This window comes from Eupeodes corollae, chromosome 3 (genome assembly GCF_945859685.1).
Source record: "Eupeodes corollae chromosome 3, idEupCoro1.1, whole genome shotgun sequence".
NCBI classification, from domain to species: Eukaryota; Metazoa; Arthropoda; class Insecta; order Diptera; family Syrphidae; genus Eupeodes; species Eupeodes corollae.
The window spans coordinates 83,445,358-83,589,536 of NC_079149.1; the positions used below are offsets into that span (position 1 = coordinate 83,445,358).

Below are 144,179 nucleotides of genomic sequence, written 5' to 3' on the forward strand. Positions count from 1 at the left end.
GAGTTGATTAATCTAATGCGGAAAAGCAGGATCATCAACTCTAGTTTGGGAGATTTTTGCTAAAAAAGGTCTGTCAGTAAAGGCACTCCGCAAGGTGGCGTTCTGTCTTCTCTCCTGTGGAACATAGTGGTTAATAAACTGCTAATATCCCTTGAGAGGGAAGGCTACAGAGTGGTTGCGTATGCCGATGATGTTGCTTTCGCCGTCACAGGAGAATATCCTAATACACTGAGAGACCTCCTCCAAAATGCACTCAATATGCTCACTAGATGGACGATAGATCACTGCGGACTTAGTATTAATTCTCAAAAAAAAAACCTCGTCCTTTTCACACGGATATACAAGATTCCAGTAATTGTACCTCCTTCAATAAAAGGTGTACCACTAATTTTTACCAATGAAGCCAAATATCTTGACATTCAAGAAAGAGATACGAAAGCTACAGTAGCTCTTTTCACTTGCAAGACCTCGCATATCCTATTGGCTCTACACATCGGTCATCCGACCAATACTCATGTACGGGGTTGAACTATGGTGGACTGCACTGGAGAAAGTCACATACTACGACAAACTCAGCAGAGTCGAACGCACTGCATGTCTCTGCAAAGCGGGGCATTCAGAACTACACCCTCAGTAGCGTTAGACACTCTCCTACATCTGACATTCCTCGACATCTTCAGCAATTAAGTTGCAGCGAGTACAGCGATAAGACTCGGCGCCTCATCTCAATGGACCAAAAACAATGTGGGGCACTCCATCATTTTAAACCTCTTTGGTTCTATACCAAAGTACATAGACTACACTATTCCTAAACCCCTATTTGGAAAAAACTTCCAGGTATCCATTCCATCCAGAGATAAATGGGAAGACAAAAAACTCCTGGATAACAAAAGTATTTATTTTTATACAGATGGATCCAAGACAAATGATGGAGTTGATAGTGGTGTGTAGAAAAGCTTAATCTAAGCATCTCATTCCACCTCCCTAATCATTGTACGTCTTTCAAGCGGAAATTTTAGTGATCAAAGAGGTTCTCTCCTGGCTAAGAGAAAACGTGGTTTCAACTTCTGATATCCGCATCTTCTCTGACAGTCAGGCTGACAGTCACTTGACGGTGTCTTAACCAAATCTAAAACGGCCCTCGATTGTCGATCATCTCTTATGGAGATGGCGCATCAATTTAACTTCACCTCTGTTGGGTGGCGAGCCAAAAAGACATCACGTGAAATTGTAAAGCCGATGAACTCACTAAAAATGGAACCATCATACCTATTTCACCTGAAAGGGAGAAGATAGGTATACCGATAGCTACATGTAAACTTCTACTAAAAGAAACAGCTCTTACGATAACAAACTCTAGGTCGCACAATTCACCAACGTGCGCAGCCACAAAACTAATATGGCCTTCACTGGACCTAAAGCGCTCTAAAGACTTGTTATCTCAAAGCAGACTTTATATAATCTCCCTAATAGGCGTCCTTACGGGACACTGTCTTATAGGCAGACACGCAATACGACTTGGTGTAGCCTCAAATGACTTCTGCAGGAGCTGTATGGACGCGGAAGAAGAGGAAACAATCTCTCACCTCATCTGCACGTGCCCTGCTATTTCACTAAGACTCAAACTTCATCTAGGAGACTAATCTTTTTACACAATCCCTGTGAACTAGCTAAAATGGATATCAAATATCTTCTTCGCTTTATAAAAGCTCAAAATTCTCTAGATTCATGTGGTATCACATTGGGCCTTTTCTTTTAGACTAAGTGTGTGGATTCTGTATCCGCAGTCACTTTAACCAAACCTAACCTACACTTATGTATAACATTCTGGCAACAATGATGATCTTGATTTCTGCATTTCTTGAATTCCTATAATGCAGGAATGAATATTTTTTGTAATTTGCTATTTTCTCTTTACAATTGCAAATTTGCTACAGCATGCATTTTATTTTTGAGCTTAATATTTCTTAGGCTTGATTTTGTAAAAATAATTTAATTTGAGGGAGTCCCACTTAACGCAATTTGCACAACAAAACGCTAAATTCTATGTTATTTTGAACCAAACGGCTCTATCGTGGTAGAAAATATAACTAGCATTTTAACGAAATTCAAACAGGGCCTAAGTTTACTACGGATGAGTACTTGAACGCGGCCAATCATGGGAAGGAATTACTGGAAGAGTTGAGGTGAATAAAACAATGGAAGCGAAAGTGTTTATGTCAATTTTCTTTGACCGGTTTAAATGTCAATTGTCACGTCAAGCAAGATATTAGCTGTTTTTACTTTTAGAAATTTTGTTATTTGCGATGAAAAGTTAGTTAAAAGTTTCTAATAAATAAGTTACAAACATTATCATTATAACAAATTAATCAACAACAATGAATGGAATAATACACGGCTTGAGTTGGTTTCCCAACACAGATGAGAAGTTTGTTACATGGGGACAAGAGATAAGTCTCTACAAAGTTATTCCCAAGAGCGATAGTGAACCTTTAAGAAGTAATAGTTTGTTGTCATAAATAAATAAATACGCATTATTATTTATTTGTTTTTTCTAATCAAATATTAGATCGTGATTTGCAACTATCATCGAAGCATGTTGCAACATTTCTTGCCTCGGAGAGTCGCTATCAATATGTTAGATGTTTGCAGCCTTCTTATCACAAAGACACTGTTCTCGCTGTCGGATTGGCCGATGGAAAAGTTGGAATATGCAACTTTAATTCGAGTGCAGAATCAAATTCAGATTTCAGTAAGTGAATTGATGAAGTTGAAGTTGTAGCAGTTTGTAATGATGTGTATTATGTTCAGCTCCTAGGCAACAAAGGTCGTGCTTGTGTCTTGCGTGGAATCATATAGAACCAAATGTTTTGGCCATAGGACACGACCGAAACAGATCCGACTGCTGCATCACGATATGGGATACTGGAAGTGGCTTCCCTAAAGAAACTCGTAAGTAAGCATTAAGTCAATTGGTTAGGTTTTTTCAAAAAATTAAGTAGATTAAACAATTTTTAATCGGAGAAGCACATAACGATGCACTTTTGATAAATGTGCATTTCATGTTATAGTTTGGGCTTTTCCATTAAGTGTGAAATATAATATCATTCTCATGCCCTAAACGCATTTTCTGCGTTTACAGAAGAGCCAAGGTAGACGAAGTCCTTGACTACCTCAAAATAACGTCTGTCGATGGTGACGTTTTGACCAAGACGACGTCGGTGTTGTAGGCCCTTTCTTGACGACAGCATTTACTTTGTTTTGCCCTCATTAACCGTTAAATCCATTTTTGCGGCCTCTGCATCAACAAAAGCCCCATTGACATCACGCTGGGTTCTTCCGCTTAAGTCAATGTCATCAGCATATGATAGTAATTGGACAGACTTTTGAAAGAGACTGCTTCTAGTGTTGACATGTGAGCTCTGCACTAATCTTTCAAGCACGACGTTTAACAAATCGCAGGACAACGCATCACCTTGTCTAAAACATTTGTTGACATCGAAAGGTTCTGTTAAGTTGTTTTTAACCTTTATGGAGCACCGTAAATTCTCCATGGTAATCCTGCACAAAGGGAAGTGTTTGGAATGGGCATGGCTCGATACAGCTCGTCCCTGGAGATGCTGTCATATGCGGCCTTGAAATCGATGAACGATGGTGGGTGTCGATTTGGTGCTTTTGGGTTTTTTCCAGGTTCTGCCGTAATGTGAATATTTGATCGACTGTGGAATTTCCTGGTCTAAAACCACACTGATAAAGACCTATTAGGTTGTTGACGATGGGCTTTAGACGTTCACCCATTATGGCAGAGATCATTTTATATGCGGTGTTAAGTAGACTGATTCCTCTATAGTTGGTGCAGTTTAGAGAGTCACCTTTTTTCAGGACCGCTCAAACAATACTGAGGTTCCATTCATCGGGCATATTCTTTCGACCATTTCTTACAGATAAGTTGGTGCATGCTCTTAACCAACTTATCTCCAGCTGCTTTAAAGAGCTCGGCATTCAAGCCATCCGCTCAAGCTGCTTTATTAGACTTCAGCTTAGATTCTTTCATAATATTTCTCTTTTGAAGGTTTAACCCTTTAGTTTAGTTTGTAGAAAATACATTTTGTCGTATTATGGGACAAGTTTTCAAGTGTTTTTTCATTTAAAAATCGGTTCATAAATGATTGGAGAGTGTTAGAGAAACCCTCATTCATTAGGTAACAATGTAGATCATTTAGACTCTTGTAATATATCAGAGCCGAAATGTTTAGATACAGTAACTGAGCTTACAGAAATCTTAAGGGAACCTTTGGAATATTGTTGCCCTCTTAAACCGCCTCATTGGGCAGGCAAAAAGACACCATGGTGGACAAATTAGCTTGTCAACTTAAGAATAGAATCAAGAAGGTTTTTCAATGGTGTCAAACTAGACTTGACGCTGACTGAGACTCATTCAAGCCAAGTCAAAAATGATTCAAGACAAAATCATAAAGAGTCAAAAACAAGTCAACGAGACTTCGGAAAATTCTAGCAAAAAAACCTACGCCAATAGGGCCACTTAGATCACTTAGAAAAGACATTTGTCATTGCACATAATCTTGCTGGGAAAGCTTAGAGCTCATGGTAGCCCTAAGCCCCCTGCTTCACATTCAAATCGCCAGGTTTGATGCTATATTCAATAAGACCGTCAGATGAGGACTTGTTCCTATGTTTTGGCGCGAAGTCAGAATATTTTTCGCACCTAAAGCTAGTAAACCCAGCCACACTACTGCTATGAACTATAGACCAATCAGTCTTACATCTCTTACTCTTTTTTTTTATAATAAGCGTACACTTAAGGGGATGATACTACCCTTACTATGTAGACACAGTGTGAGCACTAGGAAAGGGAGAGAGGTGTTGAAAGGAGGTGTCGATGCACATTGGTTTTGAATTCCTGAATATTGCAATGGCGGGGAAAAACAGAGTGGCAAGGCATTCCACATTCGAATAGTACGGCAAAAGAACGAATCTCTGTATTTGACAATACGACCGAAATAGGGCTCGAGGGTATACTGATGAGTATTCCTAGAAGCGCTAGTATTACGGTTGAACTGTTTAAGGCGAGGAATGCAACTGGCTATTACACTAGAGCACAAGCCGTTAAAATTACGTTAAAAAAGGGTCGGACAAGAGACCTTACGACAATGTTCAAGCGAAGTAAATGAACTTACGATGATATTATTTTATCATCTATCAATTTAAATGCTCTACGTTCAATACTATCCAAGAGGCTTAAGTAAGTTGCAGGAGCACCAGCCCAGAGATGGGAGTTATACTCAAGCTTTAGCCGTATATAAGTCTTGTAAATAACATCAGATCAGAGAGGGAAAAAAACTTCTTGCATCGCCTTAGAAAACTCAAACATCTTGCGGCATTTTTGGCGACATCCCGTATGTGATCGTTCCACAAAAGATGGTTGTTGATACACATACCGAGAATATTGAGATGTTCAGTCTCCTCGGTTCAAGTGGCATTTATAGATGATGGCAAAAGGGGTATATTTCACTTTAATGATAGAAGACAGCATTGCATTTTCGAAGCATTAAATTCCACGCGGTTTTTGTGCAATGCTGTTTAAGTCGGAATTTAATGAGCTTATCATATTTTGTGGTTGCAGTTTCACATCCGAAGAAGAGGGATGTGAATCTGAAAACGAATATGAAAAGCTGAGAGTACTATTCTCAGCGAAACAATGTATTGGATTAGAAGTTACAGACAGGAGATCATTAATAAAAATGAAAAAGAGTGTCGGACATAGATGAGAGTCCTGGGGCACATCAGCATTTGCTTTGCGTTTTTCAGACTTGAATTCATCCAATATAACTTGTATTCAACGATCTCAAAGGTAGTTAATAATCTAATGAAGGAGGGATTTATGAAAACCAAAAGCACGCATTTTCGATAAGAGGGCCTGATGCCAAACCAATTAAGTGCAATGATCTTACTTTCTCCAAAACTATGTAAAGATTTGTTCCACTATTCGGTGAGATGAACCATGAGATCACCAGTGGACCTATTGCTACGAAAGCCGTATTGTCGGTCATTAAGAAGTTTTTGATCTTCGAGATATTTCTTGAGATGATAATTAATCAGCGTTTCCATGATCTTGGAAAGAAGGGACGTAAGTGCAATCGGTCGATAATTGGACGGTGAGGAAGATTCGCCTTTTTTGGGAATAGGCTGGACAAATGCGGTTTTCCATCCGCTCGGAACGAGACCTGAGGAGTAGGATAGATGAAAAAGCTTACGCAGTGGTTTTGCCAGCGATGAAGAACACCTCTTCAGAACAATAGCGGGGATACCATCCGGACCAGCGGATTTATGAATGTTGGGATCTTTATATTTAGTACATGCGGAGTCATAACACTCACTGGCAGCGTTGAATTGGCGGTGAACTGCCTAGCAAAGAGATTAGCTTTCTCTAAAGAGCTAATAAATGGAGTGTCATTCACAACGAGCGTAAGAACCGAAGAAGTGGAAGAATTCCTCATGTTTTTTACAAATGACCAAAAATTTGTACTGTCTTTGGGACATTGCAGTATTTTTTGCCGTAATTTTTGGTCATGTAAAAATTTGGTCCGTCGAATATGGGCGTGAACTTATTCCGGTTTTCCTCAGTTGGATTGGCTTTAAAACAACGGAAACTTACCTTCTTGACCCTAATAACCTCTTTACAGCTCGCATCGAACCATGCGTTTTCCTTGGGTCTGATACTTTTAACCCTGTTCGGTATAAAAGTTCTCATTCCCAGGAGAATTAAACTTGTGATCATATCAACGTCACTATCGAGGAAGCATAGTGACCAGTTTAATATCCTGAAATAATTATATTTATTTCAGGATATTAATTAATTATTATTGATTATTATTGAGACCGTTCCAGTTGGTTTTCTCGTATTGCTAAACGGTTTTCTTAGGAGCTCTTTCTTTAACTGAAGAGTTTTAACACGAGAAATTTGCTGATATGACACAATGGTCAGATGTGCCTATATGAGATAAAACACTAATAGTGTACCTACCAGGGTCAGAAGTAAGAAACAAGTCAAGGGTGTTTTCAGCTCGACCTACCACGTCCGATATTCGAGTGGGCTCGTTGACCTCCGCTGGTTAGGTGGTTTAACTCAGCAAAGATATCAGCACACACTCCTTCTGGTGTTTTCTGGCCCGAATATTGAAGCCCGTAACAACGATTTCAGTGCGAGGATAGGACGAAACAATTTTTTGGATGGAGACAAAGCATCAAATTCACTGGAAGTTGACACTCTGTCTAGATTGGGTCTTCGATAAAGGAGACAATAGTGAATGATTTGCTTATTCACGGAAAATTTAAACCACATAAAATTAAAAAAAGAATTGGTGCAGAGACCATATTGTGGCAAAAACTGATAAGCAACATCATTCCTAATGTATATGGCGAGACCATGGTGAGAAAAGAATAATGGCACCAAGTTATACCTTGAATAAATAATTCGGTGGGATCGGAATCCTCACCCACTTGGGTTTCACTTAGTGCCAAAACAGCTGGCCTGTTTAAAGCAGTATGAGAGTACACAGAAAGAAAATTCGATCTAAGCTCACGAATACTACAATAATCTACCCTGAAGTTTCCAGCCTTTGCAAATAAAAGAATAGAAAAATCCAAACAGACAAAGACTGTAAGAAAAATATTACTGAGTTGAACCACAGAATGCTATTCGATACACGCCACTACTAGTGTTATGCCTTAGTAGTGAGAAGGATCGAATCCGGCCTTGTTAGTGCAAAACAGTAAAAATTTGTTTGTCAACAATCTGTTATCAACGATGACGTAGTCTGTGTATCAATTGCAGTAGTTATTAAACACAATGCAATTTAATACTGACGACGACTCCATACGACTCTTAAGACGTTAGAGAGACTCCATGATAATGAGTACACTACTCACGGACTACGTTTTTAGACATAGTAGGGGCCTTCAACAACGTCCAAAGCAGTGCAGCCGAGAAGGCTCTCACAGTTCTATAAATGGAACATTCTGTTATAAACTGTATCATGTGTATGCTAAAACACAGATAGACCAATAAGAAGCCTAAGCGAGGCGGTTAACTTGAGAGATTCAGAATAGAAGCCTGCCCCTACACCAGTGTCCATTTTAGAGCCATCAGTATAGATAGCTATTGACGACTCAATGGAGTATGGTATATTATCTATCCATACCTCTCTGCTTGGGATTGTAGCCTGGAATGGTTTATGAAAATCAAGTTCGGGTATTTTATATTCTGTTGTAGTACTATGACCCATAACTTTATGAACAATCTGGGCATGTCCTATGGAACTGTTTATTCAGATTTTAGTTTGACTAAGTCTCAGGACACTTTTGGCCGTAGATTCTTGAACAAGGAGGTCTAGGAGAATTAGATTGAGCATACTTCCAGTCCCGCAGTTGGAGTGGATCTCATTGCTCCCGTAATGCCAGTGCACGCAAGTCTTGCATTTTTGTCAAAGTTTTCAGATTCGTGCTCTATTCTAAAGCTTTCCACGATACCAAATTGCCATAGGTTAGTATTGGTCTAATTATTGCCGAATACATCCATCCGATAATTTTAGGGTTTGGTCCCCAGGTTTTCCCGAAAATTCTATTGCAGGCAATCGATGCCTTTTTGAATCTATCTTTTCTGTCCAGTCCCCAGTTTAGTTTTTTATCCAAGATCACATCGAGATACTTTGCGTTATCAGAGATTTTGAGAGGGCAGCCTTCAATTGAAGGTATTTTAAAATCAGGTATTTTGCGCTTGTTAGTAAATAGCACTAGTTCTGTTCTAGCTGGATTGACTGTCAGCCCACAGTTCCTAGTCCATTTGCTTACCAACGAGAGGGCGGATTCGGTTTGTTCACTGATAGTAGGTAGGGACTTGCCAGTCGCTAGTAATGCAAGATCACCGATCACCAGCGTAGGCTATTATCCTTACTCCACTTGATTTCAATTTAGAGAGTATGCCGTTCATGACAAGAACCCAAAGTAGCGGTGAGAGAACTTCACCCTGAGGGGTGCCCTGGACGTGGTAACTCTCACCCTTTCTTCCGCTAGCTCAGAGTTAATTTGTCTCTTTCTGAGCATACACATTATCCACTGTGTTATTGCCTTTTCAACTATGTGGTCGTCCAAGGATTGCTAAACGTTATCCAAGAACGTTGTATTCCTTTTCATTCAGTGATTTTTCTATGACGCTGACAAACACAATGCAATGCTGTTTCAACGCTTTTTTAATGTAGGCATGTTGAAATTCCGATATACAGTCCGGTTTCAGGGTGCTTCGGATGTGTATATCAATTAGCCTTTCAAAAGTTTTCAAAATAAACGATGTTAGACTAAGGTGTCTATAGTTTTTGGCCTCAGTATGGCTAGGTTTACCAGCTTTAGGGAGGTTTACCAGCCTTAGGTATAAAAACTACCTTTACCTCACCCAGACACTCAACTTGATTATCCAATTGAAGTAATTTTCTCTTTAAAAAAGTCAAATTTGTTACAACATTAATTTCTAACTTCTTTCAGCTCAATTCTTTGGTTTATCTGAGTCTGCACATTCATTATGCTGGGACAACAATCACCGTGCTCTCGTTGCAGGAATGAGCCAAAAAATGATAAAAATCTTTGACCTACGACGTAAGTTAAATCCCTATTTTTTGTCAATATTGAATTAAAAAGCTCTTTTTTTTCTTTTCCAGAAAACTCTCCAACATGTACTTCAATAAACACAAAGGCCGTGAACGGACTTGCTGTCTCTGCGAATGGAAACTACTTGAGCAGTTTTCTAGATTCAGTTATAGTCATTTGGGATCTGCGAAGTATCGACAAACCTCTCAAACAAATTCAGTGTTCCAAAGACAATATTTCCGTAACTTGGTGCCCCAATAAGTAAAAGTTACATTGATTTCAAATAAATCACTATTCCCAATTGACCTCTTTTTGCAGACCTAGTCTTTTATCGTCCTTACAACGTGATTCGCCATTCATTTACATATATGACATTCATGCGGTAGATATAGAAAGTGCTCGAGAATTATATCACACCAAAAATCAGTACACGCCCTTCCAATCCAAGTTGTATGCGTCTAATAAAAATACAACAATTTCATCAGCATCCTGGCACCCAAAAGACAATGAACGGATATTGGTTTTATCTGAATCAGGTTTGATATTTCAGCCCCCCAAATCACTTAGAAATTATTTATTTATGTGTGTTTTAAATTTAAGGTAGCTTAAGCGATTTTCGAATACCTCCAAAAATTGTGATGTCATGGAACAATCAATTAAAAATGTCTACTGGTCTGACAATGCGCCCGTTGAATCCGTCGATGTCCTCACAAGTAAACGTTGAATCCTCACCTATGGCCTCAGTATCTTCTTATCGTTTTGCTGACTTCACAGATGAGGATATTTCTGAGACAATTCGAATAAGAGCACAACATAATTACGGATTAAAGGTAACCAAGTTAGACGAGTTTCTAAAATAGGAGAAAGAATATAATTTTCATCATTTTAAGGCTGAACTGAGACACTTTGGAGATTTTCTAAATAGTACTTACCTGAAGAATGTTTGGAAAGCTCTTTTACATATCTATCGAGGAGACAGACTAATAGGATTAAAAAATGTCCTAAAAATTGGTGTAACTGCCCAAAGCCAAGTTGAGGAACTTGTGCCATCAACTGGTCTAGAATCGCACGTACTGCAATGGCCAGATTCTATTAAAAATACTAGCAACTTGGTGTGTTATAGGTAAGTTTGGATTCAGCTTTAAGAAAAGTTGAAATATTAAGTCGAATATTTGTTTTTATTATTATTTTTTATTTTCAGGAGTGAACAACGTGATGCTGCTCTCAAATTGTGCGGATGGTCGTTTGATCAAGATATGGATAGATTTATTAGATCACTTTGCGACAATAAAGTAAGTTGTATTATGTTGTAATACCCGTGCGATAAATTGACAAATCCTTCAAGAATGGGTCCCCTCCATCCCTGAAATGACCTAGGTTAGGTTAGGTTATAGTGGCTGTCCAAGATGGAAACGGAAACACTTAGGCCAGTTTAATGGCCCATTGTGATATCACATGAATCTTGAGGCTTCCTCCTAATGTCAATGAAACCAGTTTAAGTCCCTTACGAAACGTGAGAGGCTGATTATGCTGATATGATTTAGATCGTTAAAGAAGAATTCTCCTAGGTAATTCTTGCGTTTTTGAGCCAGAGCGGGGCATGTACAGAGAAGATGAAGAACTGTTTCCTCTTCTTCCTCTTCCATACAGCTTCTGCAAAAGTCATTTGAGAATACGCCTAGTCTCGTGGCGTGCTTTCCTATTAGACAGTGTCCGGTTATGACATCTGTTATCGAGCTTATATGCGATCTGCTTAGAGAGAGCAAGCACCTGGAACGTTTTAAATCCAGAGTTGGCCAGATGTTTTTTGTGACCTGACACGTGGTAATGTTGTTCCACCTGGTGCCTGCCCTCCTCACAGCGTCTTGCATTAGCACCAGTTTACAAGTAGCGATTGGTATGCCAGTACTTGCCAAACGTGGTAGCATGGGCTGTACTCCATCGTTTCTGGCGAGTTCATCCGCCTTACAGTTACCTGGAATGTTCTCTATGGCCCGGCAACCAGCAAAGGTGAATATTAAAATGTTGTGCTATCTCCATTAGAGATGATCGACAGTTATGGACTGTTATAGAGTTTGTAGAGACAGAGTCCAGAGATTTGATAGCGGCCTGGCTAGCAGAGAAAATACGGATATCAGTTTTGACATCACGTTTTCTTTAAGCCAGGACAAGACTTCTTTTATCGCCAAAAGTTCCGTCTGGAATACGCTACACTGATTGGGAAGGCGGTATGAGAGACTTAATTTCAGTCGTTCAGAGTACACACCTCCACCAACCCCTTCTTTTGTTTTTGACCAATCTGTATAGAAATGGATTGATTTATCTTCCAGGAATGTCCTGTCCTCCCAAAAAGATCTGGGAGGTATAGAAATCTGGAAATTTCTGTCGAATTGCAGTTGGGGGATGGTATAGTCTGTGTGCTTTAGAATTGATTCTAAATACCCAAGAAGTCCACTGCGACTGAAACTGCTATAGCAACGTCTTCCGCATAGGCTATCACTCTGAAGCCCTCCGCATAGAGATTAGTTAGGATTTCATTCACCACTATGTTCTAGAGGAGAGGGGATAGAACACCACCTTGCGGCGTCCCTCTACTTACGAATCGTCTACCAGAGAGTTGCCCAGTTTTGAGTTTATTATTCTGCTAGTAAGCATCAAATGAATAAACTCCCGAGGCGAACTCTCTACATTTACAGATGTTAGTGCAGATGTGATTGCAGATGTGTTCACGTTGTTAAAGGCACCTTCGATGTCAAGGAAAGCAACCATAGTGAACTCTTTATGATGATGAGCATTTACCTGCTTTGTGTATAAAAACAACTATAACTTCTCTCCATGCCGAGGGAACATGGACCAGGTAAAGACAGCTGGTAAAAATTGCCTCAAGGATTGGTGCAATTATGTGAGAAGTCTTTTGTGACTCGGCTGGTATTATCCCATCCTGCAGATTTAAATGGTTTGAAGCTGTTGGGAGCCCATTGTAGCTTGTCCCTTGTGATCAGACTTGAACGTGTGAGCCAGGAGCCGTCTGCATTTTTCAAGCAGATTGTCATCGCTGGGCTAGTTGAAAGAATTTTCCGTTACCTAGAGGCTTCAGAAGTTTCTTCTATCTTGCCACAGAAAGATCACCAAGAAGATCGCTTAGATTTCCTTAGTGCCTTCTTGTAGATTCTTAGGGATTCTTTGTAAAAGTCCCAGTGAGAGGCTAGTCTTGTGGCTTTGGCCCGGTTGAAAAGTTTCCTGCATTCCTTCCTGAGCGAGTCAAGCTCTGAGGCCCACCATTGTGGTTTCCTCTTTCCTCTTATGTGTATAAGTGGACAAGCAATTTTTAGCGATCTGTTCATAGCTGAGGTAAGGTCATTGACTTTGTTGTCAAGTTCAATTGCGTTAGAGGGAGGAGTAGATAGTGCAGGTTCTAGTAAACTCTGTAATGAGTGCATGTATGAAGCGCAGTCAGTTTTCCGATAGTTTCGAAAAGTCAATGGACTCGGGTTATCATCGACATTTACATTGAACTGGATATATCTATGATCAGAGAACGAGTGTTCTTTGGATACTTTTCAGTCCAAGATCATATGGTGTATAGTATCTGAGACAGGAATTATGTCTAAGACTTCTTGTCGAGTTTTGGTTATGAAGGTTGGTCATTTCCAACATTACTTACTAAGAGGTTAGTACCGAGAATATAATCAAAAAGAGACTCATCTCTGTCGTTGATATTCGTACTACCCCATACAGTATGATGAGCGTTAACAACGGATCCGACAATCCATTGCTCTTCCTATATGCATATTCCGAGTGCATGGAAAACAGCATTTGTCCAGCCTGTCCCAAAAAAAGGCGAATACTCTTCGTTTTCTAATTGTCGTGCGGTTGCACTTACGTTACATCCTTCTAAGATCAATTTTCAGCTTAAGAAATATCTTAAAGAACGAAAGCTTTTTATAGACCGGTAGTGCGGCTTTAGTAGCAAAAGATCCACTGTTCATCTTCCTTATAATCCATTTACGTGCTTCGCTAACGACAGTACCCTAAACTTTTCATGTTCGTGTTTAGATTTTCTTTGGAGTGGATCTTTAACGGCAATGTATGATAAGCTCATTAAATTGTTACCTAAATAGCATTTTTAAATGGGGAATTAAAAATGGAGAAGAATGTAATGCGTCGAAAACTCAATGCTGTCCACTGTCGTTAACTTTTTGCCATTATCTATGAGTGCCCCTTGCATCAAGGAGACTTAAAACCTTGAAATTCTCGGTATGTATATCTCCAATCACCTCTTGTGCAAGGATCACATACGTGACGTCGCCAAAAACACCGCTATGCTTCAAGGTTATATAAGGCGACTCCAGAAGTTTGTCTCCTCCTCTGATCTGGCTAATATCTATAAAACTTATATTCATCCAAATATATATGTTGTCCATCTGCAAGTACAGCAGCGCTTTAACTTCTCCTGGAGCATAGGGCAGCAACAAGATCCTTCCACCTATCCCGATTCACCGCAACTGACCTCAGCTGTGAATACCTTGAGGCCGAGCCTCATTCAAAACTGATGAACTCCAAGTTGTCTTTGGTCTTTCAACGCGTCTATTACCCTGAGGATTCCATTGGACGGATTGTTTTGCTATATTGTCGTCAGGTTTCCTCAGTGTATGGCCTATCCAACGCCATTTCCATTGCATGATGTCTACGTCCATTTTTTCCGTCCGGTCCTATTCCACAGCTCAACGTTGGTTAACGAAAGCTTGTAGTCTGCTCGAGATGTTGGCAGAGCATTTCCATGTTTCAGAAGCACATAACAGCACTGATTTGACGTTGGATTCGAAGAGTTTTAACTTGGTGTGTAGCGATATTTTGCTAGAGTTCAATACCGGAGATAGAATTCCAAACGCACTAGGGGCTTTGTTTACTCTGCTGTTAACATCAAGATCCGTTCCGCTATCGAGAGCTATAAAACTTCCCATATAATTAAACTGCTCGACCTCCTCTATGGTCCCCTGCCTTAGAACGACTTGTGTGCTTTAGCCCGTGGTCATTATTTTGGTCTTATTTGTGTTAATCCTTAAGCCAGCCACCTCTCCATTTAATTGCAGCGAATGACACATCTGATTTTAGCCTGCCGTGTTGTTTGCCATGAGACATATATCGTCAGCATAATCTATATGGCTAAGCTTGTCAAACAGACTCCATTGGATACCGTATCTTTCATTTGTACCCACCGTGGCAGTCATCACATCGTCAATCGCCAGCAAAACCAGAATTGTTGACAAGAGATCTTCTTGTTTCACTCCTTGACGCACATCGAAGGAGTCAGAAAGCTGTCCATTGTGCAACACAAAACATCTTGCGTTGTTGTACGATTCTTTAATAACAGCGACAATTTTCTCAGGGTTTCCTCGCGCAATAAGCGATCTCCAGATACATTCACGATTAACCCGATCAAACGTCTTCTCAAAATGTACAAACATTAGGTACAGCGGTGATTGGTACTCAGATGATTGTTCGAGTTTGATTCGCAAGGTGTTGATGTGGTCGACACACGATCGGCCACTGCGAAACCCTGCTTGTTGCATATTGAGGGTAGACTCGATCCCGGACTTAATCCTCTCGAGAATAATAGTTGCCATTAACTTTGGAAAAACGGACAGAACTGTGATACGCGCCAGTTATTACAGTTTTTGTGGTTTCCTTTCTTTGGTAACTTTACAATAACTCCGTCCTTCCAGTCCCTTGGGTAAGTTTCACTCTCCCAGACAGACTGGACGAGTTTATGAAAATACGGGAAGCTGTCTCAGGGTCTGCTTTTAGGCATTCTCCGGGAATACCATCAAGTCCTTCTGTTTTTTTTCTTTAGAAAATGTATCGCATTACTTATCTCTGCACTTGTTGGGGGACTTGTGTCAAAAGCCCTAGAAGATCTGCGCATGTTATTCAATTGTGGATTCAATTCTGCATTGGGGTTATCATTTAGGTTGCCGTTCAAATCTAACACGGGATGGTTAGTGTTAGTGCTACTACGCTGTCCGAAAATGTTCTTAGTGATTTTATACAGCTCCCTTGCGTCATGCAAGGGTAAGCCCTTGACCATCAGGAGATTCCCAGGTGGTTTTGTGGCAGGTCTTGTGCGGAAATAAAGAACCCCAATCACAAGTTGACGTCCGTTGTAGAAGTTGACAAGCATATCACCATTTTACGTTGACCTAAGCTATGCTTAATCATAACCCTTTCGAGGCCTACGTTATCAGAACCAATTTTGGCATTAAAGTCCCCCATCATGATAATGATATCGCCCCCTGGAACAGCGTTATACACCGAATTCAGATGAGTATAAAAAGAGGTCTTTTAGTCCGCTGAAGCCTCATTCGTTGGAACAATGGTGACTTTTCTGATTTTTGAGCTAAACCTTGCCGTCATAATCCTCGTTTTCCAGGATATAAGACATTTGGTAGCTTCTTTAGTCAACATGATGCTCCTCTTCGCCAGAGTACAACATTCTCGTTTGGCCCGATTCTGCAGTATATTCAGTCCTTCCTCTCCATTTGGTTTCACGCCTTACCTGAATTATTCATCGTTTGATCTCAGCGCTGGTGTTGTTTTCTGCTTATCGAGCGGAGCCTAGGTAGACGAAGTCCTTGACTTTCTCAAAGCTACGTCTGTTGACCAAGACGTCGGTGTTGTAGGCCCTTTAAACTCATTTTTGCAGCCTCTGCCTCAACAAAAGTCCCATTGACATCACGCTGAGTTCTTCCCATTATGTCAATGTCATCATTTTTCTATTCTAGTAATTGGACAGACTTTTGAAAGATAGTCCCTCTAGTGTTGTCGTGTGAGCTCTGCACTATTCTTTCAAGTACGACGTTAAAAAAATCGCATGACAACGCATCACCTTGTCTAAACCCGTTTTTGACATCGAAAGGTTCTGTTAAGTTGTTTCCAAGCTTTATGGATCAGTGTCAATTCTTCATGGTCATCCTGCACAAACGGACGAGTTTGGCAGGGATGCCAAAACTAGACATGGTTCTATTCAGCTCGTCCCTGTAGATGCTGTCATATGCGGCCTTGAAATCGATGAAAAGATGGTGGGTGTCGATTTGGTGTTCTTGAGTTGAGTCCAGGATCTGCCGTAATGTGATCTTAAACCACACTGATAGGGACCTATCAGGTTGTTGACGATGGGCTTTAGACGTTCACATATTACGGCAGAGAAGATTTTATATGCGATGTTAAGTAGACTGATTCCTCTATAGTTGGTGCAGTTTAAAGGGTCTCTTTTTTTTCAGGATCGGGCAAACAATACTGAGGTTTCATTCATCGGGCATGCTTTCTTCGGACCATATCTTACAGATAAGTTGGTGCATGCTCCTAACCAACTTATCTCCAGCTGCTTTAAAGAGCTTGGCAAGCCATCCCCTCCAGCAGCTTTATTAGACTTCAGCTTAGATATGACAATCTTTACTTCGTCTAAGTCGGGAGGACGAGATTGTTGGCTTTCGTGGTCTTTGTTGAATGGATCATTCTGCCTGACAGCGGAATTCAGCTCGTCGTCGCCGTTATGCAGTCTGCAGAAGTGGTCTTTCCATATCCTCAGCATTGACTGAGGTTCCACTATGATGTTTCCACTTTCGTCTTTGCAACCTACGGTTCTAGGTTTATGTACCTGTGAATTTTGTTTCAAGTGTTCATAAAACTTCCGAACTTCATTCCTGCTTTTATACCTCTCAACATCTTCGACTGCACGCTTCTCATGCCCTCTCTTTTTCCTTATGAGAAGTCGGCGTTCCTCTCGCCTCTTCTGCTCATAGAGCTCATGAGCAACTCTCGTCCTTTTATGCAACGCCGCTTTGCGTGTCTGTTGTTTGGCTCCTGGAATCCCAGCACATCAGAGGCGGCTTCTCTGATTGCATCTTATCAATGTTTCCACTGGTTTTCGATACATTTTGTTGACAGCAAAGAACTTCGAGAGAGGTTACTTGTAACTCGGTCGGAAAAGGATTTGGTGATCTCTTGCAATTGTAGCCGTTCGACGTTTTACCTTCTCCCAGCATCTCCCTGTTTTGCCTTGGGTCTGAAAAGTGCTACCTTGGCTCCTCGGAAAGTACGGACATTCATGATGCTGAAACCGTGTCTGGCTTCGATCGCAATATGGTCAATCTGGTTGACGGTAGATTGCTCTGGAGAACTCCAAGTTCCTTTGTGGATTTATAACATATTAACTACATTATAGACACAAGCCTTCGATTCGACAGGCACACTACGCCTTTTTGGATGATGGAATACATACAGATATACGCCGCCCATTATGGGAAACAAACGTCTTTTGCAGCCGCCCACTATGAGTACAGACGCCTTACAGGATAGTCTCGTTAGCCACATCTCTTAGGGAGCTTTTAGTACTACCCAAAGACAAGATCGTCCCCTGACCAGCAATGCTGGTTTGTTTGCTTATATCGGCAGCCATTCGGTCCCCTTGTGCGTTACGTTACCTTCTCTCTACCGCGAGGAGCTGCACATAGCGTTTCCTAGCCCTCTTTAGTACTTAAAAAAATTGGTTGGCGCAACAGTCCGTTGAGAACTAGGGCCTTGTGACTCTCAACCATTCCTATGTGCGAGTGCTGTTGTCAGAAATGGAAGGGACCTACAATTTTAGGCCAAATCCGAACGGCTAATTTGAGAAAGCACTTTTTCATGACAAGAGTTATTCTTAGAGAATTTGTCAATACCTCGCAAGAAGCAGTCTCCGTGAAAAGACTTTAGATGGCATAGGCAGGGATCGAACCCAAGACCTCTGGCATGACAGTCCAACGCATTAACCATCATGCCACGGGTAGCTCTTTAGTGCTTTAGAGAATTATTTTCCAAAGCTTGAATATAACTCCCATCTCTGGGCTCTTGGTCCTGCAATTTACTAAAGGCTTTCAGTATTGAAAGTGTCTTACACTTTTTTATCGCTATTTTAACGGATTCAACCGTAATATTCGGGTTTCTAGGAATTCTCGTCAGTCTACCCTCGACTGCAAATTCGTTCGTACTATCAAGTACATAGATTCATTGTTTAGCCGTGCTTCACGAATGTAAAATGCTTTACAACATTTTGTCTTTCCCAGTCATTGATATTCCCAGTCTTCAGATATTCAAAAGCAATACTTCCGATACTTCTTTTTAAACCCTTTCTCCCTGTCCTAATCCTCACACTGTATCTTGGGTAATAAGAGTATCAAAAATTCCCTTGAGGGCAATAAAAAAAGATGATAGAACTTTCGTTTTAAAGGCATAGATTGATTGAAATAACTTAAAAATACATAAATGTGACGATTTTTCTCCTAGGAATATTCGAGAGCTGCCATGATTTGTACGTTTCATTTGAAAATTCTTCAAGCTTGTGAAATTCTTTCTAAAGCAGAAGATCAGGTTTGTGTAAAATACTTTAAAATATACAAAAAACACATTTCTATTTACTCTTTAATATTTGTTTCAAGTCAAATGATCCCAGCATGTATAGAATAGCTGCAATTGCGTTGTATAGTTTTAATGCCGATCAAGGTAACTCTACGTGGAAGAACCAAAGGTCAAATGCCAATATGCAAATCCAAGATCCTCATCTTAGAGTCATCTTTTCATTTATAACCACGGATAATGAAAACTTTGAAGATGTTTTGGTAAGTTTATTAAATATTGTTATGGTGTCTTGTTTACATCTTCTAAACCTTACATAGCTTTGATTTTTAGAAAGAGGAGGAGATTTTGCTATCCGACAGAATTGCATTCGGATGTAAATATCTAAGTGAAAATAAGTTATCTGAATACATTAAATCCTGTATTCAAAGTTCAATTGAAAAGGGAGATTTAAATGGTATTCTATTGACGGGAGAATCAACAGAGGGAATAAATATCTTACAAAGTTATATTGATAGAACGGAGGATGTTCAGACCGTTTCGTTAATTGCTATTTGGTTCTTCCAAAATGGTCTCTTCACTGACAATCGAATTCAATATTGGACTTCTAGGTAAATTATTGTCAAAAAACAAACAAAAAATCTTCTTGTTAAATAATTGTATTATTTCTTATTTTAAAGTTATCTAAACTTGCTTGACTCGTGGAGACTTTGGGAAAAACGAGCCGAGCTCGAAATCAATATGCAAAACATCCGTTCGGCTCCAACAACATCGCGAACTGTTTTTCTTCTTTGTAATTTTTGTGGAAAATCAGTCTCGAGTGCCTTGCAAGACGATGCCCGACTACGAAATGTTAGCTCAAATGTGAATAAGGTAAAAGTAACACACAAAATATGTAAGCTTTTTAAATTACCAGGACTTTAATTTAGCTCTCGTCCTGTCCAAGCTGCCGCAAACCTTTGCCCCGCTGTTCTTTATGCCTTTTGCATATGGGTACTACGGTTCATTTTCCACCTCAAAGTGGTCATGAAGCCCTTGGGTGGCAGTCGAAATCGTTCTCAAAATGGTTTTCCTGGTGCCAAACATGTCGTCATGGTGGACACACTGAGCATATAATGCAGTGGTTTAGGTGTGTTTTTTTTAAAAAAATGTTTCTTTTAATTTTTGAAATCCTATTTTTAAATCTTTCAATTTTAGCCAAAATTCTGAGTGTCCTGTGGCATTGTGTTCCTGTAAATGTTTTGATATGGATGGTACAATTCCTCAAAGCTATCGTGATGTTTCGTAATTAAGTTTTTGTTGTTTTTTTTCATAAATTTATTTCCAAAGTAAATATATATACTTTAAACTATATTTAACTGTTTAAGGTTTTTAGCTTAGAAAAAAGGCTTTCAAACAACAACGAAGAATTATTCAAAAAAGACAAATAACGACCTTCAAAGTGTTACTAAATTGGAAGAAAGTAACTTAATATCACATTTTTTCTAATGTTTAAGTAATTTCTATATTATTTTATATATTGTAGAAGTGTATATTTATACAATGGTTAGGTTAGGTTGGAGTGGCTGTCCAGATGTCATTGACGCACGTAGAACTCAAGGGTCCATTGTGATACCACTAATGAGGTTACCCATGGGAGAGTAATGAAACTTAAACAAACCATTTTGTACTTTTAATAAAGTTAGAGAGACGTTTTGTGTCAATCGTTGCCAGTTCACTGGTGTTATCGAAGAAGGGATTACCGAGAAAGTTATTCCTTCTAATGGAGAGTGCTAGACATATACATAGAAGGTGTTGGACCATTTCCTCTTCCTCCTCGTCCATGCAGCTTCTACAGAAGTCATTTGTGTAGACTCAGAGCATGTCTTCCTATGAGGCAGTGTCCCGTTATTACTCCAATTGTAGAGCTTATACTTTGTCTGTTCAGTGATATCAAGCCTTTTGACCGTTTTAAGTCAATACTTGGCCATATTTGCTTGATTGCTAGGCAGGTGGTACTTTGTGACCATCTAGCATTTTTTGTTTCTAGAGCATATTGCTTGAGAAGATATTTGCATGTAGCAAGTGGTGTTCCTATGTTATGTTTTTGTCTAACATAAGGCAGAAGTGTTCCGTTTTTGGCGAGCTCATCGGCTTTACAATTTCCCGGAATGTCTCTGTGGCCCGGCACCCAAATGAGGTGAATGTTAAACTGTTCCGGCATCTCATTCAGAGATTATCGACAATCGTGGACTGTTTGAGAGTTTGTGGAGACAGACGCGAGAGATTTAAGAGCGGATTGGCTGTCTGAGAAGATTCGTATATCCTTGCAAGATATAACGTTTTCTTTGAGCCAGGATAGTGCTTCTTTAATCGCCATTACTTCGGCCTGGAATACACTACATTGATTGGGAAGTCTATAGGATAGACTGAGATTCAGTTGTTCTGAAAAGGTACAACTAGTATGTCCAGTATTGTAACTGGTCCATTGAGAGGTGGCTCTAAGCCTTATACATGAGTTGGGAGCCAACTTTTTAGAGAAGATGTCAAGTGGTGTTAGGTTTAAAAGCACTTCCAGTGCTGCGGTTGGTGTTGTGCGAAGTGCTCCTGTGATGCACATACCTGCTGACCGCTGGACTTTGATGAGCTTATTTAGATTTACCATCTTGTCCAGTGCGGTCCACCATACGACAGCTCCATAAATGAGTATCGATCTGATTACCGAAGTTTATAGCCAGTGGGTTATTTTTGGGGAGAAGCCCCATTTTGATCCTATGGCCTTTTTACAAGTAAAAAGCGCACCATTGAAGAAAAATACAATAGCCAAAATGACAAGGTCTATGCTCGAAAATCACATAAGGAAAAAGATAAATTTGGTAGAGTCGAAAGGGGCCATCATCCTAGTTCGGTCACGGTTTGGTGAGGAGTGAGTATGGGTGTTCCAGCAGGAGTCAGCTCCAGCTCACAAAGACAAATCAACCCAGTTGTGGCTGGAATTTTCCTGAGGAAAAGGCGCGTGCTGCCATAGACGATTGGCCGAAGCTACACAAGGCATGTGTTAAGGCTAAGGGTTATCACTTTGAGTAGCAAGTCAAAAATATTATTTTAAATTCTATTTTATATCATACTTAATAAAATTTATAACATATTTGATATTTGTCTTCTTTATTTTCAAAAATGTGTAACAATGTTTATGGCACGACTACGTAACTATGAGTCTCAGGCAACTAGAAACCGAAATCTCACAAATAGAACTAGGGACAATACTTTCGACTATGGAAAAAACACAAGAGTCGGAGCATGGAACGTTCGGTCTCTGTATGGACAGGGCATTTTTGAACAGGTGGAACGTGAAATGAAAATACACAACTTGAGTATTCTTGGGCTGAGTGAAACGAAGTTTAGGGGAAAAAGAGAGCACAGATCAGCAACAAAGCGGACGTGGATGTTGTATTCTGGGGAGGATGAGACAGGTAGCGGTCAAAGACTTAATGGTGTTACATAATGCTGAATAATAAGGCTAAAAAGCTTAATTTGCTGGGAATCAGTTTCGGCTAGGATAATGACAGCAAGGTCCAGAATTCGCAAACCCACCATCATCCAGTGTTGAGCTCCAACGAATGATGCAGCAGAAGAAGGCAAAAGTCACCAAAGGGTGACATCACCATGTTTGACCTCAATGCCAAAGTTGGCTCGGATAACACAGGCCTTGAGCGAGTTATGGAGTTATGGATAGTCACGATATGATTTTTTTATCGACTTTTGTAATGCCCATCAGTTGGTGGTAGGTGCAACCCTTTTTCCACATAAGACCTGCCGCAAAGTTACCTGGGTATCCCCTGATGGTCGAACAGAAAACCAACTCGACCATTTTATAATACAATAACGATGGAGGAAATCACTTCACGATGTGAGGAACGAGAGACGTGCAGATACAGGAAGCGATCATTATCTGCTATTAGCAACAATTCTACTGCGAACAGCTGCTATCCGGAGTCGTACAGATACGGCAACCAGACAAAAATTGTATACAATCACTTTAAGTGACCCAAATAATTGTCGTGATTTTACAAACACTCTTAACGACAAGGCGTCAAATGAGGGGTTAAACGCAAATGTTCCCGTTGAGACGTTGTTGGAAACGGTACCAAGGCAATCTAGAGATAAGGATTTGTGGATATACCAAGACACCTGGGACAAAATTACACACGGCAGAGCACTTAAAATAAATATAAATAATAAAACTGATGCTTACCGGAAAACGGTTTTTCCTTACACATGAGTTGGCAGCCACCTTTTTGGAGAAGATGTCAAGTGGTGTTAGGTTTAAAAGTACTTCCAGGGCTGCGGTTGGTGTTAAGCGAAGTGCTCCTGTGATGCACATACCTGCTGACCGCTGGACCATACGACAGCTCCATAAATGAGTATCGATCTGATTACCGAAGTTTATAGCCAGTGGGTTATTTTTGGTGAGAAGCCCCATTTTGATCCTATGGCCTTTTTACAAGTAAAAAGCGCACCATTGAAGAAAAATACAATAGCCAAAATGACAAGGTCTATGCTCGAAAATCACATAAGGAAAAAGATAAATTTGGTAGAGTCGAAAGGGGCCATCATCCTAGTTCGGTTACGGTTTGGTGAGGAGTGAGTATGGGCAATCAAAGATAAGGATCTAGAGATAAGGATTTGTGGATATACCAAGACACCTGGGACAAAATTACACACGGCAGAGCACTTAAAATAAATATAAATAATAAAACTGATGCTTATCGGAAAACGGTTTTTCCAGAAGCATTTACATATATTGACCCCCCGACATGCAGGCAAATAAGAACCGCGATACATCATTTAAAGAACAACAAAGCAGCAGGGCTGGATTTCATACCTGCCGAATTTCTCAAAGCAGACCCCAACTTGGATGCCGGTATTTTGTCGACTGCCACTTGTTAAGTCTGTTTGGGAAAACGAAACCTTTCCCAGGAAATGGAAGGAACACATTATTATTTTGAAAAGGCCTTCGATCGCGTAAGTCTTGATGCTATTTGGAGATTGCTTGGTGCTAGATGCATTGGTAAAATTATTGCAAGGTTTTTCGCTTTGCACAATGGACAGCTTTCCGACGCATTTGAAGTGCGACTGGGAGTGAGATACGGTGATGTATTGGCACCGATTCTGTTCTTGCTTGCTATTGATGATGTTATAACTGCTACGAACACGAAAGACTGAGTATCCAATAAACATTAAGCCATTTGGACTATGCTGACGACATATGCTTAATGGCAAACAGAAATGGAGACCCCAAATGTGGCAATCTCTTCAAGAAAATGGGGAGGTGGATGGCTTAAGGATTAATGCCAGTAAGGCCAAGTTAATGCACACCAGCCGAAACCAACAACAGATTATTGTGAGACAAGTGGCAGTAGAGGAGGTCACCCAGTTCAACTATCTGGGAAGTTATTTGGCACTCGATAGTGGAACGGACCTGGATGTCACCAAAAAAATAAATAAAGCCCGTAGTGCTTTCGGAATGTTTCCTTAAGTGTGGAACTCCAGGGAAATAACGCTCCGTACCAAGTTAAAGTTGTTTGAGTTCAACGTAAAATCCGTGCTGCTATATACCTGCGAAACGTGGAAGTGCTCTGCTAACATATCAAGAAGGTTGCTGTCAACCGCTGTCCTAAACATCCGGTGGCCACAAACCATATATAACGATAAACTGTGGCTCAGGACTGAGCAAACAAAAGTGGATGTTGACATCGCGCATTGAAAGTGGCACTGGGTTGTCCATACATTGAGGAAGCCGAACGACAACATAGCAAAGCAGTGCTTACAATGGAATCCTCAAGGTAGAAGTTGGCCAGGAAGGCCAAGATCAAGAACGTGGAGATCATCTGTCATGAAGGAAGCTCGGTCCCAAAACTTGGGGACGTCGTTCCAGCTGAGGTACCGTGCTAGGAATAGAGAGAGATGGAAGGAACTGGTTGCCGCCCTATGCTCCAGGAGGAGTTAAAGTGCTGATACTAGCAGCCGGAAAAAAGGAAAGAAGATGAGTCTCAGGTTGCGGGTGTTAGCCGTAAAAGAAATCGAATTATAGAGAGATGAGCAATCGACTGAAACAGAGAAGCAGATGTAAGAACAGTATGTCAGCAATTTTTCTCCGTTCCTCTAATGAGTTTGAGATTCAATAGACGGAGGTGATCACGGGGGTAAGATCAAAGGATTTTCCGAGAAAGGTATTGAAGTGTAAAACGAAGAAATCTTTGATATGGTAGAGGTCGGACAAAAGCCGTGTAATGCGATCTGGTCTCGTAAGGGCTAAAAAATTCTTTGGACCATCGTTTAACGAGACCATCCATTGAAGGCCGAAATACTTTATGTTTTCTACTATAAACATATATGGGATGATTATGACGAAAGTAATGACGGGGAGCTGCCAGCTGCCAGATCGAAGCAATTTTTGTTATACCAGGTGGAGAAATTGTCGAGATCTTTATTTTTGAAGTTGCAATGATTTTGCAAAATTTTGTATCATCAGCGTAGGTACATTTGACAAGGTTGAGAGGTTCAAAACTTAATCCGGAGAATTTGAAGACTAAGATTATGAGAAATTTTGTCAAACGCTTTGTTTAAGTCAAATGGTAGACATATGCATTCAAGCCACTAGCTTTGTGAATTCCCTCAATGTTCTTTCAAAAACTTTCAAGACATGTACAAAAACTATGCTTCAAAACCAGAGTCTTTCAAAACCGATATTTGGTCATTGCAAAATAAAATAAATTAAAAACAATAATTTGTTATAACACAATTAATATTGAAATTTCAAGAGGAAAACGAGAAAGCTAAATCTATAATTGTCAGCTGCATACCAGACGATTTTTTGGACCACGTCAGGAATAAAGAATCTGAAAAAGATATGTGGAAAGCCCTTAACGATGTTATTGCCATTGAGTCAGATTATTGTGAGGAGTGTGGTCAGTAGTTTGAAGTCAACAGGGGCAACGTTCGCAGAGAGCGATCTTGTATCGCAGTTGCTCCTTACACTTCCAGAGAGCTTTGACCCGCTAGTAACAGCTCCCGAGAACAGGAAGGAAGGAGATCTTACAGTGAAATGAAGATATAAAAACACCAAATGCATTTGCCATTTAGAGACATAAGAATTACCAATTCAATGGCAAATGTAACAACTGTAGTAAGCGTGGCCATATGAAAACAAATTGAAGACTCAAGAAAGTAGCAAGTTTTGCTGAATGTTCCAGCAACAGTGGCTATGAAGAAAAGCAAATCAGTGTGCTTCATGTTTAATCAAAGTAACTAAACATCTGTGCCTTTTATATTGGATTTAGGCTCCAGCGATCTTCTAACCAGCTTCTTCTTAAAAAATGTAGGCTTTGAAGAACCCGGTAAAAATTAACGTGCATAAATTTGTGGATATAAAAACGAAGGTAAAGGTACTAAATTAAATTAAATTAAATTTGAGAGACAATCTTATTTCTGTTCGCCGACTTATAAATTGTGGACCAATCGTTTGTTTCACTAGTAATAGTGCTTAAATTAAGATACACGATGAAGAAATCATTGTAAGATTGAAAAGAAGCTTGTATGAATTCAAACTGAAGAACTTTCAAAATCAATCGTATGCGTGTAAATAATGATTTCAAACTTACTTTCGTGGAAATTATTTAAGGGGAACTGGGATGAATCGATTGAAAACTCTTCGATTTTGTGATATCGGTGTCATAAACCTTTGTTTTCGAATACACGAAAGAAGCAAAAGACTTCCTGAAGGAATTCACCTGCCATCTATGGAGGTTTTAAGTACTTTGTTTCTTTTATAGATGAGTACACCCACTACGTAGTTATTTATCTTATAAGGAGAAGTCTGAAGTATTTGAAAAAAAAATCAAAAATATGAAGCACTTTTTACTGTGACAAGATGCGTTTCTTTGCTTGCAAAGCATAGTATGCTTGTAAGATGATTGAATATATGATCGAAGTGGATATAGTTTTTGGGAGCTTGAGAACTTGAAACTGTTTCCATATGCAGTAACTGGCAGAAAGTGAAAAGGTCGATTAATGCCGTTTCAGCAAATGATAACAAGTAAACTTGGCTATCTGAAGGCACAAATGATAACATGTGCTCATGGAAAGGCTATCAAAAACCGTTTAGATATGACAGAGCTAACCGTAGAGGGGGTGTTGCAATATTTGTTCGTTGTGACATACAATGTAAACTCTGTTGCAGCCCAGAACAAGGAAGTGAAATTGAATATCTGTTTATAAAAATTGTAGGCGCTCAAGGTACAATTCTGGGCGGGTCCGTTTATAGATCAAAGAATAATATGCCGCTTATGACATTACTCGAAGTTCTGACTCAATCATGCCCTAAAATATTAATATGTGGCGACTTTAATAGTAATTTGCTACCCCAAAACGATCTGGTAGATAGCTTACTCACCTTCAGTTTACATCCCGTTAACTCTATTCTACCAACTCATTTTTCTAACACATGTTCTACTCTTTTAGACCTATTCTGGGTGAGTGATTTAAGAAAGGTTGTACATTATACGCCCCAGCCTTTTCTAGGCATGATTTAATCTACTTAACTTATAACTTTGACTTAGAGGTCGTTATTCAAAGTTTTCAATTCAGGGATTTTCGAAATATTAATTTTGATGTGTTAGAGGCAAATGTTAGAATCATAAATTGTGATACCATCTATAATGTTGTAATAAAAATGTTAAGAGGTTGTTGGTCAGGTACGATCAAAGTCGTAAAAGCGGCACATCAACCATGGTTAACGTTGTATATCCGTTCCCTTATAATAAAGCACGATCTTGCATATAAGTACGATATCGAATATTGAACTAAGTCGCACTTACTGCTCGCTACGTAACAAGGTAGTAACCGAAATAAGAAAGTTTTAGTTTTTCAAATTACCAAAGCCATTCTCAAGGAGGTCGAAAATTATGAGCAAGCCTGCGAAACTGTGGTTTATGCAAGAATAAATTGTGCCTCAGCTCTGAAATAGATAACAATATGCTGAACGAAAGATTTGTTACGAGTAGTTCTTGTGTTGAAACCTTAAGTGCTTCAAATTCTCATTACCATGAAGTTGTTGGGCCTGAATCAATAGAACCAATGGCCATCTCTAGGTTTGGTTTTTCCTCCGTCGACTCTGCCGATATTTTTTATTTATTTATTTCGATATGGCTATACACATTAAGATATATTATCTTATAAACTAGTGATAACCTATTAAGTTTAACAATGAAAGCAATGAAATAAAAAAAGAAGAGAAAAGATGTTGTTGAATCAATTCTCCAAATTAAATCAAAAGCCGTTGGCATTGACGATATCCATCATTTCTCAAAATGTTGCTGCCTATTCTTCTAACATTCTTAACCCATATTTTTAATTTTATCATCATGTCTGGTCACTATCCTAACAAAAATCTTACCTACACCAAAAAATTCCAAAGGGATAGAGCTCAGGCCAATTGCTATTTTGTCTAAAGTCTTTGAAAGACTCATTCAAAAACAATTAAATAATTTTCTTAATGCCAACAATCTAATTACTCCTATGCAATCTGGTTTCCGGAAGGAACATATGTAGTTGTATCACTGCCCTAATCAATGTTATTGAAGACTTGATGATGTCAATGGATAAAGATCATGTGTCATATTTAGACCTCTTAGATTTTTCGATTCAGTTGACCACACATTATTATGCAGTAAAGTTATTAATGAATTTAATTTTTCTTCTGCGGCAGCAAACTTAATTTTGTCATACCTTACAGTTAGATCACAAACTGTTTAAATAAATAGGTCGCTATCAAATTACCTTCCGAATTCAAATGGTGTTCCGGAAGGCTCCATTCTTGGTCCATTGTTGTTTTCAATTACATTTACATACATACAATTAAATTCCAGACTCCATGAAATTTTATGTCTTAGCTTTGTACGCCAAAGATGTGAAGATTTACTTAAATTATCCCCTCGGTTTAATTGAACACTATATTGAATGCTTGATCTTGAAAGGATTTAGAATTCTTGTAGTTTCCAAAGTATACGAAAACTTACAGTCGCATTACTACACTTATCACTAGCTTATAAGATATCTTATCTTAATGGTATAAGTTTTCGAAATTGAAATAAATAAATAGTATCAGAAAACGAAACTGAAGAACACAACATTAATACCGCTGAAGTAAGAGAAGAAGATCGCACGGAACACGGCCTTATCAATGGAAGTCCATAAGAACTTATTTTGTCATAATTTATATGTTTAAATTCCCTTTTTCCAAGGACAGCTTAAATAAAAAAAAATAAATAGGAATACCTGAAGGACTTGAAACTGAAAATGACAAAAACACCCGATTATTATAAATAAGTTATTTTTATGTTTATTTTATTTTCAAAGTTATATAAAGCGCAGTTCCTAAAGTATGTTCCTTCCAACATTTAACATACATAATACATTTATACGACCAAGAATATTTACAATTAGGTTAACTAAAAACTAAAAATTTAATTCAAACTTCCGTCATCTCAAAACAATAAATTCAAATTGTCTTTTTGTAGATTTTATATTTTATGAAGTAACAAACGGTGTGAGATCAGGGAATTTGAATAGATTTTGAGACCTTGATCTTTGAACACGCTGTTGTGGTTGGTTTACTGGTGGAACATTACCTGGAAAAGAATTTCCACGCAAATATATACCACACTGGGAGTTACAAACTTCATCACGTAGAATAGACTCGCGTGGCCACTGGCGAATAAGTTGTCCACAATCTGTTATCCTCAAAGAGGCACACTGAGGCTAAGTTAGACAAACAAAAGACAGAAGTTAGTACATTTTTCAAAATATAAACTCTATGAACCTACCCCATCGGCGGAACAGACGCAGCTTGTACATGGTGATGGGAATGCTGATTCTCCAACCTGCACCTGACGATTACCTATTTGACAGCCTTGAATGTTCTCTCGCCAAGCACTCAAGTCGATTTGTGGCATAGACTGACATGGGACACGTGGGTTCCTACATTAGAACAAAAGGAAATGTTAAAGAAGGTGTTTTTTTTTTCTGAAAGCATATTTCCAACTTACAAGAAATTACTTGGCAAATCCAGAGCAGCTCGCTGCATGTCTCCGGGAATTTCCAAATTTTCACAAATAACTTTGGCGAGTGTTGCCTTTCGGATTTCAGCTAATTGAGCTTCGGAGAATTTAACTTCAGGATTATCATTTTCATACCTGAAAAATATTTATTTATTTCGTATTAATTTATTTCTAAAATAGGCACTTAAATTCAAAACCAACCAAAAACGATCACACTTCCTGAGCTGTCTAAATTGAATACCAATTATACAGGCTAGTGTCGGTCCCACCAATCCACCTTGCAGTGGTCTTTCTGTCATTGAACCAGGGAATAAATCGATGTCATCAACGGATGCGTAAATTTTCTTGAAACGATTGATGACTTCCGGTGGAATTTCACGACTTAAGTCTGACCAAGTGTTGGCCCGCTTGAGATTACATAATGCTCGATAGTTATTGTAGGATGGAATACCATGATCACGTGCTAAGAAGTTTATGGCAGTGTTAAAAGAAATAAGTTTTCATCAATCCTGATTTGCCTTACCTCGTTGAACATTTAGGGAAATCAAATCGATTCCAGAGAATGGAATTTTTCTATCCTCGAACAAGTGATTGGTCACTTCGCCGGTAATAAACTGGTCCAATGTTTCCATTGGGGTAGCCACTAACCCTCTACTAATTTCGTCAACTATTCCTGGCTAAAAAGAAAATTTGATTAAAAATTTCTACTGGAAATTTCGTTCTTTCAGTAAAAAACAAACCTGCAACATAACATCCATCTTAAAGAAACCATCACGCAATAATAGAGGTGGATCGACGGGTTGATGATTAACACTCAAACGTGGAATATGTGGTCTCAAAAGCGAGTGACCAATACGGAATGCAGCAGCGGCAAATTCATTAAACACAATTGGACTGCACGATGGATTGTAGTCCTTATAGTAACCCTGTGGTAAGAGCTTCAGTCCATAGAGATTCACAGCGTTCCAACTTAAAATACGTGGCAAGAACTCATTAAATACAATGTGTTGGAATTGAGCACCGACAATACGTCTTGTATGATGATACAACTGATCGCCTGTCCAATGAGGATTTACTCCACGTAATCCCTCTACAATTCGGTTATGTTCCCTTAAAAATATTGTATGAATTGCAGTGAGACCAGGCTGTTCGGAAGCACGATCATCTCCTCCAATGAAGCACAAGCGACTGCGAGATTTACATTCCGGATGTGAGTTGGTCTGTGGAAGGAGTTCTTTTCCACGGATTGGATGAACCGTTGAATTCAAACGTCCCGAAAATCCACGAAGTTTGTTTGCAATGCAGTTATTTTCTCCATAGATCATAGAAGAGTCCAAGAAATGTGTGTTTTGGTTCATTTGGTCACGTGGACCTAATGTAAGTTGTCCTGGCAGTGATCTCATCGAAGGGAAACAGAGACGTTCTCCACTGGTTACATTGACTTCTGGATAAAAGTAGTCGCCGGCTGGTACTGGGAATGGATTACACTCTGGATGAACAGTTTGTGGGGAATCGCAACGACGGCAACTTGGAATTGACTCATGGAAACCTTTGTGAATTGGAGTAAGAGTCAAATCGTGATCGACAAACTGAGCGAACTGCATGACCATCAGTGAGTAGCGAGTGTGCAAGTTCGAAATATCAGGATGAATAAGAGTCGAAATGGTTCGCGGATTTGGCAGTGGTGCTCCGGTTACGGAAGATATTCTTGGCTTTGATACACCATCTTCATACTGAGCAGGCAGCAGACGTGAAAATGTCGATAACGATTTGCCCCAGTTGGGATTGCGCAAGTTGTTACAATATCCAGTAAAAGTACGGAAAGGTGTGTTGCCATCGCAGGGAAGTGGAGGATCATCGCATTGCTGTTCAACATGCTGACGTGAATTCACATTTCCCGAAAGGAATGAACTGATATCGATGGTTTGGAGAGTTTCGGTTAATTCGTTGCGATTAAACGCATTAATGCTACCGTCGAAAACTTGACGTTTACGACGCGTTATTTGGTTTAAAGTATTCAAAATTTCATTAGATGTAAGCTCAAGCATGAGAGAACTGTTGGCTTGAAGTAGAGCTGCTCTATTTGCCTTGCTGAATGATGCTGCCACTCCGTCTGGTGACTTAGCATCGATTCCACCCTCTAAAACAAACAAAAACATATCTAGAATAAATATATCTAGGAAAATAAGTTTGTGGGTGTTCCTTACGTGATAACCAGGAGTCATATTCAAAACGTTTTCTCGCATAAAGTTCGTCCTTTGCTCTTTCAACAGCAGCTTCTAATAACTCTGGGCTGATTTCCCGGATGACTTCCTTAACTTCAGGTGTATCCTCAATGCGTTCCTTCACATCTTCCTCATTTGGATCAGCTTTCCAGGCACGCAGGTCAAGTTTTGGAAGTTGATCACAAGCAAGAAGAGTATTTCTAACAGTGCAAAATTTACGGTTAGACACTATTTTAATTTATGAAACTATTTTTAACTTACAAAAAGCTATCTTCGCGGATAAAAGCCTTTGGTTGTGCTTTATCAACTTGCTTAGTCGAACACAAAAGTCCAGACAAAGTTGTCTGACGAATAGCCTTCAGCTGGTCAAGAGTAAACGATGATGGAGGAATCTCGTTTTCATACCAAAATCGATCGGTTGTTTTCAATTGAGCGAATTGCCGTGTCAACAAGCAAGTAATAGTTGGCCCAAATAGTGAACCCACAGCAGGATTTTCCAAAAGACCTCCAACTAGCAAATCAATGTCTTCAGCGTTTCTATAATGAAAATTGAAAATATATGAAATTTTGGATATAGAAAATGTGCGTTCTAAAATATTTTACTCATAGATATCCCTTAGCATGGTTATATGTTCCTCAGGAATGTTCGAAACCGATGATAAGGTTTCAAATGTTATATTTGAAACATCATTTACGGCAAAACGTTTTTCACATAAATCCAATGCGTTTCTGTATGAGGGAATTCCATGGTCGCGTCCTCGATGTATTGCCAATGCGAGTTCACTCCAACCATCAGATGTGACCCTAGGCGGTATTAGTGACTTTTGTAGGGCTGCAATGTTTAACAAAGAAGTGGCTGACATCGACGTACTTATCTACAAAATAAAAATAATAAAGTTAGGATTTTTTAAGCACATGGCTTGAAGGTGATTTACCATTTCTGGAGGATACATGGTGAGGAAGGCTGGAATTGCACTTGTCGCAAATTCATTATAAATTCCACCACGATTGCTACTGGAGTAGTTAGTGAAATACTTCTCTGGAGTCAATCTAAAAATAAAAGATGGTTTATTTAGTTCTAGGAATTATTTCTGTGGTCAAGTGATTTATCAAGATAAACATTTTTTTTATCAAGAAGTACTACGTTACAGCAAGATAAAAACCACTTAAGATTGTGGTCGATTAAATTTAACAAATAAATAATAATTTAAAAGATTTAATAAACAATATGTAGATAATTAAATAAAAATCTATCTTACTTAAGGTCAACCTTGGCTGTGTTCTCTTGACCCAATACCAATGGCAAGAATTCATTGTAAGTTATGTGTTGAATTTGTCCAATAATAACTCTTCGAGCTTCCAAGAAAGTTGTATCTTCTGACCACGTTGGATTTAAACGAGACAATTCTTTGGCAATATAGTTGTGTTCCTGCAACAGAGCACGATGAAGAGCACCAGTAGCACCGGAAGCTTGGCATCTTTTGCACAGTTCAATATTAACTCCTCCTTGGCTAAATGTTCTCAAGGCTTGCATTTCTTGTGTAGTTCTTCCGTACAATGTAGAACCGTCAATATAGGAAGAAGCTGTATTCATCTGTTGGCGTTTATCTAAAATAAGACAAATTGAAGATAACTTTCATTTACACAGGCCACAAGGTGAAAACATACTTTTGGTACATGTTTGGATATCATATCCAGGTGTTGATCTCTGATACTCCTTACAATCAGCACCCGTATTGACAAAGCAATTTTTAAATTGTTCCGAATTTAATTCTTCGGTTGTTTTGTCACAACAATTGTAAGTTGATGGCAGTTCGGTAAACTCGACTAGGTCATCGGAAAGCAGTTGACCCCAAGCCGGTAACATGGCAGTGATGTGTGGATGTCTTAGCTCAGGTTCAATGTGATTTTGTAAAGTTTCTATTATAGGTTCGGCATTTGGAAGCGTTTTGCTTCTTTGAGAAGAACGAGGTTGGCTTATACCTAAATAAATTGAAATTGAAATTTGTTTAAATTAATTTACAATAAATTTTATTTTGTACTTACCATCGGCATAATCTGGTTCTAATAATCTTAAAAATATATCACCACGAGCACCCCAATTGCGGTGCACAATATTATTGCATTCGCCATCTGCTTGGCGGAATTTACTTGGAGGGCATACATCAAATTCGTCCTTGCTCAGGCATTTTATTGTGGCACCTAATTTTTCCGCACGAAGGGCGTTGTGTGCATTTTTTAAAAGATCTTCTGGTGTTGTAAGGGAGGAAACGTAAGCAATGCTGCACCTGAAAGTATAAATAAAAAAATATATTATTGTTATTTGATGTTTATTTTAAATTAAATTGTTAAACTAAATAAAAATAAAGATAAGACATCACTTAATGGGACCTCGAATTTTTATTTTTTTCTGCATTGAAATTTGTCTTGAACTTTGTCAAAAATTGTACTTTATGATGTGATCAAGAAATAATAATGAGGCCTTAAAAAAGGAGGGCCAACACAGTTTATCATTAACAAATTTCCGAAATTTTTGTATATACTTATGTACATTCATTTTATTTTTATTTTTATTATTTAAGTCTAAACCCAAACGTGAATGTGACTGTATTTTTCGTGACTTCAGTGGAGCGTTTGACAAACTCTTGCATCAAATTCCGTACTTTTTCTTAATTGAGAAACAACAATTTTCCGGAATTTATTTATTTGTTGAATTTGTTAAACAAACTAACGATAGAACTTAAGACTAATATTACATTTATTATTAGATTAATAAATTTACAATGCTTTAAGCATTTTGCAAAAAAAAGAAGCTAAACTGAAGTATTGAACAAATTTACTTTAAAAATCATCGCTTACGGAATATACCAAAAATTAATACTTGTTGTAAACTGAAATCAATTAGTTGATAGGACTATTTTTACCATGATTCGATCTGCTTTTTATAAAACTTAAAGGAACTTGTCTTCTAATACTTGAACGGCTTTATTTATAAAGTTTAATTGTTCCAAAATTGTTGCTGATATGACTGACCCATAGATTAATTTTATAATAAAGCACAGCTGAATATACTCTCTGTGTTTAGAAAGCCACTGAAGATTTATGAGCGTGATCCTATGATTGTAGGGTGGAAGTTCGAGCCTATTGGACCATGGGAAGAAACGGAGGCAGAAGCGCATGAATCTTCTTTGTACTCCTTTTACTCTGTTTATATGGACTGACCAATATTGGTCTTACAAATGATGTATAAAGAAGTTTAAGAATATAAGGGTCGCGAAAATCATGTAAAAACCGTTTTATAAATCCGAGTGTCTTATTTGCTTTTTTAATAATATTGCCATAATGATTGGTAAAAGTAAATTTTGAGTCAAGAATAATACTTAGGTCAGAGAAAGTAGAGAGTTTAGTCAAATAAGAAGAGTCTAATTGATATTTGAAACTCAAAACATTTTGTTTGCTTATTTATAAAACACCATTCGCGAAAACAATTTAGATCATCCTTTAGGAGTAAACAGTCGTCAAGTGAGTCAATACGTTTAAAAATTTGATTGTCATCAGCGTAAATTAAAAAATTAAAACAGATGAGTGTTTTATAATAGAAGGTAATTCGTTAACGTACAAAATAAACAGTAAAGGTCCTAAGTGGCTACCTTGTGGTACGCCAGAGTTGGTATACAAATATGATGACCGCTCATTCCTAAAAACTACGCTGTATGATCTTTATGTAAGTACGACAAAACCCAACTAACAAATTTATCGTTAAAGCATATAATATTGTATAATTTTATAATATAAAATATAATACTATAACTTATTTTTTAGAATTATGGAAGGTCAGATTTGAATTAAATCCATAAAAAACATTGTATCTTCTTGACTAGTGTAAACCTAAACCCTAAACCTACTGATTTATTATTTTCGAAAAATTGAAGCGTATTGCACACAGGAATTTGTTAAGTAATTTAAATACACGTTTTATTGATTTTCTGACCACTTTTAATGGCCTGTTAATTGCTTCAAAGAAATTAAATTTTAATGCAGATGAAAAAACTGGAAAACAAGTAAAAATTGATACTTAGATGATAGTTAATTCTTCATTATAAATAATATTGTTGATTTACATTGTTTAGATACAGCCTTAGCGTGTAGAAAATGTTTACTTTTATTCTAGCACTAAACTTCTTAGCTAAGACCCGTAACCAGGGGTACCATAAAAGCGGTCTGACCCCCCCCCCCCTGTGAGTACACCACAAGATAACGAGAAAAAGATTTATCTCTTAAGGATGTTTTCCAAGGTGATTTCGAAAATCTTACTGATTTCTTGGAAACAGTAAGAAAGTGCTATTAAACTATAGTTAGAACAGAAAAATATAAGTGTTTTTAGTGACATAGTTTACAAGTGCATACATCTATTTGAAAAGAGACGTGTAAGGTCGCACTTAAAGTGTTATGAATACCCTTATAATGATTAGACACAGTGCCGTCAATTAGAGAAGGAGGAAAGAGTTGGAAAAGAGAGATGTTTTTAATGTCTGCACGTTGAAATGAGTGGAATATATCTAGTCGGCAAAGCATTCCACATTCGTGTAGTCCGGCCAAAGAGAGAATCTCTGTACTTACCAGTGCATCCAAAATTAGGCTAAAGGATTAACTGACGGGAATTCCTAAAAGTACGGCTACCTACTATTGTTAGAGAGGAGAAATGCAACTGTCTATTTCACTAGAGAATTGTTTATAAAAATTACGATAAAACAATAATAAGCATGAGACCTTTCGCTTAAAGAGAAGCAAATGTCTCCTCTCATTTTTAGAGTTCACTTTTCAATTCTGTTCAAAAGACTCAAGTAATTTATTGGAACACCAGCCCAAATATGAGAATTATACTCGAGTAATTTATAGCCAGAACACTTATCAAATTTTTTGGCGATGTCAAATATGTGCGCACTCCATAAGATATGGTTTGTGATGAACGTACCTGCAAACTATTGTTCTCGACGAAAGTCGAGGGTACTGTTATCAGCGAAACAATTAAGTGGGTATGAAGCTTCAGGCAAAAGATTGTTTATAAAAATAATGAAGAGTATCGGAGACAAAACGGAGCCCTGGGGAATTTCAAACTTGAAACTTTAAAAAAAAGTAATTTCTAATCCAACAAAGAAAAGATTCATTGATATCAAAGAGCTCCACCGAACTCTTTCAAATGTCTCGGGAACATCAAGTCTAATAATCTTATTTTCTTCAAAACGATGTACAAATTTGATCCTTTGTCCGTTGAGATAAACCACCAGATAAATCACCAGTTAACCTATCGCTACGGAAGCCATACTGCCGGTCACTAACAAGCTTTCGTTCTTGGAGATATTTCTTAAGCTGAAAATTGAAGGCTTGCCAGAACAACAACTCTTTAGAACAATAGGGGGGATACTTACATGGCCAGGAGCTTGTTATCATTCTCTATGTCATCCTAGTTTAACATTTTGCCTTGGCATTATCTATCTAACTAAGAAGAAATCCATTGAAGCCAAATGTAGGAAAGAGGAAGCATAACATAGTCTTTCAGATTGTTGCAATGGGATTTACCATATTGCCAAATGATTTTCCGCCAAATTAATATCAAGTCAAATCTCAAATAAATTTCAAAGAAAACACATTGCCTAGGAAGATGATTTGTCATTATAAAAACATTCCTATTTAATTTTTCGTGCATTTTTAAAATTTCTATTTTATCCGCTGTGAATCCGTTAGCCTGCCTGCATTATTATTAAAAATAGAAAATAAATCTTAATTTTAAACATGCACAAAACCAGAAATACCCATAGTGTAATTTAAATATAATCATTAATTATTCCTTGAGAAATCAAATAAATGCACAAACAACTCTCAACTCTTTAACTATACTTAAACTGTTTGACTCAAACTAACGCTTCCACCAGCCATACCATAAGTAATCAACACTTTAAACTTAAAGTCTATTTATTTTTAGCTACACGCGACATTAGACCAACTACCTATTTGTATATGTAGCTATATTATTGAGGGGTGTGTTGTGCAGTCTTAGCCGGATTCCCCAACAATTAATGTTATAAAATTATCAATAGATGGATAATTAAAATTCTATATGCTTGGGCTGCTGGGGTAATGATTCTATTGAATACACCGTTTATTGATTTGCTTACTTGAACTTTTATGCATCTTCATTGTGTAAGCTTTATGTTGTGTAAGATGAATGATAAAACACGTCACGACGACGATTGTAAGTCCGAACATAGAACCTAAGATGATGTTAATGTATAGCAAACGGTAGTGTACAATATAACTTTACTATATTATGTACTTTACTATTCTATACTATACTATGATATACTATACTATTCTATACTATACTATACTTAGCTATACTATACTTTACTATAATGCAACTACGTCACACAATTCTTGAATATATGACGTAGCTGAAGATTCTTGTTTAAGTTATAGTTTCTCTTTGTTTAGTTAAATGGTTTTTAACTCTTCAAACTCAAATATGTCGTAAACTCGTACTCAATTTCAAAAGTTGGCCAAGTTAATTAACTATTGTGTTTTGTGTGCCTTACCCTAGGTTGAGAATTTCACAAACAATATAAACAGTGCTGTGTTTAATTTTCAGCAGAATGAATAATTGTTTTTCTGTTCGGGTAACTTTTCACAATCTTAGCACATCGTACGACTATTGTGGTGTCGTGAAATTGACAATACTCTCGTTCATTAAAAGTATTGTAGACCTTCCCAAAAAACGTCACTGTTCGTTGGAGTTCTCGAGAAAATTCGAGGCAGACGTCGTCGCTTGCAACGAGACCACGCCTTTCACAGAACAGTACTTGTATTAGACTTGCTCACACAAAATTCACCAGACCAAAAAGCTGAAAAGATTCTGAAGAAGTTAAAAATTGAACACAACCTTCATCGAAAATTCATGTTCTGCTAAGAGGCTTATTTCGGAGTGGATGCTGGTTAAATTTAATAATTGATAAAGAAACATAAAGCCGTCTTACTAAACTGCAAACCATAATAATTGAAAAGGAAACAAAAAAAAAAGAGGGTGGGATGCGACCCACACTGTCGATTTGCCTTGCGCAAAAGGTTTGTAGGTTTTCGTATTTTGAATTATTCTTAAAAATTTAAAAATTACCAACAATATTTTGCATATAATGAAACAGTTTGAATTCGAAATCTAATTCTGTTAACGAGATTTTTAGTCGAAAACCAATTTTTACCAATTTTAGTAGTAATAATTTGAAGCCCAAACCTCAAAATTTTGTCGAAAGTCGAAAGCCAATTTTTATGAATTTGTATTCATTTTTTTCTTAGGTTTTTATTTTTTGTATAAAAAACTGTCAATTCGATTTTTCTCAAAATGTTACTGATTGCTGACAACAATATTAAAAAAAAAATAAAAATTAGTAAAAAGCCAGTGTCTCAAAGTTTTGAAAAGTTATTTGAGTTGAAAATCAATTTAAAAAAAATATAAATTGGGTGGCGCAACAGTCCGTTCAGAAATAGGACCTAGTGACTTTCAACTCTCAACCATTCCTGTGTGCGAGTAATGTTGTCAGGAATGGAGGGGACCTACGGTTTATATGCTGAATCCGAACGCCTAATTTGAGAAAGCACTTTTTCATGACAAGAGTTACTCTTAGAGAATTTGTCAATTCCTCGCAAGAGGCAGTAGTACCCGTAAAAAGACTTAAGATGGCATAGGCAGGGATCGAACCCAAGACCTCTGGCATGACAGTCCAACGCACTAACAATCATGCCACGGGTACTGCAAAAAAAATCAATTTTTACAAACTTTTATTTTTTTGGAGCTTTTTATTTTTTTAAAAAAACTGTCGATTCGATTTTCTCTTAATTTTACCAGATGTTAAAAACGTTATTCTTCGTTGCGAAACATCATTTTTTATTCGTAAAGTTTTGAGGTGATAAATATTTTGCATCAGTTTTTTGCCTTATAAAAAGAAGCAAAGCAAAAAATGGATGACGAAAAAATGTAGCGAACTTACGGACGCATCTTTCTAAAAATCTTTTATTTCGAGTCTAGGGACCTTGAAACGTCTGGAACTTTCAAAATTTTCAATACGACAAACCACAAAAAAAGCATTTCTTTACTATAAAATAGTAGAATATTTTTAAATACTGTTCGACAAAATTACGTTTTTTTTTTTCTGTCCCACAAACAAAACAACACTTTTTTAAATGATTAAGATGTCCTTCCTAAGAATCTCCCTTAAATTTTTCTATCGCATCAGGGTTTTAAAAATATTAGCTTAAAACATCCAAAAACAGGGTTTTGAAGGTCAAGTCAAAATATCTCTCAACAATAAATTGTATGATAATTTTGCAAAGTACAAATCTTTCTTTTCCAGATGCAATATAAATTAATTAAGTATTTTACTTATTAGTTTCTGAAGATTATAATTAGTTATGAATTTTTACTTGGCTACTTCATATAGAGCCAAATTGGATTTTATAAATATTTTCAAAGTTTTGAAATAACCTCCTGAAGTTAATTTTAAGTGCTTATTTGGGATGTAAACTTTAAATTTAACTATTTGCTTAAGTTTTAAAAATATTCGGTTTCAACATTTTTTTTTTATATTATTTTATATATTTCCAAAACTTGATATAATAGAATTGTTTGGATAATAGAATTCGTTACAAAAACAATAGTGTTTTATTAGATTTTTGCCAGATATGTTAAATATTACAACTTATGAAAATATTCGAATATTATATGAAATAATATAAATATTTCAATTGAATATTGAAGAAAAAGAAAATAGATTAACTATTTTATACATTTAGAAAGCCTCAAAAAGCCTTATTTACGTGTTTTTTTTTATTTTTAAAAAGTAATATCTAAAAAACCTGACGTAATACATTCATTTTGAATTAAGGCTGTAAAAAACCCAATGAAAAATTGCAATTTCATTGCCAGGAAGAAATTTTTGCCGACTAGTGAATTCAACAACTTAGTTCGAATATGAATGTAATTAAAATATTAAAGTTCCATCTCTGAAAACATTACTCGCATACAGGAATGGTTGAGAGTTCTAAGTCACTAGGCCCTGGTTCTTCATGGACCGTTGCGCCACCTAATTTATTTATTATTTTTTTTTAAGTTTGAGTAATATTTTATTTTTGCACAGTACAGTAATTTGTTGTAATAAACTTATGATATCCTCACAATATGATACATTGCGTTTCTTTTTTTTATTCCGTAGTTCATGGTCTTGTATCTGCATTGAAGCTATAATCATTCAATAAAAAATATAATTTTCTTTGTGTGACAAAGAACATTATAAAACTCAATAACAACAGCTATGAGTGCGCAATATTTGACCCGATTAAAACCTATAATGGAGCTGGGTTTTGTTAATGCAAGAATGTGCTTTACCTTCCATATCTTTAGGCAGTATTTGTGATATGAAGATAAAATAATGATTAATTGAAATTGTTGAATTGCTAAAACAGCTCAATACTAGCTAAAGTTACAGAAAATGTCTACCTAGGAAAATAAAAATATTTTTAATTTCTTTCTAATTTAAGAACAAGTTCCTGTGTTAGTTAAGCATATAAACTTCTTGTGTGATAGCATTCGAAGTTGCTCATTTCTTTCCTGTCTGCCATCGATCATGTGACGTTTGACTTCACAGGGTGTACCACAATAAATGGTCTAAACTGAATATGGTTTTTGGTACTTGTCTTATAATAGTTTTCAAAAAACACATAAGTTTTATTGTACAAAATTCGATGCCAATTACAATTTCATTAAAAATTAATGATTTTACATTTTAACACTTAGAGTAGAATTCTTACAAATATTTGTAGGGCTTATATCAAGCTTTAAACATCATAAGACAAGGACTATATGCATTTTTTTGTATCCATTGTGGTTTCAATTATTTGGCCATCATTTTTTAACTTAAAAAAAGTTCACTCAAAATCACCGACCTCTGCATTAATGCCATCCCTAAAACGTTGTGGCCATCGACCTATAGTGGCATGCACAGTTTCTTTTCATATGTTTGACACTGCCTCAGTTAACTCTACGTTAAGAATTAAAAAACTTCTGTGATAATCTTTTAGAAACACTCTTCAATTTGGATCATAAACATTAATCTTAAGGATTAAAACTTGGATTCCCGAGAGAGTTTTTTATTTGTTATTATAATCCATTATTTGTAAAGTCATATCGTTTAATTGTAAGTCTATAATTTGTGACAGTCAACATCGTTTTGTTCAAAATAAGTCACAGTTACTAACCTCTTTCTTTTCAGTTCTTTTTGTTTAGATTCGCTTGAAAAACGGAAACAAATTTACTCTGTCTTCACAGACTTAAGTGAGGCCTTTGATAAATTGTGACATAAAACATTAACTTCCAAACTTAAATCCCAAGTCTTTAACGATAAATTTGTTAGTTGGGTTTCGTCTTACTAATATAATAGATCACACGGCGTAGTTTTTAGGAATGAGCGGTCATCATATTTTTATACCAACTCTGGCGTACCACAAGGCAGCCACTTAGGATCTTTACTTTTTATTTTGTACATTAACGACCTACCTACTATTATAAAACACTCATCTGTTTTAATTTTTTAATTTACGCTGATGACAATCAAATTTTCATACGTATTGACTCACTTGACGACTGTTTACTCCTTCTTATAAGATGATCTAAAAAGTTTTCGTGAATGGTGTTTTATAAATAATCAAACAAAATGTTTTGACTTTCAAATATTAATTGGACTCTTCTTATTTGACTAAACTCTCTACTTTCTCTGACCTAAGTATTATTCTTGACTCAAAATTGACTTTTACCAATTATTATGGCAATATTATTGAAAAAGCAAATAAGACACTCTTATTTATAAAACGGTTTTAACATGATTTTCGCGACCCTTATATTCTTAAACTTTTTTATACATCATTTGTAAGACCAATATTGGAATATAGCTGCGTAATACGGGCTCCCTTTTATTCAGTCCATATAAACAGAATCGAAGGAGTACAAAGAAGATTCATGCATTTCTGCCTCCGTTTCTTCCCATGGTCCAAAAGGCTCGAACTTCCACTCTACAATCATAGGCTCAAGCTCATAAATCTTCCATGGCTTTCCAAACACAGAGAGTACATTCAGCTGTGCTTTATTATAAAATTAATCAATGGGTCAGTCATATCACCATAAATTTTGGAACAATTTAACTTTATTTATAGCCGTTCAAGTATTAGAAGACAAGTTCCTTTAAGTCCTATATCAAGCAGATCGAACTATGGCAAAAACAGTCCCCTCGACCAATTGATTTCAGTTTTTAAGTATTACTTTTTGGTATATTCCGCAAGCGATGATTTTAAAAGTAAAACATTTGAAATAAATTTACTTAAATCCTTTTTTTTTGCAAATTGCTCAAAGCATTGTAAATCTATAAATCTAAAAACAAATGTAATATTAGTCTTAAGTTCTATCGTTAGTTTGTTTAAGTAATTCAATAAATCCATAATTTTTGTCTTGTATCACCAAAATCTTGTAAAAGAATCCACCTATCAACATCGAGAACCCTTTACCAAACCCTCTAATAAATTTTTATGGTAGAACTTTTCACATTCGTTCCCAAATAGGCGAATTTTGACACTTTGAAGTGAGACGTTTGAAATTATGATTATTCATAAACTGTATCTTTTTCTTTCGTATAAACTTCTTCGACACTTAAAATCTTTTCATGTGAAAACAACAAATTATTTGATGCTCATTTCTCGAGTATCAAAGTCCCTTTGTATCTTTCCAAAATATCTTTTTAGAGTCGAGTTGTTAAAAAACAACCCGCAGAGCGTCGATAGCCCTTTATGTATACATCCTTCCTAACCAGCTTTGAAATGGACCTGGAGAGTATCCGCAGAAATGTGGGAAGCGAACGGACAACTACTCTTTGAGCTGTGATTTATTCTTAAATACATAGCAAACTGATGGAGAATCCGATAACCAAACGTTATTCATGAAATGGAAATAGATCTTAAATATAATCCAAATAATTTCTGGACGCTTGTCAACTGTAAGATAAAAGCTTTTGGCTAGCCTAGCACTATGTCAAATTCAACAGAGTATAGTCGTGATACAATTTCAAAAAGTTCGCGTTTTCCAAATATATAGACAATCGCATTTATAACTCCAGTGCACAAGAATTGTCCTAAAAATGAAATTATGAACTTCCGACCTTTTGCGTCTGAAGCCCTTCGTTAGCCACCTGATTGGTCCTTATCAGTGTGGCTTCAGACCAGGAAAGTCCACTATCGAACAAAAATATTCCCACTACGGCAGATCTTGGAAAAAACCCATGAACTTCAAATCGATACCCACCATCTCTTTATGTATTTTAAAGCCGAGTATGACAGCATTTATAGGGAAGAGCTCTATAGAGCAATGTCTAATCAAACTTATCCGTTTGTGCAGAATGACTATGGAGAATGCACGCTGCTCTATCAAGGTCTGAAAAGATTTTACCAATGCATTTGATGTCAAAAAAGGTTTTAGACAAGGCGATGCACTGCCATGCGACTTCTTCAACATCGTTCTGGAAAGAATTGTACAAAGCTCAACCGACATAACTATAGGCACAATCTTCCAAAAGGCCATCCAATTACTCGGATACGCAGATGATATTGACATAATTAGAAGATCAAAGCGTGATGTCAGTGCAGCGTTTTTGAGGATTGCTAGGGAAGCGAAGAAGATGGGTTTAGTGGTGAATGAGGGCAAGACCAAGTATATACTGTCGTCAAAAAAGGACATTGAACAACGACGTGTTGGACAGAACGTCACCATGGACAGCTATAACTTTGAGGTAATAAAGGACTTTGTCTACCTAGGCACTGCTATAAGTTCAAACAATGATAACTCTCGCAAATGGATACTCTTTTGGTCTTAGAAAGTAATTGAGTAGTAAAGTCCTCTCTCCAGCATCCAAAGTCACCACCTCTAAGACACTCATCATCCCGGTTCTCATAGAGACATAGACCCTGTCAAAGAGAGATGAGATAGTTTTAGGATTCTCGATAGAAAAATTCTTCTGGTGAATTTTGGTCCAGTCTACATAGATGGAAAGAAGAGAATATACAACGACGAACTGTACGGGCTGTACAGCGACAATGATCTAGTTAGCAGAATTAAAGTCCTTTCGTTTAGATTTTTTTGTTAACGCGTTTGATAAGTCATAAAGCAATCATTTTGAATGTGAACTCTGGTGTGCCCCAGGGCAGCCATTTAGGTCCAATATTATTTATTTTATTTATCAATGACTTGGTTTCGATCGTAAAAAAATTGTCTTCAAAAGTACTAACGATACATTTGACTGCTTACTTTTTTTACAAGAAAATTTAATATTATTGAGGCAATTGTGCAGTAAAAATCGTCTCGTTTTAATTGTTGATAAATGAAAAACCATGAGTTTTACAAGAAAGAAAGTTGCAATTGTTTTTGATTAAAGTTTGATTCTTGTTTTTTAAGTGGAGTAGCTTTCTGACTTGGGTGTAATCTTTCGAAACATATTAGCTTTGTTGTTAAAAAATCAAAAAAAAAAAACTTTGGCTTTATTAAGAAATTTCCCGGACCCTTATTGTATCAAGTTACTATTATTTCGTTTGTGAGGCAAGAATCGTATTTTCTGTTCAGTTACACAATTCAAAATGTTAAGAATTTCAAACTTTAAACAATGTTTTATAATATTTTACATTCAAATTAGAGGTTAAGTAATTTATAGGCATTTATTCATAAGCATTGTTCACATAAGCATTTGACGAATTGAATAAAATAAATCCAAGAAAATTTCCCCAGAACTCATTTCTTATCTATGTTAGGCAACTATTCCGATTTTAAATCCAAATTGCTGTTTATTAATTACTTACTAACGTAAATATTTAGAAAAATAAGATAAATATTCTTTATTAAATGCATGTCTTGGGGAACAAGTTCTTGAAATTTTGTTACAGAATGTATGACGCGACTAGGTATTTAAAAAATCTACTTTGTTTTTAGTTCAAAACATTCGAACCCAGTCCGCGTGTCCGTCTCAAAAACAAATAAAAAAGTAATAACTCAAGACCCAATGTTTTTCATTTATGGAAAGATCCCTGGGACACCCTGTATAATCTTATCTTTATCTACAAAATGTATTTATGTATAATTGGTTCGTTTGTGTATAGGGAACAAAATCATAAAAAAACCATTATGCATATTAAAAGTGAAAATAACTAAAATTGCATTTCCACACAAATTTTCACTTAAAAATAATTTCGTTAAAAAAAAACATACATACTTATGTATATATATATTTTTTTTGTTAAATGACATCTAGGTCATGTTTGTATGGAGTTTACAGTTTGTTTACTTATTTCACCTGTTTTACCTGTTCGAAATCGATTTTGCATATATTCCTTTTAGCAGCCCTGTAAATGCACGGATTGCAGATGCAGACATTAAAACAAGTTTTCGGTAGATAGATAGGTTTATATGGTGTATGTATATAGTTTGCGTATTGCATTCGTCTTAACTGCCCAGGCCTGTAAGTGGTCCATATTGGAAAGTGATTGTTTGTGCGTATTAAGGTGCATACATTACATACAGATGTAGATACAAATAAAAGTTGCACGAGATTAACAATTTACAGTTGGGGATTTAATAGTATGTGGGTTTAGGGTCTTTCAATAAGTGGCTTCTTTTTTAATAGCAGCTGTCACTTTTAAAGATGTCATCTTTTAACATTGCTTAAAATAGAGCATTTTACACGCTTCAACACACGTATTTAAATTGTTAAAAAGGACGTACAATAGAATTTTTGTTAACCGTGTTATTTTACGACGAGCGTAGTACCCGTTGCGTGATGCTTAGTGCGTAAGACTGTCACGCTAGAGGTCTTGGGTTAAATTCCTGCTTGTGGTTTTATTTCACGGGTACTGTCTCATTCGAGGAACTGACAAATCCTCCAAAAGTAATTCTTGTCATGAAAAGAGCTTTGTCACATTAGCCGTTCGGATTCGGCTATAAATTGTAGCACTCCTCCATCCTTGACAACATTACTTCCACACAAGAATGGTTGAGAGAACAAAGTTTTCAATCAACGGACTTTTGCGCCACCTTATTTCGAGACGAGGTAATACAAATATTGGCGACCCACCTCTGGTAAATAAACTTTTGTTTCTTAGGGCCAATTGATGTAAGGCTTTAAATGGAATTCCTTAAGATACCGAGGTTGCAATTGCGCGAATTGACGATGTAGAATTTTATAAAAAAAATTGTTGCTGTATCAAAAGCCTACCTTTTTCTTTACAATGAATTAAACATTCATTAATTTTTATTAGAAAAAATTTATTACCAAAATGAAACTTCTGATTGGAAAGCCCTATAGTTATATTTGCATGCGAATTACACTTTTGGTGTTATTTGGTGTCATTAGCTGCGTCATTAAGCTGAAGATCGTTGCATTTTTATTTTAAAGAGTTACACAAGTCGAAAATTATCAATAATATTTGAAAATTGTTGTGCTTTCACAATCTTTTGTTTATCATCTTTAGAAATATAAATAGAGTCCACAACAGTCTTCTTATAAAAAAGCTTATGAAAATGGAATCTAAGCTTAATTTTCTCAAATGGTTGGAATCATATCTATCGATCAGGAACATATTGTTTAGTTGTTTGTTTATTAAGGTATTGTAAGGCCTGCCACAGGGTAGTAATATGTGGCCTCTTCTTTTAAACTTATTCGTCAAAAATATTCCAGGTTGTTTAATATTTGCAAACTCTCTATTGTTTGCAGATGGTTTAAAATTATATTTTGCAGTATCTTCAATTGATGACCATTTACATTTCCAAAAAGATATATAGATGCGTTTTTTGAGAAGTGTCAACATAACCTTCTTGAGCTTAATATCTTTGGGATAAAATATTTAGAAGGTTAGAAGGAGATGTAGGTCAATACTGATTTTGAATTCCTGAATACTGCAATCACAATGATAATTTTGTAAGGCTACCCCGGGCCACAAAACTTTTTTTTATCGTAAATAATAATACTCATTTTATTGTGAATGCATAAATACATCATGTATTAATTTATTTATTGAAAATATTTTAATGTGATTTTTGTAATTGAGAACACATTTTAAAAACTTTATTTAGATCTGGTTTGTTGCACCATGCAAACCTAATGACTTCATCTAGGTGGGACTCCGTTAGTTTGTTTCTGTATTTTTTTTGCATATTTCTTTTCGCAAACAAATGTAGATCCAAATAATGTCAGCAGAATCTGTGAACTTCTTTTGACGATTGCATACTTTTCGGGAACGATGCTAAAAAATTCTAAGTATACCCATTTTTCCCGTTTTTCCTTAAACAGCGCTTCAAGATTTGAAATCGAACTCATAAAAAAACTTTGCCTGATCTTGATTTAGAACAGAAGCCAACAGTGAGATAGTCGTTGTCGTTGTTTCCAGATGCCGTGAGTTTTCTACAAGCGTTCAGCTTTTATTTTTTTTTTCTGATATCATGAAACCTTTTTTCAAATTCTTTTGACAGTGCTGTTAAGTAATTTTATATTGTTAAGCAGTTTTCTTCAGATATGTCGATGACGTCATTTGTAGTAATTACTATTGTTGAAAAATTTTGTAGCTGATTACTTCTTATTTCTTCATAAAAAACATTAAGCTTTTCTTCAAAAGCAAATATTTTACTTGCCATCTGCGAAATTATATTATTTTGTCCTCGTAAATTTCGGCAGTGATGGATGGACAGCCATCTGTACATACACCCACGATGTGTTTAATATCAATATTTTGCTCTAGAAACTTTGAAATTGTATCAAGATAATCTATTCCCCGGATTTGACTTTTTATCGGAAGGAATTTGAAAAATTCTTCGAAGCTTAAATTCAATTTTCTGCAATATTTAACAAGCCTCGAGCATTGAGATTTTGCTGAAATATCAGTGCTGGAACCGAAAGCCAAGCTAAAAAACATACAGTTCCTTAAGTTTTCTATTAAATTGTCACGAATATATTTGGAAATGTCTTCAAAACGTCTCACACGTGTTGTGACAGCTGTAGCTTTTTATTAAAAAAATAATACTTGTTTTTGTTGCCAAATTTATCAAACAGTATATCGGCAGCACTTACGAAACATTCTTTGACAATTTCTGCATCGGTGAATGGTTTGATGTGCTTACCAAGAGTATAGCAAATTTCGTAAGATTCCTTACTTACCACAGAGTCTTTTGTTGCTGTTGTAATGACCCCTTTAAAAAACTTAATTTCTCAAATTCAAAATGTAAGTACCTAATCATCAAAACGAGGTTTATCGGCAAAGTTGTTTCCTAGCATTATTAAGCCTGGACTGCTGTGTTCATAAATTTTCCATTCAAAATTTGAATAAAACGATTCCAATTAAATTTCGAAATGGCAAGAAAAATAAGGCATACTCAGCGACATCTGTTTTTCATTTAGTTGTGCAAACTATTCCTCGCGCTGAAAGGATGGGAGAGGCACAATGATACTTCTGTACGTTTAAGTGTTGCTTCCGTTTTGAAAACTCAAAAGGATATATTTTTCTCACATTTTTCTGCAGCAACTCGATATTTTAAGAATGTAGTAAACCACTCTGCGAGCCAACTTTTATAAGCCCGGTTGAGTATAGCTGCTCTAGAGCATAAAGCATACAAATAACGGTAAAAAAGAGTTAGACAAGAAACCTTACGACGATTTTCAAGCGAAGTAAATTAACTAATGATGATATTATTGCCAATCAATTTAAATGCTCTATTGTCCAAGAGGCTCACGTAAGTTGCAGCAGCACCAGTCTAGAGATGCGAATTATAATCAAACTTTGGACGTAAATAAATCTTGTTGATAACGGCCTGGTCAGAAGGAGAGACAAGCATCTTGCATCGCCTAAGAAAACCCAAACACCCTGTGGAATTTTTGGCGACATCGCGTATGTGATCGTTCCACAAGAGGTGGTTGTGATACTCGTACCGAGAGTATCGAAATGTTCAATCTCCTCAATGCAGGTGCCATCCATGGATATGGCAAGGGGAGTATATCTCACTTTAACGATACAAGAGAGCATTGGGTATTGGAAGCATTAAATTACACACGGTTTTTAATTCCCCATTGTACAATGCTGTTTAAGTCGGAATTTAATGAGCTTATCATATTTTGTCGTTGCAGTTCCACATCCGAAAAAGAGGGATGTGGGTCTAAAAACGATTATGAAAAGCTAAGAGTACTATCGTCAGCGAAATAATGTATTGGATTAGAAGTTACAGACAGGAGATAATTAATAAAAATGAGAAAGAGTGTCGGACATAGATAAGAGCCCTGGGGCACATCAGCATTTGCTTTGCGTTTTTCAGACTTGAATTCATCCAATAATACTTGTATTGAACGATCTCAAAGTAGTTAATGAAAAGCAGGCCTTTTAGATAAAAGACCCTGATGCCAAACCTTATCAAATGCTTTTGAAAGTCTTTCAATGGTAAGCGAACTAAAAGACCTTGATGTCATTTTTGAATTAAAGTTATTTTCTTGATAATACGTTAATTTCATAATTCCTAAAGAGAATGATTTTCCAAAATTTAATGTGCTACAGTTTTTTCAATGAATTGTTTAAAACTTTTGAAATAAATTTTATTTAGAGTTCAAAGAGGGCCAAACTACCTAACCAATACACTCTCGGAGGCAGTGATCTTCAGCTTCATAAACAAATACGTGACTTTTAAAGAAACTAGAATTGTATAGTCTAGTGCAAAACCTATCTGTCCATAACGCTTCTAAATTTTACTATGGAATTATTGTGCAAAAATCCATTAAGTTTTAAGCTTTGCTGATTATACAAATTATTACTAACCTAGATTCTAGCTAAAAAGACATAACGTAAACAAAATTATTAATATTCACCGGGCGTTGTCAATTCTATCATCGATCGCATACCTATTTACCAATATTTTACGTGACCAGCCCAACTTCATCGATTCATCTGTTTGTTTCTTTATTGCTATATAGACGACATTGCGTAATATTTAAAATAAGAAAGTAAATAAAAGAAAATGAAATAAAATAAAAAACGACGAACTTAAGCGTATAAATATTTACACACGTCAATAAAACGCATATTCAAATCGAGCTTCATAAATACATACAGATATACACTTTCACTGGACCAGACAGATGGACTGACAATGTCTGTGTAGAATTATAAACTCTTATACAAAAATTAACACTTTTATGTAGATGTTTAAAAAATAATAAATATTAACAATTCCTCCACATCTTAAGTTTCTTTGGTCTTCTTATATATTATTTATTTATTATCTCATTTGCTTTGATTGCACATAGTCGTACAAATCAAATCCGAAATCTGAATATACATTTATGTATCGTGATTCGTGAATCTGATCGATTACGAAGCCAAGGAAACGAAAACAAGATGATCATGGCTTTCTCTTGGCCCTCAGTTTGGCCGTTTGGGTATGGATGGGTAAGCTTTAAATGAGATCTATTAACAGGCTCTTATTTTGTTGGATAATATGCACTTATGTATAATTCATAAATAAATATTTAAATTTCTTAAAGTAACTGATGACAAGTGCTATGCCCTGCCTCCTTCTGAACCATATTTGAAATTAATACATAATCATATTCAATTTTATTCGAAAGATTAACTCAGGCCATTCCATAGATAAGGCGTGGTTTTAATTGTTATCAACTTCGTATCATCAAAATTGTAAGAATAATTATGTTGTTATGTCTACGCTACCTACACATTTATTAAAACAAAAACATGATCTAGACTTTGATGTGGTAATATTCAAAGTTAATTTGATGATCTATTTTGGTCAAAGTTTATGATAACAATAGCTAAGCTTTTATTATGTGGTTTAACTTTTATAATAACGATTACATAAAATATGCTAATGAAAATAAAAAAAATAATAATAATTAACTCTTGTGAATAACATTAGAAGAACATATTGAATAAATGTTAATTTTGTTATGTCTAAGTTAAACAGAAAAAAAATAAAATTAAAAAGAAAAAGAAAAGGTAAAGTTGTTAGTTTCCTGGTCTTTTCAATAACAATCAAGGTTATTTTTATGCGGTATTCACGCAACGAGGTAGGTTTACAAATTGTTTAAATGAACGATGTTTGTGTGAACGATTCATTTGTTTAAATGCAATGCAATTGAATGAGCTGTTCCTGTTCGTTAAAAGTCGGATATCAAACATTAACAATTGTTTTTATAAATTCGTACAAAATTTTAAAATGTAAATATTCAAAGATGGCAAAAATAACAACAAAAGAAAGAAATCTACTCATTTACAAAAATGAACAAATCGCTACCAATGATGTTGGTTAAGTTTAACAGAATGTTTTACAATTTTATAAACTAATATCATTGGAGAGTGTTAACTAAATTGACAGATCATTCACCAAATGGTGAACTTATCCATTACATTACACTTTATATTGTGAACACCCTAAATTTAAAATACTCAAAAGTTCGATAAAAGAAAAACATATTGGATACTGTACACAGAATTTTTTGAAGTAAAGAGTTCCCCATTGACTGTAACAATTTGGTTAGGCTCATTTACGAAGAAATATGGATAAATGAGAGGGAATTGTTGAACACACTAAAAAGTTACTTTTTAATTCGCGAACGGAACCATTGCTTTGGTAAGGAATTTGCGATAACTAGAATCTAGATTAAGAATTACTAATATTGACAAATATCAATACCCTTTGGACATTTTTTTTGACTTTGATTACTTATATAATTTTGATTTCAGAAGAGCCAATTTCCAGTAGTTGTCTGAAGATTTAACCATTTCTGGAATTGCTGATACATTAGCATTTCCATTAACATTGACGAAGCAGTTTCAACTTTCTAAAAGATCCTTAATTATTGTTTTGAAAAAAATGTACCCTTAAAGAAATCAAGTAATACAAACTTGTTGCATCCTTGGTACACGAAAGAATTGTGTTTGCTGAGTAACAAAAGAAATAAGGCATGGAAAACGTATCTCAAAACTCTGTCTCCAGTCAACTTCTCTTTTTATGTTGAAATCTTTAACCAATTTAAATCTCTTTCTAATTTTGTATATGCTTGTTATGTTACTGATATGGCCACCTCTTTGAAAGAGACTCCTAAAAAATTTTGGAATTTTGTAAACTCAAAGAAAAAATTAGATGGCTTTCCAGTTAACTTCACTTACAAGAACCTTTCGTTAGATAAAACTTTTGATATCTGTAACGCTTTCGCAACGAATTTCCGTGAGTCATTTGTTAATAGCCCTCAAGAAGTTGATGAAGTATATTTTCATAATCTTCACACTTTTTCGCAAACTAGCTGTAGTAACATACCTGTGCTACAGAGTACGGTCCTTGATCTTTTATCTGCGTTAAATGATGACTGCTCAGCCGGCCCTGATGGTATTCCCTCGATAGTATTAAAAAAGTGTAGTTATGCTTTAGTTGAACCCCTTACTTTCTTATTCAAACTTTCTCTAAAAGCAAACAAATTTCACAGTACATGGAAGAAGTCATTTTTAACACCAATTTTCAAGAAAGGTAACAAGTTGGATATAAACAACCACAGGCCCTTTGCAAAGCCTTCTTGCATTCCTTAAGTGTTTGAACAAGTTGTTTGTGAAGTGTAGCATTTTTAAGGAAGAATCTCATTTGCAAGCAACATGGTTTTATAAAAAAAAAAGATAAACCGTTACAAATCTCCTTACATCCTCAAACATATGTTCAAACGCTTTAGAACAAGGTTATGAAGTTTATTGTGTATAAACACTGACTTTTCTAAAGCTTTTGTCCAACTTAGCCCCACGGAAATATTTTATTTAAACTCAAAGCTCTTGGTTTTCCACCATTTTTCTTAACATGGATCAAATCATCCCTTGAAAACAGATCCTATGAGGTTAAATTTAGAAATCGTCTTTCAAAACCTTTTTTTTTGCTGAATCTGGTGTTCCCTAGGGAAGCCATCTTGGCCCTTTTCTGTTCATCCTGTCTATTAACGATGTATCGTCATGTCTACGCTCAAGTGAACTTCTCATTTTCGCTGATGACATGAAAATTTTTAAGATTATAAAGTCCACCCATGATCGTATTTTAGACATGTTCGGATTCCTGTGTTAACGCTTTGAAAAATATGACCACTTGATATAAATTTTGTTAGAAATTTTTTTATAATTTGAAGACGTTGCTTGTTCGTGTACTTTACCATCATGAAAATGTTGAGTTTATTGAGTAAAATGAAAATGACAATTCGATACTTAGTGAAAGGGCGTATTTTCAAATTCAATAAAATCTTGTCATGACTCTATTGGAAAAACCATGCACGATATAAAAGGAATTATTGTATCACTGCATTGGAAGCGCGAGGTAAAAAAACACTTCATATCGTAACGGCTACGTTACGATAGGCTCGCTTCGAGGTTGCTTTGAATCATATTTATAATATGACATTTCCAAAATGGCACTTCTGTCATTAGCAGCTGGTATTTTTTTCTCAAAAGTTTGTTTTGACTTTTCGTAAAAAAATGAATTTTGAAATCAACAAAATTAAATTTGCTGAGGAAGTAGCTTACGCAGCCTATAATTTTAGATTGTTTTAATTTTTTTTTTACATTTTTTGAGCTGTCATACAAAGCAATTGTTCAGCAAATTTTAACTAGAGCTTTCGTTTGGAGTCACATTACATGACATATGACATTGTGATAGCATGCATTGACTGCGTTTAATCTCGTGTAGGGTAGGGTATCTTGGATAGGTGGATTTTTAGATACCTTGTTGAACGAGTTGGATAGCTGTCAAAAAATAAAAACAACTTTTAGCTGTTCACAAAAAGCAGAGAAACATTTAAGCATCGAAGTCAAAATTGTTGTAAGATAAAACATTCAATGGATAATTCAACTGATTCGTCGGACTATGATGAATTGATAGGTGCGTAACAATTTAATAAATAAGTGATAACCTTAGTCTGTAATCTATGTTAAATTTCCCTTTAGCTCAATTGGAATTCTATACGATTGATAATCTACTTGCGTAATCTCCGAATTTCGATCTCATTTCCGAATGAGCAGAAGTTGCTTTGCGGTAAGGTTTTTAGGTGGTTTGTTCACAGTAGGTAAAGTTTTAGCTTAATGGTGGGACCAATGCAAGAACTTTTGTTGCATGATATATCCGTTTGGTTATCCAACGCTTTTTTAAAAACCATTGAATTGGCACCATCAACTAGAATAGCCAAAAAATGTGAACAAGCTAGTCTTGCTATCGATAATGAATTGCTTATTAACGATTTCAAATTATTAGAATCTCTTGCATAAATTGCAGAAAGATAAAAGAACATTTTACTTGAAGAAAAAACTGTTGTTTATTGTTTCGATCATGAGTAAGCAAGAAAGTATCTTATCAGCTGGAGACAGGTTCAATTTAGTTACAAGTTCTGCTCATTTTGCATTCAGCGAAATTTTCCAACGACTACGAAAAACTGAAATCAATATTCAAGTTTCTTTAAATTCAACCAAGTGTTGAATCAGCAGTTCTGTCAGATACGTACACACCCCAGAAATTCTTTGATACCTTTGGATCACTGATTTGATACCTCAGCTGTTTTTGATCAGCTGTTACTTTAAACGTTAGGCACTAACAAAAAGGTAGCTGGAGATATGGCTGAACTAGTTAACGTCAGGCGAACCTGAAGCTGATGCGTGTTTGTGTTTCAGCCTTTATAGATTTGAAAGCCGACTTGGGCAGGCCTTTGGAAATTCAGCTTGAAGTGATTTTATGATATTCATATAACATCCGTGTTTTGATAAGATCCTGAATGTAGATACCCCTCGTGTTACTTTATTCGATTTGCTTTTTCTTCAAAGTTGTCAGAACATCTTGGCATATTTTCTGATTTATGTTCATTGGTAGGTGTTTATTGGACAAAAATACCCGAAACAAATACACTCTAAGACTAATTTATCGAAAACAAAAAAATGGTGTTTATAATTATTTGTTTAACAATAATAACATTTTTGTAGAAATTATTAAATTTCACTAAGATACTTATGAAGAATACATTTCAGGTTTTAAATGTGTCATCTTTTAAAATTTGATAAGTAACATCGTCGCCATTACCAAAAATGGAACGAAAATGTTAAATAAAATTTGTTAAAATACAAGTTTCCCAATAGCGTTATTTCTAGATTTATCACAATTGAATAACAAAATCCTAAGATTTAACTACTTTTTGATTGCAGTGAGAAAACTTAAAGATGGAACTCCTGAAATTATCGAGCACGCAGTCGAAATTGTCCAAGTCAGTCATAGGAAATTGCATAAAAAGTATATATTGTTAATGGCATCTATTGACTTCTCTGAAAAATACTCGACTTTTAAACTATAAAAATAGAACCTCTTGAAAGCTCTATAATTTTACCTCAAAACCAACTTATAGTCTCATAAGTATTCGAACACTCTTTTATTCCTACCTCGAGCTGATATTATATCTACATACCTACGTAATCCATACTCGCACCCATATAGAAGTCGAAACCATTTAAATTTAAACCTGTTCATCGAATCCGACCCCCACGTGACAAAGAGGGACAATTTCTATTAACATTATAAACTGATCCTATATAGTTGATTGTGCTTTATTGTGTGTGCGATTGAGTAATCCAAGACATTTTTGATCACATGCTCTAGCGTCGACAACGCTCGCCTTTATTTTCAAATGCGCTAGGAATTGGTCATGTGACTCTTAGTCACCAGACAAACCATCATAAGCCTCAGGCTGGCACGGTTTTTTCTGTAACCATGCAAGTCAAACTAAGAAATGTGCATTCCTCGATAAATTTGCCTTTAAAAAATACAAAAAGATGACGAAGTTATGCGAATTCGCACGTAAATATACATAGTTTATGCAGTACGTCTTGAATACCATAAGCTTTTGATGTCCGCTGGCTGACATCATTTAAATATTTCGTTTGTTATTGTTTTTTTGTTGTTGTTGGTTTTGTTTGGTATTTTTTGAAGACTTTGAACAATGTTTGCATTATAATTAGTTTAATTTTTAAAACTCCTTGAACTTATGCATATTAAGGTAATAAACCAATTCAAATAAGAGTCTGGGTTAGTGATGAATTCTCTTATAAAGTCTTAGCACGTATTGATGTTAGGCAAAGTCTTCACGTTAGATACTTGAAATTATTTTTGGGTTGTGGGTTGTGATGAATGAATCTGTGTGGTTTTGTATTTAAACTTAACTTCGATGTTTACATGCATTCATCTGACAATCTAAATCACAAAATGTAATTTAAAAATATGAGTGGGCCATCTGGTGATAACTTTTTATACTGTAGTTTATTTTAAAACTGACTTTAAAACTTATTTTAAAAGTAAGAGCGTTTTTAAAAAGAAAGATGTCTAGAAAAAAGTCTGATAAAACTATGTACTCGTAGAATTGTGCAAAATACTTGACAAACTTTTACTTCTAATCATACTTTTATTTTTAAATTAACGTGAATTTGCTTAAACCTTTTTTTTCTGTGGAGGTTTATTGCATTCATATGTACGTATATATGTACATATGTTCAAATTCATACATACATGAATGTTAAATAAACTTTTTAACCCGGAGGACTATAGCAATATTCTCATGAGTAATATTTAAACAAAAACAAAAAAAAGAGTAAGTATACGCCCAAGGGCACCTCACTGTATTATTGTCGTTTTTCGATAATAGTTTTGAACTTTCTTCTGAACCACGTATAAATTTGAACATTCATTGACATTATTGTTAGGACATATTACTGTTGAATTTTTTAACCTCATGTGTTGATTTATTAGGTGTAATTGTGCGTTGGGAGTTCAATGAAAACTTAAACAAAATTAAGAGTTCAAAAATCAATGTTATGTATAAAGACAAATCGTTTTATTTAAACGAAATCAAAACTAACTAATGGAGAGATACAATTTTGTTTAAACATATACAGTCAAACTTCTTTAAAACGAACTGTCAAGGGAACACAAAATTGGTCCATTAATAAGAAGCTTTATACAAAATTCGTTATGTAGAACATTTAAATTTGTTTTACACTACAGGTACTCATTTTAAAGAAATTAATGTCTTCTTATTTTATAATTAAACACTTGTCAAGTTTCTATTGCTTTTGTTTTATTATAAAAACTTCCAATTGTTGTGAAGTGATCACATATTTGACATCACCAAAAATGCTGCTAAGTGTTTACAAGAAGTTTTTTACCCCTTCTGATCTTTCTATAATTTACAAATCTTTTATTCGTCCTATAACTCTCATACTTGGGCTGGAGCCCACATAACGTACCAATAAAGGTCAATATCTCAAAGTTTTAAAAAGATATTTGAGCCGAAAACCAATTTTTAATAACTTTTATTAATTTTTTTGTTTAGGTTTTTATTTTTTGTAAAAAAAAATATAAGCTCCATTTTTCTCAAAGCTTTTCTGAATGTCGAAAACAATATTTCTTATATGATAAAATTAGTTGGAAGCCATAATCTCAAAGTTTTGAAAAGATATTTGAGTCGAAAATTAATTTTTACCAAATTTTCTTAAATTTTCTTTTAAGTTTTTATTTATTGCCAAAAAAAAATGTTAATTCGATTTTTCCCAAAATTTTTATTAATTATTTTCTAAAAGATAAAAGTAATTTAAATCCAATATCTCAAAGTTTTGAAAAGATATTTGAGTTGAAATTCAATTTTTACCAACTTTAAATAATGTTTTGTTGGTTTTTATTTTTTATCAAAAAAACGATTTTTCTCAAAATCTTACCAGATGTTCAAAACGTTATTTTTCGTAGCACAAAATTGTTTTGGAGATAAAATCATTTTATGTTCGTTAAATTTTCGAGGTGACGAATTTTTTTTCAGTTTCTTTGATATATAAAAAATCCGTTAATTGGATTTTTTTCAAAAAATATCCATGTTTGGTATCACATTAGAATATATAATATATAATTTAATTCAAGTCTCTAGCGTTTTTGGGTTTGTAAGATATTTAGGGTTAACCAAAATCTTGAACTGGTAAAAAAACCGAACACACCATTTTTTTGAGAGCCCTTCGTACATCTTTATGCCTTTTTATCTGTATAATAAAATTAATTTGAAGTCGATATCTCTTCTGGTTATCGAGCTATGGACAACAAAAAATATTGGTGAACGTACGAACACACCCACGCACAGAAATCTTTTTAAAAATCTTTTATTTTGACTCTAGGGACTTTGAAACGTTGAAACAATAACTTCCTATGGAAAGTTAATAATGTAGCACAAATAAAAACAGAAATTTCAGGACGTTAATTAAGAATAACAAGAGGAGTTAGACAAGGTGACCAACTCTCACCACCGCCATTTAGTTTAGTTTTAGAAGATATTTTTCAAAATTGGATTGGAGGACAAAATATGGTGTAAAAAGATAAGGATAACTCCTAAATAACCTTGCGTTTGCACACGATACAGTCCTTACTTCTACAAGAGCTGGGGAGTTACTATGTAACTCGATTCTACAATGAAATTTCTAGAATTCGAAAAATTAGTACTATGCATCTATTTGACAATTTTAGAACCAACGAGAATCGAATAGTTCTAGTAGTGCCAATTATATTCTTATGACCTTTCGAATAAACGAGGAACTACGTAACTCGAAAGTAAAATTCAAACCAAGGCAAAATCGAAAATAATTACTCTACATCAAATGTGTTTGCAAGCGATTTTTTTATTGTCAAAGTGTAAGAGATGCCCACTCATATAGCCGGGCGAATCAGTTGAATATGAGTTCCATCTACCACTCTAATAAATTATACCGGGAGTTCGTGATTTTTACCAAAAATACCGTTTGGACTTTCGTTTCTCTTCCTCATTCATTTCGAAATTCATCATCAGCGGGCACACGAGTATTTTTAACATGGTTTGCTGTGCAAGTCCAGGGTTCTTGTCACCACCGATTTGGTTTTGGTAACCTCCTGTTGCCAACAACTTGAATACTGCTGATAACTTAATAATAATCGGAACAGCATTTTGTCTTTTTAGAAAAACAATAGTACTTAACAAAATTTAAAAAAAAGTACATATATTTTTCGTTAAGAATGCGTTCAAAAATTCGACCGTATATATATGTACAAAACTTTTCTCACACAGCTCCATATTGTTGAAATTATCTCTTATTTTTCTGCGTTCAATTTGCTAGTACCGTTCTTTATTCCCTTGCAAATTAAACCAAATTCCAACAGTGTCCATTTTTTAAAATAATTATTCATGTTCAAAAATTTGATTTTTTTGTTGTTGTTTTTAAAACTGTCAACTGACTTAATAAATAAAACGGGCATATTTAAAGACTTCAGGATCAAAAATTTACAAATATAACCACAAAATTTAAGACCGGAAAGTAAGGGACGAATAACAAAAACAATATCCATAGTATGAATAACATCGATAAAAGTGAGAGTAGAATCTTACTATGGATTAGTTTTTGACATTTATACGATTTCGTTCTCATATGTTGGTACGATTGATATTGCATATGTATCTCAATGGCTGTGTTCGTTGAGTAGTTGTGTATTTGGAATTATGTATGTGTTTTCCATTGGGGAAAAAATCAATCTATTACTGTTGATATTATTTAGTTTTGTTAATGAAAATGGACTAACTGGGCTTATTTTGCAAGAGAAAACAATAGAAAAGATAATTGAGTTTTGCTATATTTCCATCAAAGGTTTATCTCAATTAAGATTAAATAAATCCTTTTTGGTGTTTCCACCGCACCAGAAGATTTATGTATGACAGCCCTTTTCTAAAATGCAAATGGTGGTTTGATGTTTTCGAATAGTGAAGTGCAAGTGAGATAGTTTTTTTCTAGTTAAAAAATGAAGAACTGATTAGTTCAGCACCATATAAGAATATGCTACCTACTATGTCTCCATTTTTTTGTAATTTAATTAAAACAAAACTTTTTTTTTTTGTACAAAAACATGCAAAGACCATAATGCATTATCTGTTAAACCAACTCCTCCACACAGGTTTTTCTTCTCAAATTTTGATCAAGCTCATTTCAACTCTATTCAGGTATATAAAGAATTGGAGCTATCTTCAAGCTCGCTTTAACACCACATGTTAATGTAGTAGTCTTTGAACAAACCCCCTCCTTGAAGCAATTGTTAAATGAACTTTTTTTTTATAGAATCTCAATTTTAATATGTTTTCTTACCATTTTTACTTGAAATTTGTATATTTTATTAGTTTTAATTAGTTTTTGTTTGCTTAGTTAATTTTAACATTTGATTTCAAAAACTTTCTTCTATTTGTGTTTTTTTTTATTATTATTCTGACAAATCTTCTTTCAGTTGTACCAATTTTTAAATACAAAAATCTGGCTACTGTGAATCGTTTTGTTGACAATTTCTTACTGTACTATATATGGAATGCCAAAAAACGCACTTAATAACACGCAAGACTAAATGTCCAAAACTGTTCAAGATCTTTTTATAATACAAAACCCTAAAAAACTTACTTTTTTGCGAGATTTGTATAAATCAATTAAACAATTGTAAGTTAAGTAATAGTTAAACTTTTTAGTAACAATCAAATCTATCAAGACAGTTCTACGCTAAAATTCTGTGACGCCTGTGGTTAAACACATGAATTATTGAGTATCAATTAATTAAAAAAAAAACAATGTATATTTATTAACTGGACTACAAAATAAGCATACAAATGAAATTAAAATAAAAACATTTTAGACCGTACTAAAAAAGCCTCTTTTTTTTAGGTAGTTTATGTTTAACAATTTTTAAAAATTCATCTTCCGCTTTCGTCATTTTATGTTGTGTGGTTCACTTTTTTTTAAATAATATATAAAATCATAATTAATTCTTATAAAGCTTGTTTTAAAATAATGGGTTTTGGGCTTAAAACTGCTTTTAGTCTCCATTTAATTAACAACTTTATATGTTTACTTTTTTATTTAATGGCTTTAAGTTTTTTTTCTAGGAAATAAATAAACAGATATAAATAAAAACTATATATTAAAATATAGCAGTCAAAAATTGAATATACATTTTACAAAGAGTTGTGTATAATATGTTTAGAAAAACCTTTTAAATTTAATTTAAATAGGAACTTATTCTAATAAAATCAAGTGTAAGTGAGTTTGTTGAATTGATTACAGTCATATAAGTCTCTAATAACCAATGATAATTAGGCCTTTAAGGTAGTTCAACTTCAACACTATTAAATAAGATATACACTCCGTTCCACTTGAATAGAAACAATTATTGGAAACTATCAATATATTATCAATAGGCGCAAAATCATCTGTTTTTAATAAAGTAATTAGAATAGTGATAAAAATAACTGAATGATATTTTTATAAATTATTATATCAAAAGATAACCTTTAAAAACATTAAAATATAATGCTAGTCTCTATTAAATTGCAGCGTAGTGTATATATGCTTACTTATAGTTGTTTAATGACGTAAAACTTAAAACAATGTGCTAACGAAACTTTAATTTATGAGAGCCGGTTTCTTACATGTTCTTCATTTTAAAACTTAAAAAAAATTTAAAGTTGTCGAAAAGTCGTAGAATTTAAGTTATTATTATTATTTAATTTAAGAATTTAATGGAACGTTCCTAGTTTGAAAATAGAGCCGGTTTCTTTAAAAAATAGAGTTATATAGAAAAATCATAGAATTTAAATTTCAGCCCAAAGTTAATGATCATAACTTTTGTTTAAAGTGCGAAATTAGCCAAAGAAGATATTTTAATAAAATAAATTAATAACAAGACTAGTGACAATATTAACCAAAATCTTACTTCAAAGCTGGGTAAACAGCTTTTGAATGATTTTGATGCTTATGAAAACTAGTTGTGTTTGAAAATACTTGATAATATAAGTATTAAGTTTGAATAATCCGAAAAGTGTTTATAAAAGTAATAATTACTGGTGCTGATCAAAAACAATTGAATGTGTTGGTGAAGGTGTGTACTCTGAATAACTAGAATTAAGTCTCTCGTTCCGTCTTCCTAATCATTGTAGCGTGTTCCAAGTGGAACTATTGGCAATACAAGAAGTTTTATCCTGGTATCGGTATTTTCTCAGATAGTTAGGCCGCTATTAAACTTCTGAACTCTGTCTCTACGAACTCCATAACAGTCCAGAACTCGGTCGATTTCTAATGTAGATGGCACAACAGTTTAATATTCACCTTTGCTTGGTGCTGGGTCATAGGACATCCCAAGAAATTGAAAGGCAGATGAACTCGCCAGAATGGTACAGTACAGGCCATTATACCACGGTTAACGATGGAATATACATCTCTACATGTAAACTATTGCTAAAGCAATAAGACCCTATGAAGAAGGCAAACATCAGGTGCAATAACATCACCACGTGTCAGGTTAAGTGCTCGCTATCTCTAAGCAGATCGCATATAAGCACGATAATGGTCGACTTACTAATAAAGGAAAACATGCCTTTTTTGCTGAAGCTAATTTGATGAGGGAGAAGAGGAAACAGTTCCTCTGCACATGCCCTACTCTAGCTCTAAAAAGCGAGTCTTATCTAGGAGAATTATTCTACGACGATCAGAATGATCTCAATCATACTAACACAATCAGTCTTTTTAGTTTCACAAGGTACTCAAACTGGTTCCATTGAGCTTAGAAGAAAGCTCAAAATTCATGTGGTTTCAAAATGGGCCATTAAACTGGCCTAAACATGTCCATGTCCAATACTTTAAAGGCACTTTATTAACCTTACCTATCCTATGGTGCTGGTTTTATTTGATAGCAAATTTAAGGCCACTAATCTTTCAAGCCCATAGGTTTAATGTTTAGACTTTTTTATACGGGCAAGTTGTTATAAGGTAAACGGTGGGTCTAGAAATGTTTTGGATATCAAATTCTTACGTTAAAAAAGTACTGAACAGCCATATCAACAAGACGGAACTCAATATAAACTGTATTTAGTACTAACTTATTTGTATTTTCCTTCCCATAGGAAGTAAGTTATTGTAATGGGTCCGAATAATCGAATCGAAATAAATGGCTCCACATCAAAGACCTAAATTATTACACCATTAAAGATATGGTACCACGGGATATGTGGCAGCCCCATGGTTAATTCCATGAAAATATGTGGGATGGCCTCCTTGTGAGAGTATCGTGGTGGCTGTGGTTTATCCTATATTCATAGGGTATTGGTTTCTTCAACCCTAAAAAATCAATATTTAAATGGACAAAACCAAGACCAAAAGTTAACAAGCTGGCAGCGTTTATTAAGTCTTGGTAGCATAGAAAGAGGAACTCACTCGTGAAATACTTTTAGCGAATTTCAAAAACTAATTGTCAAGCATGCTCGTTTAAAAGCATGCCAACAAATAAGGGCTTAAAGCCAGGTGTTGTTGTTGCGAGTAACTGTCTTAAACTGAATGCATTATTATTCAAAGGAAGTTCTATTCAACAGAATTGACAATTCTTGTTGGACTTGGATCAATAATTTGACTTTCGGGCGCTCTATCCATGAGATGAATGCTTTGAAAGGGTATACTTGTGCAGCTGCATTTCACCTGAGGAATTATTCTTCCTTTGTGCTGTCTGATTCAGGAGGCATTTGCAGTTCCCCTAATTTTCCAACTCTAACTGGAGGGTTCTTAACAGTCAAGACTTTTCCTAGAAAATGACGGAGCGGAGCTCCTTCGCCTTAGTAAGGTTTATATATTTTATATATTTTTTAAAATTGAAAGAAGCTTAATTAAGACAAAAAATGTTAGATAAAATTTAATAAAAATATATCGGTTCGTTTTTGAAAAAATTCGAACATTCAATTTTTGACCAACAAATTTCTATGGAACCTACTGTTATTTTTAGTCTTAAAAGAAAATTTAAAATCGCCTTATGCGAATCTGTTTAAAGCCTTTTCTTCAAAATTTAAAATCTGTCGACTAAATGAATTGGGCTGAAGAGGACAGACAGACGCATGGATTCAGAGCACCCAATTGTTATCAACTGCTCTACCATCGTAATTTTATTCGTATATTTGATTAAAATATCGAGTTGAAAATTGTTTACAGAAAAGACGGAGAGCTAGAAGTTCCAAGTCCCTGCTTCTCTACGATCTTTGCAATGTATTTGATTAGAATAGAGAACTTGCTTTAAAAGCTCAGTTTTATACAGAAGCTCGGTTCTATTTATGAATTGCATTCTGGAATGTCAAACACAAATGAAGTATACAAAATTTTTCAAAATATTTAACGTTGTTTTTATAAACTAAGTGATAATAATAATATCCGTATATTAACTTTCACTATCAGTATCGAGACATCATAAAAATAAATTTCATAATATTATGCGGTAAATTTTACATCTTAGCTTTAACACCAATTATAGCAACAAAACTTGTGTGACTATCTTGAGCACTCAGAGCGCGATCGGAGCTTGAAAAACATTTACTTTTGTTGTATTTGTCTTCATTTCCCAATCATCGCACATTTTTCCTTGGCACGAGTCCAAGTCAATCAATTAACATTTTTTGTTGTTGTTATTGTTGGTGGTGGTGTTGTGTCTTCTTTAGTTTCTTACAAAGATCTTCATCGCAACAAAGAAGTAAAAGAAAGAAGAACGAACGAAGATCGAAAGGTCATGTGTGTCCCACTTAAAATAAAATATTACAAAACACATCCGTCTTCACAAAGTTTTTGTATTGTTGTATTTTAAGTTTAAATACTCGTTCATTATTGAGAGTTTTTTAAACTTAAGATAATGTTTTTTTTTTTTGTTTTAAAGACATTTAGATTAAGGGAAAAACATACATACCATACCTACTCGTAGGTACCTATAGGAGAATTAAAAATAAGACTTTCAAGGTGTTGTAATAGTTTTATAAACAAAATTCCAAAAAGATGAGTGATCATCTTGTTTTGGTAATAAATACATATCCACATGTCTTCACCATCGTTTTCGTGATCAAGTTTAAATGAAGTTGAGATTTGAATTTTTAAATTATTTAATTGAAAGTTTGTGTGGGTTTCTGATGAAAGTGAAAACAACGTTGTACATATTTGAATCATGGTTTTGTATACTTATGTAGGTGTGATCGATAAAACCATTCAAAAAATAAGATTAAGATATTTCAATATACAGTACACAGAACGGGCTCTTGTAGTACCTTTTTAAAGTGATGGTAATGAAACGCACGAAATTACTCTTTGGTTCAAGGCTACATAACGAAGCGTGGCCTAGCATTGAAGATGTTATGATTTAAACAAAAAACACAAGGACATTGCTGAAGAAGAGGAATGGACACGAGCGTGAATTTAAGTAAAATTTTCTTATGTAGACGATGAAAATCCATTTATAAAGTAAATGAACAGATTTTCTTATCTTTCTTCAAAGATCGTGAACATCTTATTTTATAGTGAAATGAAAAGAAAATAAACAATGTACTTCAATCAAATCATCACGATCACGATTGTAAGTCCAACAGCAACTAATTTCTGTCAAGCTTAACTAATTAAGAGAGTTAATATCTTATCTTAATATATATCTTTGCGTTATAACATCGCAAATACCTTAATGTATAGGGTTGTTCAACAAAAGGTGTCATTTTAACTAGCCCGCAATTGGTTCAGCTGCCTCTTTCTTCAAGTTAGCATCTTTTAAAGTTTGATAAACATAACCTACGCCACTACTTATGGAACGATACAGTTCTGCAAGGAAAGTTTCCTGGCCGTGTTATTTCTGTAAAAGATGTGATTCCATTGGCTAGCGATATCTTGTAATTTTACACCAAGAAACTTTTCTTTAAAACCACGATAAATATAAGGGCTATGCCAATGCTCCTGAATTCGTGAAGAATTGGTTGTGAAAAATTTGATGAAAAGAGTGTGATCTGCAGCCATAGCTGTGTCTGCCTATATGTTTTTCATTATTGTTGGCATAATTTTATATTTACAATGTTGTCGACATTCATTGATACTTTTTTTAAAGTAAAAGCTTTAAATGATTTTTAGCTCATCTCAACCTTCTTTCAGCACGTACCATATACACTCTACAGGGTGGCACAGAAGAAGGTTTAATAATCTAAGATTTCTGCCAATCAAATTATTAAACTATAGTTGGTTGAAAAAGTCTTTGCCAAAAATTCAAACATCGATATGAAATATTGGAAAAGTCGATTGTATTATTTCAAAAAAATTTCAAAATTATTATGAAACAGTTTGATTTCAAAATCTATTTTTGTCAACGAGATATTTAGTCGAAAACCAGTGTCTACCAATTTTAGTGGCATTTCCTCAAAGTTTTTATTTCTTATGTAAGGAAATACAAATTGGATGAATGAAATTAATTTGAAGTCAATATCTTCTATCATTCACGAGATATTGAGAACCGAACACCAATCTTTACCAATTTTGTGTACAATTTTTTAGTATTCTTTTAGTTTGGTTTGAAAAAGCTAACTGCTGGATTTTTATAAGAAAATTACTGAATGTCGAAAACAAAATTTCTGTGAGATAAATAAAAAGAAAAAGATATTTAAGCCGAAAGAAAATTTTTACCAAATTTTAGTGTTGTAAACTTTCCATATGAAGTTATAGTAATGGGTCCGATTTGTCAAATTGAAAACTTTGATATTTCTCGACGTTTCAAGGTACCTAAAGTCGAAATAAAAGGTTTTTAGAAAGATGTCTGTGGGTGCGTGTACGTTCGTACGTCCGTACGCTCGCGACATAACCAGAAGAGATATCGACTTCAAATAAATGTTGTTATACATATAATAATGCACTAAGATGCAAAAAGGGCTTTCCAGAAAACTGCGTGGTCAGTTTTTTTACCATAGCAGTTTAAAAAAAAAATATAAATATTTTGGTTAACCCTGAAAATCTCATGAAACAAAAACACTAAAGACTTGAATTAAATTTTATATAATAAATTGTAACTCGATAACAAATAAATATATTTTTTTGAAAAAAAAAAAAATACAAAAAACTGAAAAAATGTGTCAATTGGAAAATTATACGAATACAAATGATATTATCTCCAAAACAATTTTTTGCAATGAAAAATAACGTTTTTAACATTTGGTAACATGTTGAGAAAAATTGAATTAACAGTTTTTTTTTTACAAAAAATAAAAACCTAAACAAAAAAATTAATAAAAGTTGGTAAAAATTGAATTTCGACTTAAATATCTTTTCGCAACTATGAGATTGAGGCTTCCAACTTATTTAAGCTTATAAGAAACAACATTTTCAACATTCGGTAAGCTTTTGAGAAAAAACAAATTGACAGTTTTTTTTATAAAAAATAAAAACCTAAAAACACATTACTCAAAATTGGTAAAAATTGAATTTCGACACAAATATCTTTCCAAAAATTCCAGATTATGGCTTCCAACTAATTTAAGCTTATACAAAATATTGTTTCAAACATTTTGACAAATATTGAGAAAAATCGAATTGACAGTGTTTTTTACAAAAAATAAAAACTTAAACAAAAAAATTAATGAAAGTTGGTATGAACTGATTTTTGACTCAAATATCTTTTCAAAACTTTTAGATATTAGCTTAAAACTAATTTTATCTTTTAAAAAATTTTATTGTCAATATTCAGTAAAATTTTAAGAATCGAATTCATGTTTTCTTACAAAAATAAAAACTTAAAAGAAAATGTATCAAAAGTTGGTAAAAATTGATTTTCGACTTAAATATCTTTTCAAACATTTGAGATTATGGCTTCCGGCTAATTTTAACTTGCAAGAAATATTGTTTTCAATAATTTGAAATTTTTTAAGAACAATCGAATTGACAGTTTTTGTACAAAAAATAAAAACTTAATTAAAAAAATTAATAAAAGTTGGTAAACATTGATTTTGGGCTCAAATATCTTTTCAAAACTTTGAGACATTGGATTTTTTATCTTTTAAAAAATATTGTGGTCATCATTCTGTTAAATTTTGAAAAAAAATCTAATGGGCAGTTTAAAAATAGAAAAAAAAACAATACTAAAACTTGGTAAAAATTTACTTTCGATTCAAATAGTTTTCAAAAATTAAAAATATTGTCTTAAAACTTTTTTTATTTCACAGAGGATATTGTTTTCGATATTCAAAAGTTTTTTTTTGTGAATTTTCGGAACAGTCCAGTCTACAGAAAATAGTATGCAAATTTGGTAAAAATTGATGTTCGGTTCTTGATATCTCTCAAATTAATTTCTTTCGTCCAATTTGGAAAAATCTAGGAACTGTTACTTTAATTGCTAAAAATTTGTTTTCGACTAAAAATCTATTTAACAAAACTAGATTTTTAAAATTAACTATTTCTTTACATAAAAAAAAAATTGTTGGTAATTTAAAAATGTTTAAGAATAATTCAACTAACAACTTTTTTCACCCAACATGAAAACCTACAAACTTTTAAGCAAGACAAATCGACAGACGGGATGGGAAGTTTTGAGTTTTTTTTAGGTTTTTATTTTTTGTAAAAAAATCTGTCGAATCAATTTTTCTCACAATTTAAATATAAAATCGTTACTATTTGTTGCATTAAATTATTTTGGAGATAAAGTCGTGTTTTGATCGTAAAATATTTAGATAGGTAGAAAAACATATTTTATTGGTATCACGTTACAATAATAATATAAAATTTAATTGAAGTCGTTAGCGTTATTGGTGCGTGAGATATTTTGGGTTAAACAAAATGTTCACTTTTTTTTAAATTGCTTTGATAAAAAACCACCCACTCAATTTTTTTGAAAATCCTGTTCATCTGTATAACACAATTTATTTGAAGTCGATAAACGCACGCACAGACATCTCTCTAAAATTCTTAGGGACCTTGAAACGTCGAGAAATGTGGTATTTTTTAATTCCACAAATCAAACTTTTTACAATAACTTCCTATGTGAAGTAAATAAAAATACAATTCAGACCAACAGCAAGAACAGGATTTTTGTTAAAGTAATTTAACTGAGACATACATTGAAAAACATGGGCACCGTCTATCGGAAATCTACCTTTATAAGTTGAGATTCATTTGAATTCTGAAGAATAAATATTAAAACGTGATAACGTGTTTATTGAGTCATAACATTCTTAGAATAGAAGAGTTTTAAAAATAACACACTGTAAGATTTTAAACTGTACAATTTCCCAAAGAAGATGCATTAATTGCAGAATTAATTTACACTGTAATCATCATACATTGCAACTTTATCACTATTTATTTGTCCTAATAATTATTACCGATGTGATGTCTCGCTTTAATTATCCAGCAGTTCAAAAGATCCTGAACAACGAGTTTACTAGTTTTCCAATTTTTTATTAAATTAATTTACTTTTAATTTTAAACAACTTAACAGACAGTTATATATTTTGTAAATTTATAAACATGAGATGTTTTTCCACAACAGTATAATCTAGTTTTTTTTTTCAAAAATATATTTAGACTTTAATATACAAAATGAAGACATTTTTTGATCGGCTAATAAATATTAAAATTTAAAAAAAAATCCTAAATATCTTTTGTACATCTGTGAGAAATGAGGCGTGGATAAGGATTTTATTTTGGTGGATGTTCTACAACGTACAAACTTCTTTAAAAACGTCTTGATTGATTCTACCTACTTTTTATAATTACCTAGCTATTCATTTTGTTTAAACTTTTGCATGCTTCAAGCACTTCCTTATCTATGCATAATCCGATAGTGAATCTGATTGCACCATATTGTGACACGTACCTCCTGACATGTAAACATTTTTCGCACCATTTACCGCAAATTCTATCCCATATGTACTCACATATGGTTTTTCAACAAAAAGAAGACATTTTTATATTGAAAAATTAATGTTCCTTACCATAAAAGTAACAGCAGCATTTCAGAACGATGCCTTATCATTCCGGTCTCCGAATAAAATTTAACGGTGCGGTGCGGTGGCTTTTTAAATAAAAGACAAAATTATAAAAACGATCCACTTTTCACTTAACCGTTCAAATCCTTAATATTTAGGATATTCGAAACAGTTTTTTTTTAACAACGAAACAAAAATTGTATTAACGTATTCATATGGGAAACTTCGAAATTATGTGACTAATTTTTTTAATTCATTTACAAAAAAAAAAATTAATTATCTAATCACAATAACAAAAATAAAAACAAAAAAAACTTTTGGCTGATTCACTTTGCTTGGACCCACATCTGAACCGATTTAAGATAAAATGCTTACTGCAGCACATACAAACCAGGCACCAACAATATAATGTCAGAGTCGCAACTTTGGGGTCATGAAACCAGCGAGGCTCTTTTTATTTTTTAGATATATTTGTTGTTTGCTGGTGTTTGTAGTTGTAGAGAACTAAAGGTGCAAGCAAGCCTGTGCTTTGTTTTATTTAAACAAAATTATAAAGAAAATAGTATAGTACAGTAAGCTTTAAAATGTGTCTTGTCTTCATAAAGCAGTAACTGACAGTGTATGTAGTTTCCCGGCACAGCAGCAGCAGAGCAAAAGTAACGAATATTTACCAAAGGTACAATACCGAAGTCACACCACCGACAAAAAGAGAAGACACAAAACGGTCGGGATTGAAGCCAGCGACTAACTGAATGTCTCATCAGACACCAACTAGTAAATCTATGAAATAGTGAGAGATTTTTAAAGTTTCAGGTATTCAGCATATAAGCGAAAATTTTTAATGTTTATTTTAAAATTTTTACCATACCATCAATGCAATCAGGGCCGGATTAGAGGGTTTCAAGAAAACACCTAATGCAATGGATATACGAGTAAGTATGTTTGATAGGAGATTTAGGAGAAAATAAAATAGGGTTTAACAATAAGAGGTTCGTTTTTAAAATTCCACTTTTTGTCAATTTTGAAGTTGTTATCTTTGATATTTGACAAGTAATAATTACGCCATTACTGAAAATTTAACTAAACCCGCTTCAACACGTCGCATTGAAATTTTAAAAATTAACAATAAAAAAGAAAAAAAAGAGCGTGGCATTTACCGAAAAGATGATCACAATTGAACGCCACGATCTTGTGATGTAATATTTCTTAGGGCAAAGGTGATCTTTCTTTGCCAAAACTCAACAAATTTAAAACCTTAAAGAGACTGTAATGCTACCCACACTGATAACTTCCCATCCGCACCCGTGTGTCAATTCGTCTACAACTTTAACAAATTATTAAAAATAAATATATTGTGTGAGATACAATTCGAATATTGAGTCAAAACCCATATTTTTCTTGTTTTTGTAGGTTATCATGTTTAGCAAAATAAAAAAAGTGGGAATGGGTTTGTAGTGCGTGAACACGCTCTTCAAAAATCGATTTTAAAATAATTTTTATTTTGTAAATATTGAATTAATTAAAGCTATAGAAAAGGGTGGCCTTAGATCTTCATCGGTTACTCAATTAGCTGGAAACAAAAGTCAAGAAACTGTTTCTGATCTCAAGTCGAAAATCCCAGAAATTGGAAATGGCACATTCAGTACAGTGATTCTTGCAACATTTAAAAAGGATCCGAACCCAGTACATAAACATCGTAGAAAGTACGCCATTAAACATCATCTGTCTACAAGCCATCCAACCGAATTATCAAAGAGTTAAAGTGCATAACTGAGATTGGCGGAAAAGAGAATGTTGTCGGAATCTACTGTACTATCCGGCACAACGAATCGGTAGCATTTGTTATGCCATACTTGTCGCATAATAAATTTTACGATTTTTATAACAAAATGCCCTTAGAAGATATTCCCGCCAGTTTCTATTAGTCGATTTCGGATAAGTTCAATCGCACCAATACCAGTTAAAATTAGTGTCCCAGTTAAAACAAAAAAACGTGCTGCTACGTTAAATGATGACCAAATTTCAACTTCGCCGGGCTAGGCAAGCAGTGCAAAACGTCTTCAATGTTCCGAGCAGACTAAATCCCCAACCCTAACGACACCATTCAAAAAGCCTCTAAGACAACTTAACATCCCGACAACACCAACAAAGAATTCAAATAAGGATAAACACCTGCAATTAACCCTTAGGCAAGTTAAGTCCGTTCTCCTGGAGGTAAGCCTAACAGAACGTTTACAACGGAGACATAAAAACAATACCGGAACGTATAGAGCGGAAAACGTTGCAACACCACCGTCATTAGGTGAAACCAGCCGCACACCACAATACAGTACAAATCGCAAACTGAATGCCAAGTGTTATTGCTATGAAAAAACTCAAGAAAAGGAAGTTCATGCTTCTCGTGCTGGAACTCCTGGCTACCGCTCACCGGAAGTATTGATGAAGTACCAATCTACTGCATTTGATATTTGGCCAGTAGGTGTAATTTTAATCTCGATACTCTCGTCCGTTTATCCCTTTTTCAAGGCACCCGATGACTATGTTGCACTTGCTGAGATGGTTATTTTTTTGCGCGATAAAGCAATTCGCAAGAAGGCCTTTCCTCTGGGACGGCTTGTAACTCAGAGCCATTGGACTAAACCTCTGGACTTGCAAAAACTTTGTGCTTGAGTACGTAATCACAAAAAGCTAAGCTGGTCCTCCGAATTGGAAACAAAATACATGACCGTAGATGCCAACACGCTTGAGGTCTGTAAGAATTTGGAGCATTTATATTACAATTGCTTACGCAAAGACTCACCTTATGAGTCTAAGGAACCTCTATGTAATGATATTTTTGCGACAAGCGCCTACGATTTGTTATACAAATTGTTAGAACTTAATCCTTACAAACGTATTTCAGCGGAGGAAGTATTGCAGCATCCTTTCTTTGAAGAAGTCGATGATAACCCAAAGTTGAATTAGACTTTCTGAAGGGTTCATTTCGAGAATTGGACCGGATTTATTTTAGAATAAAAGTTCTAAAGCATGCTCATATATAACAGTGTTTCAATTTAAGAGCGGGCCAACAAATTCTGGGTGCATCAAGCATTCTTATAGAGCCATGGTGCCTTATAATCCGTACCTTAATCATCTTTAGACACTTAGGTTTTTTAGATACACTTTGTATAATAAATAGATATAAGTTTAGTATAAAAGATAAATTAAAAAAAATAAAAATGTTGCTAGACATCAGCAAACCAAATCAAACAAAAGTTGTCAGTTAATTTTTTCTAAAAAAGTAGCTAAAAGTTAACAACAATACTTTGCATTTGATAAAATAAATTTTATTTTGTTCCCGAAATTTTTTCCCACTGCGATGAAGGCTTTATGTAGAAAATAAGACTAGGTACTAGGACTCGTCTGAGAACTTTATTTGGGTTCCCCTAATATATAGAGGGATAACAAATAGAATTTTGTATTTCCTCGACTAAATCGGTTTTGCGTGGATCAACAGCCAGTCCACAGCCCATTAGTTTGTCTAAGAGTTCTTTTAGGGTGTAGAGATGCTTTTCTGAAACCACTATAGCAACGTCATCCGCATAGGCAATCACACTAAAAACCTCCGCATTCATACCAGTTAGGATTTCATTTACCACCAGCTTCGAGAGCAGAGGGGATAGAACACCCCTTTGCGGGGTCGCCCTACTAACGAGTCTTCTAGTAGAAGAATTGCCAAGTTTTGAGTTTATTATTCTGCTAGTCAGCAATAAATGAATTAACTTTCCAAGCGAACTCCTTACTTTCAGAGATGAATTGCAGATGTGTCCATGTTGTTGAAAGTACCTTCGATGTCCAGGAAAGCAACCATACTGAACTCTCTATGATTAAGGGACTATTCAATGGTGCGTATTAATGTGTTCAACGCTGTTTCCAACGATTTACATTTACAGTGTAACAATACTTGCCTTTAAATGGATATCAACTAATCTTTCTAAGGTCTGAAGAAGTATTGTTAATAGACTTAAAGGTCGTAGATCTTTAGGATTGACTTGCGAACAAATACTTGCTTTAGGTTTAAAAACAACTTTAACTTCTTTTTATACCGAGGAAAGTTGGAATAGATGTAGACAGCTGTTAAAAATTAAAGTGCCTCAAGAATTGGGCTGGTATTATGCCACCTGGTCCCACAGAATTAATTGGTTCGAAGCTGGTGAGAGCGTATTGTAGCTTGTCCCTTGTGATCAAACCTTGTGGATATGATACATAAAAACATGAACAATTATGATTGTTGCAAGTTGCGGTTAGAGAAGTACTAGGAATGTAAGTATATAGTACTAAGTTTAAGGATTCTTCACTTGAAGTTGTCCAGGAGCCATCTGCATTTTACAGATTTGCTTGGTATCGCTGGATACGTGGAAAGAATTTTCCGTAGCCTAGAGGCTTTGGAAGGTTGAAGGTAAAATATGACATTAATTAATATATTTTCTAACTGCCTACGAGTTATTTGCAACTCGGGAGTCTTTCTCCAAGTCAATCAATTGCATGAAATAAGTGCCACAATCCCTTTTGTGTAAATTTATACGTTATAAAAAAAATGAATAAATAAATTAGGTGACGAAACAGTCCGTTAAAAACCAATGCGTAGTGACTTACAACTCTCAACCATTCCTGTGTGCGAGTACTGTTGTCAGGGATGGAGGGGACCTACAGTTTATATGCCGAATCCAAATGGCTAATTTAAAAAAGCACTTTTTCATGACTAGAATTACTCTTGGAGAATTTGTCAATTCCTCGCAAGAGGCAGTACCCGTGAATAAAACTTTAGGTGGCACGGGCAGGGATCGAATCCAAGACCTCTTGCATGACATTCCAAGGCACTAACCATCATGCCACAAGAACTACTAATTTATATGTTACTGGCCCAAAAATTCCGTGTTCGTAAGATTGGCTTGCATACTTCTTCAAGATCATATCTATCTACTTATCTACGAAATTTCATCAAAATTCACATGTAGTTAAATCTTCAAGATGGTCTCAGTAATGTAAGTATTATAAGCGCTAAGGTTTATCTGCTCCAGGCGGTTAACACCACCAATCTGGCCCTGGTCGCGATCTACTAACACTCTCACTTGTAAATCCAGCATAGTTGTTTTGAGTTTAAACTTCTCCAATACTTCTTCAACATTCAATACTTCTTAGGGGGGTATTTGTGGCTTTTCCTTTTTTTCACTTTTTCTTGAATATTATGTCTTTTTTGCTTTGCTTTGCTAATGTGCTTTGGTGGAGAAAGTTATCGTTTATTTTTGTTTTTCATCATCATTTTTGGACTGACTTGTGTATGAGAGAGATTGAATTGAAGTGATATAGTATAGCGGTAGGGTATAGAGTTGAAGCAACATCAACAAGACTGTCTGTAAAGACAAAACTGATATAAGTTTGATGCGGGAGCATCAGATATAATAAATTTATTTCTGTGAACTTCAAGCCCGACCAGAAACATGAAACATATTGGGCTGAATTTTTGCTTGGATTTTATTGGATAAACCGTAATAGCTAGGTGTTTATAAAAGAAGAGTGACCGGTATGACTGGTATATAGTAACGAAACGATGGTGTGGTCAATGAGTTTTGATCGAGACATGTGAAAGGAGTCACGCGGAAAAAATCAATTTGATGACGTGGGAAGCGCTTCACCACACGAATGTATATTGTATGTACATATATTGCGCATCTTCATACCGTCATATAAAAAAAAAAACACATATACAAAAATGCTTAGCTATAAAATACAACGAGTTTTCCTTGGAATTCATCGCAACCATGTGACCAGATGTTTTAATAATGTGAAGTTCGCTTCCATCCTTTTTTTTATTTTGAATTTATTAAGCTACGCCATTATGATGAACCTACCTACTAACACAAATACTTTTCAATTAAGTTTCTGAAAAGTTAACAAATAAATTCATCGCTATTATCACTTACAAAGTTATGTATTTAAAAACGATCTTTATGAAAATAAATACAAACAATTCCATCCAACCAACCGACATGAACACACACCCGGATGTTATGTTTCGGTCGGGTGTATATTCGAGAGTCGTCTTCGAACATTTTTCGATTTGAATAACTTGCATGTTTGGCGTTCGTACTTCAGCTCTTTTGTTTTTGGCATAGAGTGGGTGGACTATGAAATAAGCGACTTATTTTTGTTATACTGTCTTATAACCCTTGGTAATACCAACGACGACGACGACAACGAAGCCGAGACGTGGTAAAATGTTCGCACAAATACAGATTATAGAGATTATATTTCAATGTTTAAGAGTTAGCACTTATTTCAGAGAATCCGTGTCTATGCGATAATTTTAGAGGTATTTATGGCACGTAGAGTGATACAGATCTAGTTAGATAGTTTCGCGATGACAGATTTAGTTGTAATTATATTATATCATACACAATGGTTCTATTTTTATATGTTTAGTGCTATAAACCATTGAAATAGGCGGTAAGTAAGGTAAACATGTTTTGCGAACAAGTTTGGTACGCTTGTTGATCTTTCTTTTATATTTTATGTGTTTGTTTAATGTATTGTCATAAGAATAAAGGAGTCTATGTGAATTCTAAGAACAAACAAATATAATACATAAACCATATAGAACTTGCGCACCTCTCCCCTCTCCCGAAAATGCTTACTCAACTTAGAAACAGATGTTATACAACTTTATTTACTATATTTACATATATATACGAGTATTATCATTACTGTCCGTCCCTTAACCTACTTAAATAAAACTAGATCAATAGAAAGTGAAATCGTCGAATATTTAGTTTGTTATGTTAAGGTATTTTAAACTGCTAATTAATGTATAAATTAAAAAGGAGATAAATTATTTAGAGATAAGAATATAAATTAGAGTAGTTAAAACAGAGTAGACAAATTTGATTTGGAGTTTAGTTATTACATCATTTAAAAGCATTTGTATGGAAATAATAATTTGAAGGGCAGGTTTAGCATTGGAATTGAAATTATAGTGTTTTGATTGTTTCTCGGATTTAAAAACAAAGATTATGTAAATGTTTTTATGGAATAATTCTATTTTGTTTTAAGATGAAGTGTTGTAATGTTCGTTTAAGGAAATAAATATAAAAGTATAATTTAAACATCAATAAAATGTACCGTTGTTTTTGTGAATATATTTGAGATGGATGGTTTATAATAAGCGCACACTTGAGGGGATATTACTACCCTTATTATGTAAAGACACAGTGTGACGTTGAAAGGAGATGTCGGTGTACAGGTGCACCAGCCCAGATATGGGAGTTATACTCAAGGTTTGGACGTATGTAAGTCTTGTAGATAACAGCCAGATCAGAGGGTGAGAAAAATTCTTGCATCGTCTTAGAAAACCCAAACATCTTGCGATATTTTCGGCGACATCGCGTATGTGATCGTTCCACAAAAGGTGGTTGGTAATAATCATACCGAGAATATCGAGATGTTCAGTCTCCTCGATGCAAGTGCCATCCATGGATAATGGCAAGGGGGTGTATCTCGCTTTAACAATATAGGACAGCATTACGTTTTGAATTAAATTACACGCGGTTTTTTAATCCCCATTGAACAATGCTGTTTAAGTCGGTATTAAATGAACTTATCATATTTTGTCGTTGCAGCTGGAGTACTATTGTCAGCAAAACAATGTATTGGATTAGAAGTTGCAGACAGGAGATCATTAATAAAAATGATAAAGACTATTGGAGATAAAACAGAGCCCTGGGGTACACCAGCATTTATTTTGTGGTTTTCAAACTTGAATTCATCCAATACTACTTGTATTGAACGAACCAAAAGGTAATAACTAAAACATTGAAGCAGGGATTCGTGAAAACCGATAGCACGCATTTTCGATAAGAGAGCTTCATGCCAAATCCTATCAAATACTTTTGAAATATCAAGTGTAATAATCTTATTTTCTCCAAAACGATGTGAAAATTTGCTTCACTGTTCGGTGAGATGAACCATGAGATCAGCGGTGAACCTTTTGCTGCAAAAGCTGTACTGGCGATCATTAAGAAGCTTTCGGTCTTCTAGATATTTCTTAAGCTGATAATTTGTCAGCGTTACAATGACCTTGAAAAGAAGGGACGTAAGTGCAATCGGCTGATAATTAGAGGGTGAGGAAGATTCGCCTTTTTTGGGAATAGGCTGGACAAATGCAGTTTCCATTAAATATTTTGAGAACAAACAAAATCAATTTTAACCTTTTAAAATTTGGTAAAATTTAAATAAAATGCACATGAAAGTTTTTCTCTACCAAAAATAAAAATTCAACCGAAACTACTAAAAAAAATGAATTGCATTATTGTAAGGATTCTTTAAACAAAACTAATTAAGCTTCTTACAAAAATATATCAGCTAAACAATTTAAGGACGATGGGGTGTGTTGTTTTGTTCAGATTTTTGTATTTGTCCGTGGATTTAAGACTTGTTTAAAAAGCTGTAGTAAGGTAATGCTAGATAGATCCGATGAAAAAACTTAACAAAAATTGAAAATGCAGTCGATTAAGTAAGTTTTTGGACGCATAATTTGTGTATTAAACTCTGATGTTTAGAAACCCGTTTGGATTTATAGCATCTAACAAGGGTTGTACAAAGAAGACAAGTGATGAACCTATTCAAATATCTCAAAAAAAAGTCCTTCGTGCAATAATAAATTGGTTTATAAGAAATAGCGACATACAACGTGACATTTAAGTTGAAATGGTTACAGAAGTGGTTAAAAAACATGTTGTATCAAAGAATTAGCCACTTTTGGAGATCTCCTTAAATTTACGAGACATTGTTCGAATATTAAGAAGAACCATGCCTATAGTGAGATGGTGTTCTTAAAGCTATGTGAAAGTATTACAAAAATTTTAAACTTTTCATAAAGTGAATTACAAATTAAAAAGGGAAAATCATTTGACAATTTTTCATAGATTGGTCCTGTTTATTTGATCAATTGTTTAAAAAAATTAAATTACGATTTCTTTTATAAACAAAACCATATCTTAACAGATGGAATGTCATCAGTGTGGGTCGCTTTTTTGTTGTCAATTATCTAATCAACCTGTTTAAATACGTGTTTTTGTACTTTTTGTCCATAATTTAAAACCGAAATTGTATCTAAACAATATTTTGTTTATTTCAGTTAGAATATTATTTTTTATTTATTTTATCTCTCCCCAGACCCGTTTTATACGATCAGCCATTTATTTGTCTTATTGTATCCCAAGTGATGCAACAATTATTTTTTTAATTGAAAAGAAACAAATATTTTTTTTTGGTTACATATTCAAAACAGTAGATAAATGTTTGAGGGAATAAATAACTAAATATAATATAATATATATACAATACATATGTGAACATAAATGAATAAAAAACGTGAACAAATTATGTATGAAAATTTTGCAAAAATAGTTACCTTCTATACAAATTATTTAGTTTGTTTCTGTTTTTGTTTTTTAATTTAAATTTAAGAAGGTTCTATATCTTGGCTCCAAAATATCATGGATCAGCAACCAAATGTAAAAGTAAAAGCTGGGATGAAAACGACTTGACCTTGGGCTAAGCCGGAAAGAATTTTAGCTTCAATCACGTTTCTCGACATAGTTACTATCCGTAATCTAGTACCATTGCACAATTTCGGTGCATTTAAATTCCTCATAAGAATTATTAGAACCCCAATTTTGAAGTCCAGTGTATGCGGAGGAAGTCCTGAATCCTGATGTATTCAAAGAATTCAAAACATTCAATTGGAATATCAATAGCATAACTTGATCAATCAGATAATCAATAGAAGATAAGATTGTTGATGGGCTTGAAACATTGTTAGAATTTTATTATTTATGCTTGTAACAGAATAGTTGTTACTGAATCGTTTTTAGGTGTTAAAATCACTCGTTCGGTAAACATAAGTTATTAATTCATATTTTCCATTGACGCTAGTTGCAAATGTTGGTTATATTAGTACTTCACCATCATTATTTAAAATATGTCCATTTCTTATATGCAAAAGAGTTCTTGAAAATTGTGCTGCATTATTATCACCACCCAAATGAACGCGTATATTTGTGGTCAATCTTAAAAGTTTGACAAAAGTTCACAGAAACGACGATTTTATGCAAGCATTTATTTTATCACTTTTTGTACCTCTTAGCACAACTGGCAATGTTTGCCGAAAATCACCAGCGAACAGTATCACAACACCTCCCATCGGACGTTCATCAGCTCTAAAATCTCTAAGTGTACGATCCAGAGCTTCAGGACCACCTTTACTTACCATAGTCGATTCGTCCCAAACAAAACAACCGTCGTTTCTTTAAGCACTTTAGCTAATGAGCTTTGTTTAGTGATACAACAAAATCTAAAGGTAATTTTAAAGTTGCGTGAGCGTTTTTTCCATTCTGCAGTTATGTTGCAGCAATCCCAGATGATGCTACTGTTAATGCAATTTTTGCTTGCAATATAAATTTAGCAAGCAAAAAATTGATCAAGAACGTTTTTCCAGTCCCGCCAGGTGCATCAAGAAAGAACATTTTCCCACTGTTCTGCATCACGTTCTCCATTATACTGTTGTATGCAAGTCACTGGTTGTCGGTTAATTCTTGTTCATTTTCTTGAACGAAAATTGAAACTTGGTTGGTATCATACTTTGTTTCTGAAAGATAATCCCCGTCCTGAAGAAATTGTCTGTCACGTTCTTCAATCCGTGTAGATGATTCCATATCAAAGTCTGAAATCATTCCTCCTGAACAGCTGAGACCTGTGGGTTCCTTAGACTATTTAAATGCACCACAGAAATTGCACTTGGCATTCATACTTCCTATCGAAACGTGAGATCAGTGAGTCGTTGATATTTGAATTTTATATGTATAGATAACAAATTATTGATTGACATTATTGGACTTTTTGTATGCCTACAACCTGCTCCCTAATATCCTCTTCCATTTAAAAAAAAACTGCATGACAATTGGATAAGAAGCTTCGAAGTCAAACCGTAACAAAGATTTCCTCTTTTGCTTGATTTCAGTTTTATATACCTAATATATAGATTACTGAATGTCGAAAACAATGTCTTATGTAAGATAAAACTAGTTTAAAGCCAATGTTTTTAGTTTTTGTAAAGTTGAAAGTAAATTATTACCAACTTTTAATAATGTTTTGTTTAGGGTTTCATTTTTTGTAAAAGAACTGTCAATTCGATATTACTTAATGTTGAAAACAATCTTTTTTATAAACCGCTAGCGTTATTGGTTCGTGAGTTATTTTGGGTTAGCCAAAATGTATTTGAAGTCAATATCTCTACTGATTCTTGAGCTATAGACGACGAAAAAAGCTTCCCGAAGGTACGGACGTACGTACACACGCACGCACGCACATCTTTGTAAAAATCTTTTATTTAGACTCGATGAGTGTCAAAATTTTTAATTCCACAAATCGGACCGATTACAATAACTTTCTATGGGAAGTTAAAAAAACTACAAACATTGTGAATCGATACGCATCAACCGCGGCGGCCTACAATTGTATTCGAATAAAATATAAACTCAAAACACACAAATAGAAACCCAAAGCAATAGTTTCGAGACTATTACAATGAGCTTATGGAGCGGCCGCGGCCTGCTCACTCTTTCGACCTAAATCTAGTAGAGAATTCGTATGTAGATATCAAAGGGAAGGTTTGGAATGCAAAATCAAAGATATCAATGAGCTATGGGTGGTGGTTGAAAAATCATGGAAGGAAATTTCTTAAAAAGGATGCCATTGTTTTTTTTTTTTAATAATTTTGGGCAAGTGGCAGCCAGCCACTCTCAAATAAATTCCAGATGAGAGACTCGATCTACTACCACTTTTATTTTTATTGTCGAGTGGTATTGAATCACGATCTTGAAGGCCAACAAAACGTTTCCATCAATAAATGTTTTGCTTTCTTGCGCCGTTTGAACCGAATCATGTTTTTAGTAACAAACTAGCACGATTTGAAAAGTTGTTCAGAAATAATGACTAAATCTTAAAACCTCGAGCGTTAAAAGAAAGTTTACATAAATTATATTAATTTATTTATTTTATTTTTGTTTTAGTTAATTAACAGAAGGGAAGACACTGCTGTTGTAAATGGATTCTTAAATAAAAGAAACAAAAATTGCAAGCACAATACGGCCGTTGAGCTCCAGCTTACAATATTCATGAAATAAAGCGAGTAAAAAGCTTGAGGTAGGCCTAATAGGAGTCCATTATTTGTATTCAGTATGTCAAAATCGGCACGACCAGACTTTTGATTTAGGGTTTAGCTATGTATAAGTCCATTCATTATAAAATAACAAACCAAACTAAGCATACATCAAGTGACAGCTGTCACGAACACCAACTCTTAAAAAAATTATTACCAAATTTAAAACCTGACGTGTAAAAAAAACGCCCGTTGATTAAGTTAGTTAGTAAGCTTTTCAGGCAGCTGCAAGATTGAAGCTGTTTTCTTTTGATATTTGACAAGTATTGCAATTTACTAATAATGAACAAAAATTACTGATTGAGTCCTTGAAATGCATTAAAGTGATAAAAAAAAACTACAAACATTGTGTGTATGTCCAATCCATTGCCACTTACGGCTTCATATTATAGAGTCTATAGGTTCCTGACCTGTCCTTCTATGAAGGACCTCATTTGATATACGGTTTGTCCAGAAAATCCTTAGGATGTAACCAAGACATCTATTTACGAAAGTTTGCAGCTTTCTTGTTATGACTGAAGTAACCTTCCAACTGCTGCACCCATAAAGAAGCACAGATTCGACATTTGTGCGAAACAGTCGTCCTTAATCTAAATTATTCCTCCAAATTTTAGACAACATACAGAGAGCCGTTTTTGCTTTGCCGATGTGGCAGATGACGTTTAGTTCGGTTCCGCCTTCAATTGAGAAAATACTTTCAAGGTACTGAAAGCTCTCCACTTTTTTAACCGTTTGTGAGGAAATATTTATTTAAGAGAATGGTCGGGTTTCAAGGGTGGTCATTTTTGTTCTGCCGGATTTAATTTTCAGCCCTACAACTTCTGCTTCTCTCTCCACACTTGTTGTCATTTGATGGAGATCCATGATCCTATGAGAGAGTAAGCAAACATCGCCAGCGCTTTAAATAGGATGTCAAAGCACATTGGATCCCTCCGCTACCTGACAAAGCTCCGCACAGTACATCGCTTATCACCAACAAAAACAATATTGGCGACAGAATACAGCCCTTTCTGACTCCGCTACGGATTTCAAAAACATCTGACAACCTACCATCGCATCGTGCAGAACGTGACACTTGGATCCATCATATTAGTTTTTCTGGGATGCTTCCCCTCCATAAAGCTTACCAGATATACTTACTGTTAAAGCTATCAAAGGCCTTCTCGAAGTTGATGAACAGCAGGCGTAGTGGTGATCAACGCATTATTCAATAATGTTGCATACTTAATGTAATCTTTTTGTCTTTGTGGATGATTCAACCTGTGACACTCGGTGTGATTTATTTCCCGCTCCAAGAGATCTAGCTCTAATGCCACATACAGAGGTGCCAATATTATTTAAGGCTGTCACAGCTTCCTCCAAACATAAATTAGCAGCTTACCACCAGCATCCCTTTGTCTTTGTCTTGTTTTTTAACTGGTTGCATTTAACTGTTTGGCTAGATCTTTCCAAAACACAGCCAAAGTTTATGGTGTCCTCTTAGTATAGTTCTACGCTACATTAGGATAATCGCTTAGCAGATTTCCCATCAGCTTGTATTGCCTTGAAACAAAAATTGCATTATAAAATAACACAAGTTAATGAAAACAAACTTTATTTCTTTAGTTTAAATTAACTTTTGCTTTAAAAAGAAAACACTTTCCGCAACAAGAACCTGTTGGAGGACTTTGGAGAAAAATTTGTTCGTATCTGTCAAAATTAAAACCATTACAAGTACTTGATCAGATACAGAACTACCTCTAAGCAAAATGTCTCCGATTCGTAGGAAATCGCAGAAAATTCCTTTCTGACGGTTACCTCAATAGAGCCGATTGCAAAAATATGTAAACGACGTTTATTTTCAAGCAGACACGGTGGGGTTTTGTGCCACGAAAGCAACGAAACAATTATGAAGTGATTACAACTGTCCACAAAGATCCTCTAACAAAATTTTGGATCTATTTGAATGGCATATCTTACTTTTAGAAATGAAGTAAACATACATTGTTTTTTCTTAAAAAAAACTCTTTTTATTTAATATCAAAAGAAAACCTCTTTTTGGAAAACCCTGTGCTATGGCTTTATTTTAAAAGTTGTTGTAGTTGTATCATGTTAATAATAATGCTTTAAGAATTGTTAATTAAAGTATTTCCAGCTTCCCTTAAACTGCAACCCGGATTATATAAGATACATAGATAGAAAGAAGTGTTCTAGACTTCAATGTATCATGGATTAAAAATGAAACATCTTATGCCTTGGCTAACAATTGAAAGTGCAGGAAGTATATTAAATCTTTTTTTTTTTAATATTAAGTCGGCAAACTGATAAAATATTCATTGTGTCTACTAAAAACCGTTTATTTACACATCTAATCGCTTCCTCGCTCTAGTTTCCAGCTTGATTTATATGTGAGAAAAATAGCTCGAAGCAACTTAAAACCCATCTCCAACTACGTAAGTATATTTAAAATAAAAGTAAAACCAAACCTTCCTTTCAAATTTAGTTTCAAACAAATCTATTCGGCCTTGAATCCTCATCACCATCAAAGTACCCACCGCTCAAAAGATGCCAACACCGACAATCGATAACCCTGCTACAGAAATGTCGAATTTCAAAAAATTATGTATCTTATTCATCGGCCTAATGAAACTTAAAAAAAAAATATTGGTTTGGAAACAATGCTCAACTCGTGACTTGAGAAGGTTTTGTATTTTTAATTTCATTTCTGTTTTTTTTTTAACTGGTTGCTGACCACATGACCAACTGAATTGTTGTTTTTATATATTTATATTTTTCTTTAATGTTTATTGTTCAGCTCAACATCAGATGACTAAATTGATGAAACCAGAAGATGGCACATAATGAAAGGCAAGGCGAAACCCTGTAGGTTCCATCTTTTGCGATCACCATTGGTATTTCATGCAAATGAAACACAACTCAACAAAAATCAACTTTTTATTCACTTTTGATTACAGAAAGTTTTATTTTGTCGGTGGAAGGTGTTTGGTATAAAATGTTGGATTTTAATTTGACAGGCTCTGATGTATACATTTATACAAACTTGAAAGAGTCATGTGATATTGCGATAGTAAAATAGGTACTAACAAAACTATGCGGGTATATGACATATAACACTGTGATGGGTTCATTAATATTCTTCTTTCACTTTGTAATTAAATTTGATTTGATTAAATTATTTCGAGACAATATTATTTTTTCCATGTTGCATATAATATTGAAATAATTTTTGATATTGCTCTCTGTATTTTATTAACTATTGGATTCATTCAAAAGCACTAATAAAACTCATGTTTAAGTTTTAAAAAATTAAATTTTATTTGTTATTATTGTTAAACAAATAAAATGCTCGAATATTTGTAAATATATAAATTTCCGTCATTATTTCTGTTTAATGTTTATAAGTGCTTATTACTACACTTTAAGTACCTAGAATATTAATGGAGGTAGTTGTAGTGAATAAGATAGGTATTTATTTATGAGATATTGTTGACCTGTGCATCAATTTGTTATACTGTCAATTGTCGTGTTTTATTGGTAAAAGAATAAGCTACTCAAGGGCGGATCCAGACTTTTAATCTGGGAGGGGAATCAAACACTTAACGTTAAAATGAGTTTTTGAAAAATGATATTTAATGTTTTTTAAAGGAGGCTAACAAAATTTGAATTAAATACAGAGGTAGTCAAAAGTATTAGCACAACCAACTTTTTTGTGCACATTCAATTGAAAAAGGTTTTTCTTGTTGTTGTTGTTTTTGCAGTCCAAAAACAACAACAAGCCTTAATAATTAAGCCTTGTATATGCCTTAGCGACCGAAGTTTTTTTGGTAAGGATAACGGTACATTGGACAGAAAAGAAAGCAAATGAACTGATGATAAGCGGTAGTCAAAAGTATTTACACACATTTTTATTGCGTCAAAAGTATTTACACAAAACTTTAAATTAATTATTATGCTCCAGATTAATGATAATTCTAAAATTTTGAAGTTTAGCTTAATTAATTATTTTTAGATTTGAAATTAATAATTGGTTACATCCCCTTTGGCATCAATAACTGCCTGCTATTTGGCTGGAATAGAAACCAATTTGGTTCAACTGTTAATCTGGACCAAATTTCAGTTATTTCAGCACTTGTGTCATTGCGTTTTTAGTTCTTATCAACTGTACTCTGACGTTTGACGAAAGCCTAAACATTTTCAATAATTTTAGAAGAACAACTTCAGTTACTGCACTATAAAGTCTTGTAGGCAACCTTCCTTTATGATAAGGAGAATTGTCGTGTTGTAAAATCCAGTCGATAGTTGGAAAAAGCCTATTGCCGGATACAAAGTCATGGTCATTTAAGATTTTTGTATCACCAGACTGCTTAAGAGTGCCCTCAATTCGTACCAAATCTCCAAAACCGTAGTAAGATAAACTTGCCCAAAACATCACCGTGCCACCTCCGAATCTGTTTAGCGGCTGAACTGCATCTTTCTTCTTTTCACGTTGTAAATGCATAAAGTGTATACTAAACGATCCTTGGAATTGAAATGCAACCTCATTTGTCCACAACACATTATACCAAAACTGTGGAGGCTTTTGGATGTACTCCAAGGCAATTGAGAGGCTTTTCGCTTTGTTGTTTTCAGAAAAATCGATCACTTTGCGCAGAACAACGTACTTGTTTATGTTCATTTCTTTTAATCTCCGGCGCAGTGTAGCATCACTGACTTTTTTCCAATAAACTGATTCGATGCTGCTACAACCTTAAGGCAACTTACTGTGGGATTTTGCATTGTGGTGCCTATCAATTTTCTGCATTCTCTTTCAGTCATCACCGGTTTCCTCCAAGTTCTCTTTAAATTGTCCAAGCAATTGTTCGTCTCCTTTCTTTTTAACTAAGTTTTTCTTGAAATTTTATAAATTTTTACTTAACTCCAAAGCCGAAATCCCACATTTAAACTTGGTAACGATCTCCGATCGAGTTTCAATGGATAATTCCTTTGTTTTCAGAATTTTATTTATACAATTTTAAATTTTAAAGCACATTTAGTTAGTTATGAGGGCAACAGGCTCTGACTCAAACTAAAGGAAAAAATAAATGCTAATAATTTGCATTGCGTAAATACTTTTGACGCAAGAAAAATGTGTGTAAATACTTTTGACTACTACTAATCATCACTTCATTTGCTTTGTTTACCGTTATCCTTACCGTATAGACTTTATGTACCGTTATCCTTACCAAATAGACTTTGGTCGCTAGGGCATACATAAGGCTTGAAACAACATAGCAGTTTTTTGCACTGCAACAACAACAACAATAAGAAAAAGCTTTTCCAATTGAATGTGCACTAAAAAAGTTTGTTGTGTAAATACTTTTGACTACCTCTGTAATGTGTGTCTTAACCTTACATTGACATATTTCAAGGGTTACAAACAAATTTAATTATTACTACTTCCTCCATATGGAAGCGTTTCAATATTAAAACAGTTTTCTAAATATGCCATATTCAAGAGCTAAATTACAAAACTTTAGAGGCTTTTTGGTGCGTTTCACAATGTTCGAAATTGTGTGGAAACGTAGCTTATATTTATCTTATATTCTGTTACTGATACCATTTCTATAGATGCAAAAAGCCTAGCCAGAAAATTATAAAGTTTACCAGAAAAATGTGATCGTAGGAAAATAATATCATGTTTTATTTTCCTACGATCACATGAAGAAGTTCGTGGCTTAATTTTTATGTATTTTTTCGGGCTCAATTTTCGGGAGCCTAATATTACTATCGTTATCAGTCGCTTACTAGTAGGTTGGAGCTGACTCTACAAGACAAATTCTAAAAAACAAACCTGTTTTGCCTGAACCTGTTGAAAATACTTTGATCTTAAAAAAGTCAACGAAACGTACAAATAAAGAAAGAAAATTGTTTTGATCTTGAATTAAAGGGAACAGGTGCATTTAAGTAAATAATTTTCCTTAAAATTATATAAAAACAAAACACACAAAGTACGGTAGGTATGTGTAGAAATGGTGATCTCAAGGCAACCTAGCCTGTGATAGAAAGGGAAAGATTTATAGAGAAGCTCCATAGCGATTATATTAGAGCCATTTTGTAGCATTGATAAAAAATATTGTACTCTTATCATTGTCTCAGATAGCTCATCAAGTTCGTGAAAGAATGCTTTTCCAAAGTTTATCATTCTAGTGTTTACCAAAGCAGGACATTTGCAGAGGAAATGGATTATCGATTCACTTTCTTTTTAGTTACTACAACTACTGCAAAAGGTGTTGTAAGAGATACCCAACTTCCTTGCATGAACTCCTATAGGCCAATGCCCGGTACAAACCGCAACAATCCTGGCTATGTCTTGCCTTGGCCTGCATAGAAGATCGTTTGTACGGGTTTTATTACAGGTGGGCCATATCTTCCTAGATATAATCCACCTTCGGTTTGATTCAGTTTGGTAGATAGAAAAGATTTTACCCTTCATAGCACCAAGAGGAATGTTAACTATTTCCGCAAGTGAGCTATGAAGGGCCGCGCTGCAGAGAAACTATGTATTTAATAAAAAGGTCGATTGGTAGAAGATCCAAAATAGCGTTTAAGGCGTCCGTTGGGCAAGTACGCATGGCCCCTGTAATGCTCACGCAAGCTGTTCTCTGAACCGTCTTTAGCTTATCAATATTAAAGGCTTTGTTAAGAGCAGGCCACCACACAATCGAACCATATGTTAAGATGTTAAGACTGTGTACGTCCATAAAATCATCTTCGACTGAAGGCACCATTTTTTGCCGAAAGTTTTGCTGCAGGCGTAGAAGGCAACACATGTCTTCTTAACCCGTACTTCAATATTTAGTTTTCAGTTTAGTTTAGGGTCGAGTATAACTCCCAAATATTTCGCGCTGGAAGACAATCATAGGATTTGACCGTTGAGTCGAGGTAGCGTGAAGGGCGGTACTTTAGTTTTGGTGGTAAAGAGCAACAGTTCAGTTTTACTTTGGTTAACTCCTAGTCCACAACTCGTGGCCCAGTTGCTAACTTTCTTCAAAACTGACTCCGTGATTTAACTAATCACAGAGGTGTACTTTCCTGACACCAATAGCACCAAATCATCCGCGTAGGCTACCGCCTTCACTCCACATCTCTCTTATTTAACGAGAATTGTATCCATGACCAGAAGCCATAGAAGAGGCGAAAGGACACCACCCTGGGGTGTTCCCCTAATCACGTGTTTTGTTGCGATTGTATTGTTTAGAGTGGCTCGAATCTTCCTACCACTGAGCATGGAAATAATCCATTCTCGAATGAAGTCTTCTGCACCGAACTTAACGAGCGATTCTTCTATGGATTCGGTAAGGACGTTGTTAAAAGCACCTTCTATGTCTAGGAAGGTGGCAGGAGTAAATTCTTTATAGTGGATTGTTTGTTCTACAGTACGCACTACCTCATGGAGGGCAGTCTCCGTAGATTTGCCCTTAAGATAAGCCTGCTGAGAGCTTTCGAGAGGTCGTTCAACTAGGATTTCTCTAAAATGGTAATCAAGAATGTGCTCCAAAGTTTTAAGCACAAAAGATGTTAAGCTTATTGGTCTGAAATCCTTCGCGGATTCGTGACCTCGCCTACCCACTTTCGGGATAAAAACTACTTTGACCTTTCTCCACGACATGGGCACATGTTTGAGAAGGGGACATACTTTTAAAATTTGTTCCAGCCATGCTGCCACATAATGCAACTTTTGAAGCATAACTGGCAGTATGCCATCCATGCCTGGGGATTTATATGGAGAAAAAGTATTGACGGCCCACAAAATATTTTCTCTTATTATAACAGAATTGACTTGCTCCACATGAGCTACGTTTAGCTCTATGGTTTCAAGCGATTCGAGGTTATCACTCTCGCAACCCGGAAAGTGCGTCTTCATCAATAGCTCAAGAGATTCGGCACACAAAGTACACTTTGCAGGATCTTTTTTTGACTTCAGTTCTCGAGAGATTTAAAGCTTTTATATTCAATAAAAAGAAACGTTTATTATGCTCTTTACTTAACCATTAGTTTAACGAAAGTGGCACTTTTCCTATTTTGGCGATACTTAAAATCTTGAAATTCGTGTTTTCTAGACCATCTAAAAAAACAGAATTCTTTAATTTTTTAAGATCTTAAAAGTTCTTGTATTTAATAGAAATTCAGTTTTGAAAGAAAAAAACACTTTAAGAAAGCCTTACACTATTTATGTGTGCCGAAAAATAAGATAGAATTGAAGACGAATTTCAGAAATTTAAAGGCAACCTGATATCATCTCTTATTCAAAGTTTGTTTTTAAGAACCTGAATATTTCATCTTTCTCTCATAAAAGATATATTAAAAAATTTAAAGCATTTCTAAAGCTTTTCTAAATTCTAAATTGTGTGGAAACAAAGATTTTAGTTGTTTTTGCCAGCAAACGCTTTTTTGGTGAATATCGTTAAATTACTTACAAATCTTGAGATGAAATCGTTATTTAAACAACTCTATGGAGTAAGTTAGTAATTCATTTATTAACAGTTTTTTAAAATAAATACATAAGCATTTGTTTTGGAATTTAAAAGCTTTGGCTTTGCCGTCACCTCGACTGATTTGTACATACGAGTACATACATTTGATAGCAGCCTGACCGTCAGAGAAGATGCGGATATCAGAAGTTGATATCAGGTTTCCTCTTAGCCAGGAGGGAACCTTTTGATCGTTAAAATTTCTGCTTGAAAGACGCTACAATGATTAGGGATTAGATTAAGCTTTTCTGAGACACACCACTGCCAACTTCCTCATTTGTCTTGGATCCATCTGTATAAAAATCAATACTTTTGTTATCCAGGAGTTTTTTGTCTTCCCATTCATCTCTGGATGGAATGGATACCTGGACATTTTTTTAAATAGGGATTTAGGAATAGTGAAGTCTATGTACTTTAGTATAGAACCAAAGAGGTTCAAAATGATGGAGTGCCCGCAACCAAGTATTAGTCGGATGACCGATGTGTATACCCAGTAGGTTATGCGAGGTTGAAAGCCCCATTTGCTTCCTATACCTTTCTTGCAATGAAAAAGAGCTGCTCTAGCTTTTTTAACTCTTTCCTGTATATTAGATTTCCAACTTAATTTTTTGTTCAATATCAGACCAAGGTATTTAGCTTCATTGGTAAAAATTAGTGGTATACCTTTTATTGAAGGAGGTACAATTACTGGGATCTTGTATTTCCGTGTGAAAAGGACGAGGTCTGTTGAGGATCAGCCCATCTAGTGAGAAAATTTTGGACGAGGTCTCTCAGTGTATTAGGATGCTCCCCTGTGACGGCGATAGCAACATCATCGGCATACGCAACCACTCTATAGCCTTCCCTCTCAAGGGATATTAGTAGTTCGTTAACCACTATGTTCAACACTAGAGGGGACAGAATACCACCTTGCGGAGTGACAGACCTTTTTGTGCAAAAATCTCCCAAACTAGAGTTGATGATCCTCCTTTTTAGCATTAGATTAATCAACTCACAGATTGAGTATTCGTAGTTTTAATTCGTCATAGCAAAAGTGATACCGGATGTGTCAACGTTGTTGAAAGCGCCCTCAATATCCAAGAAGGCCACCATAGTATATTTCTTTTTCTCTAGGGAGTATTCGATTGTTCTTACCAGAGTGTGCAAGGCTGTTTCTACTGATTTCCCTTTGCAGTAAGCATGCTGAGACATTAATAGTCTCTTCTCAATGTTGTAACGTATATTGATATCGATCAATCGTTCCAGAGTATTGAGAATGAAAGATAATAGGCTAATAGGTCTTAGGTCTTTAGGGTTGACATGCGAGCATTTGCCCGCCTTGGGAATGAAAACAACCTTTACATCTCTCCATCGCCGAGGTATATAGACCAGATTTATAAAACTTTTTAAGATCATCTCAATGATGGGCGAAGTTATATCAATGGTGTATTGTAGCTCAGCTGGTACGATTTGATCTGGACCTGGAGATTTGTAAGGTTTGAAACTATTCAGAGCCCATGTCAATTTTTCTTTTGTAACCAGAGCTTGAGGAAAAATTAAGTTAATACCCGACATAGGACTGTTTGTTGTATTAACGGATTGGGAGCTATCCGTGAAGTGGGTGTCTAATAGCAGGTTTAGCGTTTCTTCGCAAGAGTTAGTCCATGTACCATCTAAGTTTTTAACACAACTAGGCATGGTTGGATTTGTGGAGAGAATCTTCCTTATCCTTGATGCCTCCGCGGATTCTTCTACTGAGTTACAGAAGAATCTCCATGAGGATCTTTTGGCTATTCTCAATTCTAGTTTATACTTTTTGAGGGATTCTTTATAGGAATCCCAATCTTGGGGATGTCTAGTCTTTTTTGCTCGATTGAAAAGCCTTCCACAACCTCTCCTGAGTATATCTAGTTCAGCAGCCCACCAATATGGTTTCTTCTTTCCCCACACTGTAGTGAGGGGGCAGGCAGCTTCAGGCTTTATTGAGGGCTGCTGTAAGCTCATCGACCTTTTGATAGAGTTCAAGAGTGCACAATGGCGGATCCGAAAGTTCTGGTTTAATCAGATTTTTCAGAGTCGCCCTATATTTTGGCCAATCTGTTTTCCTATAATTCTGGAATTGGATCTGTTTTGGGGTCCCTTCAATAAGTGTGAATTGGATGTATATCTATGATCGGAGAACGAGTTCTAATTTAATACTCTCCAATTCAATATTTTATTTGAGAGATTTAACGATACAAGAGTCAAATCTAAAACTTCTTGTCGATTTTTTGTCACTAAGGTTGGTTCACTACCTACATTACTTACTACCAGATTACTTGTTAGAATATAATCAAAAAGAGACTCACCTCTGTTATTTATATCGGTACTACCCCATGTAGTATGGTGCGCATTGGCATCACAACCGATAATTAGGTTTGTTTTCTGTCTTGTTGATTCAGGACCGTCTTCTCAAGAATGGTACCAGGCAGTGAACCCTGGTGGTCGTGGCCCAAATATGCTGATACCAGTTGGTAGGTATGGTTGTCTATTACCATACTGGCTGTGGTGACGTCTTTATCACTGAAATTAGGGAGTAAAAATACATTTAGATTACGTTTTACTAGTATGCAGGACCTTGGGTTACCTTTTCCTGTTACATATAGCACGTAGTAGCCAGGAGTTCTCAATCCTCGAACCAGGGATTTCACAATCCAAGGTTCTTGGATGAGAACGACATCTTCTGCAATTTTTGTCAGGCGGAGAATAAGGGAGGCCGAAGCCGTTTTAGAGTGTTGTTAATCTGTTGCATTTGCAGCATTTTGGCTACAAATAGGCAGATCAACCTCCACCACTGTTAAATCCAGCTCATCCAGATCAGACAAAGAGGAACCTAATAGTTCATCTTCTTCCTCACTGTTAAGAGCTTTGTCGGTTTCCATTAGGGATAAACTTTTTGATGAAACTCCTCTGAAATTTCTCAATTTCCTCATACTCTTCCATTCCCCAAACAAGAGCTGCATAATATAAAGTGGACCTTACAACTGAATTAAAAATTTTGTATTTGGTAGACAAATATACAAGGTTTTTCGAGAAAATCTTTCTCCATGTTAAGATTATTAGACTTTGTGATGTTTTTGCTTTAATGTCAAGGTGCTCACTAAAATTCAGTCGTGGGTGGAGGTTCACTCCAAGGTATCAATATTCGTTTGTCACTTCAAAGCTTTTTCCGTTGTACTTCCAATTACTTCCGCTTCAGTCGCATTGTATCGCGAAATGATCATTATTTTTGATTTATCAGTATTGATTTCTAATCCCTATTTATAGCAGTATGCAGACAGTCGGTTTATCATCAGTTGAAGATTTTGTTTCTATTCCGATAGTATGACCATGTCGTCAGCATGTAAAGTAAAACATTTATTCGGATTCCGGGCATTCTAATTCCTCCAGGTAAGTGGTTAACTATGTCATTAATGAATAGTGAAAATAAAAGTGCACTAAGCGGACATCCTTGTTTGACACCAGAATCAGTACACAACCATTCAGAATAATGCGCTCCATCGCAGACGTTATAGCTTCCTTGTATACACATTCTTAATGACATATATGAGTTTGTATATTAAAGTATTGCGATTTACCAAATCAAACGCTGCTTTGAAGTCGACGAACATCGAGTAAACCTTTTTGTTTCTTGCCTTAAATGCTTTGAGTATCGATGACAGAATAAAGATTAGGTCAACAATAGAATAATGTTTCCTAAATCAAGTCTCGAATTCTGATATCTTTTTCTCTTCTACCCACTTCTCCAACCGGTCGACAAGAACTCCGCAAAATACCTTAGCTATGATATTTATTAAAGATAAACCTCTGTAGTTGGAGATGTCATTTAAGGAATCTTTTTTAGGTATTGGGAAGATAATCGATTTTTTGTACGAGGAAGGAACTTCCGTTTTTGTAAGAATTTTGTTAAAAAGCACAACAAGTTGCAAGCTTAAAACTTTGAGATGAATTCTTAAAACATTCGTACACCATCTTCACCTGGTGCTTTATAATTTTTAGCTTTTCGTAAAACTGCTTCTATCTCAAACAAAGATATCTCGGTGTCTAATATATCATCGGTGATGAGAGGTTCAGCATAAGTAAAGACTAAGTTAGAGTTTGTTTGAAGAAGGTTCGAGAACTCTACTGAATAGTTAATTGGTTAAAAGTTGATGAACTTGTGATTGGAATAGGTCTGGATTACCGATTCTTATAATGTTCTTAGTACAGTAATCAGTAAAAGTAGCACTTTTAGCAACAAAGTTTAAAAAAGTAAACTTCAAATTTTATTTTGAAATTTTAAAAAAAGCAACAATAGTAGAAGTTGGGAAGGAAATTCTAAATTTTAACTTGCAAGATCTATTTTGGATGTCCAAAGTTGCCCTAAACGTGAACGTGGTGTCAGGTACAGAGAATAAAAAACCTTCGTCTTCTTTACATAATTTCGATAAAAAGCGGTTGAACGTACTACAGTCTTCTGATGTTACCCAATCAATCAATAATCGCTTAAAAGAAAAATACCAAAATTCAAACACTAAAGATGTCCATAACATGTTCAGGAAGAAGAAAGAGTTACACAAAAACCCAAGTTCGAATGTATGTACAATATACATATATACACAGGTACGGTTTAAGATGCAGGTATGCCGAAAAAATTACAAATGTAGGTAATATATCAAACAAGTTCAGAAATAATTACAAGTTATTATTATTGCCAAGCTTAATGTTCTATTTAATTACCTTCTTCTTTCAATACAAATAATTCATTCTGTCAAATAAATATTTGAAAAAAAATGAAAAGACAACAAATTATGCACATTGTGTGTCAAAAAGCTTCATTTAAAAAGATGAAGAACCATACATCATTCACTTTGTTGAAAATTCAAATTACATAGTAATCGAAATGATAAGAATTCTGTTGAGATAAGTTAAGTTAATTTCTGATCTAAAATTCCATGCCTTAGAAGTGTTTTAGATTTGTGTATTGAAAGCTGTCAGATATTATGAAGCAGTTAGGTTTGATATGTTTACATTAAAAGCTATTACAGCTGGGCTAATGGAACCTAGGAGACAAATTCTAATAAAAAATATTACATTCTGGTAAAATAGTTTAAAAAGTCTTCGTACAGCAGCCAATTTTTAGGTTTATTTGAAAAAAAGAAGTACTAGGAATAAATTTAAAAACCAAAGTGGTATATTGCTATAGTAAATATTTTATCTGGAATCATATGAAAGAAAGCTGCTGTACGGAGACTTTTTGGACTATGTGTATATCAAAAGTTTGTAGGATTTTTACAAGAAAAAATTTCCGAAATGATAAAAGGAAAGTACCAACTATCAAACTTAACATAAACTTGTTTTATTCCAATCTTATAACAAATTTTGTACCTATTCAGTTGGCTCAAAACAATATTCAATTTTTGCTACAAGAAAGCTTTGTAAGTAGGCGAAAGAAAAAGTAGTGGTTGATTTTGAATAATTGTTTTCAAATTCTTTTCTTTAAAGGAAGTAGCTAGAACCTACAGATGGCACAATACCCATCAATATTTGGAAATAATTTAAGAACTATTTTCAAGCATTTTTGTGTGTATTCCCTTGAAACGGAGTGTATATACGGACATTTGTATTTTGTTTAGATTTCCAAAATTAATTTCATAGGTGACGAGCATCAGTTTTACAAACAAGGAACGATTTTAATTTCAAATTTACAGAAGAATAGTAATAAATATGCACCAATTTCCAACAAAGGTTATTTAATAATATTGTAAGGTTTTTCTAACATTCTCCATTCTAAGCACAACGTCACATCGAACAAAAACTAAATTTTATCTCCAAAATACTATCATGCAAAAAAGAATTTTTGACATCTGGTAAAATTTTGAGAAAAATCAAATTGACAGTTTTTTTTGTCAAAACATAACTAATTTAATAAAACATTACTAAAAGTTGGTACAAATGTCAAATATCTTTTTTTTAAATTAAAAATATTGGTTTCAAACTAATTTCATCTTATAGAAATATTCTTTTATAAAAATCCGACAGTCAGTTTTTACGTAAGAATTAATTTCTACAAAGGTGATAGAACACCACCTTGCAGTGTCCTTCCACTAACGAATCGTCTGTCAGAAGAATTGCCCAGTTTTGAGTTGATTATTCTGCTAGTCAGCATTAAATTAATTAACTCCCGAAGCGAACTCTCTACATTTAGAGATGTTAGTGCAGATGTGTCCACGTTTTTAAAGGCACCTTCGATGTTAAGGAAAGCAACCATAGTGAACTCTTTATGATGGAGGGAATATTCGACGGTGCGTACTAAAGTGTGTAACGCTGTTTCTACCGATTTACATTTACAGTAGTTATGTTGAGACGAAGACAGAAGTCTTGTATCAATACTTGCCCTCATATGGATATCAATCAATCTTTCCAAGGTGTTAAGAAGGAATGATGATAGACTTATATGTCGTAGATCTTAAGGATTCAATTGGGAGCATTTACCTGCTTTGTTTATAAAAACAACTTTAACTTCTCTCAGGGAACATGGAACAGGTAAAGAAAGCTGGTAAAAATTGCCTCTAGGATTGGTGCAATTATGTCAGATGTCTTTTGTAACTCGGCTGGAATTATCAAATCCGGTCTTGCAGATTTAAATTGTTTGAAGCTCAAGAGAACTACCAGGAAAGTGAGTGTCCAATAGTAAGTTCAGCGATTCATTACTTGAATTTGTCCAGGAGCCGTCTGCATTTTTCAGGCAGCTTGGCATAGCTGGACTAATTGAAAGAATTTTCCGTTACCTAGAGTTTTCAGAAGTTTCTTTTATCGTGCCACAGAAGGATCGCCAATAAGATCGCTTAGATTTCCTTAGTGTCTTCTTGTAGATTCTTAGGAATTCTTTGTAGGAGTCCCAGTGAGAGGCTAGTCTTGTGGCTTTGGCCCGGTTGAAAAGTTTCCTGCATTCTTTCCTGACCGAGTCAAGCTCTGAGGCCCACCATTATGGTTTCCTCTTTCCTCTTAATTGGACAAGCAATTTCTAGCGATCTGTTCATAGCTGAGGTAAGGTCATTGACTTTGTTGTCAAGTTCATTAGCGTTAGAGGAAGGACTTGATAGTCCAGGTTCTAGTAAACTCTGTAATGAGTTCCTGTATGAAACCCAGTCAGTTTTCCGATATTTTCGAAAAGTCAATGGACTCGGGTTCTCATCCACATTTATATTGAACTGGATATATCTATGATCAGAGAACGAGTCTTCTTTGGATACTTTCCAGTCCAAGATCATATGGTGTATACTATCTGAGACAAGAGTTATGTCTAAGACTTCTTGTCGAGTTTTAGTTATGAAGGTTGGTTCATTTCCGAAATTGCTTACTAAGAGGTTAATACCAAGAATATAGGTAATCAAAAAGAGACTCACCTCTGTCGTTGATATTCGTACTTCCCCATATCGTGTGATGAGCGTTAACATCGCTCCCAATAATTAGGCGGATCCTTTGCCTTACCGCTTCAGCGAGGATTTTCTCCAGGATTTTTCCAGGGAGAAGCCCAAGGTGGTCATGACCAAGATACGCCGACACTAGCCAGAAATTTCCTTTGGTTGTTTCCAGCCTAGCTACGGTGGTATCTTTGTCACTGAAACGATGGAGTAAAAATACATTAATGCTACGTTTCACTAGTATGCAAGATCTAGGTTCACCTTTATCTGTCACGCACAGTGTGTAGTACCGAGTAGTCCTGAGTCCTCTAACGACGGATCCCACAATCCATGGCTATTGGATCAGGACAATATCATCCCCGTTTTTTGCTAGACGGAGAAGAAGTGAGGCCGAGGCCTTTATGGAGTGTTGGAGATTAATCTGTACTAACTGCAGCATTTTGGCTCAACCTTCACCACGGTTTTGTTCTGATCCTCTGAAAATGAACCCAGGAGTTCGTCCTCGCTCAGATGGATCATGTTAAGGTCGAACTCAGCCTCCATTAAGGATGGACTGTCTACGATTTTTGTAGAGGGTGGAGTCGCGATTGGAGAGGGCATTGGTGCATCGTCACCTCAGTTGGTAGAGAAGACGACGCACGTCCCAGGCCCACCAACCGCTAATTCACCTTCCGTTGTTTTTGGAGGCCCGCTATCCGCGTTAACCTCATCTTTTTCGAATTTTAATGGATTTGAAGCCATTGTTTATAGAGCCCTCGTTGAAGGCTAAAGGAGCCAAGGATTCTTTATTGAGTACCACAATGGCGCTCCTATAAAGACTCTTCACTTCTAGCTTGACTTTCTTCCAGTTATGCGTCGGAAGGGACGGGTTACAAACTTTGATCATCTCGAGAACGTCCTCAATACCAGCAGGTTCGATTGGAATCCAAATGCGGGCTCTAGGACTGCTAGGAATGTCTTCCATAGCGACAACCTCGAGCTTCGTACCTGGCCAAACTTCACCTAACCGGCTGACAGCGAGCTTGTATAAGTCACAAGACCTCTGGTCGCCACAAACCATGAGTTTGACATGGCCTTGATGCCAACCGCCATCGCTTATGGAAGGAAGTGGTCCTATAAGCTCCCTCAAATGCTTAAAAAGCCACCCGAGAGCTTAGCCTTGACCAACTGCCAACGATCAGCCGATGTTGTGCCATCATCATCGCTCTTGTCAATGACCGTAACCATGACTTTTCCCTTCGCGACGTCATTGAAACTGGATTTTTTCTTGATGGAATTGAGGGGAGTGCTGGTATTGTGCACCCGAGGTCGTTTTGGTGTCGGTATACGGCCCCCTCAAGAGACCTTTCTCTTTTAGACGTAGAGTCCTTACTGGTCATTGTTGTTGTAAGTATGCTTTTAACCATACGACGCTAGCGGTTCGCTGCGGTGTCCTTTCAGACCACGATGATACACCAGAGGCCTTTATGATTTTCTCCGCTTGCCACCTTTGTCTATAAAGGCTTTTTGAGAGTTTCCCCTTTTCATTTTTGGATGTACTCTCATTATTAGTGGTAGGGCCATTTTTCACATCCCTGCCACTACTGAAATTATTAATCGCTACCTTCATATTCTCGTTGGTACCAGCAGCAGAGGACGGTCGACGGTTAGCCACTACTCCCTTCTCTGTTGGCCACAGGAGATACGGCAACAGGCTCTGACGCCAAACTGCCGCCCGGTCCTGAAGAGATACCGGTCTCGTTCTTTACATTTTTGTTTTGTTTTTGTACATCTTGGTCCCATGAGATGCGAAGAAAAGAGGGCCGTCTGTACAGAGATACGCATGTACAGATAATGCTAGTTAATCCGGAGGTCGCCAGGTATCCGGATACTCCGTTAGAGACTATGCAATGGGCCCCCAGCCAGGCTGATTATCGGCACGGGTCGTTTAAAACCTTAGATCCAGCCCAATAAAGATGAGTGGTGGTTGGGGAGGAAGAGAAAGGGTGAGGAGTCAGTTGATGGGATTCGGTAACAGCAATTCAGCTAGTTTACCTGGAGTGAGAAGGAGCATAGGAGATACGAGAATTGCTAGCTTTTTCGTCATTACAACATGGGTGGTGGAATGGGAGTTGGTGACATAAAAGTAGACTGGTATGTCTTGTTTATGTGAGAATAAGTGATGATTCTGAGAAGGTAGAGGGATAAGAACGTCCTTTAGTTTCAAGACTTATCTGTAGAAAATTCTCGAGAATCATTGACCTTACTCAGCTTCTACAACTCGACAAGTTAGACGTTCAGTGTAGAAGAATTTTTTGGATTATTTAAAAAAAAAATCAATTGACAACAAAAGACGAAAACCTTTAAGAACAACAAAAAACTAAAATATATTGACTTCAAATTATTTATATCACACAAAATATTGTTATGAATGTTTTGTTAAAGTTTTAAGCAAATCAAATTGGCAGAAGGGATGACAAGTTATTAGTGTGGGTCCGCATCTCAGCTTCGTTTTTAATTTTCAAAAATAAAATTAATTGCTTACAAATAAAATAACAACAATCATAGCACAATTAAGAAGAAAAATATGATGATAACAACAAAAATCTAAATCTTGATTTTATTATAATAAGGTAATGAACAGTTTGAGAAACTACGTATTTTTATTTTCCCATATTATGATATATACAGATGCAACTTTAAATCCAAAAATTATGCAATGCTGCTGGATACTTAATACTGCGATAAAATTAAAGCCTACTTAGGGGATTCGTGAGAATTATCTGAAATAAATGAACCGTTGAGCTGTCAAAAACAGATCTTTGGCAGCTCAGTTTTGACACCATTCAAGTTGTGTTTCTTTTTTTTAATGACAGCTAGCGGTCTGTGAGCCCAGAACGACCTACAAAAAGTAGTAAGAAGAGAAATGTATAGGATAAGTGTTTAATTTACTCAGAAGCAATATTTGATTTTACAACAAGTTGGTTTTATGAATAAACCGGATAAAAAAACGAAAACCGACCATTGAATAACCACTGGAAATATGAATTATTATTAAATTAGAAACCTTTTTTAAAACTCTATTATGAGCACTTAGAAATGGAGGATGAGTTCGACCTTCTCGTGCTGGTGGTTTGACTTGAAGAGTCGTACGTTTTTGTATCCAGATAACATATAGTGACGCTTATCAGTCATTATAGACGCCGCGGCTTTATTTCTAGTAATTTTATTTTGTTGTTTAGCGTCGTCATTTTGGTGTTTTTTAGTGGTGTTCTGCTAATTTCTAGAACTTAAAAATCGTCTCTTGTTTGGGCTCAAGTGGATCCTCGAATATACCAACGTTTAAGTCTTCATTTGGGTTAGATGATGCATATGTGACTGGCCAAATTGATTAAATTTTGACTCATATCCAAAAATTATGCTATGCTGTCAAAAAGTATAATACTTTTTCTTATTCCACCACCAATTGTACAAAATACGATGTAATTTAAGTAAGCCTACATAGGGGAGTTTTATGAAGTATCTCAAATAACAATCAACTTGGAATGTGACCTGCAAGGTTAGACAGATGTAAAAGCTTGCCAGCATTGAAGAACACTTCTTCAGAACAATTGCGAGGTTACTATCCGGGCCAGCAGATTTATAAATGTCGAGGTCTTTAACCCTAGACACGGCACCCTGTTTTTCCCTTTACATTTTCAATATTTATTTTATTTACTTTTATTAATATTTAAATAGAATATCAGACATCTTTCGTTAAATCTATTTAGAACATTAAGTACACATTTTAATTTGAGGGCCTACACAAATATTATCAATCAAATAAGGTAGAGGGTGATACAGCACCCTAGGTAGGGTTTAAAGGTAAAGTACTCTAGAAACTGTACGAGTGGGGAAAAGATTCGTCTCATTGAATCGTTTACGCTTTCAAGTACATCAGAAGTCATGTCTGTCATTGGTAACTTCGAATTACTTACATTTAATCTTAATAACTTCTTTTCATCAAAACATGAGTTTTCTATGGGTTTTATAAATTTTAACCTACTCGTTATAAAATTTCTCATTCCACAAAGAATTAAGTTTGCAACTATATCTGCGTTGGAATTAACGTCGCTATCCAGGAAGCATAGTGACCAGTTTAAGTTACTAAAGAAGTAGGTGAACCCGCCCCAGTTACCTTTCTCACATTGGAAAACGGTTCTTAAAGGGTATTTTTCTATAACTGGGTTTTTTTGACGTGAGGAATTTTCAGATATAATGTACCAAGAGGCGATAATACACTGATCCGATTTTTATTAAGATCAGAGTTGAAAAAAAGTCTAGAATAACAAACAATTAAAAGAAGAAAGTTATCTATCAGTTGCAATTAATCGTGTTTCAATCACAATCACAAAATGTCAATAAAGAAGCAGCCTTTATAAAAAAAATACATAATATCAGCGGCTAACGTATCGATTCCTCAATCTAAAAACGTTTTGCACAGAAAATTCGTTCCAAGGTGGAACTCTTTGGAAACCCTATAAAAAACATCCTTACGAATAAACCTAATAAATTTCCATAAAGTTAATGTTGCATTTAGGAAAATAATAAAGTTATCAAAGGCCGAGAGCTTTAAAAAATGTACAGAGTGTATCAATACCAAAACCCCGAGCAATAAGATGTGGTCCGACATAAAGACCCTCACTGGCAACTATTCGCCTTACACCAACTCCATCCGTTACTCTGACAGACTCGTCCCAAATCTCAGATCATTTTGCCAAATTTTGGTCCTCATATTCATGCAACTCCAATTTTTCTCCCTCATTCTGTGAATCCAAACTCCAAGCTATGAACAACACCTACTCTCCGTTATACCTTAGCCCATCTGCCAAGTCCATTGAAACCCCTATAAATACCATTGAATTTGAAAGCTACATCAGCGCCGTCAAAGGTCGGACTCCAGGGTTTGATAGAATCTGTTACACAACACCTAATTCAACTGTGTAATAGCATATTAAACTCTGGTGTTATTCCACAATCATGGAAAACTGCAACCCTAATTCCCATCCCCAAACAAAAACAAAACCCAATTGATACTAATAGTTACAGACCTTCTCCAATCTGGCGCTCAAATTTCTTTGAACAAAAGCAAACACTTACACATTTGTTATTAACACAAATAATATTATTATTCCTTCTGTTAATAAATTAAGTATACTAGAAGCTAACTTGGGTACCAGGCTTAACAGCATAAGCTATTTAGCATCAAAAAAATAGTTTGACCCAAACGAATTCATTGATCAATGTTACAAAAGCCATAATACTATCAAAACATTGATTATGGCCTTGTTATATATGGCTAATGTGCAAAATCCTTCATCCAGCCTGTTCAATCAGCATATCAAGCCGCAATCAGAGCCAGCATCAAAGCTTTTAAGACAAGTCCTTTAAGAAACATGTTAGTCGATCACAAAAAGAAAAGAAGTACATCAAGACTTATAGGAAAAGTACTTAAATCCTATGACTCTCCAATTCTTTTGGACTCTACGAAAATCCAAAAAGGCTTAAAGACAACTAAAAAACCGTCACCCATCTACATTACCTTAATGTATGCGAGAAAAATCGGCATTGAACCAAAAACTAAAAAAAAAATGTCGAGTCTAGTCCTCTTTGGCTATGCCCAAAGGAATCTATCAACAGTACACTCGCTTATATATATATCTTCAGCATTTTTAGGAATTGATAAATCATATCTTCAGAAATAATTGAAATATTCTCTTTTCCGATGGTTGAAAATGTGAGGAAGGTACCTCTTTCCCAATTGTTGATTCACACAATGATCTAATTTCTACGGAAAAGCTTCCACCATTCTGTTTCCTCAGCCGAAACCTTAGCGGTCTTCAAAGCCACGCAATTCGCCTGCAAATCCAAGAAAAAAACAGTGATATGCACGGACAGTCTCTCAACTTAAGCCGCCATCGAAAACGTCCACAATCGATCATCCTGCATCGGCAAAATCAGTGACTACGTCATCAAACTTGAAAAAGCGTTAAAGATTTTGTGGGTGAAATGTCACATCGGTGTAAAAGGCAGACAACAAAGTAAAAATAACCACTAGGAACAGAAAATTAGCTATATCAAAATACCAACTTACCAAAAACGATATTTTAAAATTGACTTGCTCCATTTTACATAATCAAAAAATAATAGATTGTTCTCGTTATCATCACCACTATTCTTCCATCAATCAAAATTGGAGCCCAGTTATCTACCCCACCTCTACGCCTGCAAAAATGCTTCACCAGGTTGAGGATAAGACACACCCAGCTCACCCACAGTCACCTTCTCAACAAAGATCCCCCACCCATTTGCCACCTCTGCCAACTCAATATCCAGCTGACTATCAACCATTTAACTACAGACTGATCGAAAATCAATGAAATTTGTAATAAATTTTCTAACTGTAATCTAGAAAATCAGCTTTTGGTGAATTCCGAACAAAACATACAAAATTTTTTCAAAATTTTAAAACTTTTAAATCTTTGTCAGAGTATTTAACATTTACTTATTTAAAACCCCCGCGGGGGCGGTCGGAGTAAGTCAGACCTATTACTCTTACTTACTCCGACCGCCCATGCAGCCGGCAAATTTAAAACATTATAACATCCAAAAATAGAACTTTAATCATTTCAGCTAGAAGCCCTGGTAGCTATTAGCTTTTAAGTATTGTATTGTACATTTATGTATAGTTCAATAAATAATAATAATAATCGTTAGTATTATGCCTTAATGGGAAATTAAAACTGATCCGCTCATGAACCCCAAAAAAATGTAACCGCAATTTATCACGTTATTATTTCGCATAGTTCATTGCTCCACTGTATATGTAAAACATATATCATAATGAAAACTAATTTTTGAGTTTTTGAAATTAACCCAGATATCGAGGGTTTCATTATCAGTTGATTTTCAAGTGCGTAAAGTTAATGCATGGCAATGGTGTCTATGGGCGGAAAATATGTTTGGCTTGCTTTAATTGAAACAACTCATCAAATCATAAATGGACACATATATAAAAGCTTTAAATCACTCGAGAACTAATGTCAAAAGTTATTAGGCAACGTGTATTTCGTGAGGTCCACACTAAAGTTTCTTCCCAACTTATTTGTTTACCTAAATTTTTTTTTATTCAATTTTTTGAGAAATTATGTACAAACACCTATTTTCTTAAATACAAGAACCAAACATTTGTCTTTCAACAATTTTTAAGTTTTGTTGACTAATTTAAGATCTAAATATTACACTTCAGAATTTTCAGAAAGTAGTAAGCTTAGGTGCAAGCGTCAAACTACTATCAGAGGCTCATCATAAGTGCATGTGTTAGTTGTTAGTAAACAATAATACAATTATAGAGTAACATTCAACTATTTCAGAATAAAACATAAAATATAGACGTTTAAGATAGTGGAGCACTGGTTCTTAACAATGACTTTAATCCCACCTTATATAAATTGAAATCTATCAATCAATAAGTTTAACTTATATGAAATGCTCATTCCACTTAAAGCTTCATTTTTCCCATAGTTAGTTCTATGGAACTCAATATGTATGAAATCAAAAGAACGTATGTAGGTGATGAGTTCCGCCTCTGTAATTCAAATGTACACAAGAAAGCAAGTAAGGTGCATTAATTTTACCATTAATAAGTTGATGAAAAAATACTAAGTCATTATCGAAACGCTTTTCATGGAGAGATTGCATTTGAAGAAGCAGAATACGATGTTCATAGGGAGGCAGCGCAAAAGGATCTTCCCAAGGAAGACCCTTTAGGGGAAATCGAATAAAATAATGTTGAATTGATTCAATACGTTTTCTATGAACTTCGTAATAGGGAGTCCATACCTGCGAAGCAAATTCAAGATGAGGACGAACATGGCAATTGTACAAAGAAAGAGTTACATGGGAATCATTGAACTCCTTTGCCCAGCGTTTTATAAAACCAAGCATAGAACTTGTTATACTAACAATAAATTAATGTGATGTGTAAACTCTAAGTTTAAACAGAAATAAACGCCTAAATCTTTAAATGTGAAGACGGTACAGAGCTTTTGCTGTTATATACAATAATCAAATACACTAACGATTCGTTTTTTAGTAAAAGTTATCGTCTGGCATTTTAAAGGGTTGAAGGCAAGTCTATTTTTCCCACACCAATATGTGAAACTATCAATGTCGGCTTGTAAAAGGATACGATCATGGGTGGGCTTTATAATCTTAAAAATGTTCATGTCATCAGCAAAAATGAGAAGTTCACTTGAGCGTAGACATGACGATACATCGTTAATAGACAGAATGAACAAAAAAGGGCCAAGATGGCTTCCCTGGGGAACACCAGATTGAGCAACAAAAGGTTCAAAATGACAATTTCTAAATTTTACCTCAGGATCTGTTTACAAGGTATGATCTGATCCAAGGTAAGAAAAATGGGGGAAAACCAAAATCTTTGAGTTCAAGTAAAATATTTCCGTGGCTAAGTTGGTCAAAAGCTTTAGAAAGCTTTGTTCTAAGGCATTTGAACATATGTTTGAGAATGTGAGAATATTTGTAACGGTTGATCATTTTTTCCATGTTGCTGTTTGCAAATGAGATGTTTACTAAAAAATGCTACACTTTCACAAACAACTTGTTCAAATACTTTAGAAATGCAAGAAAGCTTTGCAATGGGCCTGTAGTTGCTTATATCCGCCTTGTTACCATTCTTGAAAATTGGTGTTAGAAATGACTTCTTCCATATGCTGGGAAATTTGCTGGTTTTTAAATAAAGTTTGAATAAGAGCGTAAGGCGTTCACCTATCATCATTTAACGCAGATAAAAGATCAAGGACCGTATAGTCTGTAGCACAGGGAGGTGACTACTGCTAGTTTGAGAAAAAGAGTGAAGATTATGAAAATATACTTCATCAACTTCTTGAGGGCTATTAACAAATGACTCACGGAAATTTGTTGCTAAAGCGTTACAGATATCAACAATTTTATCTAATGAAAGAAAATATTCGCAAAAGGTTCACGCAAAACAGTAATTTTTTTGAATTTGTCTGTTAGCATCAGCTCCAATCTACGATTGAGCAGAATGTTAACAATAGTAATAACAGACTTCCAAAAATTTAGTCAGAAAAAATATGTCAAAGAAAGCCAAAAAATTCTTTATATCAGATTCTGTTTTATTTTCCTACGAAAAAAGATCACATTTTTCTAGCAAGCTTTTAAATTTTCTGGGTTTCTGCTTCTATCTTTTTATAACGTTTTTCGCATCTATAGAAATGTCAACAAGATCTGTAACGGAATATATTAGTTTTTGAAAAAAATCTACGTTTCAACACAATTTCTAACATTTCGGCGTGAAATGTACTAAAAATCCTCTAAACTGTTGTAATCTAATTCTTAAAAAAGAGGCTTGGATGCGACCCACACTGATATCTTCCCATACCGTCTGTCAATTTGTCTTGCTTAAAAGCTTGTAGGTTTTTGTGTTGGGTAAAAAAAGTTGTCAGTTGAATTATTCTTAAAAAATTCAAAATTACCAACAATATTTTTCATATAAAGAAATAGTTTCGTTTGAAAATCTAGTTTTGTTAAATAGATTTTTAGCCTAAAACAAATTTTTACCAATTTTAGTAGCATTTCTTACATTTTTACAAATTGGGTGAGTGAAGTTAATTTTAGAGATATCAAAAACCAAGCATCAATTTTGACCAAATTTTCGTACTATTTTTTGTAGATTTTATTTTTTATGAAAAAACGGACTGTTGGCTTTTATAAAAAAAATTAAATTATGAATATCGAAAACAATATTTTCTGTGAAATAAAAAAATTTTAAGCGACAATATTTTTATATTTTAGAAAAGCTATTTTACAAAGTTTTAGTATTTTTTGTTATGTTTTTTTTTGTAAAAGACCTGTGAATTAGATTTTTTTCAAAATATTACTGAATGTTGACAACAATGTATTTAAAAAAAATTGTTATAAGCCAATATATCAAAGTTTTTAAAAAGATATTCGAGTCGAAAATCAATTTTCACCAACTTTTGTAAGAAAATTGTCAGTTCGATTTTTTTAAAAATGATAATATTTCAAAGTAACGAAAATGTTTTTTTGTAGAGTCGAAAATAAACTTTTATCAACTCTTACTAATTTTATTATTTAGGTTTAGGTTTTTGTAAAAAAAACTGTCAATGCGATTTTTCTAAAAAAATTTCCGAGTGTTGAAAACAATTATTTTTATAAGTTAAAATTAGTTGAAAGCCATAACCTCAATTTTTTGAAAAGATATTTCTGTCGAAAATCAGTTTTTACCAACTTTTGTTAAATTTTGTTTAAGTGTTTAGTTTTTTTGTAAAAAACTGTCCATTCGATTTTTCTCAAAATTTGACTGAATGTTGAAAATAATATTTTTAAAAGATAAAAGTAGTTTATAGCCAATATCTCAAAGTTTCGAAAAAATATGTGTATAGATCGAAAATCAATTTAAAAAAAAAAACTATCAATTCGATTTTTCTCAAAATTTTACCAAAATACAAAAAACGTTATAGATAAAATCATTTTGTTTTCGTATAATTTTCGAGGTGACAAATTTGTTTTCAGTTTATTTTGATTTATAAAAAAAACCTTTAACTGGATTTTTTCCAAAAATGTGTTTGTTTTGTAACACTTTACAATATATTATATGAAATTTAATTCAAGTCTTTAGCGTTTTTGGTTCAAGAGATATTTAGGGTTAACCAAAATGTTCACCTTCTTTTTAAACTGCTATGGTTGAAAAAAATCCACCCACGCAATTTTGTCGAGAGCCCTTTCTGCATCTTTCTGCCTTATTACCTGTATAACAAAATTTATTTCATGTCGATATCTCTTCTGGTTCTTGAGCTATGAACGACGAAAAAATGTCGCGAAAGTACGAACGTATGTATGTATAAACGCACGCAAAGACATCTTTCAAAAAATCTTTTATTTCGACTCTAGGGACCTTGAAATTTTAAGAAATGTCAAAATTTTTAATTTGACAAATCGGACCCATTACAATAACTTCTATGCGAAGTTAAAAAAGCCAAAAAATTCTTTATATCAGATTCTGTTTTATTTTCCTACGAAAATTGATCACATTTTTCTGACAAGTTTTCTCATTTTCTGTGCTTTTGCTTCTATCTTTTTATAGTCATCTTCGCATCTATAGAAATGTCAACAAGAATTGAACGGAATTTATTAGTTTTTGCAAAAAATCTACGTTTCAACACAATTTTTAGTATTTCTGCTGATAACAGTGTTTTAAAATAATCTTATAACTAAAGTTGTCACTTTAGCCCTTGATGTATGTAAATTTAAGGTTAAGGTACACATTAGTCATTATGTTGTTTAAATTTTGTCAGCCTACCTTAGAAAACATTCTTAAGCTGTGCTGAAAAACTCGTCTTTATGTTAATTGTGTGACCTCTTCTGATTTAGAGTCTAGATCCACATATGAACGTTCCATGGATTTAAATTCAATACAATATTTAACAAATAGTCCTTAAAATAATTAAAATATAAATTTTTAAAAAATGCCTAACGCGAATCGGTTAATCTACCCAATGGTTTGGGCTGTGAGCACTTGGACAGCCCGATAGACAAATGTAAGGCTTAGAATCGCTGATTTCAATGTGAGAACTTTTTTTACTGGAATGGTAGGTAAATCTGATAGCTCAGTAACAGCTAACTCTATATCAGACGCCTAAAACGTTGCATTTGATTCTTTTGTATATTTTTTAAATTAAAAATTCTGTCTATTTTTAATCATATATTGAAGTTATTTCTTTTTAAAAATACGTTGTAGCTACTAAAGATGAAGCCCCTAACACAATAATGTTGTATATAAAATACTGGAGCTAGCTAGTTTATAAACCAAAGTTATTGATATGTACGACTTATAAATAGTAACGTTTGCCAAATAAACATTGCAATCAGTGTTGATTTATAAAGCTATTTTTTTAACCACAAAAAATACAAAGTGTCATAAAGGTGCTTTTGAATTTGAATATCTATTTAAAAAAGTATTTACACACTTTATGTTTTTATTTATACAATATAGGCGAAACCATAAAGTGATTATTCAATTGGCGCACAATTGTATCTATACTAAAAAGTTTATAATTATTATAAAAAAAATAATGTATTCTTGATTTTTGGATCAACTAAATGAGAATGAGGAGTAACAAAGCGACGTACACTCCGCTTCAACTGAATGGGCACAGAAATGTTTAAAAATACTTTTTACATTTTTTCCAAATGTTGATGGGTATTGTGTCGTCTGTTGTTGATAATGAAATCAGTTGGTGCTAACTATACTTCCTTGAGATGTTAAGAACAGAATTATCCATTAGAAGTTCAGAAGTTCTTTTTGTAAAAATTCAACTTTTCGTATTTTCATAAAAAAATAAAATCTAAAATTTAAGAAATGCTACTTCAATTGGTAAAAATTGTTTTTTGACTAAAAATCTACTTAACAAAACTAAATTTTCAAACTAAATTATTTCCTTATATGAAAAATGTTGTTGGTTATTTTAAAATATTGAAGAATAATGCAACTAACAACTTTTTTAACCTAACACGAAAACCTACAAAATTTTAAGCAAGACAAATCGACAGACGGGATGAGAAGTTATCGGTGTAGGTCGCATCCCAGCCTCTTTTTTTGCAGCTCTTTTTACCTCCCGTTATGTTTATCTGTATTATTTTTTGAGTAAGAATAAAAGACTTTGGCCAACTTTACCAGCTGCTGGACGCCTAGTTAGTGCTTGGTGTCTAATCAAATCAATGTTAGCTTTTGAAATACTGCTAAGACATAGATATCTATCTACTCATTGGTCTTAAAATTTAAGATCATAAATTGAAATTAACTTACAACACTAAAATTGTTGATTTAAACTATCCAGTACTTCAAAACGCTCATAGACAACGATTCAACTGTCGTTGTACCTACAAATTCAGTTGACTCAACATAACGTCTTCTTCACAAGTGGGCTAAATTTTGTTGTTAACATCTAAAGGAAGTAGTAAGCTTCGAAAGATGCCACAAAAACCCTCAATGTTTGGAGAACATGTAAAAAGCATTTTCGCAAATGTTTGTGCGTTTTCAGTTGAAGCGGAGTGTGCCTACTTCTATTATACCTAAGCTATTGTCGCATAAAAAATAAATAAAAAAAGACTGATTGCCATTTTAATACAGCAAAAATGTTTAAAAAGGTACAAAAGAAAATGTTTCAATGAGTCGTATGAGTTTACTTTCAATAAATTAGGCATTATTTTGCTTCGCATAACCTTATTTAAAAATTAATTTGCCGAAACAATATAAATATCTTTATAGATATTTGAACTCCTTATATATTTTGTTTTTATTTCCTAATATTGAATAAAAAAATGTTTCAGGTTCACCACTGAAACTCTTCAATAGAAACCTAACCATTTGATTGTTTTTTGATAATTTTAAGACTGATTTTTGTTTGGTATTAAAAATCCCCCGATAATAAGCCATTGATAAAACTTGAAAGAAAACACAAGAATCAAAAGTCAATTCCTTTTAATAACATAATATTCCTTTTGCTGTCATCAAACGATTTCAAAAATCAAAACATTCTGGTATCTAAAAAATATTAAATTAGTACAAGCTTTGACTTAGCTTAAAATCTGCAAACATAACTTAAACTAAAACTTACGAACTAACCTGAGCCTATTTTTATTGTTTTTTAGTTTTACATTTCATTTAAAAGTTTTGTTTTTCAAATAGATCTAAAATAAAATTGGATCAATTTTGGAAATCAATTATTTAAATTAATTTTTTTTTCAACTTATTATTATTCGATACTTCAACACATAAAAATACAGCATTTTATTGAAGAATAACTTGTGAGGTATTAAGTTATTCGAAGTAAACACTTTAAGAAATACAAAACGGGCTATCCATTTTGCGCATTCATAATTAAAAAAAAGGCTGGGATGCGACCCACACTGATAACTTCCCATCCCGTCTGTCGATTTGTCTTGCTTCAAAGTTTATCTACATGTACTCGTACCAATTTTTACCAAATTTGCGTACTAGTTTTTGTAGATTTTTTAATGAAAAAACGGACTTTTGGATTTTTATATACGGATTACTGAATATCGAAAACAATATTTTCTGTGAAATAAAATAAGTTTGAAGCCAATATTTTTAATTTTTGAAAAGCTATTTAAATTGAAAGTAAATTTTTACCAAGTATTAGAATTGTTGTTTTTAGAGTTTTATTTTTTGTAAAAAAACTGCTAATTCGATTTTTTTCAAAATTTTATCGAATATTGAAACAATATTTCTTATAAGATAAAATTAGTTTGAAGAAAATATTTCAAATTTTTGAAAAGATATTTGAGTCAAAAATCAATTTTCACCAACTTTTGGTAAATTTTTTTTAGGTTTTTAATTTTTTGCACAAAAACTGTCAATTCGATTTTTTTCAAAATTTTATTGAATGTTGACAACAATATTTGTTGGAAGATAAAAGTTGTTAAAAGCCAATATCTACAATTTTTGGAAAAATATTTGAGTCGAAAATCAATTTTTACCAACTTTTATACATTTTTTTTTTTTATGTTTTTATTTTTTGTAAAAAAATTGTATATTTCATATTTCTCAAAATTTGTCCTAATGTTGAAAACAATATTTCTTATAAGTAAAAATTAGTTAAAAACTATTATCTCAAAGTTTTGAAAAGATATTTAAATCGAAAATCAATTTTTACCAACTTTTATAAATTTTTTTTTAGGTTTCTATTTTTTGTAAAAAAACTATGAATTAGAATTTTTTAAAACTTTAACTGAATGTTGACAACTATATTTTTTGAAAGATTAAGGTAAATCAAAGCCAATATCTCAAATTTTTGAAAAGATATTTGAGTCGAAAATCAATTTTTACCAACTTTTATTAATTTTTTTTTAGGTTTTTAGTTTTTGTAAAAAAACTGTCAATTCGATTTTTCTCAAAATTTTTCAAAATGTTGAAAACAATATTCCTTATAAGATAAAATAAGTTTAAATCCTAAGTTTTAAGTTTTTGAAAAGATATTTGAATCGATATTCAATTTTTACCAACTTTGAGTAATGTTTTTTTTTAGATTTTTATTTTTTATAAAAAAACTGTCAATTAGATTTTTCTCAAAATTTTATCAGATATCAAAAACATTATTATTCGTTGCACAAAATCGTTTTGGAGATGAAACCATATTTCAGTCGTAAAGTTTTGGAGGTGACAAATTTTTTTTTTCAGTTTTATTGATTTATAAAAAAAACCGTTATATTGACTTTTTTCAAAAAATATACTTGTTTGGTATCACGTTACAATATATTATATAAAATTTAATTCAAGTCTCTAGCGTTTTTGGTTCGTAAGATATTTAGGGTTAACCAAAATTTTCACCTTTTTTTCAAACTGCTATGGTAAAAAAACCACCCACGCAATTTTGTTGAGAGCCCTTTCTGCATCTTTCTGCCTTATTATCTGTATAACAAAATTTATTTGAAATCGATATCTCTTCTGGTTCTTGAGCTATGGACAACGAAAAAAACGTCGCGAACGTACGGACGTACGAACGTACGTACACACGCACGCACAGACATCTTTCTAAAAATCTTTTATTTCGACTCTAGGGACCTTGAAACGTCGAGAAATGTCAAAATTTTCAATTTGACAAATCGGACCCATTACAATAACTTCCTATGGGAAGTTAATAATCTGTTAAACCAATTTTATTTTCAGTTAAAAGTCTGACATTTACGAAAATGGACCGGAGGTGTGATTGGATCTTACTTCTTCAAAAACGACGATAGAACGAATGTCACGGTCAGTTCGGATGGTTATGGTCATTTGATGCCACATGTCACAATGCAAAAGACATCTCCTGGTCTCGTAATTCCTCTTCATGGTTGCGATTTTACACCGTTTTACTTTTTTTGTGAGATACCGCTCAATATGCGTCAGAAAGTGGTCGAAAATTATCTCAAAAGAATGTTTTATTTACGTTTACTTTTATTTTATCCATTTTGCGGTTTCAAATGGATAACCCAGTATTTAATAAATATCAGTTGCTCAAATACTAACAGCCCTATTCTGCTATTCACATGGATCGTATATTAGGCTCACCCGTTTCATTCCCTTTCACACTGCCTTTTCATTCTGCTATCCATCAGGTGGACTACATTATCCTAAACCAATTTGACATTTACGTCAGCTGTTCATGTGACAATCTTGTGAATGTTCGATAAATGATTTTGATTAATACAAAAATTATGTTGAATCAATCCAATTGTTCAATTTGTTTAATTTTCGGAAATTGACAGTATTGAACTTTTTATTCCAATTGTAAACAGAGGAATAAGGGAATCCTCAAACAGAGAGCTTCGGAGAAATGTTAGAAAGTTAGAAAAAAAACTTAGCCAGGTCTTTCCTTTTTGGTATCAGGAGGTTGAGTCTGTCTCATAGGCTATTCCAAAATTCTAGGAGGTCTTCAGGTTGTCGTTTTGCATTATTTTTTGCAATATCTGTATTTTATTTTATTACAGAAATAATTGTTGCAAATTGTTCCTTCTGTGTCGTTCTTCCCCTAAAAATGTTAATAATCTTTTATTTATAAAAAAATATTCTAAATTATTAATAATTATAATAAATTAGTTTTTACTTATATTTTGCTAAAAACAATTAACAAACCAGACATCAAACGGAAAATCCGCTTCATTTCTTATGCGGATCTGAATTGTGTAGAATAAATGCGTTCACGTGAATAGAGAGTACAGCGCAGTATTACCCCCGTTACCGACATACACAGATTCAGTTCGAATGAATAGCAGAATAGTGACTAGTGAAAATTCAAGAAATAGCAAATATGGCTGTAAATCTTAAGCTCTTTTAAAAATCTCCTCCTGTCAGCAATACTCCTTTAATGTGGTGGGTGAAAGTTCCAGTTTCGACCAGTACAAACGAAGAACTTACAACAGAGGTTCATACGCCAAACATGAAGAATGATCTGTTCTAGTTGAAGCACACAATTTTAAAGCTCGTAGGTCTGTGCGTGTTAAGTTAGTTTGAATTTTACATTTTTAAGAGGAATGGTTCTACATTTTGAAGATTTTTCATATTTGTTTTTTTCTCAAAAATGTATTTTTTAAATCTTTTCAACTTTTTCTTTTTATTCTTTTACATAATCTTAAAAATGAAATTCCTTCGTGTAAACTCACAGGAGAAAAAAATGTTTCCATGATCCAAATACTTGTACCATAATTAAAAAAAAAAAACATAAAGCTACTAAAAGCTTCAATGTTTGAGAATTTTTTTTAATATTGTCACTTGGCGGTACAATAATTATTTTCATACGTTTTTAGATACGCAGCGAAACGGTTGATTTGTAATTTGCTTGATCGAAAATAAGAAAACAAATGTCTTTCTATGGAAAGTAAATAATTAAAAAAGTCTTATTCTTCAAATACACAATTAGTTTGTTCTGGATGGTTGTTTAAAACAAACAAAATTGATCCATTTTTCTTAAGTGCCTCGAGACCTTACAAAGCAGTTCGAAGATAATTCAAAAAAATCAATAATAAATAAAAGTAAGACATTTTAATAAAACATTTTATAAAAAAAACAAAAGATTTTGTGGACAAATTACTCTTTTATAACGTGATATTTCTTTTGTTTTTCTTTCTAAGTGTGGAAATACTAAATTTGTTTGTTCAGTCAATTGATTTCTATAAATAGCAATTTGTTTGAATTCGTTTTATTTCACTTTAAAAAAATTAAGCTTTTTGTTTGTTTAATTCCATATTCGGTGCCAAAAAAAAGCGAAATAAGAGCAATTATTTTGGACGCATTATCTGATAATAAAGATAAGAGTTTTTATACTATTCGTATATTAACTCAGTATCGGTCGTTTTTGGTTGCACAGGTTTTCGACAATATTAATATTGATAAAGTATTAGACTGAACAATTAAGGTTATCTGCTAGCATAGACTTAATCAAATGTTTTAAAATAATAGAAAACCTCCGTGAGATGTGCTTATGTTGATAAGACTAACTAATGCTCTAACCTTAAGAGTAATATTTAAATGTTTGGAATAAATTAATAGCTTCAAAATAAGATCATAAATCAATTGGGGATTGCGTGTTGCTTTTTTATTTCGAGTAAAGAATTTTGAATGAATCTTACGCTTTCTTTAACCGATAGGGTTGTTGTCTTATATTAATTTGCTAGTTCTTCATTAGCAAAATAAATTTGTTTTAAATTCTTTGCTTATAGGTTTCTTTCCATTTGAAGAAGCTTAGTATTCCCTTAAAATTAAAATTTAAAGAAAATGTATATTTAGCAATTAATAAAAAGTTTAAACAAAATACTATCTTCAATTTAATATATTTGCTTAGTTTATGATTCTACAAATTTATACTCATAAACAAGCTTTTAAAACAATAAGAAGGATTGTAAAATGATAATGTCGTCAAAATCTTTCTCCTCATTTTATCTTTCCATAATTATGTAACTTGTGTTTATTAAATATTTGTATAACAACAATAGTCGGCGGAATTGCAAATCGTTCAGTTTTTATTTAAATTATTCCAACTTATTTCTTTAGGAATTTCAAGTAAGTAAAGCACCCTTGGAACAAAGTGAATAATTTTGCGTTTATTAAGAAACAGACAATTTTGCTGTTCAATACTTCTTCTGTTATAGACAAATATATGCGCGCTTTTAAGAGACTTAAGCTACAAACCTTAATAACGGTGGCCTCAACCATTGGTGTTTAGTGTTTACTTGTGACATAAAGGAACTATATTGCAAATTTTGCATTCCTAAAAATATGTGAACTTGAGATTTGAGTCGAAACAAGTAGGTCCACCGATTCCGTCCGTCTGCCTTTCTGTCATTCTCTCCTTGCCCCTACAGCCCAAGCCATTGATCGATTGAATTCAGACTTTGAAGTTAAGGTTATAAGCAGATTCGCATTAGGGGTTTTATAATTTTGTTAAGGCTTAAAATTACAGTAGTCCCCATACAAATTTGACTGGTAAAAAATCAAAAATTGAAATTTTATCGAAAACAAACCGATAGTAAAACAATTCTATCGGTTTGTTTTCGAGAATTGTATCTTCCTTTTTTTCTTTCTTTTGCTTCTTTTAATATAAAAAAATATAATTATACTGTTCCAGAAAGGTACCCCCTATAGAACCATTATTTTGTGTAGAAATTTTCTCAAGAAGTACTCAAGGAATAAGATAGATGGATAGATATTTTTATTCAATAATTTTAAGGTTCTTGTTACATACATTTTTTGGTTGAAGGCATGAAAAAAATGTCGAAGTACTCAATCCATTTAACTCGAAAATAGGTCAACATTTTTTAACGAAATTGAAATGTACTATTAAACTGCATACGAAAATAATTTATAAAACGAATTAACAAATTTTATACAAATTAATTAAAAAAAAACACTCCAACGATTTTCAACAAGAAGGGCATTAACATTTTTGAAGACAAACTTATTTTATGGGTGATTTTTTTAATTTAAAAATATAAGTATTATTTATAAACAGAGTCCTTGCATACACGAACAAGTTTGTGCGACACACTCGTGCATTTTATTTATGTAACTGCCCAATTTCAAACTCAATATAACCATGTTATACATAGGTTTAGTTTCTACAAAATAAAAGTGATCACTTGTTTGGTACCTTAAAATATTCAGCATGTTTCAGAACCAAAGCAACTTAATTTTTTTTTATATAAATTACTAGCTGCTCGGTACGTGCTTCGCTACGTATAAGGCATAGTATTAAAAAAAATGATTATTAAGTTCATTTATTTAATCAAAAAAATATTTTAAATTGCTAGCTATTTAAAAGTCCAAATGACCCAAATGATATATTGTTTACATTATATTTATCAGCAAAGAGTAAAAACTAAAAAATAAAAAAGAATTGGGTACTATATGAGTTAGTCTAAAACAGTTGGATAAACAATATTTTTAGTTTTTCCATACAGTTGGGGCACCGACTCTGGAACAGTCCACATAAAGTTGGGTAATGGGCATGTGAAAAATATGATTCCTTCAAATTGACACCACAAACGTGAAGTGTTAGCCCTTGGGCCTTATTTATGAACATCGCAAGTGATATACACATAGGATAATCTATTGAATTCAAATGGCATATCAGTTGAAATCAAAGGGATACTCTACTCAGTATCAAACACACTTCTCCTTTTGATTTAAAATTTATGATTGTAACTTCAATCAAATTTGGGAATAACTTTTTCACTGCCAATCTGGTGCCATTACACAGTTTTGGTGGATTAATTTTTCGCAATAATATAATCTAAGCAGCAAATTTTCAGATTCAATCAATGCGGTTGTATACCAACCGGTTCCAATGAATTTAAAAATTAAATTGGATAAATCATTGCCTCATCTTGATTCATAACACTGTCAATTGATCAATATGTCGTGACTACACGTGGCGGTTTCGCTTCAATTTGAAAATTGGTGGCATTGATATGAAAGTTCTCGGTGCTAAAATGGCGCGTTCTCTCAACCAATTATTATTTCTGTAATTTTGAAGAATATTCGGAAAAATACATTCAATCTACTCATCTGTCGGTTGGTATTTTGCCATCACCAATTTCTAACAATTGTTTTGATAGCTCATGAGCAGTTGCATCATTATGTAGCTGAATACGCATATTAATATTCAGAGTCAATTTTCGTACATATCTCCAAAGAACTGAAGACTTCAAATAGGCGTTTTTATTTCATCAATAGGAGTTAATCGAGGAATGACAGGCAATGTTTGACGAAAGTCCCCTGAGCACTACCAAAACAGCTGTTGATTACCGCGTTAATCTTGCATTGATCGATTAAATGCTTCTATTGATTTTTTATTCGCCATTGTGCACTCATCCCATAAAATAATTGACGTTTATCCCAGAACTTTTTCCATAGCAGAATTTCTCGAAATATTGCAAGTTTCAATCACCCGTTCATTCAATGGCAATTTTAATGTACAGTGTGGGGTCCGACCACCTTTTTATAATGTAGCAGCAATTCCCGAAGATGCAAGTGCCAATTCAATTTTCTTTTCCGATCGAATAGTCGTTAAAATCAATGATACAACGAATTTTTTGCCTGTACCACCAGTTGCATCCTTTTTAATTTAGTTTTTTTTTAATTTTCTCTACGTACAAACCTTCTCTGGACTTTCACGAATAATTCAAGACCAAAATTAGCCAAATCGGTAAAGGCACTGTTGAGTTATAACATTACAACGAAAAGTGGCATTGATTTATATATATATAGATAACTTATAGTTCAATAATTATTACAAAATATTTTAAAATTCGATAAAGCTATAATCTACACAGAGTTACAAAAAAGTGGCGCACCTTGAAATTTTGCAACATTTTGAAGTAACTTAAACAAATAAAGGTTTGTCTAGTAAAGTTTTGGTTATTAACATAAAAGTAAGTCATTCATGTAAAAAAGAATAATAATAAGAACTTATAAATAAACCATAAATTAAGGAAAATAGGTAAAAACTTCATAAGTTCTTGTTTCTTCAATAGTGGTTATTGCCTCCACGAACATCTTATAGAGCTTTTATTCACTACGGCAGATCTCAGCCCATTGAGTGTTACTGGAAGGGCGGGTCGCCTCCTTATCATTTTTCCCAGTAGATCCCAAACGTGTTCGATGGGATTCATATCCGGGCTCATCGCAGGCCAAGCCATTACATCGTTAGTTCTTGTAAGTAGTCGGTAACGCACCTAGCAACGTGTGGTCTAGCATTGTCCTGCATTAGCAAGAAATTGTCTCCAATAAAAAGTGCGAATGGAACCACATATTCCTCCAGAATGTTGTTGATGTAGAAGCTGTAGTTTACCGATTCTTCCACGATGCACAGCTCGGTTTTTTCGTGACAGAAATTCCCCAGAAATTTTCGCGCTTCCCAACCGTTTCCGAAGAGTACCTATCTTTCATCTGATCGTATCCACACTCTGCTATGTCCATCTGGTGAGCGCAGACAAAACCTGGACTCATCAATGAAAAGAACTCTACCCCAGTCGGCCTTGGCCAAACGTAACGTGAGTCCTAGTACAGTACACGAGCAGGTCTTCTTACTCTCAGGCCACTCTCCACTAATCGCCTCCTCACCGTTTGAGCATTCACAGCTCTCCCCATAACGGATCGAAGTCTGTGAGACACCTCCATCGCTGTTTGGTGACGATCTCGAAGGCTTTGAAGCACCAAATATCGATCATCCCTTGCAGATGTTGCTCTGGGGCGACCTGAGCCTTTCCGCCGGTTGCATGAGTTGGTTTCCCTGTACCCTTAAACTGCTCTTCTTACCGTCGTCTCCGGTTTTCCAATCATAACAGCGAGATACTGCGTCCATCCTTAACTAAAGCCAGTACCCTGGCGACTTCTTTTGCCGTTATTTTCATTTTTTTTTTACAAAAATCACTAAAAAACTGGTAAAAAATCAAATTAAAATAAACCCATTACAATAAAATAATAAAAACATTTACGGGATCACGGAAGCCAAAATTTGTATAACTCGCGTCTATTATATTGGTACATGTTGCTTATTCCTTTGCTAAAGCACCTTCTTCGGTGTTTTCAAAAAAAAACCTAAAATCTTAAAACTTGCCTTAACATAGACAACCTAACTCATACATAAGTCTTAAGTGTAAAATTAAAAAAAAAGAAAAATTACTAAACCTTTTATTCTAAACATACATCAAGTTCCTTGATGTGAATATTGGAAAATTCCTTGATGTGAATGTGTTATAAAGGGTGATTTTTTTTGAGGTTAGGATTTTCATGCATTAGTATTTGACAGATCACGCGGGATTTCAGACATGGTGTCAAAGAGAAAGATGCTCAGTATGCTTTGACATTTCATCATGAATAGACTTACTAACGAGCAACGCTTGCAAATCATTGAATTTTATTACCAAAATCAGTGTTCGGTTCGAAATGTGTTTCGCGCTTTACGTCCGATTTATGGTCTACATAATCGACCAAGTGAGCAATCAATTAATGCGATTGTGACCAAGTTTCGCACTCAGTTTACTTTATTGAACATTAAACCAACCACACGAATGCGTACAGTGCGTACAGAAGAGAATATTGCGTCTGTTTCTGAGAGTGTTGCTAAAGACCGTGAAATGTCGATTCGTCGCCGTTCGCAGCAATTGGGTTTGTGTTATTCTACCACATGGAAGATTTTACGCAAAGATCTTGGTGTTAAACCGTATAAAATACAGCTCGTGCAAGAACTGAAGCCAAACGATCTGCCACAACATCGAATATTCAGTGAATGGGCCCTAGAAAAGTTGGCAGAAAATCCGCTTTTTTATCGACAAATTTTGTTCAGCGATGAGGCTCATTTCTGGTTGATTGGCTACGTAAATAAGCAAAATTGCCGCATTTGGAGTGAAGAGCAACCAGAAACCGTTCAAGAACTGCCCATGCATCCCTAAAAATGCACTTTTTGGTGTGGTTTGTACACTGGTGGAATCATTGGACCGTATTTTTTCAAAGATGCTGTTGGACGCAACGTTACGGCGAATGGCGATCGCTATCGTTCAATGCTAACAAACTTTTTGTTGCCAAAAATGGAAGAACTGAACTTGGTTGACATGTGGTTTCAACAAGATAGCGCTACATGCCACACAGCTCGCGATTCTATGGCCATTTTGAGGGAAAACTTCGGAGAACAATTCATCTCAAGGAATGGACCGGTAAGTTGGCCACCAAGATCATGCGATTTGACGCCTTTAGACTATTTTTTGTGGGGCTACGTCAAGTCTAAGGTCTACACAAATAAGCCAGCAACTATTCCAGCTTTGGAAGACAACATTTCCGAAGAAATTCGGGCTATTCCGGCCGAAATGCTCGAAAAAGTTACATAAAATTGGACTTTCCGAATGGACCACCTAAGACGCAGCCGCGGTCAACATTTAAATGAAATTATCTTCAAAAAGTAAATGTCATGGACCAATCTAACGTTTCAAATAAAGTATCGATGAGATTTTGCAAATTTTATGCGTTTTTTTTTTTTAAAGTTCTCAAGCTCTTAAAAAATCACCATTTACATATCCGGTGACTGTGCTGGCGGTTTCATTAAATGAGGCCAGTTCCATATCAACTATGATTGTACAAATACCTGCTTTGTGCTTCTGATCGTGTTCTTGGTAGTATCGAAAACAACTGCGATGAACTTCTTTGTCCAATTCTTAGCCCTTTGTATCAAATTTTTCTTTAAAATGATAATGTATAGAGTTTTGTCCATGATCCAATCGATGTATTCAATATTACCAATACCTGCAGCGGACATACAACCCCAAACTAATGGCCCCCGCGTTTCACTATTTTTGATAAACTTATGTTTTCGAGCTACTCGACCATGAAGGTCATGTCTTTTAAACACGCGGCGTATTATTTGAACACGACTTACCCAAATGGCATTGGTGGAGGTGTGTACTCTGAACGAATGAAGTTAAGTCCCTCATTCCATTCAAGATTGGGAACAATCAGCGTGTTCCAGGCGGAACTATTGGCGATAAAAGAAGTCTTGTTCTGGCTTAAAGACACTGCCTAATAGGTAAGCACGCCACGCGGTTAGGCGTATTTTCAAATGACTTTTGCAGAAGCTGTATGGACGAGGAAGAGGAGGTAACAGTTCTTCATCTTCTCCGTACATGTCCTGCTATAGCTCAAAAACGCAAGAATTACCTAGGAAAATTCTTCTTTAACGATCTAAACGATCTAAATCATATCAGCAAAATCAGCCTCTCACGTTTCGTAAGGGATTCAGTGAATACTTTATTTGCCGCACTTCTCCCTTTCCAAACAATTATCATGAACAAATCTGTTTATGTTATGATGCTTTGTAGCCCGACTTAAGTTGACGGCGGCCCTTTAATCCATTCAAAATATTATTTAACCAAAGGAATTTTGTTCTTTGGCTTACGAAAAGATCTAACTTAAAAAGAAATGTATTACAATTAACGCTTATAAAATTATAGCTTGATCAACGAGGGTGTAATATTAAATTTTGCTGTTAAATAGCTTTATTTTTAAATTTTTAAATTAGTTGGCCCAACAATCCGTTGAGAACTAGAGACTAGTGACTTACAACTCTCAACCATTTCTGTATGCGAGTATTGTTGTCAGGGATGGAGGAGACCTACAGTTTTAAACCGAATTCGAACGGCAAATTTGAGAAATTCTCGTAAAAGGCAGTACCAGTGAAAATAACTTGAGGTGGCACATGCAGGGTTTGAACCAAAGACTTCTGGCATGGCAGTTTAACGCAATAACCATCACGCCACGGGTACTAGCGATAGCAGCTTTATTTACTCTTATTTTATTTGCATTTCCTTGGTTTAGTTCTTAAGTAGCATAAGTGTTCAAGATACTATAACTTGTGATATGTAGGTTTAACTAAGTGGAAATCTCACTTAGGTTTGAAGACACTGAGCTTTAGATCTTCCAAATTAAATTATAAAAATACATATTTACCATGACATAATATATCATTACCTTTTTCCATTTTCAGATGAAGTTATCAATAATTGGTGCCATATTTTTACTGGTTCTTACTCAGTTCTCATCTGCATACAAGATACTTTTTATGGGACCATTTCCTGCTCCAAGTCATTGGTTATGGCTTGAGCACTTCGTAAATGAACTAGTTAGTAGAGGACATCAAGTCACTACAATTACAAATTTTCCTTCAAAGCAACCTAATGAAAATCTGACTGAAATAATATTGAATCCTAAATTCGACATTCCTAAGTATTGTAAGTAAATTATAAGGCTTGCAAGATAACTATGTCAATTTTAAATATTAGTTTTAATTTTTGAGTTTCAAAAAACAACTTTTTGTGTAAGAATTGTATAGCAAACTAATGTTTTTAACTTATGCTACTTTAATATACAATTACCTATTGTATTTTTGTTTGCAGATCCAAAAAGTTCAATTTTTAACATGCGCTTTAGCAGCGATTTCCAAAACCTACAAATGTGGTGGGAACTAGGTGTTCGGACATCCGAATACGCTCTCAACAATGCCAAAGTGAAAAAATTTATTCAGAGTGACGAAAAGTTTGATTTAATTATCCTGGAGCAGTTCTTCCACGAAAGTTTCCTTATGTTCGCTCACAAATTCAATGCACCAATCGTAACAATAGGTTTGAAAATATAAACGGAAATTACTTTTCAAATATAAAATATATAATACTAGGTTTTAATTTAAGGAACTATGGGCTACGCTGATAATATGGATCACACTATGGGTCTTCTGACACCACTGTCTATTGTTCCCCATTTATTATTATCCTATACTGACAATATGTCATTCAAAGAAAGGGCTTACAATACATATTTGTCGCTTTACGATTACGTCTTTCGTAGATGGCATTATATGCCACAGATGCAGGATATGGCTGAACGTCATTTCAAGGACGCTATAAAGGGTAAATTTAAAAACATTAAAAAACAATGAAATTATTGATTTTTGTTTGTATTTTAGGACCTTTACCGTCGGTTAGAGATTTGGAGAAAAATATTTCCTTAATGTTAGTAAACAGTCACCGTAGTCTTGATTTGCCAAGACCAAGTATGCCCGGATTGGTTGATATTGGAGGTATTCACATAAAGCCAGCCAAACCGCTTCCCAAGGATTTAAAGGTAAGATTTTTGAACTCCTTGAAACGATTACAAAAATTAGAATAAAGTAGGTAAACTATTACATAAGCATATACAAAATTCAACCGAATAAGTCATGGGAAATTTTATGAAAAGAATATGGTCCTGCAACCATAACCGTAGCTTTGTTTTAATAGAAAGTAAGACGTGAAGAAAAATTCATGAAATCTTTATTTCAATCTTTTATCTCATGCCTCATCTGCATAGTGCAATGTTGGCATACTCTTTGGTACGGACTTGTCGCTATAGACATGATCCTCAAATAGACCCACAAAAACCAATCTAAAAGCATTAAATCGCACGATCTAGGTAACCAATAGACATTGAACTCTCCTCTCAAGAGGTCCATTGTAACGGGTTTATGTGGCATGTGGCAGCTCTTCCATTTAACTTTGACTTTATGGCAGGTCATTTTCTAGAAGCTGCAATGATTATGGCAGCTTTTTACAACAAACACGGTAGTTTTACTTGTTCACGTGTTAATCGAACTAGAAATGAGCTTCGTCGCTAAACACAATTTTTCTATATTCGGCCAACTTTTCAAGAGCCCGTTTACCAAAAATTCGGCGTTGTGGTAGGTAAATCCTTCTATCCACGTATCGGAGTAACAGAGATAATTCACGGCCATCACTAATACTGGCCGGTACAGCTTATTTTCCTCACTTCGCACTCTACGAAAACGTGCCCGAAAAAGCGCCTAAGTAGGCGTCAGATCTTTGTGAAGTTTGCCTTTATATTGACCATAATTTGAACGTATCGTATATTTATATCAAAACTTTTTTAACTTCCCATAGGAAGTTATTGTAGTGGGTCCGATTTGTCAAATTGAAAATTTTGACATTTCTCGACGTTTCAAGGTCCCTAGAGTTGAAATAAAATATTTTTAGAAAGATGTCTGTGCATGCGTGTGTACGTACGTTTGTACGTCCGTACGTTCGTACGTTCGCGACGTTTTTTTCGTCGTCCATAGCTCAAGAACCAGATGAGATATCGACTTCAAATAAATTTTGTTATACAGATAATAAGGCAGAAAGATGCAGAAAGGCCTCTCAAGAAAATTGCGTGGGTGCTTTTTTTACTATAGCAGTTTGAAAAAAAAGGTGAAAATTTTGGTTAACCCTAAATATCTTACGAACCAAAAACGCTACAGATTTGAATTAAATTTTATATAATATATTGTAAAGTGAGACCAAACAGGTATATTTTTTGACAAAAAAATCAATATAACGGTTTTTTTTAAAAATCAATAAAACTGAAAAAAAAATTTGTCACCTCCAAAATTTTAAGACTGAAATATGATTTCATCTCTAAAATAATTTTGTGCAATGAAGAATAATGCTTTCGACATCCGATAAAATTTTGAGAAAAATCTAATTAAAAGTTTTTTTTTTATAATAAATAAAAATTTAAAAAAAACATTACTCAAAGTTCGTAAAAATTGAATATCGATTCAAATATCTTTTCAAAAACTTGAAATTTAGGCTTCAACCTTATTTTATCTCATAAAAAATATTGTTTTCAACATTTTGAAAAATGTTGAGAAAAATCGAATTGACAGTTTTCTTACAAAAAATAAAAACCTAAAAAAAAATGTATAAAAGTTGGTAAAAATGAATTTTCGACTCGAATATCTTTTCAAAACTTTGAGATATTGGCTTTAATTTACTTTTATCTTTCAAAAAATCTTGTTGTCAACATTTAATTAAAGTTTGAAAAAAATCGAATGGACAGTTTTTTTACAAAAAATAAAAACCTTAAAAAAAATGTAGAAAAGTTGGTAAAAATTGATTTTCGACTCAAATAACTTTTCAAAACTTTGAGATATTGGCTTTATTTTACTTTTATCTATCAAAAAATCTTGTTGTCAACATACAATTAAAGTTTGAAAAAAATCGAATTGACAGTTTTTTTTACAAAAAATAGAAACCTAAAAAAAATTATAAAAAAAAAAAAATTATAAAAGTTGGTAAAAATTGATTTTCGACTCAAATATCTTTTCAAAACTTTGAGATATTGGCTTTAATTTACTTTTATATTTTAAAAAATATTGTTGTCAACATTTGATTAAAGTTTGAAAAAAATCGAATTGACAGTTTTTTTTACAAAAAATAAAAACCTTAAAAAAAATTTATAAAACTTCGTAAAAATTTACTTTCGACTCAAATAGCTTTTCAAAACATAAAAATATTGGCTTGAAACTTATTTTATTTCACAGAAAATATTGTTTTCGATATTCAGTAATTTTCTATATAAAACTCCAACAGTCCGTTTTTTCATAAAAAATTAAATGTACAAAAAATAGTACGCAAATTTGGTAAAAATTGATACGAGTACATATAGACAAACTTATAAGCAAGACAAATCGACAGACGGGATGGGAAGTTATCAGTGTGGATCGCATCCCAGCCTCTTTTTTGAGTAATAGATTTTGATCTATAAAGAAGTATAATATTAAATGAAGAAGGGTCTTCTCTTCATCTAAAACATTCCTAGTTTCATCCATAATACTCTTAAATTCAGTCTCGAGCCTTTCTGCTGTTTATACTCAAGAATAGCTCGAGATATGTTATAAAACAAAACATTTCTGTTGGTTTAATAACGGGCATATCCAAACTTTTAATCAGAGGGGGTCCCACACTTAACATAAAGATGCGTTTTTGAGCACCTGTTAAAAATGTTCTTTAATATTCCGTAAAGGAGGCTGACAAAATGTAAATAACATAATGAGTATCTTAACATATTTCAAGGGCTAAAGTGACAAACAAAGCTATTCGATTATTTTAGAACACTAAAGATCATAATAGTTTTCTAAACATTTTAAATTATAAGGTTTTTAGCGAATTTCACGCTGAAATGTTAGAAATTGTGTTAAAAAGAATCTTTCTTTCAAAAATAAAATAATCTGGTCTTGTTGCTACAAACGCTACAAAAATATAGATGCAAAAACCTAGAAAATAAATAGACAAATAAATCATAGAGTATTAAGGTTCAGCTTTCAGCTGAATGAAAAAACATGTTTGATTGTCCTTTGACATAAGTTGACTTTTGAATAAAGTTGCCTTAATTGGAAGATAATTTTTTGGCAGCTGGCCAATCAGATACTAGAACTTTGCCGTTTTTGAAACAGAGCATTCAAAGGCAAGGCAAGTTAAAAAAGTAAATTTCTTTGATTTTTTAAGATATTAAAAGTTTTTGCATTTAATAGAAAATCATTTTTGAAAAAAAACACCTTACATTATTTCTTTGCGTCAAAATAAAATAAGATGCAATTGAAGATATACATGTATACATATTTTATTTGTAGCCAAATTTTGTGTTTTCATTTTTTCATATTTAAACCTATATTGCACAATTTACATAGATTGGTATATATGCTACCTTACTACTGCCAAGTATACATTTTGTAATCAATTATATAAAGCTTAAGTTGATGATTTGAAGGAAAAGATACTGTTAAAAACCTCCAGTAAATATAAATTAAAAAAACATAAAAAGGTGTAGATGTGTTCAGAGAAGGGATGGTTTAAACACGAAGGGATACAATACCCAGTTGAAAACAGCTTTTACAAAAAAAATATATTTATGTACATAATATTATACTTATGGGTGATTATACAAAAGTTGGGTAACTCAACCAACATATACAAAGACTTATTATATTTTATTGAGATTACAATTTATTTTAAAACAATGAAAATACCTTTATTTGGTCACCCAATTGCAGTTATTCATTTTTAATACAAGTTATTAAAAAACACAAACACATTTGGCATGTCCCTGAAAACCAACAATTAAGTAGCTGTCTAGTAAAAATTATCATTGATTTGAGAAAACTTATTAATTTACTACAATCTGTGATATATACAGTTAAATATATACTACATTTTTTATAATGCAGTGTTCTCCACTTTATTTTAAAAAAATCAGAAATTTTGTGTTCAGTTTCATTCGTCAGTTCGTTGTGTGTTATTTAAATTTAAAATTCGTGCGAAATAACGCCGACTAAATGTCAAATCTCACTTTCAATTTTAATGTTGGTAATAAAGTTAGTTGCGGGTCGAACAATTTGACGGCCACCATCACTGTACCAGAGTTTGGGTTATGTTTGTTGTCTATAATCGTGCCCATCCAGTCAACATGTCAATCCTATGGCGTGTCGTTATTTGTTTGTTAATCTAAAATTTATTTTAATTTATTCATACTATACTTTGATTTGTTAAAATGTAGTTTATTGTTATTCGAAACTACAAAAAAACAACATTAGGTTTGATTATAATCTCAAATATCATCTTTTCGTCAGTCCTGCGTCAGGTATATTGTGATTGTTCTTCATTTAATGGTCATTAGAACTTTTAAGATGGCTCGATTTGAGATAAGGGAATTGTCGGAAGATAAACAAGGAATTATATATTTTTCACTTCTTTTTGAAATTCTCATGGAAACCAGTTCTATGTTGGCTAAGTCGTGCAATTTGATTGTTGAAAAGCACCATGGAACATTTAGCATCATTTTTAGAAGCTTATTCTGACAAATTTGAATTTTAATAATTTCTTTTACGTGTGTACTAAACGTTAATCTCTTATCCAAATAAACCCCTAGATATTTAGCGCTTGACTTCCAATCTATTTCATAACCGTTTTCAGGGTTTTCTTTTTCGAGAGAAAAAGACTGTCTGGCTCTAAGCAGCATTTATCTTTACTTTTTAGTCACTAAAGTAATCATGTATTATACACAGTGCAGCAAAGATCGCTGTTTCACAATTTTGAAAGTCTTGAAAAGTCAGACGCAAACACATTGTAGAGAATTGGTCCAAGTACAGATCCTTGGGGGACCCCTGCGACATAAATAATGCTTTGGGAAAGACAATTGTTAACGGACGCAACACACTTTCTTGAAGACAAAAAAGATTTTATAATTTTAAAGAGGTCATAGGAAAAATGAAAATTAATAGCTTATGTAATAGTCCTTCATGCCAAACGGAATCAAAAGCTTTTTCAACGTCCAGCAACACCAAACCTGTACCTTTTCCTGCATTAAAGTTACTTTTAATGTGTTTTGTTATGCGATGAACCTGTTGTACAGTATTGTGACATGTACGGAATCCAAATTGTTCTAAAGTCAAAATATTATTTGAATTAATGTGTTCAATAAGCTTCTTTTTAATGATTTTTACAAAACATTTACCAACAGAACTCAGCAAACTTTTAAAATTAGAATAACCTTTGCTATTTTAAATTAATTTGGGAAATATCCCAGTTTAAGGCAAGAATTAAGTTTTTGCAAACAAATTTAACTTTCAGCTTTGGTATATTTTTCAAATAATTTTTTTTTTAATTTATCAAATCCAACTTACTTTCTTGTTTTCAAAGAATTTAAAACATCTTTGATGTCTTCAATGGTGATGAAGTAATTTTGACCATCACCCGTATCACAGTTAATTAATCATATTGATTAAGAAACAACAGATTCAATGGTATCATTTGTAATGGCATTACTAGCTGGCAATTGAAGATTAGTTTACGGATTCAAAATTTTACCCAAAAATAAGTTTGTCTTCAAAAATTTAAATGCCATTTTATAAATCAAAAAACCCTTGATTTTTCAAATTTTTGTTTTAAAAATCGTTAGAGCGTTTTTTTTTTTTAAATTAATTTTGAATATATAAAATTTTTCAATTTTGTTCTAACTATATTTTTGGTATGCAGTTGTTTAGTGACTGTAAATATACGATGAAAATTTAACAAGCTTTTTTGTTAATTAGCTCTTACTTGAGCTGTTAAATAACTTCGCAAATTAATGAATTTAAAAACCAAACGAAAAAGTACGGATTAAATAAAACACGTGTTAACTGTGCGGAACTATCGTGTGGAATGGTTTTATTTCATTTCATTTTCTTTTCCTTTTTCTTCTTAATTTTAAATTTTAAATAAAATATGGCCGGATGGGCGGGAAGTTTGAAATTTATACCAATACAGTTTACAATTCATACAATTCAGTTCACAATAGTGCAATTTTTTTAACTGATATAAATGTATTTTACTTATAAGTTAAATTCAATATTTATGATTTAAAATTCATTTTATAAATTTTTTTACTAACGAAACACCGGCCACGTTGAAAGGCTGCAGGCTTCAATATTCTTCATCGGGAAGTGGGGCCAGTTTGACGATTGGGCGTCTGAGTACACCACTTGATGTTTTGACGTCGGCGACCCTGACCTTGCCGTCCTGCCCTTCGACGACCCCTATAACTCGTCCTGTTTTCCACCGCTGAGGAGGCGAGTTGTCCTCGTGGATAAGAACTAGTTTGCCGACGACGAGATTGGGCTGCTCCTGTACCCACTTGGATCGCGCTTGTAGGCCAAGCAGATACTCCTTGGACCACTTCAGCCAGAACTGCTGCTTGAGCCAGCATAGAAGCTGCCATCTTTTCAAGCAGCCCGTTTGCCGTTCCGGAACTGGTTCTGGGGGCAGCGATCGTAAGCTGCTGCCGATTAGTAGATGCGCTGGGGTGAGGGCTTCTCCGTCGTTGGGGTCTGCGCTTAGCGGTGCGATTGGCCTTGAATTGAGGATTGCCTCGACCTCGATGACTACGGTGAGCAGCTCTTCTGTAGTGAGAAGTGCGTTGCCCACGGTACGCTGTAACAGCGTTTTCGCCGCTTTCACCGCCGCTTCCCATAGACCTCCGAAATGCGGTGCCCTGGGCGGTATCAAGGTGAAGTTGAAGCCTTCCTCTGCTGCGTACCGTCGAACAGCTTTTGCTCCTCGCTCTATCTCCTCTTGAATTTCCCTCAAGATCGTCTGAGCTCCGACAAAGTTCGTTCCGTTGTCGCAGTAGATCGTCTTCGGAAGTCCTCGGCGACAGATAAACCTTTTAAGGACGAGAATAAAACATTCAGACGACAAATTAGAAGCTAATTCAATGTGTACAGCTTTGGAGGCGAAACAAACAAAGACGCAAATATAAGTTTTATTGGGTGCCCGGCCACGAATTTTAAGGGTGGTGTGTACCGGGCCACAGAAATCTACGCCACATACTAAGAACGGTCGTTGCGCTCGCAATCGATCCGCGGGTAAATTACCCATTATTTGTGTGAGTAATTTTGGTTTGTACTTAAAACAATTTATACATTGTCGCACAACCTTTTGGCAAGCTTCTTTTGCATTTATTAGCCAAATCTTTTCACGTAGCAATGCCACCATAGCTTGAGGTCCAGCATGGTAATTTTTTCGATGCAAATACGTTAAGTACGTTCTTACAAATGGTGAATTTTTGGTTAACAAAAGCGGGAATTTTTTATCATATTCAATTGGGGCGTTAAAGAGACGACCACCTACACGAATCAGCGAAAATGAAAATTTGTTATCTTGAAATTCATGAATAAACGGATTAAGTTTTTGAAAACTATTTTGAAGAGTTATTTTTCTACGAAGTTTTTCAATTTCTTCTGGGAATTCATAACTTTGGACGATTTCAACTATTCTTAGAAACGCCAAGTTTCTTTCTTTTGCCGTTGGCAATTCTTCAAATGTTCTTTCTGTTTTGTTATTAGATATTTTAAAGAATCGCATTATATAAGCAAACGTAGTAATAAGGTCGTTATATGAGGATTCTTCTTCTATAAATTTTAGAAGTTTAGTTCGAGGTTTTTCAACTGCTATTAGAGCCGTGTTTGTTTTTTGTTTCTCTAAAGCTTCATCTTCTGGAGACAATTCAAAATGCGAATTGACCGGCCACGATGATTGTTCGTTTAACAAGAACTGTGGACCTTTGAACCAAATTGAAGCATTGATTTCTTCAACGTTACAGCCTATTGACAGAATGTCTGCTGGATTTTGTTTTGTTGGTACATGTCTCCATGATACTTTTTGTGTCCACTCTTGGATGTCGGACACACGATTTGCAACAAAGGTTGCAAGCGTAGATGGATGTGTTTTTATCCAATGCAAAGTTATTTCGGAATCGGTCCAGAAAATAACTTGGTCGATGTCAAGACTCAACATTGCCTCTACTCTTGTCCATAGCTTAGCAAGAGTATGCGCTGCGCAAAGTTCTAATCGAGGGATCGATTTCGTTTTCAAAGGGGCCACCCTAGACTTTGCAGTTAATAGCGTCGACTTGATACCGGCTGTGCTTTGGCTTCGGATGTAAATACAACAACCGTAAGCTCTCGTCGAAGCATCGGCAAACCCATGAACTTGAATTTTTGCGTTCGAATGAGTTTCGACAAATCTTGGAATTTTTATCTCGCCAAGTTGAGATAAATTGGTTTTGAAATTTTGCCAACTTGTATCAAGGCGCAATGGAATCGACTCATCCCATTCAATCTTTGCAACCCAAAGCTCTTGTAATAAGATTTTGGCTTTGGTTACTATGGGGCATAACAAACCAAGAGGATCGAAAAGACGAGCGGAAACTGATAATATGTTTCTCTTAGTAGCTCGTAGATCATGAAAATTATTGTCCAAATTGAAGCTGAATGTATCTTCTTTAGGGTGCCAACACATTCCCAGAGTTTTTGTGAAATCTGAATCATTAAATTTAATTGATTTTTCAGAACTATCCTTATTTAGATACTCTGGATGATTTGAAAACCATTTGGCTAATTGAAACCCTCCTTTTGTGAGGATTTCTTGAATCTCGAATTTCAATATTTTAAGGGTTTCAAGATTATCAGCACCAGTTAAGAGATCATCAACGTAAAAATCTCTTCGAATTATATCTGACCCCGTGGGGAAAGAAGATTCGTTAGCATCGCCCAACATTTGTAAACACCGTATCGCTAAAAATGGCGCTGGAGACGTACCATACGTTACGGTGTTTAAACGAAAAATTTGCAATAGTTGGGACGGATGCTGCCTCCACACTATGAGCTGGTAATTCGTGTGCTCTTCCGCAACAAGAACTTGCCGGTACATTTTCGTAATATCAGCCGTAATAGCATATTTGTGTGTACGAAAACGGAGCAACGTCGAAAATAGCTCCTCTTGAATGGTTGGCCCAACCATCAAGATGTCATTCAGTGATAGTTGAGAAGATGTTCGACTTGAGGCGTCGAAAACAACTCTCAACTTAGTACTTGTACTTTGTGGTCGCAAAACACACTGATGTGGAATGAAATAGTGCGGGCCCTTTGGAATTTCATTATTTGTTGGTGACATATGACCCAACAAAATGTATTCTTTCATGAAATCCATATACATTCCTCTCAAATCGCTGTTTTTAGATAATTTGCGCTCAAGTGCAAGAAATCTACGTTTGGCAGTTTCGAATGATGATCCAAGCGAGTTTGAGGATAATTTGAAGGGAAGTTTAACCTCAAAACGACCTGTCGGCAAAAGTTTTGTATTTTCAACAAAGTGTTTTTCACACAATTGTTGTTCTGGAGTAAAATATTTTTTCGTTTCGCCAGGAAATTCTTCCAATAACCAGAGTTTTGGTATCTTTTCATCTAAATCTGATAAATCTTCACACTGACATACTAGATTGCAATGCTTGGTACTGTTATTTGTACCCTTGGGATATTTCCCAGATATTATCCAGCCAAAAATTGTCTTTTGAATAGTTGGAAATTCGGGACCTTGTTTAATTTGACCAACCGACAACAATTCAAAAAATGTATCTGCTCCAATAAGTAGGTCAATCTTTTGTGGCTTATTAAAATATGGATCAGCTAGTTGAATGTTGGAAGGAATATTCCAATCCGAAGTATTTATTGCTTGATCCGGCTGATAAGACGATATTGAGTTCATTACCCAATAATCAGCAGAAAACGAATGATCATTAAATCTTGATTTTACTTCTGCATGTACTTTTTTATTCACTGTAGCACTTGCCTTTCCAATGCCAAGCAGATTCAAAGGTTTTTCTTCCTTTCGAAGTTTTAATCTTTGGGCTAATTCTTCTGTTATGAAGTTTAATTGAGAGCCAGAATCAAGTAATGCTCGAGCTATCATGTATTCTCCAGAACTGCCCTTTATTTGCACAAGTGCAGTGGCAAGAATAACTTTATCAGCCGAAACTGAGGCATGCATAGCTTGAAAACTTGTTGAAGGTTGTGCCGGTAAACTATTAAAAGTTGATTCGTACTGGTGCAATAATGTGTGATGAGATCGTTTGCAAACGCTGCATCGACTCATTTTGCATTTCGAAACTGTGTGTCCTTTTCGAAGGCAGTTAATGCAAATAGGAACACTTTTAGCATACTCGAATCTTTGCTGGACAGGCAACGCAGTAAAATTTTGACACGTCGTTATATAATGGTCGTTTGATTTGCAATATAGGCATTTGGATTTATTTTGTTGCGAGTTTACACAAGCAAATGAGGACCTTGAATGTTTTAAACGACTTGAATCTTGGTTAGTTTTGGAGGGCTTATCGGAAGATTTTGACTTTGCACTTGAAGCTTCTTCAGCAGAAAGATGCTGATATCTTTTATTAAGAGCTTCTTCACAATCTTTCCATAAAGGAAGAGTATTGAAATCTAGTTGTTCTTCCCATTTTGACCTAGTGATTGCATCCACCTTTGACATAACTAAATGTATAATGATCGCGTTTGTTATATTCTTTTCATCACCCAATGAAAGAAGCGAATCATAAATTGCAGACACTGTGTCGATCATGCTTCGCAATGAGGACGCGGATGGTTTGGAAATTTCTTTCAATTCAAAAAGTGTGGAAACATTGTCGAAAAAGATTAAACAATTATTATCGTAGACTTTTTTTAAACTTGCTAATGCTTTTGGATAGTTTTGTTCTGTAATTTGGAAAGCTTTAACTGTTCCTAAAGCTGCACCTGATAAACAGGAAATTAAATGATTGAACTTTTCAATATCTGGAAGCATTGGATCGTTGTCTACCAAACTTTCGAAAAGGCTGATAAAATTTTTATATTCAGAGTACTTTCCACTGAATTTAGGCAAAGACATTTTTGGAAGTCGTGAATGGTGTGGGTTGCTGAATGAATAATCAACTACACTAGACTTTCGCCTTTTATTGACATGTGATATAAGTAGTGCTTTAGCACCAACGCAAATGTCTTCCAATTCACCGCGAGAATCATCAGCACGATCTTCGGATTCTATTTCCGACTGACAATTCATTAATTGATCAATATATGAATTTAAAATATCTAATCGACATTCTAATTCAATTGGATTTAACGATAAAGTTTTTTCCTCAAGACCCGTTTTAATGCGAATTATATTATTTTTAATTTGTAATCGCTGATGAACCAAATGTTCAAGATCTGCGCTTTTCTTTGGTGATTGCTGCCTTTTCTTGCCCGTCATTGTAATTAATTTATTTATTTACTATCTTTCGAAAAATAATTTATTTATTGGAATTAGTTTATCCAAACTATTCAATTTGCACTTCAGTATTTGAATTTACAAAAATTGGAAAATCGTTAGAAAATTAGTTTATTCCTCGAAAATAAATAAATTTAAAAAAAAACTTTGTATGTGCAAATTGCCGAAAGTTGTTGATTTCAAATCGAAGTTGTTTGAAAATAAAATATTTTTTATAAATATTTGGCTGAACACACTCTTCGTATAATATATTTGGAAAATATTTTGCGTCACTAAACACGATCACTCTTGATACCTGAAAGCTTAACGAACTGTCAATTGTCAAACGAGGGAAATGACAAAACAATTTGTAAACAAATTTCTCTACAAGAGTTTCGGTTTTATTTACATAAATTGTTTAATTTAATTAAATGAAATTAATATTTCGTAAATTTTATATTTAATTTAATAAATCGCGTGTACAATTTTATGAAGGTAAAGTTCCAAACGATTATCACGAAGATAAGGAGTGTGTTTTTCCAAAAAAAATATCGATGTGTACGACGGACGGCGACAGCGGCGGCGCGGCAGCAGATCGAGATGCAATTAATTTTATTGAATTAAATTTATTAATTTTGTAACTTATGAGTTTAAAGAATATAGAATACAAAATTTTAAATAAAAAACCGCACTTTGTTTGTTTCACCAAATATAATATAAATATATGTATGTATGTGTATATATGTGTTGCAAAAAATGACAAAAACTGAAAGTTGTGCTGTTGTTTTAATTATTAAAACAAAAATATTGCAATTTTTTGCTATCAATTATATCAATTGAAATTAATTATTATCTAACAAATATTTGCAATTGTATGCAGTAAATTAAATTTAAGAACTTTCAGTTTTTGTGGATACCTCAGTTTCTGTGTCGACTTCCCTTGGGCTTTTGTCCTCTGACATTGGGGTGACTTTGGAGCTCCTTTTGGTGTTGTTGTTCTCTGCAGGCGATATTTGCAGCAATGAATCCTTATGGGGGTGGTTTTTTGTACACAATTTTGCACTCACGCACGAATTTATGATTCCACCGATTTGATATATTTTTTGTTTTAAATTTAAGTTTTAATTGTTTTTTAATAAAATTCACACGCGAGAATGTATGTATTTTTAATGTACATATATGTGCGATATATGTATAGATTGAACACTGCGCGAATCTTATTAAAATTGGAACAAACTATTAGTTTAAATTTGTCCCTGTTCGGGCGCCATGAAAATTTAACAAGTTTTTTTGTTAATTAGCTCTTACTTGAGCTGTTAAATAACTTCGCAAATTAATGAATTTAAAAACTAAGCGAAAAAGTACGGATTAAATAAAACGCGTGTTACTTGGCGGAACTATCGTGTGGAATGGTTTTATTTCATTTCATTTTCTTTTCCTTTTTCTTCTTAATTTTAAATTTTAAATAAAATATGGCCGGATGGGCGGGAAGTTTGAAATTTATACCAATACAGTTTACAATTCATACAATTCAGTTCACAATAGTGCAATTTTTTTAACTGATATAAATGTATTTTACTTTTAAGTTAAATTCAATATTTATGATTTAAAATTCATTTTATAAATTTTTTTACTAACGAAACATACGATTTACATTTGAATTTCGTAAAAAAATGTTGGCCTCTTTTTGAGATATAGAATTAAAAAAAAAGAATCCAATATTTTTTTAAAAATCCAAACAATAAAAAATTGAATTTTTGATAATCAAATATTGTTAAGGAAATATAAGAGCTTATTCAAAAAAAAAAATATTTAGACCCAGTTCATAAATTGCTGAGAAAATTAAAAAAAAAAAACAAAATAACGGTTCTATGAGCGGTACCTTTCCTGGGCAATACAAAAACATGTTTTTCTTATTAAAAGAAGTCAAGTTACAAAATAAAATTTTAGAGAGAACTTAAAAAAAATCCATCGGTTTGTTTTTGAGAAAATTCAAAATATCGTCTTTTGACAAAAAAGAAATATATGTGAGGCCACTGTTAGTTTTGATCTTAAAAAATAATGAAAAAAACGCCTACCGCAAATCTTCTCAAAACCTTAACTTCTAAGTTTGAACTCAATCGACTCAATGGTTTAGGCTGTAGGAGCGTGGACAAACCGACCGGACGAAACCACGGGACCCACTTTTTTCGACTTGTCTACCATCGTAATATCATGTTTGATTAAAATCTCGAGTTCGAAATTTTGCACGAATGCAAAACTTGCCATATACATAGTTCCTATATGTCGAAAGTAAAAATGTGAAAATTTTGGGTAACCCAAAATATCCTTCGAACCAAAAACGCTAGAGACTTGCATTAAATTTTATATAATATATTGTAACGTGATACCAAATAAGTATATTTTTTGAAAAAAAAATCCAATTAACGGTTTAAAATTTTAAGAGTACAAAATAATTTTATCTCGAAAACAGTTTTGTGCAACGAAAAATAACGTTTTTAACATCTGGTAAAATTTTGAGAAAAATCAAATTGTCAGTTTTTTTATAAAAAATAAAAACTTAAAATAAACATTATTCAAAGTTGGTAAAAATTGAATTTCGACTCAAATATCTTTTCAAAAATGTTCAACTAATTTTAACTTATAAGAAATATTGTTTTCAACATTCGGAAAAATGTTGACAAAATTCGAATTGACAGTTTTTTTGCAAAAAATAAAAACCTAAACAAAAAAATTAATAAAAGTTTGTAAACACTGATTTTGGACTCAAATGTCTATTCAAAACTTTGAGATATTGGCTTTAAACTTTTTTCATTTTTTAACAAAATATTGTTGTCAACATACAGTTAAATTTTGAGAAGTATCGAATTGACAGTTTTTTTTTACAAAAAATAAAAAGCTAAAAAAAATTAATAAAATTTGGTAAAAATTGATTTTCGACTCAAATATCTTTTAAAACTTTGAGATATTGGCTTTAAACTACTTTTATCTTTAAAACAATATTGTTATCAACATTCAGTAAAATTTTGAGAAAAATCTAACTAAAAGTTTTTTTTTACAAAAAAAATGTTTTTCACAGAAAGGATTGTTTTCGATATTCAATAGTTTTTTTTTATAAAAATCCAACAGTCCGTTTTTCATAAAAAATTGATGTTCGGTTCTTGATATCTCTCAAATTAACTTCACTCACCCAATTTGTATAAATTTAAGAAATGCTACCAAAATTGGTAGAAATTTGTTTTCGACTAAAAATCTATTTAACAAAACTAGATTTTCAAACTCACCTATTTCTTTATATGAAAAATATTGTAAGTAATTTGAAAATGTTCAAGAATAATTTTACTGACAACTTTTTTAACCCAACACGAAAACCTGCAAACTTTTAAGCAAGACAAATTGACAGACAGAAGGAATGTTATCAGTGTGGGCCGCATCGTAGTCCCTTTTTTATTCAAGGTTTCTTCTTAAGAATCTGAATATTTGAACTTTTCTCAGAAAATATCATATGAAAATAAAGTAAAGTTTTTTTAAATTATAAATTGTGTGAAAACCAAAATTTTAGTTGTTTTTGACAGCAAACCGCTTTTCTTCAAATTACTAACAAATCTTTAGATGAAATCTTAACTTACACAACTTAACTGTATAAGCTTTATGGCTCATATGTCATATGACTCCCCCCCATGGATTGTACATTAGTCTAATTTGATGAATTTGTGCTGAGAGATTCATATTATGTTCTTGGTCCAGTCCCTAGTTAAAAGTAGTGGCGCTACTATTAGCAATTTGCTCAAGAGTATTTTTATAAAAGAAATCCATTCATATTTATTTTATTGTAAAGATTAGGTATGCAATTATTAATGGAAATCAAAATAAGTCAAATAGCCACCAATATCTTGTTCATAAAGCTTAAAACGACCGATTCGTATGTCCTCGATAACTTCAAAAAACCCTCAAATACATTGTAAAGAATTGGCAAAGAACTTATCTTTTACTCAAAAAATCTGTATTCCTTCAAGGAGCATCTCGAAAAAAGAACTAGGTATTGAAACTCATATATACTATATCACAAAAGGTTTTTTAAAAATAATATCGTTTTAGACTTGTTGATAGGTATTTTCAAATAATATTTGGCGTATTATAAGTCGTGTTAATTAACGCTGCAGAGATGCGGCGTAAACTGACAATGTCTCTTAACGCCAAAAAATTTATTTATAAAGGATAAACATTATTTTTAAATACTGATTTATAGATGGCTTAATTAAAAGCTGTTTCAGTGAAATTTTATTAAATACAACTGTAAAATTGTGCTTAATTTTCGTTTTTTTTTTTTTTTATTTCAGGAGTTTATTGATAATTCAAAGAACGGTGTGATATATTTCAGCCTTGGTTCCTATATGAAGAGTACGGATATGCCGCCAGAAAAAATTCAAATAATTCTCAAGGCCTTTAGCAAAGTTAAACAAAATGTTCTTTGGAAATACGAAGATGACAGCATAAAGAACCTCCCTAAAAACGTAATGATTAAAAAATGGATGCCTCAAAATGACATTTTGGCTCATAAGAATGTTATCCTATTCATAACTCATGGTGGCCTATTCGGAACACAAGAAGGAACACACTGGGGCAAACCAATGTTATGCATTCCCTTGTATGGAGATCAACATCGAAATACAATTAAGGCAGTTCGTGAGGGTTATGCATTATCGTTAGTATTTTCGGCTTTGACAGAAACCAAAATAATTACTATGATCAAGGAACTTACTGAGAATCCACAGTACACTCATAAGGCAAAAGAACTATCAGCGCTTTTTAGGGATAATCCAATTCATCCTAAGGACGAAGCAATGTTTTGGATTGAATATGTGATAAGGAACAAAGGGGCACCAAAGCTAAAGTCTTACGGAGTTCATGTGCCATTTTACAAATATCTTTTACTAGATGTGTTCTTTGTGTTCTTGGGTTGCGTGTGTATTATATTTATTTTAACGTTTAAAATTTTAAAATTTGTGATTTCAATTTTCAAGAAGACTCAGCCATCAAAAACGAAAAATGAGTAAGCTGCAGTTATAAACAAAAAATATGTAGTAAATTTATTTTTTATAAGAGTGTTTATAATTTTAAATATAATAAAGACATTTCTCATAAAATTTCTATTGACGTTTACTTTGGTTTCGGCAGAATTTACGACTGATATTTTGTTTAAGAACAACGTATTCAAATATGCATATATCATAATGTATAATTTTATATTAGTTTATTAATAATTAAAATTAACACGTGTAGGTTAGTATACCTATTAGAATTTGTTTGTTTGGTTACTCATGCAAAGCATTAAGCATCTCGGTACCTATACTTCTTTGAAGAAAGCATTTGATACCGATTCCAGTACTAAAAAAGAAGTTGCTTAGGAGCGGTTCTAAGCTAGTACTTGGTTCCAAATAGATATAGAAATGAGTTAATACCGATTTGAGTAATTATTCTATGACTACCACTGGTGATAACGTTAAGACTCTTTGAAAAAAATGGCGGTGTGCAAATTGAACGGTACAGTTAACTTGATTATGCGCATTCTGAAGAATGTTGGAATACGTGCAAAAATAAAATGCACGACTGGGTCACACAAACTGCTCCTGTATACAAAGAGTCTGTTTAAAAAACCTATATAAGATTTAAAAATATACCTATAAAATAAGTTTGTCTTCAAAGATATATGTAAATACCATTCGATTTGTTAAAAAAAACCGCGCGATTCATTCTAGGAAATTTCATCCCGGAAATAAAAAAATACTTGTAAGCATACTTAACGAAAACCTATGTTTGTGTATTCAACTATTTCGTTCAAAGCTTTTTCCTTTGGATAGCTTTATTTTAATTTCATATTAGAAGAACTAGGATGGAAAGTAAATTATCTGAAGATAAGAAAGAGGAAGAACACGTATGTTTAAATTGTAAAGCGATCGCCTATTGGTTGTGTAGTTAGACAGGTGTCTAAAACGAACATAGAATAGTTCATTGGTGTGCTCAGCTTTATGCAGATAGATATGTGTATGATGATAATGAAGGTATGTTATTGGTAGGTAGAAGGTACCTGCTACAATCCAATCACATTCCTTCTTTCCTACAAGTTGGAGTTATTACGTTCAGTTTTTGTTGTTAGTTAAAGTACAAGAAATTGCTATTCATGTGTCCTTTACAGTCAGGCTCTTGTGCGTTTTGGATTTTTGGTATGAAGGGACACGTAAACAGAAGTTTTAGAGGTTGTACGTTTCTTTAACTAGTACTAAGTATTTATTCTTTTATGTAGGCGAAGGCAAGTAAAATATGTGTTAAACAACAACAACAATAGTTATTGTTATAAAAATGCATAAATATGTACCAAATGCATTAATTTAGATACAAGATAGGAATGTTATTAAATATTTGTCAAAATAATTTACATTTAATTAAAAAAAAATATTTTAAGATTCAAAATTTCACCTGAAAAATAAGTTTGTCTTCAAAAATTTAAATGCCATTTTATAAATAAAAAAACCCTTGATTTTTCAACATTTTTTTGAAAATCGTTAAAGCGATTTTTTTTAAATTAATTTTGTA

At 34.1% G+C, this 144,179-nt stretch overlaps 4 protein-coding genes across 5 annotated transcripts; 3 read left to right on the forward strand and 1 right to left on the reverse strand.

Annotated features, from left to right (window-relative positions):
• Nucleotides 1-2,242: 2,242 nt before the first annotated feature.
• Nucleotides 2,243-20,406, forward strand: LOC129952075 (GATOR complex protein MIOS). Its single transcript, XM_056064503.1, has 15 exons — nt 2,243-2,499; nt 2,570-2,752; nt 2,812-2,952; nt 9,559-9,669; nt 9,732-9,921; nt 9,979-10,196; nt 10,261-10,490; nt 10,551-10,783; nt 10,862-10,952; nt 18,985-19,068; nt 19,137-19,316; nt 19,387-19,664; nt 19,734-19,926; nt 19,983-20,182; nt 20,251-20,406. Exons 1-15 carry the CDS (start codon nt 2,379-2,381, stop codon nt 20,339-20,341), a joined length of 2,544 nt encoding a protein of 847 aa, XP_055920478.1. The 5' UTR covers nt 2,243-2,378; the 3' UTR covers nt 20,342-20,406.
• A 9,002-nt stretch (nt 20,407-29,408) lies between these two features.
• LOC129949326 (uncharacterized) lies at nt 29,409-72,088 on the reverse strand. Its single transcript, XM_056060717.1, has 14 exons — nt 71,344-72,088; nt 34,424-34,665; nt 34,046-34,360; nt 33,637-33,985; nt 33,313-33,427; nt 32,981-33,252; nt 32,639-32,914; nt 32,360-32,577; nt 30,893-32,292; nt 30,676-30,829; nt 30,354-30,615; nt 30,141-30,287; nt 29,919-30,072; nt 29,409-29,853 (listed from the first exon to the last, which is right to left on the reverse strand). The coding sequence occupies exons 1-14, from the start codon at nt 71,382-71,384 to the stop codon at nt 29,623-29,625; spliced, it is 4,176 nt and encodes a 1,391-aa protein (XP_055916692.1). The 5' UTR covers nt 71,385-72,088; the 3' UTR covers nt 29,409-29,622.
• Nucleotides 72,089-72,780: 692 nt separating this feature from the next.
• LOC129950655 (cell division cycle 7-related protein kinase) lies at nt 72,781-74,301 on the forward strand. Its single transcript, XM_056062581.1, is given in 6 exon segments — nt 72,781-72,784; nt 72,863-73,075; nt 73,078-73,251; nt 73,527-73,551; nt 73,608-73,953; nt 74,026-74,301. Coding segments are annotated over 6 exon segments (1,038 nt in total).
• A 42,608-nt stretch (nt 74,302-116,909) lies between these two features.
• Nucleotides 116,910-142,726, forward strand: LOC129949883 (UDP-glucosyltransferase 2). Of its 2 annotated transcripts, none has more exons than XM_056061593.1 (6): nt 116,910-117,146; nt 125,147-125,390; nt 125,556-125,780; nt 125,847-126,065; nt 126,122-126,279; nt 141,926-142,726. In XM_056061593.1, exons 2-6 carry the CDS (start codon nt 125,147-125,149, stop codon nt 142,640-142,642), a joined length of 1,563 nt encoding a protein of 520 aa, XP_055917568.1. In that variant the 5' UTR covers nt 116,910-117,146; the 3' UTR covers nt 142,643-142,726. The 2 variants fall into 2 exon arrangements, with proteins under 2 accessions (XP_055917568.1, XP_055917570.1); XM_056061595.1 differs by lacking the exon at nt 116,910-117,146 and adding an exon at nt 118,156-118,173.
• The last annotated feature ends 1,453 nt before the right edge of the window (nt 142,727-144,179 follow it).

What these genes read in the sequence shown, in the direction of transcription:
- LOC129949883 (XM_056061593.1), top strand. Translation starts at nt 125,147, where the DNA reads ATGAAGTTATCAATAATTGGTGCCATATTTTTACTGGTTCTTACTCAG. An exon ending in ATTCGACATTCCTAAGTATT is followed by an intron (nt 125,391 to 125,555) that starts GTAAGTAAATTA and finishes TTTTGTTTGCAG; the next exon opens with ATCCAAAAAGTTCAATTTTT. An exon ending in TGCACCAATCGTAACAATAG is followed by an intron (nt 125,781 to 125,846) that starts GTTTGAAAATAT and finishes TTTTAATTTAAG; the next exon opens with GAACTATGGGCTACGCTGAT.
- LOC129952075 (XM_056064503.1), top strand. Translation starts at nt 2,379, where the DNA reads ATGAATGGAATAATACACGGCTTGAGTTGGTTTCCCAACACAGATGAG. An exon ending in AGAATCAAATTCAGATTTCA is followed by an intron (nt 2,753 to 2,811) that starts GTAAGTGAATTG and finishes TATTATGTTCAG; the next exon opens with CTCCTAGGCAACAAAGGTCG. An exon ending in GTAACTTGGTGCCCCAATAA is followed by an intron (nt 9,922 to 9,978) that starts GTAAAAGTTACA and finishes CTCTTTTTGCAG; the next exon opens with ACCTAGTCTTTTATCGTCCT.
- LOC129949326 (XM_056060717.1), bottom strand. Translation starts at nt 71,384, where the DNA reads ATGATAAGGCATCGTTCTGAAATGCTGCTGTTACTTTTATG. An exon ending in ACAGCCAAGGTTGACCTTAA is followed by an intron (nt 33,428 to 33,636) that starts GTAAGATAGATT and finishes TTTTATTTTTAG; the next exon opens with ATTGACTCCAGAGAAGTATT. An exon ending in TTCCCTAAATGTTCAACGAG is followed by an intron (nt 30,616 to 30,675) that starts GTAAGGCAAATC and finishes TAAACTTCTTAG; the next exon opens with CACGTGATCATGGTATTCCA.